The sequence below is a fragment of the Bos indicus genome, chromosome X, assembly GCF_029378745.1.
Source record: "Bos indicus isolate NIAB-ARS_2022 breed Sahiwal x Tharparkar chromosome X, NIAB-ARS_B.indTharparkar_mat_pri_1.0, whole genome shotgun sequence".
Lineage (NCBI taxonomy): Eukaryota > Metazoa > Chordata > Mammalia > Artiodactyla > Bovidae > Bos > Bos indicus.
The window spans coordinates 79908532-80030427 of record NC_091789.1 but is presented as its reverse complement, the minus strand read 5'-3'; the positions used below and the strand labels follow the sequence as shown (position 1 = coordinate 80030427).

Sequence of the window (121896 nt, the reverse complement as noted above, 5' to 3'; positions counted from 1 at the left end):
TCTGTACTACACTATAGTTAGGTGTATGAACTCTACATCTTAACTGTCTAGGTTTGAATCCACCATTTACAAGACCGGAAACCCTAAGCAACCTCTTTGTGCATCAGTTCATTCATCTGTAAAATGAGGATTGAGAGTTTGTGAGCAATGTGAGTTAATACGTGAAAAATGTTCTATGTGTTTGCCATTAGCTTTGCGTTGTAATCAAATCATTGCACTTATTACAAAAAAAGGTAAGCAGGGGAGAAAGGGAGAAGCAGGGCCTTTCCCAACTTCTGAAAGGTCTCAATTCTTAAAGGCACTTAGCAGTCTTACGGAGAATTCCTTTGGGGGGAGCCAGGAAAACAGAAATTTTCCACAAGGAGGTTCATTTGCATCTATCCTGAATAGGGTTGCCGGGAATTCCATGGGATGTGGGGTGACGTTTTCCCCGAGGCTGCCATGGGTTTGCGGGGCTCTGCAGCTGCCTCCGGTGCGGCCGCAGGAACCCGAGCCGTGTCCGCCCCTCGGCGCCAACTGGCTCCAGATCCCGCCGCCGCTTAGTCCGGCGGCACCGCCTCCTGCCTCTAGTCACGAAAGTTCCCAGCCGCTCGCTGCGTGCTGGACGTGACTGGCGGCAGCTGCACGTCCCACAATCGCGCTCGCTGACTGACAGCGCCTCGGTGCAATGGCAGCCAGCGGGCGCCTTCGGGCCGCGTTCTAGAGCGGCCACTGGGCGCCGAGAGCCGGGCGCGGCGGCCGGAAAGGGGCGGGGCGGGAGGAGTGGCGACCCAGCCCGTGAGGTGCTAGGCATTTTCCACGCGTTCGGACCCTGAGTCGGTCTCAGTCTCTGCCGCTGTCTCATCCCCTGGCCTCTCGCTGCAGCTGAATTGCCAAGATGTCGCTTTCTAACAAGCTGACTCTGGACAAGCTGGATGTGAAGGGGAAGCGGGTCGTCATGAGGTAATCCTTGGGGTTCTCCCGCAGCCTCTCCGGCCGGGGCAGACTTCTTTTCCTCCTGCCTCAAGTGACCTTTAGCCCTACTGTCGGTCCCAAGGGCTCTAGCCCAGTAGGGCGAGGCTGGCCACCATTGTGGCTGAGGTTTTGCCCGGGTTTAACGGTTTCTGACCTCATTTTCCCCAGCCCAGAAACTGAGCCGAATTTGCTCTTTGCTGGGGTGGATCCTCCCAGGGAGGGTCAGATTGCGGGGATCCATTTTGCCCTCTTTTCTTATTTCTGAAGGGCAGTTCCGTCGCCTCCAGTTCTCAGTTGGTGAGGTGGGACCTGATGCTTAGCCTGCAGATCCCTAGGCCTCCAGTGAAGGGACCTTGAAAGGTCATTTGGATAGTTTTCCTTCCTCCACCACCCTAGACCACCCCAGACAAATGAGAAACGGCCCACATTTCTAAGGTCCCTGCCCAAAGGGACATGTTTCCCAGAGGATGTTGTTCAGGAGCAGAATCCACTAAAGCGTTGAGGGTAGGAGGGTAGGAGGGTAGGAGGGTGAGGTAGGGTGGGGCGCACCGAAGGAGGCCCTGCAGAGCTTACGTAACAGGCCTCTGCCGCCATGTAGTGTCTTTGGACCACAGGCCTTGGGTTTTGCATCAGGATTGTGACACACACTGGGTAATGGTGGAGCAGGGTGTGGCTGCTCATTCTTGATGTTCTCTAACCTCACTCCCAGAAGTGGCTAGAGAAGCAGGATATTAGAATATTAGAAGTGGGGAAGGCTAGCCACCTGCCTTGGAGTCTCTTACTCCAAACATGTGGATCCCTGGCCACATGGCTTCTCCCTTGTTTGCCAAAATTACTAGTGTGATGTATGGAGTATTTACATTTCTCCTTTTTGTAACGTGTACATTCGTGCATGTCAGGAGCTAACTGCAGGAATTCAGTTAGGTATGTAACTGACTTGACCTTGATAGGATCCAAGGGTGGTGCTTTTGCCAGCATAAGGGCTTGACAGCATTGGGTAGTCTTGTCCTTTTAGGGAAGTGGTTGATTGATGGGCAGGCATGTGAATGATGTGATCCTTTCCCAATTTGGGCTGGTTCAAGAGAGGGCAACTTTTCTATATTAACGGTTCAGAAAGCAGTAGGGGATCTCCCTTTACTTAAGGCTTAAACTAGGTAGGTGCTGTGAATTGGTGTACTTTGTGGATGCCCTAAAAGTTAATGTAGCTCTCCCCTTCCCTCTAATTTCATTATGGCCACTATTAGTTTACAAGTGGCCTTTTCTGCTTTGCTTTGCTATGGCAATAATCAGAAGAACCCAATAGCTTATGGCCATGAAAAACGCCTGGTGTCCCCTTTTGCTAAATCACCTAGTCCTTTGCAATCTGAACAGAGTAGGAATCACAGACATCCTAGTATTAGATAATGGCCCTGTCTATCCCTCAGATGCTTTTAAGAAAGATGGATAGAACTTATGAAAAACAGGACAAGTGGAAAGTGGCGTGCAGCTAGATCTTGGCTGTTAAGTCACTTCAGTCGTGTCCGACTCTGTGCGACCCCATAGACGGCAGCCCACCAGGCTCCCCTGTCCCTGGGATTCTCCAGGCAAGAACACTGGAGTGGGTTGCCATTTCCTTCTCCAATGCTTGAAAGTGAAAAGTGAAAGTGAACTCGCTCAGTCGTATCCGACTCTTAGCGACCCCATGGACTGCATCAGGCTCCTCCATCCTTGGGATTTTCCAGGCAAGAGTACTGGAGTGGGGTGCCATTGCCTTCTCCGATATCTTGGAGAACCTACAATTGCAGTCTGAGGCTTTATCTCCTCTCTTCCCAGGTTTGAGGAATTATCTGAGCTGGTTGAGAGTGAGACTGGAGGAAGTGCTTATCTTTTCTCCCTCTGGACCTAATTTGAAATATGTTTCTGCCCCAGGGCTCAAAGTTTCATTTAACACAGATTAACCGTAAGCCTTGAAATGATTGGCTAGTCCTGTTTTGCTGGTGGAAAATGACCTATCCAAGGTCACTGAACTAGCACGTTGGTGGAAGAACCAGAACTAGAATTTGGGTCTCCTTGCCTACCAACCATATCCTCTAAATTCTTGGATGTAGTGAACAAGGAGAGGTTAAAATAGACCTTTTGTCGGCTGAAGGTTGCAGCCAATAATTTCCCCCTGTAATCTGGATAAATTCTACTTATCTGATTTGAGGACAGGAAGTTGCTTTTTTCCCAGATTATTAATGTAGCTCTTGAAAAGAGCTCTTGAACATTGTAGGATTGCTTTTTGCAAGAATCTAGGTAGCTTTACATGTCAGCTCAAATTTCTTTTTGTTTTAATTGCCTTTATGTAGTGGTTGCTGGCAGTGTTCCGGAAGTGGAGCCTCCAGAGTAGTGGCTGCTTTACTAGCCTCCTTTCTTTGTCTTGCAAAGGGGAGCTGTGATGTTTAGGGCCCCTGCTTTGAACTGCCAAGGGAAATTGACTGATTTGTTGAGGGAACTTCCTGATAGCCAGAAATCTCTGACTGGATAATTACCAGGTTGTACCTCAGTTTTTTAGGATTCCATTTGACTTTATAGACCTTGAGTAAATTTCCTGTTTAATTTTGCTGTGTCATTTCCTTTCTTTCTCTCATAGGTTGCCAGTCATACTCCTTTGCCGACTGGTGAAGCACTTCCCTTTTGCTTGCTCTCCCTCCTCCATTTTTTACAAACCTCACAGTTTTTCTCTAACCTGTTGTAACTTGTTAAGCAACAGCTACAAGTTGGTGTAGTGGAAGAAGAAACAGGGAGGAAAAACAGCAGAGAAGAAAAAAAAAGTCTCAGAGAGTCAGTTAGTTATTAGTCGCTCAGTCGTGTCTGACTCTCTGCGACCACGTGGTCTCCCACGAGGCTTCTCTGTCCATGGAATTCTCCAGGCAGAAATACTGGAGTGGGTTGCCATTTCCTGCTCCTGAGGATCTTCCTGACCCAGGGATTGAACCTGGGTCTCCTGCATTGCAGGCAGATTCTTTACTGTCTGAACCACCAGGGAAGCCCTCTAAGAGAGCCATAATACCCCTATTTCCTGATCAGGGACAGTGAAGTAAGGGTGGGAATGGTTTCTTGGAGAGCTTTTAATGGAACTGGGCCTGGACTTCTGAGATTTCAGGTGATAGAGACTTGATATCCTTATTACAACTAAATTAATATTTTTAAGATTCATTCTGAAATAGTTATATGTTCACAGAACATTGCAAAGATAATATAGAGAGGTCCTGTGTTCACCCAGTTTCCTTCATAATTCCTTACATAATTACAGTACGATATCAAGAGTAGGAAGGAAGTTGACATTAGAATAAAGCATATAGTTCTTTGCTGTTTTATAACATGTGTAGATTTGTGTAACTCCGACCACTATCCAAGATACAAAACTAATTTTCTTTGAGCAGCACCAAGATCTCCCTATGTGTCATCCTTTAGCATCTTGGCCCCTCTCCCTCCATTCCTAAACCCCTGGTAACTACTAATCTGTCCTGCATTTCTATAATTTTATTTCAGTATGTTATATAAGTGGGATCACACATGGCATTTTTTTCACCCAGCATAACGACCTTGAGATTTATCCATATTGTTGTATGTATCAGTCGTTCATTCCTTGGATTGCTGAATAGTAGTCTGTGGTATGGGCTTCCTGGGTAGCTGAACTGGTAAAGAATCCACCTGCAATGCAAGAGACCCCAGGTCGATTCCTGGGAAGGTCCTCTGGAGAAGGGATAGGCTACCCACTCCAGTATTCTTGGGCTTCCCTGGTAGCTCAGACAGTAAAGAATCCGCCTGCAATGCCAGGGACCTGGGTTCAGTCCCTGGGTTGGGAAGATCCCCTAGAGGAGGGCATGGCAACCCATTCCAGTGTTCTTGCCTGGAGAATCCCATGGACAGAGGAGCCTGGCAGGCTGCAGTCCAGTGGGTCGCAAAGAGTCAGACATGACTGAAGAGACTTAGCACACATGCTTAACCTTTTGAGGAATTTCCAGACTGTTTTCCAAAGCAGCTGCATCATTTTACATTCCTACGGGCATATGAGTGATCAATTTCTCTGCATCCTCACTAACTCTTGATGTCATTTTTTATTTCATCCACTCTGATATGAGTGGTGTGTAGTGATATCTGACTTTGTTCCTGAGGCTGAGCTCAGGATTAAGAGAAATAGAAAAGGAAAGGGTACAGATTTTACACAGGATAAGTGAAATGTGTAGGCCAGAGCAGTTTCTGTGGTGGAGTCCTCAGAGAGGAGATGTTAAAAGCAGAGCTGTTGTTAACATCAGGGGGAAGGTAATCCACAAGCAACGAGAAGAAAGTATAAGTCCTTTTCTCATCAGTAAGCTATGCCATGGCAGCATGGATAGGTGAGATAGATTCTTGAGTGTTTCTAGAGAATTTCTTCTGTGTCATGGCTCTGGGATAGGGAGCAGCACTGAAGGGGTGGCTTGTGCTCGGCCACTTGCTGTTAACCCTTTTGAATGTGGGCCTTCTTGGAGTCTGCAGAGGGTGGGGGAAAATGATCCATGATGAGATACTCTATCCTCTTTGGAATGCTCTGAGCCTTGCTTAGGATATTTAAAGAAGATGCTTAGAATCAGAATCAAGTAGCCTGAAGTTAAGTAGACTGTTTCTTTTTTCAGAGGCATACTGCTTTTATTTTTCAAGATTTTAAATAAAGTATTTGAATATAGAATTAATCCTTCAACTCCTCTTTGGAAAGGTTATTCTTCAGTGAAGTAGCGTACAGGCCTAGGAGGCATAGGAAATTGGTGGTCTTCTTAGTTGGTTTAGGATTTTGTAATTGTCTGCCAAGCCTCAGCCTAAGAGAGGAAGGACTAGTGATGGAGCTTTATGGTCAGACACAGCAACAAGTCTTTTTGAATCAGTCACACCTTCACTGTTGTCCTTTGGTGCGTGCTGCTAGCTGTTTTTAGTAATGGTTGATGTGCCTTTTAGATCACAGAATCATGTTTTGGAGAAGTCCTCACATGAATAATAATAGTTACCACTTTTATGGCACTGTTTATCAGTTACTCTCCTAAGCACTTTGCAGATCGCTAACTCATTTAATTCTCACAATAACTGTGAAGTAGATACTATCATCTCCATTCTATAGATGAAAAAGAAATCAACTTAAAAAGGATCTTGGCAGGTGAAACCTTACAGATAGCTAGCCACCACACATCATTGCTTTCTAGGGGATTGAGGTTCCAGTCTATCTGGAAGAAAGGGGAAGGAATGACAAGTTCTTAAAAATGATAAAGCAGCAAGAAGTTGCATAAGAAAGGAAACTGCTATATTTTTTTCCCCTGCCCTGGCCATGCCCTGTGGCTTTTGGGATCTTAGTTCACCAACCAGGGATTGAACCTGGACCCTTGGCAGTGGAAGCGCTGAGTCTTAACCACTGGACTGCCAGGGAATTCCCTGCCTGTGCTGTCTTGATCACTTCTCTTCTGATTGTCTGTTTGTTAGGTGGGCAGGGTCACATGTTCCATCCTCTCAGGTTTTTTTTTTTTTTTTTTTTTAATTAAGTTTTTTAAAAAATTGAAGTATAGTTGATTTACAATATTGTGTTAGTTTCAGGTGTACAGCAAAATGTCCTATCAGGCTTTTAGAAAGAAGCTATCTTATGGTTATTGACTGTTTTGCTTGAAGGATACTGTGTGAACTTAGCCTTGGACACTGGGTTTCTTTCTGGTCCTGAGGTCCCAGACTTCGTCCAAAACGAATGATACTCTCTTGGTGTGTTTTATTTTTCCATTTTTTTTTCTTTTGAGAAATGTTTGCTTCATTAGGACCCAGAAATAATACCAGGGAAATCAGAATCCAGATGTGTTCTTTATAACCTTACCCTTCAGGCTGCCACCATTGTTAGATAGTAGCATGCTGGGCCCATATAGAAATCTTTTTAGATGGAACTAGTTTCAGCTTCCCAGGTCTTCAGGGCTTGTTCCTGTGATTTTTTTAAAATTTTCCTCTTAAAAAGTGTGAAATACATACCTAAAAGGGCACAAATCAAAAGCTCAAAGAATTATCACAGAAAGAGCACATTTGTCACCAACATCAAGAAAGAGAACAATATCAGAACCCCTGAAGCTCCCTCTGGTGTCCTGTCTAAGTCACTACTCCCACTCTCTTCCACATGGCTAATCACTATCTTCTAATACTGCTGATTATTTTTAAGGTGACTTTTGAACTTCCACTTATTTAACTGGTTCACTAAAAGTACCTCTCATAATCTTTGAGGGAATGATAATTTGATTGTGGCTCTGAACTTGACACTTTGTTTCTTTTTCAGAGTAGACTTCAATGTTCCTATGAAGAACAACCAGATAACAAACAACCAGAGGTAATGTCCCTGCTACACCCTGAGCTAGGTTTAAGATGTACGTGGGTCTGAGTATATGTAATGAAATGGTTTTCCATTCTTATTGTAGAATTATGGCAACTTAAGCTGCATGATCTTGGCTTTCAACCAACCCACCATCTGGTTTGCTTTCTTATGACAATTTAGAAATTGAAAAAAAATCATTTTAAGAAGGTGATTTTTTTCCTCCTTTTTTTTAATTTGAAGAATTTGAGGTTGTACATTTTTAAAGATTATCAAGGTTTAAGGTTACTTAGCTTTCCTGCAAAATGAAGAACTGTTCATGTAGTTTTACAAGCCCCTATTCTAACTGGCCCCCATAAAATCAGTTTTTGAGAATTTTGATTTAAGGGAAAAGACTTTGGAAGTAATACTTTCAGTCAGTTTAGGCTCTCCACATGTCTTGTTCAGGCTGTCCATGTCTTGGCTCCTAGATTCAGAAGCAGAAATTTTAAGTGATAGTATTGTTCTTGCTTTTGATTAGATTCTAAAAGATTTTTATTTTAAATGAAGGGTTTGAGCTGGAAAGGTATGTTCTAATGATCTAGGCCTGTGCTGTCTAGTAAAAATATAATAAAAGCCACATGTAATTTAAGATTTTCTAGTTGTCCCATTAAAAAGTAAACAAACAGATTAACTTAATTTTAATATATTTAATCCAGTAAGCTCCAAATAATCATTTTAATATATAATCAATTAAAAATTAATGAAAGGAACATTTAACTTTTTTGGTATTAAGTATTTGAGATCCAATACATATTTTACTCTTAGACAACATACCAGTCTGGCTAACCACATATCCAGTATTCAGGAGGTCCCTGTGGCTAATGGCTACCATATTGGACAGTGCAGGTATAGACCTAGAACATTTTTAGATATTGGCCCCAGAATAGAGCCTGGCATTCTGTCAAGCACATCCCTCCTGCACCATAGTGAAAGGTCTTTGTATAAGCCATCTCTGACCCTTCTTGGCTTTTTTGTTATTTTCTGCAACATACATAAAAGATTAGAAATATGCCTATCAAGGTATTTTATGAGTAGAAAGCAGAGAAACAAGTCTGAGTAGATCTTCATTTTCAGAAATCCGTGGAGTTGATAAATAAAATGAAGCATTAGAACTAATAGAACTTGACTGTTAAGGGAAAGCACTGAAGATTAATTTGGTTTCATTGGGCAAATGTACCTGATGAAGGTTTCTTGTTTATTTGGTATAGTTGAGTTTTTATATCTGCCAAATAGCATAAGATAGTTAGAAATATAACTTGGCTTTTTATTATTCCATTCTTTGCTGAAATGTCATCTTATTAGAGAGACCTTCCCTGGCTACCCTCTCTAAAATCCCCTCCACCACTATTCTCCAGTCGTTCTTGTCACTGTACCTTGCTTTATTTTCTCCATAGTTCTTATCACTTCTGTGAGAGCAGAAATTATTTTATTCACTGTTGTATTCTCAGAATCTGATATAGTAGCTGCTACAAAAGTAGCATTCAACAAATATTTGTTGAATAAATAAATATTTTCTTTGTTATCAGGTTTAATTTCTTAAGTACTGCCATGAATGGAAAGTTAGTATTGGGTTTGTAACAAAAATTGAAGTGTTTAAAGAAGTTAAATAAACTTTTGGTTAAACTATAATTTAGTAAACGCAATGTGTTATGTAAACCACATTTTATATAATGTATTTATTTTATCCTACATAAAAAGTGACTTAGGATTTTGTAATGGGTACTGAAAAGTAACGTTTTTTCAGTTTTCCCCAAATTTCTTTTAATGGTTTCAAAATTTGAGAATTTTATATTTCTTCCAAAGTCAAACACTTAGGGTATTTCAGAGGTCCCTAAAAGCACCCACATGTTTGGTGATTCACTAGAAGGATTCACTGCTAAAGTTTATTAAGGTGAAAGGATTCACTGCTAAAGTTTATTAAAGTGAAAGGATGCATGACAGGATCAGCAAGCGGAAAAGACACAGGCAGAATCTGGAGAAATCCATGCTTAGGTTTCCATGCTCTCTCCCCCTCATGACACCAAGTGTGGTCCTTTTCTCCAGCAGTGAAAATGCAGTAATTGTGTGTGATATCTCTGCCCAGAAAAGCCCTTCAGAGACTCAACTCCCAAGATTTTTACTGGGAGCTGATCACATAGGTACCCTCTGTCCAGCAGCTACCAAAATTCCTTACTCCTGGAGGGAAGCAAGTGTTGAATATAAACCTGTTTGTACAGACGATCTAGGAACTGTGAACAGCCTTTGTCAGAGAACTGAAGGACCAGCTCAAAAGCCAAGTTCCCAGACACCAGCCGAGGGCCAACCTCGCAAGCAGGTCCTTCTGAAGACAGCAGTTTCCGTCCTGCTATATTAATTTTTTTTCTGCACAAGGTGCAAAACATGATGAAATTGTATAACCCTAGGTAGAGGGTTGACATCCTATTAACTTCTTCCCCTACACATGAACCTGAGGACCATCACTGAGTTGCTGACAGATTTGAAGGAATTTGGAGAAGAAAGGCTTTATGTTTTATGAGGCCATGAATAAAATAGTTCTCACTAATTCTTAGGAGTAGCCTTATTCTACTTGCTGTCTCTTCTTGGTTGCAGGATCAAGGCTGCTGTTCCAAGCATCAAATACTGCTTGGACAGTGGAGCCAAGTCAGTTGTTCTTATGAGCCACCTGGGCCGGCCTGATGGTGTCCCCATGCCTGATAAGTACTCCTTGCAGCCAGTTGCTGTAGAACTCAAATCTCTGCTGGGCAAGTATGTTTCAGGCTCTTGTCAACTCTGTGACAGGAGATGTTGTCAAGTATGTTGTTGCTGGTTCTTAACATTCAGACTGTTCAAGTGTTTCTGTGTCATAATCTCTCCAGGGATGTTTTGTTCTTGAAGGACTGTGTGGGCCCAGAAGTGGAGAAGGCTTGTGCTGACCCAGCTGCTGGGTCTGTCATCCTGCTGGAGAACCTTCGTTTTCATGTGGAGGAAGAAGGGAAGGGAAAAGATGCTTCTGGGAACAAGGTAGGACCTGTGATTTCGACATTAGTAGGGGTGAGGAGGGCTGAGTACATGAGACTGTGATTGAAGAATAGAAGAAGCTCATGTTTATTTTGACACCTTTTTATTGAAATACATATATAAATGCACAGCTTGATGAATTATCACAAAGTAAGCACACCTGTGTAACCACCACCGAGGTCAGAGAATAAGATATTGCCAGCCCTGGAAGCCCTCCTCATCATGCTCAAGTGTTTTTGAAATACCTTGGAAAGATGTGAACACCATTTGGGTGTAAGAGTATTTGGTGAACATGCTGCTTCTAATTGTCCCTTTGTTACACACCTGGCCTTTGATATATGAAGATGTATTTTTCTAATAGTATGTGATAATATCCTGTCAGAATGTAGGCTATCGTTCCCAAGGACTGAGAGCAGACATTTACAGGTGGTTATGGGGAGTGAGTATTCATGATATACCAGCTGTTCTTCCAGCAGAGCCAGTTTTAGATTTTTTTGTCAGGGCTAGAACAGTTTTTATAAGCAGCAGGCCCTAGTGTATTATGGAAGAATAATCTGTATTCTTATTTAGAAGGGGAATTAACTTAAAGCTTGAACTTGTTACTTTTAAAACAGTAAATTAAATTTGATATCATTGGGGTTTTCTTATAAAAGAATCATGTGACCAGAAAAAGTACTTTCGTAAGTCAAGTGGAAAGGGACTATTTGGAAAATTTGATTGAGTTAGGTAGATAATGGTCATGATGATATTACCTTGGGTTTAAGGCACTTTTCTTAAGTGTAAAGGATCTTTCTCTGAATTTCTTAAGATAAAGAATGACAGGTACCTTCATATTTTAAAAAAAAAAAAACACCTAGGTCTCAGAAAGGCAGTTATTTGACTAAAGTTAGGAGGAGGAGTACTGTTGCTGGGCTTTGTATGTAGCTCAGTCCATCAATAAGCAAACTTTATGTAAAGAGTCAGACAACAAATATTGTAGGCTTTGTGGGTCAGATGGTCAGTCACAACCTTATATGGTTTCTATTGGAACTAGTCAACTCTGTCATTGTTGTACAAAAGCAACCATAGGGGAAAAAACCAAAAAAATTTTAAAAGGCAACCATAGATACCCACAACATAGATTACCGTGACCTGACAACCAGGATTTAAATACTAAATGATAGAGCTGGCTCTTTTGAGGATGATTTCGAATTTGCCTATTTGTAGAAAGGAAGCTGGACTTCTCACATGGCTCATTGGTAAAGAACCCACCAGCCAATGCAGGAGCCTTGGGTTCAATCCCTGGGTGGGGAAGATCCCCTGGAGGATTCATTAAATGAATTCATTAAATGATTCATTAAATGGATTCATAAAATACTGGCAACCTACTCCAGTATTCTTGCCTGGGAAATCCCGTGAACAGAGGTGCCTGGTGGGCTACAGTCCATAGGGTCGCAAAGAATTGGATACAACTGGGCATGCATGCTACTGGAGATCAGTGGAGAAGTAACTCCAGAAATAACTGCCTTCCTGAGACCTAGGTTTTTTTTTTTTTTTTAAATATGAAGGTACTTGTCATTCCTTATCTTAAGAAATAAGAAGGGAATCAGAAAGCACCCTTTATACTTTCCAATCTTAATGTCTTTAGTATGTTGGGGAACAAGATGCTCTGAGGCTAGCATCTCAATCTCCTGTTGTGCTTCTGACATTTCTTAAGGTCATCAGAGTGCCTGCTTTCAAGCAGTTTCTTTTCTTAGCACTGCAGGCTCAGGTCTTGCCTTATCTTGCCTTTGGCATGGTCTTGCTACAGTAGTAGGAGTTAAATGCTGACCTAAAATTTGGTGCCCTTTTAGACTGAAACTCAAGCTGAAACTCAAACTCTTGGGCTTAGAAATGGCAGGAGGCAGGTTGAGGCAAATCGTTATATACAGTAAGTGATGAACCAACTGTGCTAGTCTATGTCTTTGTGGGTAGTTTACTTTACATTTAGTGTTCAGTGGCTTTTCATGCTTGAAATTTTTGGAGCGAGCCAGCCATAAGTTCAAAGTGAATAAAAAACGAAGTGAGGCATGAACTTTTTCCTTTATGCAGGGTACCTGCATTATCTTTTAGGAGCATTCTCTTCCTTCTGGTTCCTGGCAGATAAAAAATGAGAAATAGGTTCTGATTATTACTAATTTTTACAATACCTTTTTCATAGATAGCTTTTAATTTGTGTCATTTTCCCATGAACAGTTCTTAGAGAAGTTATCTTCCCTTTTTAATAGATGGGAAAGGATAGAGAAAAACTTGACAAAGGTTACACAGTAAATTAGTGTCAGACGTGGGCCTAGAACCCAGGTCTCCTGGCATTTGGGCAGTGTTTTCATGACTACACATCTTGCAGTCAGCGGTGGCAGATAATATTCCATTTTAAAGAGATTATGGGGGCTCTACACTTTAGTTTTAGCATTAGTGCCCCTGTGTTCTTTGGGCCACTAGAGGAAAGCCCGTTCTTTGTGACAGCCTTCTTCATTTCAATATATAGGAGAAGGGGAGTGGACAGTGACTAAACATCTGCTTTGATACTTCTCTGTCATAATCCCCCTCATCTGGTTTTCTATGCATCTTTGCTTTGTTTCTTACTGGAGACTCATTGTTTATCCTGCTGTCCTGCTTTCTTTCCCCTATGAAAAGGGTAGTATCCCTGGATAATGAGCTGACATTCAAAGCCATATGTTTTACATCAACTTTCTGTCCTCTGTCTTTTTTGTAGAAGTATATTGTTTTCTCAGATGCCTAACTTCCAGGGAAAGCTATATGAATTACCTCCTTTTGATATATACAGTGTTTCTGAGGTGCTTTTCTGTTGTCAGGTTTCCATCTGCCTTCTCTGTCCCAGCTTGTCCTTGTTGCTTTCATGAGAAATATGTATGAGTCTTGGCAGCTAGCAGCTTGACACAAGTATAATCCTAAATTTTACAAGGAGAATATGTTAAAATGAAGCAATGAGTCAAGGAGAGAGAAGGATAATTTGTATTTTGTCCTAGGAGCTGGAGAGAGACCAGTAGGATGTGATTAGAGGTTAAGCTGTGATTTAGGAATCTTAGGCTTGCAATTTGAGGGAAGGCAAAGGAGAGCAGAAACATACAGAAATGAGCAAAAGATCTGGAATATTTGGAAGAAAGAACAGATCCTGTTGCTAGTTTTAAAAATTGCTATCCTGCCAACTCAGGGTCTTTAGATATGTTGAAGAGGACTCTTGGTATGAAATGCTTTTATAGTTTCTTTGGAATCATCAATATCTCCCTTTTTTGTTTTTCTCTTCAGGTTAAAGCTGAGCCAACCAAAATAGAAGCCTTCCGAGCTTCACTTTCTAAGCTAGGGGATGTTTATGTCAATGATGCTTTTGGCACTGCTCACCGAGCCCACAGGTACTAAAAGTTTTTTGTTCATTGTCAAACGGGGAGAGCATTATTTCTCTGTTTACTTAAGCAGCCAAAGCTCTGGAATAGTTTTGGAAATTTCTGTGTTGTATTGTGGTCTTTTTGGATTCTATCTCTAATTGGAGCTACAAATAAAACTGTGGTTCTTGTTGAGTATCCCTGATCTAAAGATGAAATAAAAGTAAAAAATGTTGAGGATTGTGAAACTTTTTGTCGAGCTTTAGGAAGATGTTGTTCTGTCTTACTTCGGATATTTCATGGAGAGCTCTCCCTTTGTGATTGCTGTGGGAGCAGAGTCTTAGGCTATCAGTAGGAAGCAAACCGAGGAATCCTTCCCTGTTGGCATCACCTGGCTGATAATTTATTGTGGTTAAACCCTTGGCCTGAAGACTATTAATTGGGTATCTTAAATTCTACTTAAGGTAGTTGCTTTTCACTGCATTATTATGCTTTATCCTGCATTATTAGCCAAAAACCTTATCTTGTACTTAAGTGTTTTGTTGTAGTTTGGGGATGAAAACCATGGTGTCCTGGTGTCTCAAAAGTGAAAGTATTTCAGTGATAAGGAGAAGGCCTTTAGAATTGGGAGAATTGCTAAGGATTGACTAAAATTTGAATGTCTCTGTTCCTTTCTAGCTCCATGGTAGGAGTAAATCTGCCAAAGAAGGCTGGAGGTTTTTTGATGAAGAAGGAGTTGAACTACTTTGCCAAGGCCTTGGAGAGCCCTGAGCGACCGTTCCTGGCCATCCTGGGCGGGTACAGAGAACTCTTCAAGATCATGCTTTAAGTAGTGTTTTATACCTGGTTCAGTTCAGTTCAGTTTAGTCGCTCAGTTGTGTCTGACTCTTTGCAACCCCATGGAATGCAGCACACTAGGCCTCCCTGTCCATTGCCAACTCCTGGAGTCTACTCATGTCCATTGAGTCGGTGATGCTAACCAACCATCTCATCCTTTGTCATCCCCTTGTCCACCTGTCGTCAGTCTTTCCTAGCATCAGGGTCTTTTCAAATGAGTCAGCTTTTTGCATCAGGTGGCCAAAGTATTGGAGTTTCAGCTTCAACATCAGTCCTTCCAATGAACACTCAGGACTGATCTCCTTTAGGATGGATTGGTTGGATCTCTTCACATTCCAAGGGACTCTCAGGAGTCTTCTCCAACATCACAGTCCAAAAGCATCAATTCTTCAGCGCTCAGCTTTCTTTACAGTCCAACACTCACAACCATACATGACTACTGGAAAAACCATAGCCTTGACTAGACAGACCTTTGTTGAAGTGATCTCTAGTCTTTCCCATTCTATTATTTTCCTCTATTTTCTTTGCACTGATCCCTGAGGAAGGCTTTCTTATCTTTCCTTGCTGTTCTTTGGAACTCTGCATTCAAATGGGTATATCTTTCCTTTTCTCCTTTTCTTTTCACTTCTCTTCTTTTCACAGCTACCTGTAAGGCCTCCTCAGATAGCCATTTTGCTTTTTTGTATTTCTTTTTCTTGGGAATGGTCTTGCTCTCTGTCTCCTGTACTATGACACGAACCTCCGTCCATAGTTCATCAGGCACTCTATCAAACCTAGTCCCTTAAATCTATTTCTCACTTCCACTGTATAATCATAAGGGATTTGATTTAGGTCATACCTGAATGGTCTATTGGTTTTCCCCACTTTCTTCAATATCTGGGCCTACCTGCTAGTAGGCCATAACTTGGGCTTCCTTGATGGCTCAGTGGTAAAGAATCTGCCTGCAATACAGGAGCTGCAGGAGACGTGGGTTCAATCCCTGGGTCAAGAAGATCCCCTGGAGGACAGAATAGCTTACCCACTCCAGTATTCTTCCTTGGGAAATCCCATGGACAGAGGAGCCTGGCGGGCTACAGTCCATAGGGTCACAAAGTGTCAGACATAACTGAAGTGACTGAGCACAAGCATGAGGCCATAAATTGGGTGGTTTATTGTTATTAGCACAATCAAACTGGGTGACTGAGGAAAATTTAATAAAGGGAGTATCTGCAAAGGTGTGGGTGGGGTTTAGGGAAACACAAAAGGGACTATACAGTCATCTGAGGAAACCATCATCACCACCCTTAGACCTGAAGGGCAAAAGGGAAGTGATGGTTACCAGAATCCAGAGAGGGTAGTTGTGTGGAGATGGACCTCTGATAAGAACTGTATAGCCTTTGGTCAAGGGATGGAGGATAGTCATCTAGCAGGGAAGGAGCCAGGGAAATAGATACTCTGATCTCATTTTAATGTCCTATTGATGTATCCCCTCTTACCCACAATGGGCTGCAACCCAGCTGGATGTCAGAGGGCAGAGGACCTCCTTGATGCAGTCTATGCAGGTCAGCCTCCTGGGACAGAGAACAGGGCTAGAAAGGATAGAAAATGGTTCTGGGGAGAAGAATTGGAAAGATCCACTATTACCCACTAATGCTCATCTAACAATTTTTGAAGCACTTAGCCTTTCAGATATGAAAACCTCCTTATATGTGTTGAATATATTATTTGGAACTCATTTTTTCAGATCCGATACCTTTTTATATTTTCTCCTATGGGGAAAAGTACTCTGAATAGTGATATGCTACTGGTTTAGTTAAAAGTAGAAATTTCAGAAGTGTAGGTCAAGAGACTAGGAGGATACATTTTAGGTGATAAAGTAGGGACAGAGACCTGGGACTTCCTGGATAAGATCTTGTCACTTGGCACGACTCTCTAGATAGCAGCCTCTTTATGGCTAGATGCTCCTGACCCTTTTATGAGCAGGGTATTTTTTTCCCATGGGACTGAACACACTCAGCATTTCCCTATGAAAGCTGATTCTGGAGTTGGGTGTCAATTTCAGGTAGCATAGTTGCTGTCCAGGCTTCATGAGCCCAGTTTCAGGGTCCTAAAAATAGTTAAGGTAGGTACTTGAATCTGTGTCCTGGAAGCATTGCCACTCTTGTGCACTGGATTATAAAGGTCAGCCTCTGATCTTTGCTTCTCTGGAGACTAGGACTTGAGTTTTGTTCTCAGTCCTTCTCTAGACCTGGAATATGGGAGTGAGTGCTACCTAGTGCTTATGATTAGGTTTTGGACTCTGCCTAAAATTGCTATTTGGGGGAAGTTTACACGGAGGGTTTTTTTTGGCCACCTTTCTTGCAATGTAGTGTCCCTGAGAACATTAACAATATAGGGGAAGAATTTGTATTTAATTAAAAAAATTATTCTGTTGGGAATTCCCTAGTGGTCCAGTGGTTAGGACTCCTTGCTTTCACTGCCCAGATTCTACCCCTGGTAAGGGAACTAAGATTCCACAAGCCATGCAGTGTGGCCAAAAAGAGAAAAAAACCCAAAACATTGTTGTAGAAACATTCAAACATTATAGAAGTTGAAATAGTATAATAAACTCACAGGTACCTATTACCCTGTTCTAATAATTACTGGCATTTTTGCCAATCCAGTTTCATCTGTCCTCTAATCCTTTTTATGTCAGGAGTGTTTGAAAGCAAGCCTTAGATATCATATAATTTCATTTCTTATACTTCTGTATACATCTCATAGCTTGAGATTTCTTTTAAAATAACCACCTGTTAAACCTAACAAAATTTAAGAGTCTTATTATTAATACTGTCATCCAATACCCAGTCTATATTCAGAAATTCTCCATCATTTCAGAAATGTCTTTTACAGTCAGTTTGTTTGAATAAGGATCCAAATGAAATCTATGCATTGTATTTGGTTGTTGCTGCTAAGTCGCTTCAGTCGTGTCCGACTCTGTGTGACCCCATAGACGGCAGCCCACCAGGCTTCCCCGTCCCTGGGATTCTCCAGGCAAGAACACTGGAGTGGGTTGCCATTTCCTTCTCCAATGCATGAAAGTGAAAAGTGAAAGTGAAGTCACTCAGTCGTGTCCGACTCTTTGCGACCCCATGGACTGCAGCCCACCAGGCTCCTCTGTCCATGGGACTTTCCAGGCAAGAGTACTAGAATGGGGTGCCATTTGGTTGTTAGGTATATTTTATTTTATAATGCTGCTGCTAAGTCGCTTCAGTCATGTCTGACTCTGTGCGACCACATAGACGGCAGCCCACCAGGCTCTCCCATCCCTGGCATTCTCCAGGCAAGAATACTGGAGTGGGTTGCCATTTCCTTCTCCAATGCATGAAAGTGAAAAGTGAAAGTGAAGTCGCTCAGTCGTGTCCGACTCTCAGCGACCCCATGGACTGCAGCCTACCAGGCTCCTCCATCCATGGGATTTTCCAGGCAAGAGTACTGGAGTGGGGTGCCATTGCCTTCTCCTATTTTTTATAACCTTAACCCTAATTATTTTATAATAGTTCCCTCTTATTATTTTTCATTCCATTGATTTGTTGAAGAAACAGGGTATTTGATGTATAGAATATCCCATGTTCTTTATATGTTGAGTCTCTTTTCATCCTTTCTGTTTCCCTCTCACTCTCTGTGTGTGTATGTGTATGTTTTTGTATAAAGCAGTTAATCCATTTTTACTCTTGGTGGTGATCAGTCTTTACAAGTGAGAGATCAGTAGTCTCTTGCCATCCATTCTCCCACATCACTATTGTTTTGAACCTCCATTTCACAAATCCTAGCATAAGGCCTCTTACAGAATAGATATCATCTTGTTTATTGAATGAAGAGGCAAATAAGCCCAAGGTGATTTGCTTATTTAAGTGGGATTTAGATATATATAGGGGGGTCTGCCCTGGTGGCTCAGAGGTTAAAGGGTCTGCCTGCAATGTGGGAGACCTGGGTTCAATCCCTGGGTCTGGTAGATCCCCTGGAAGAAATGGCAACCCACTCCAGTATTCTTGCCTGGAGAATCCCATGGGGTTGCAAAGAGTCAGAAACGACTGAGCAACTTCACTTCACTTAGATATATAGGAATATTTGTGGAAAGCAAGCCATTACTTATGTGAAGGATTTTAAAGGTTGTACTTCAAGTGAATTTGTTTTTCTTCTGTTTGCTGCTAAGTCGCTTCAGTCTTGTCCGACTCTGTGCGACCCCATAGATGGAAGCCCACCAGGCGCCCCTATCCCTGGGATTCTCCAGGCAAGAACACTGGAGTGGGTTGCCATTTCCTTCTCCAATGCATGAAAGTGAGAAGTGAAAGGGAAGTCGTTCAGTCATGTCTGACTCTTAGCGACCCCATGGACTACAGCCTACCAGGCTCCTCCATCCATGGGATTTTCCAGGCAAGAGTACTGGAGTGGGGTGCCATTGCCTTCTCCTTTCTTCTGTTTGCTGCTGCTAAGTCGCTTCAGTCGTGTCCGACCCTGCACAACCCCATAGACGGCAGCCCACCAGGCTTCCCCATCCTTGGGATTCTCCAGGCAGGAACACTGGAGTGGGTTGCCATTTCCTTCTCCAATGCATGAAAGTGAAAAGTGAAAGTGAAGTCGCTCAGTCGTGTCCGACTCTTCACGACCCCATGGACTGCAGCCTACCAGGCTCCTCCATCCATGGGATTTTCCAGGCAAGAGTACTGGAGGGGGGTGCCATCGCCTTCTCCATTTCTTCTGTTTAGATATGTATATTTCTCTCACAGGGAGGTGAAAGGTACATCTGTGTTGATTATCTTATTTCCCTCTTCTAGAATATAAGCTCCAAGGGGGTAGGGATCTTTGCTTTTGCCCAGTGATGTTTATGTTTCTTAAAGACCTAGAATAGTGCTTGGCACAGAGTAAGTACTCAGTGCTTTTTAAGATTTTTTTTTTTGATGTGGACCATTTTTAAAGTCTTTATTGAATTTATTACACCATTACTTCTGTTTTACATTTTGTTTTTTTGGTAATGAGGCATGTGGGATATTAGATCCCTGACCAGGGATCAAACCCACACCCCCTGCATTGGAATGCAAAGTCTTAGGCACTGGACTACCAGGGAAGTCCCACAACCAATGTGTTGAATCAAGTGGTCCAATAGAATAATGAATGCCATAAAGCAAATGTTCCAGCAACTAAACATGGACCTAAGAGTGTGAATATCTTGTCTATTTTTGCTCAGTATATATTTGTTTGGTATGTAATTTGATACCTGCTTTAGGGTTAGGACAGTTCTCAGTGAGCTTAGGGATCCCACAATTAGCAATCTTTCTCAAGTATAATTACCAGTCTTGACCTTTGATTTTGGGGGAATAAGAGGGACAAAACAGATCTATTTGGAACTTGTGATTTCTTTAGATGATTGCAAGTCTTCTAAGCCCTTCTTGGCCAAGAGCCACACCTTAAAAAGATTTCTTAGTAATGGATTGGCTTTTTGGTGTTGGAGAAACATAGGGCAAAGCTAGCCAGTACTTTTTAAAAAATATTTTTTTAATGTTTAATTGGAGGATAATTGCTTAACAGTGTTGGTTTCTGCTGTACAACAACATGAATCAGCTATAAGAATATATATATCCCTTCCCTCTTGAGACTTCCTCCCACCACCCCCATCCCACCCCTATAGGTCTTCACAGAGCACCAGGCTGAGAGCCAGTACTTTTCTCACTCTGTGGGACATTTCTCTGTTCCTGTCCCTTGATATAAAACCTCAGGCTTTGTGTAATACCAGCTCTTTAGTCCTTTGTTCTTTTGGTGATGATTCTTGCTTTCCCTTCCAGAGCTAAAGTTGCAGACAAGATCCAGCTGATCAGTAATATGCTGGACAAAGTCAATGAAATGATTATTGGTGGTGGAATGGCCTTTACCTTCCTTAAGGTGCTCAACAACATGGAGGTAGGAAACCGATGCCAAGTAGATGTGAAATAGCTCTCCATGAGAAATAGGTTATGTAAATTTACAAAGGAAATTAGCTTATGGCATGAGCCCTAAAAACTCCATTTTTATTTATTTTGCAAGTTGTTTTTCTTTTGTCTTAGAATTATTCCTTTATATTGTGCTGTATTTCATACTGTCTGCTTTGTGAGGTAACCACATTCTTAGTATATAGGCTGACCTTCCTCATCTTGACTTCCCTATATAGATTGGCACTTCTTTGTTTGATGAAGAGGGATCCAAGATTGTCAAAGACCTGATGTCCAAAGCTGACAAGAATGGCGTGAAGATTACTTTGCCTGTTGACTTTGTCACTGCTGATAAGTTTGATGAGAATGCCAAGACTGGCCAAGCCACTGTGGCCTCTGGCATACCTGCTGGCTGGATGGTGAGTCACTTGGGTGGTTGGTAGTATGAGTGAACAAATACATTTTGGTATCATTCATTCAACTAATAAAAAATTAAAGGAAGTGCTCCAAATATGGCAGTGAGCCCTTCCTTCAGGGAGAGTCCATGGGGCAAAAGCAGTGGTATCAGATTGCTGCTAAGACTTTTCATTTGAAAAGTGAGGGCAAAACTGCTTTTTGTTTCTTCATCTATTTAATGTTTATTAAGTACTTAACTGATTGCTGTGGATGATGCTATGTACTTTCATAGTTTGGGCTGTTCTGTTGGATTAAATATTATTATTTCTGCCTAGAACCCTGTATAAGAATTTTTTTGTATATGAAAACATTAAGGTAGTACAATTATTACAAGCAGGGAAAAATCTATGTGTATATTAAGGACTTATTTAAATAGTTGATTGTAGTACTCTCCATTTGTTATCATTCTAATATCTGTAGAAAATTGTTAATGTTGACATACTACTTTGCTTAGTCACTGTCCTTTTGTTAGGCATGTGGCTTTAAGTGTGGTTCCAAGAACAGCAGCATCATTTTGAAGCTTGTTAAAAACTGCAAATTCCTGCCCCCTTTTCCCAACCTGCTGAAGCAGAAACTGGGAGTAGGGCCCAGAAATTTGTGCTTTAACAAGCCATCCTGATGATTCTGATGCACCACAAGGTTTGAGCACCACTGATCTAGTTTAGTGTTTTTCAACCTCGGCACTACTGACATCTCAGGTAGTTTTAGTTATGGAGGGCTGTTGTTGCATTGTAGAATGTTTAAGGACTGTTTGCCCACTAGATACTAAGTAGCAACTCCCTACCACCTCTAAATCATGATAGACAAAAATGTTGAGATATTACCATGTGTTCCCTAGGGAGGGGTGGAATTGACCCTAGTTGAAAACCACTGAGCTAGTTACAGTCATAAAATAATGTGGCTAAAAATGTTTTTATCAAATAACTTTTGAGGTTTTCCCTTAGACTTGATCTTCCATAAAGGATATGAACAAGTTTGTAATTTTAAAGAATGAAATGTATCTTGTATCTTTTAGTTCTAGAAGACACTCTGATATTCAGCCTTGAGTTCTGGTTTTGGTGGAGGTGTGGTATTTGCTCCTCTAAGTAGCTTTTCTTGGTAGCTCATCCTCTCTTTTTAAATCTGCCTTTTAGGGCTTGGACTGTGGTCCTGAGAGCAGTAAGAAGTATGCTGAGGCTGTTGCTCGGGCTAAGCAGATCGTGTGGAATGGACCTGTGGGTGTATTTGAATGGGAAGCTTTTGCCCGAGGAACCAAAGCCCTTATGGATGAGGTGGTGAAAGCCACTTCCAGGGGCTGCATCACCATCATAGGTAAAGGGTACAAAGCTAATGCCATGTGAGCTAGCAGATCAGAGGAAAGTAGAGGAGAAATAGTTCACTTTTCCTAGGTTCCTTGGTGCTGGGTGGATCTTGAGAGCTAAGTGGGTATATGATTCATGGAGAAACCTCTAAATGAGATGGAGTTGGGGGGTTATCAGCTACCTTTTGGGCTTGAGAACACAGTGCCTTATAATTTTGGTGCCAGTCTTTTTTCTCTTCTCTTCTTTCCCCTTTTTATTTGGCTTTTGTTCAACAGGTGGTGGAGACACTGCTACTTGCTGTGCCAAATGGAACACAGAGGATAAAGTCAGTCATGTGAGCACTGGGGGTGGTGCCAGTTTAGAGCTCCTGGAAGGTGAGGATCTTTAATGTTTTTGGCTTATTTGGAGGAATGACAGGGTTTATGTAGTAAGAGTTAAGTAGAATGGGGTGGAGACAGTAGGTGGTAGGGTTGTCATTAGAAGTCATGGGCAATACAAAAGGAGGAACGTCAAGTAAAGCTCCTGGGTTCCATTTGATGTGGGGAGGGCCAGATGGGAAGACTTTTATTCTCAAAGAGGTTACACACTAGTATACCTGGGGCCCAGAATGTAGAAGTTACTCAACTCCTGGCCATATATCCTAGAGAAGAACTGCTATGTTATTAGGAGGATAGGAGGGGACAGATCTGGCTTAGTGGATCTTATAGTAATGCTGACCGTGTGTGTGTGTTTGTGTGTGTGTGTGTTCTCTCAAAAACAGGTAAAGTGCTTCCTGGAGTGGATGCTCTCAGCAGTGTTTAGTACTTTTCTGCCTTCTGGTTCCTGTGCATAGCCCCTAAGTCAACATAGCACTGTCTGCATCTCCACTTGGCATTAGCTAATGTCTTCCCCTTTGTCAAGAATCAGCTAGTAGCCAAGGGATGTAGTGCCAGGAACCCTCAAACAGTTGCAGAACATCTCAGCTCATCTTTGCTGTACCTGGGAATTGCCTACATTCTTCAAGATCCCATTTGAATTTCTTAGAGACTAAACCGTTGTGCATTCTAGAGTACATATATTTATATTATGCCTGTTAAAGTGGGCTGTGTTAGCTTAGTTCTCTTTCTGAAGTAGCTTATTCTGATTAGCTTTGTCATTGCTTTACCACTCAGCATGAAAACAAGATGAAATTCCAATTATTGGTACGGAGGGAGATGAAGTTGATGACATATTAAATAAAAAGATCCATTGAAACTGGATTTTTTTTTCCTGTCCTATTTTGTTATTTAGGATGAGAACAGAATCTTGAGGAAGGGGTCAGGTCATCTGTGTCCATGATTCTAAGTAATATGCTTAAACTGTTAACATCTCGATTTCCTAAACAAGGTATCTGTTAATTTCATACATGGGGAGATTTAGCTCCCTTATAGCCTCTGTTCCATATATACTTCCCCTATTTGATTCTCCCAGTATAGTTTTGTCATAATTTGAGATTTAATTAATAGAAGCCTACATTGTGATTATAACTACAATTCATAGCTGAACTATGCCATGATTATATTTCCTTATATACCTTTTTTCTTTGGAGTTAAAAAATAGTTTTAAAACTTGGTGTCTTTTTTTCTGTGTATCTATCACTGATTCATTCCCAACATACTCAAACATACCAGTTGGTTCTTTTTTTCTTTTGGCCGCACTGTGTGGCATGTGGAACTTCCTAAGCAGGGATCAAACCTGGGCCCCCTGCAGCCAGAAGCATGGTCTTAACTGCTGGACCACTGGGGTAAGTCCCAGTTGGTTCATTTTTATTAGAGATGTCCCTTCTGGAGTCCTTGTGTTCCTGTTCCAGTTTGTCCTGGATGCCCCCTAGATTGCCTGTATAGCTGTTGCCCTGGGGTTTCTTTCCAGAGGAAATCTCTGGGGTAGCTCTTAGGGATTTCTTTAAACTCCTGTGTTGGGCCTTCCCTTTCCTGAATCTCTTCCCCTCCCCACCTTTTCTTCTTTTACTCTTCCTTTTGTGAAACATAAGACTCCATTAGCTTTATGAGAAATTGAGTGCCTAGGAGGTAAAATTTTTATGTGTCTGAAGGTATCTTTATCTAACTCATATTTGCCTATTTGGTTATATGTAGAATTTCAGCCTACACAGCAGTTTCTCAGAATTAGAGGCTTTGATTCATTGTTATTGCTGAAAATCTAATGACACTGTATCAAAAGATCAAAGTAATTCCAATGACATGATTCTTTTACTATCCTTGTAATTGTCCCTCCTTTCTTGTTCCTGTCATTTTAATGGAGTTTCAGGAATGAGCAGAAGTAAACATGTATTTTCAAAAGGTCGTGTTTAACCAGAATTTTTCTACTGGGCGTTTTACTTACTAGAGTATATATTTCACCTTTATTGGATAAAGAGATAGTTAAACTATTGGCCACAATCATAGAGCCAGTAAGTAATAGCAGGGATTAAAATCCAGGTTTGGCTGGTGATTTTTCATTGTGCCTCTCTGAGATGATTACTGTAGACTATTTTATTAATATTAATAAATATTATTTATTCTACCTTTTGCTTAACTCTGGATAGAACAGCAAAAGAACATTTTCGTGGCTGCTTTAAACAAATTTTGAAGGCTTGAATTTTTTTCTAAAAGTTCATTTGTATTTTAATTAATACTGTCCTCATAGCTGTAGTTAATCTTAAAAAAACACCATGTTTCTATATACCTCTAATAGTATGCTATAACCTTATGTGAAAAGCAGGAATTCTAGTACACTCTTTTTGCTGGTGAGGCCTAGTGATACTACCCATTGATCCAGTGAATTAATGTCATAGCAGGGCCAGAACTTCAGCCTACTGATGACTTTTTTCCCCTACTGATTACCTTTCCCCCAACATTTTATTTCAAATGTACAAAGGAACTGAAAGAATTGTAAATGCCCATAAACCTAAGACTCTACAACTGCCAATTCATCCATCCATCAACCCAATTGTACGAGTGCTTTCTACTAGACTCCGTTTCCAGGATCTTCCCCATTTATTTTAGTCATTAATCCAGAAAATGAATGGGGAAATGCCAACAGCCAAATATTTGAGTACCTGCTATATGCTTAGGACATAATGGAGGCATAATGGAGGCAATATAACACTTATGTCCTAAAGGAATTTACAACTGAGTTAAGGAAGGCAGTACGTAACAACTTATGAGTACATAAGGTAGAATTGAACAAAGATGTGCTTCCTGGTTTAATAACAGAGTTAGGAATTATTGATAAAACACTGCAAAGGTTTAGGCTTAAGTGTAGCAAATTCACTTTTAACCTCCAGAAAACATGTATGCTGGTATATAGAAAAAAATTATAATCATGTCATAAATGAGTTCAGTTTCTTTAGTTCAGTGTTTCCAGCTTCCCTTATTTTCCTTTTTAGGTGTAAAACTTCCTTCTAGTACATGATACCAAAGTCAAAAAGGGGCACACAATGAGAAGACCCCTTCCTACCCTAGCTGCCAGTTTCCCTTCTTAGAAACAATCAATCACTGTTAAGACTGGTTTCCTTCAATCTAGAGCTACTTAATGCACATACAACAGGTATGTGTGTGTGTGGGTTATGTATGGTGGTATGTTACACACTGCTCTGCACCTCTCCTGACTAGTTTCTTTTTTTCCTTACCTCTTGAGTACTTCTCTTCACTCTGGACCCCTTAGGCCACATCTTCCATTCCCTGAATTCTGACTGTATCCCTATATTCTTATTCCAATTAAAGACACTTATTTCCTACTTGTAGAAGGAAGAACTTAGGATGACAGTTACCTAATTTACTATAGTACATCTTCATCTTAAAAAAAAATTCCACCTAGAAGTGCTTCTGTCTGATGTCATTCTTGATGCTGGAATGGGCAGATGTAATTAGGAAAGGGAGATCTGCAAGATAAAGCAGTCTTACCTGAAAGAGCAAACCGCCCACTGGCTGGCTCAGTTAAATGTATAAATTCCCATTAAAGACAGCATGTGTAAATGGGAAGGATTAGAAAGGGATATATATATATATATATATATATCCCTTTTTAATATATATATAGCTGATTCATTGCTGTGCAGCAGAAACAACATTGTAAAGCAACTATATTTCAATAAAAATAAAAAGAGCATGTTATTAACAGATTTAAACCCATATTTTCTTTCATATTTATTTTGCTTTCATTATGATGAGTCACATGCTGATTCCAAATAAAAGCAAGCTATACCTTGATTTATAATTAATTCATACATTAAGCAAATCTTGTCTTTTGGATTTCAGAATTAATGGGCCTTATTCATCCTCTTTGAAGCCATTAAATAAAATATGAGAAATAAGTTCAATTTTTTTATTAATAATCTTAGAACAAATATGTTAACAATTCCTCAGAGTTATATAGCATTTTTACAATTTTGAAAGAACTTTAACATATACCAATTAAACCTTCACAACATCCCTGTGAGGTAGGCAGGGTTGGTGTCAGTTTACTATTACTAGTGAGAACAAGGCTCATGGGTGAAATAAGGTCACACAGTTGGTTAGTGATGGAGCCAGGACTAGAACCTAGGCCTTTGACATGCTGCCTCCCTGAGAACATTCAAGTAATGACATCCTATGCTACATAATGAACATTTCTCCTATGATGATCAGATGTATTTTTGTAAGTTTGATATCACCTTTTATTATCCAAAAATACTGAATCACAGTTTTGATGAGACATTTCTTCCATGTTATTGGACAATTTTTCTTTGATGTATCAAGCACCATCCTAAGATGAAACTTAACCTGCGTCTTAAGTTTTGAGGATCTTTGGCTATGAGTTCTAAATTATGATACGAAAACTTATTGTAGAAGTTTTACAAAAGTATTCCTATGTTGAATATGTCAACTTACTTAACAAAAAGAACACAAGCCTGTTTATGTTTTTGAAAGCTTTGTAGTTTTTCCCAATATGGTGTTTAGATGTGTACAAATGGAAAATAGGGAAAGGTGTTTAGCAATATTATTGGGAAACCTATACAGAGTACACCTAAATGCACGTCACATCACATTAATTTGTTTGCTTTGGCCTTCTATAGGAAGGAAACCATTAGAAAACTTTCAGGTGTGATCCCATCTTATGTGTGACATTCTCAGCGACAAGCTAAAAATTGATCTGCACTATACATAACATTCAGAAAACTAAGATCATGGCATCTGGTCCCATCACTTCATGGGAAATAGATGGGGAAACAGTGTCAGACTTTATTTTTTGGGGCTCCAAAATCACTGAAGATGGTGACTGCAGCCATGAAATTAAAAGACGCTTACTCCTTGGAAGGAAAGTTATGACCAACCTAGATAGCATATTGAAAAGCAGAGACATTACTTTGCCAACAAAGGTCCATCTAGTCAAGGCTATGGTTTTTCCAGTGGTCGTGTATGGATGTGAGAGTTGGATTGTGAAGAAAGCTGAGTGCCGAAGAATTGATGCTTCTGAACTGTGGTGTTGGAGAAGACTCTTGAGAGTCCCTTGGACTCTAAGGAGATCCAACCAGTCCATTCTGAAGGAGATCAGTCCTGGGTGTTCTTTGGAAGGAATGATGCTAAAGCTGAAACTCCAGTACTTTGGCCACCTCATGTGAAGAGTTGACTCATTGGAAAAGATTCTGATGCTGGGAGGGATTGGGGGCAGGAGGAGAAGGGGACGACAGAGGATGAGATGGCTGGATGGCATCACCGACTTGATGGACGTGAGTTTGAGTGAACTCTGGGAGTTGGTGATGGACAGGGAGGCCTGGCGTGCTGCAATTCATGGGGTCGCAGAGAGTCGGACACGACTGAGTGACTGAACTGAACTGATACCAATAGTAGGGTTCAAGCAGTAGTGATCAAAACATATATGCGGGTGGTAAAAAGGAAGAAAACACTTGTTCTTCAGTGGTTTTGCCTAGCTCCAGTGTAAATATACTTATCAAGGCAGATTTTAAACTATACCATCTTCTGTGTTAAATTTTGAAATGTGAAATACGGTGGAGTTACCAACTTGGAATATAAGGTTGAAACTGCATATAACTGACCCAGAAACTACCTGTCAAAAGCAGAGGAATGCTCAACAGGCATAAAAGGCAAAGGATAAAACAACTGCTCTGATATGGAGAGAAAAACAGCAAATGTAAACCTTCCAGTTAAAGTAAACCACAGACCATTAGGCATGTGAAGCAGGTTTTAAAAATGACACAACTATATTATCAGGAATTATATTCCTAACAGTCCAGTTTTAGCCTTTTGAATTTAAGAGCAATAGGGAGAAACCTAAGCCTGTGGAGAGGAGGTAGTGTAGAAAACGAATAGGGTGTAGAAATGGGACTGAGGAGGTGGGAGGTTACAGTTTAAATATATTCAAAATGAATTCAGAATCCCTCTAAATCCATCCCCTCCAAAAAATGTTTGCTTAATTAAGAGATTTGGTAAAAAAAGCTGGTGAGGACAGAAGCGACTATTTTATCTTCAAAAGAAGTATTTAAATATAGATTAGAAATTAGGCTGTTAAAGATTAGTCCATTGATCAGGCTTAGAAACTGACACTTAAGTGCTACATCAGATACATTGCAGAAAGCTGTTTCCAAAAATAGAATTAATGTAGCAGGAGTCAACATTAATGAAATCATTAAAAAACAAGCACTTAGCTTTTTATACTTTAAGCCTAGTGAAAAAACACTGGTACCCTTAAGAAATCTAACAGTTTAAACTAATGTGAAAAATACTGCAGCTACATTTAAGTTTTCTAAGATAAAACAAGATCAAGAATGTTCTAGTTCGGTATATGGATTCAGAACCAACTATAATTTTGAAATGCATAGAGACTACACTGTATTTCTTATATAGTATCACTGTCATCATCATCTTCATGTTTTCTCTTCAATGGGTTTGATTCATTGGCTGTGTTCTGTGATGAAACCATGTTGGTGGTAATAAGAATATTTTTGGGCCCAATCATTGAAGGATTAAGCAGAACATTTTGAACTGCACTTGTTGCAGGAACTGTAAACAGAGGAGAAAACACACCCAAACTATGAACTACATAGAATCAGACACATACGGTAAAAAGTATTCAACAAAGCTGAATGTAATTCTTATAATAATTTCTTTTTTTTAAAGGTTTTAAAAATAACATTCCTTAAAAGTTAATGTACATAAAAGAAAATAAAAAAAACACAAGACACAAAAAACCAAAGTCATCCATAATCACAAGCAGTTTACTGTTTGTGTCCTAGGTCTCGTTTGTGTATTTACAAAATTAAATATCCACTTTTATATGATTAATATACTATAGTTATGTATATGTTTCTTCATATATCATGAATATTTACTATTCCAGCATCCAAAAGCTATGAGTATTTTGATAACCAAGAATATACTATACCAACTCCATCTGGAAGGAAAAAATGTAATCCTGCTTTTCTTGGTGACAAAAATTTCATAAAAGATAAAAATGGCAACAGGCCTCTAGATAAAGATATTGGCAGTTATGATTAAAATGCTACATTTCCTTAATGTTCAATTAAAAAATGAGACACAGAGCATTTACCTAAAATTTCAATTAGTACTTAGCAGTAGACTGGATTCATCATGCAACATACTAAAGGCATATGTTCAAGGTCAGGAATCATCCTTCCCTTAGAGACCAATATTTTATATAAGTAGTTTATTGTACACGGTTAGTTTCAGAAGATGTGGAATCTAAACTTATTCAAGAATAAACTATGTTAGAATTCTACTTATATTCAAACTTCCTATCTATACTTCCATGAATTGAATAAACATACAGTTTTCATTTGATATACACTAAGTTGTATTATTTTCTTGAGATTTAACACTATGTTGTTTGAGAATCTGAGGATCATGTTGAAATCTCTCCCTTCTCCCCCAAAATGTTACACATATAAAATTTCATACAATTTTAATGGGGTTATAGACCTCTGATGAACCCTAATTTACCTATTATGATAGTAAAACAATTCAATTATTGCTATGGGAATACAAACTGTTCAATAATGACAATCACTCACAAATTTTAAAATTCAGGAAAATTTAAAAGAACAACTTTCAACCCCCCATACCCCACCCATCATGTTACCTGGTTTGACAGGTGTGGACTGAGAAGGTGGAATCTGCACCGTGAATCTCTGGCTTGTCACTGACACTGGAGGTGCAACTTTATTTGGGACAGATGCTGTTTGTGGGGTCGCTACAGTTGTAATTAACAGATCATGTTAGTTAGATGACTTATTATATAGGTTCAATTTCTGCTTTCCTTTAGCTTACTAGAAATTACCTTCAAAACACATGGAGTTAATGAAAGGTGAAAAAAAAATCATTGGAAATAAGCACAAAGTAACTTCAAAAATGTTTACAAGTTCAGTAGTTTAGATGCTAAAAATTCAGGATAGTATAGTGGTAAAGAATGTAGGCTCTGGAGCCTACCTGCTTGAGTTTGAATCCAGGCTTTATCACTGAGTGACCCTGGGCAAGTTATTTAATCTGTTTGTGCCTCAGTTTTCTTATCTGTCAAATGGGGATAACAATACTTATTTCATAGGATTCTTGTGAGAATTGAATAATCCATGTAAAACTCTTCACACAGCATTTGGCACTGAATTTTAGCTACAAGAATTTGTGAAGTTGAACATTTAAATAAACTGCAGAATTAAAGGCCCAAGTTTTCTATTAATTACCTTATATGGCACTTTAATCTCTGTCATTTGTTGGGTATAAGGTGTCTATTATGCCCATGAAGCTAAATCAACATGCATCTAACAAAAGCCTAACATACCTCCATCTCTAGGCAAGTTTTCCCATGTATTGAGGAGTGGCACAAAGAGTTTGGTGATGGATAATGAAGCAATATTTCATTTTTTCAGGAAAATTTACAGCAGGTGAATGTTTCTTTGTCCGTTATAGATTATAAAATCTCTAAAACATGTACAATAAATGTCCAGGAATAAAAATCACAACTGATAACTAAAACTGGTTAACTTGCCAACACATGTAACTGATTACCACAGCCTAGAGTTTTTAAAAAGTTCATAAAAAGTAATATGAACCAACATATAAACAGTATATGATCAAAAAGTTACAGAAATTATATATGCAAACTCCTGCCTATAAAGGACATGCATATAATTAGAAGTGTACAATTAATACTGTACCAGGCTGGTTTTAAATGCCAAAATGTGAATTCACACCTTAAAAATAATGAAAGACTGTCTACACATCTCAAAAATCAAATGCTGCTTACTCTAGAGCTATACAACATCTATAGGATTCAAGTTATAAGCAATAAAAACCAAGAAATCACTACTGGTCAAAGAGAAGGGGATTTTTTTCCTGAAAAGACTGACTATGAAAGAAATCCAGCAGGAATATAGAACAAAAAAACAGGAAATCTACATCTATTATTTATGTGTTTCTTATTATCTAAATAACAATGACATTATGGTTTCTAAATACCATTCTATACTAAAAGGAATGAAGGTTCTTTGGAGAAAGGATGATTCTGGGACTGGGGTAAAGAAAATATAAGATGAGCTTGGAACATCTTGTGCCAGAAAGCAAGAAATGCTCAAAGAATGATGGAGACCTGTTAAAACTGACAGTTTGAAGGGGTGCTCACTGACCAATACAGAATAATAGTACTACTTTTGAAAAGGTTACATTAAAAATGATTTTCTTTGATATTCTTAGGGCTTCCCTTGTGGCTCAGCTGGTAAAGAATCAGACTGTAATGTGGGACACCTGGGTTTGATCCCTGGGTTGGGAAGATCCCTTGGAGAAGGGAAAGGCTACCCACTCCAGTATTCTGGCCTGGAGAATTTTATGGACTTTATAGTCCATGGGGTCACAAAGAGTCGGACATGACTGAGCTTTGTGTATTTTAAACTTCTTTTGATTGCATCTCTTCCCAATTTACTCAGAAATTTAATTTCTGATAATAGGTAGGCTACTGCCATGAGTGAGTTTGGCAACTTCATTTGTATAAAAGCCAGATAGAACACAGCTTAAACTTTTGTTTTTGGTACCACACTTAGTACATACAATAATGTTGAGTAACATCCAATTCTATTCTCATTTGGGATCAGATATTCCTTGTGGCTGTCTCATTTTGAAATCTGATAAAATATATGTTTACAGCTATACTAGAGGATGAGTAAATGTATTAATGGCAACACATATGGGAATTTCTGACTCCATTTTTGACTTGGATTATAGTTCAAAATCAAGTGCTGGGGCACTTCTTTACCAGCCAGAAAAGCCATTTTTCTCTCTCTCACTTACCTATGTTAGGAGTGGTAGGTCTGCTACTAACAGCTCCAACACTTAACCGTGGAACCAGTCGTCCTTGGTTAGGTCCCTAGGGGATTTAAAACACAAATTAGTTTTAATGTTGTTCAGACTTGACAACTAAATTTACCAGGAAATGAAATTAGGATTTTTGATGTGAATTATCAATGGATAACTGATGGCAAGAATGCCAATTTGTTCAGTGTTCTAATGCAACATTTAAACTAGGGGTTTCACAAATACACACACACACACACACACATACACACTCACACTCACATATAAACACAAGTAATAGAAACAATACATATCTATATCAACATGGATATGAATATATATATATATATATATATATATATATATATATATATAAGATATATAATCCTATATAGTTTTAAAGTTTGAAGTAGAGTCTTATTTGGGTATAACAGCTAACTTCCTTATGATTTTTGAATCTTAACTAGTTAATATCTTAACCCAAAAAGAAAGAAACTCCTTATGGTGGAATTTCAGAGGTACAAATGTAGCCCAATGTGGGGAGAACTTTCTCAGTGGTGGGAAAGCCTTAGGTCATATTTTAGAAAGCAAGTCCAATGCCTGATGGTTTATCATTTACTCTGTTACGGTGTAGTGTAAAGATTGGGAGTTATGAGACCTGGGAATAAGCACAAAGTAACTTCAAAAATGTTTACAAGTTCAATAGTTAAGATGCTAAAAATTCAGGATAGTATAGTGGTAAAGAATGTAGGCTCTGGAGCCTACCTGCTTGAGTTTGAATCCAGGCTTTATCACTGAGTGACCCTGGGCAAGTTATTTAATCTGTTTGTGCCTCAGTTTTCTTATCTGTCAAATGGGGATAACAATACTTATTTCATAGGATTCTTGTGAGAATTGAATAATCCATGTAAAACTCTTCACACAGCATTTGGCACTGAATTTTAGCTACGAGAATTTGTGAAGTTGAACATATAAATAAACTGCAGAATTAAAGGCCCAAGTTTTCTTTTTAAAAAATTTTTTATTTATTTATTTATTGTGTACTAAACATTTAATTTTCCTGTTTGCCTTTTAAAACTTAAGAGTTATGAAATTTATATAATACAGGCTTTTATTTTTTATTATTTTTTAATATAAATTTATTTATTTTAATTGGAGGCTGATTACTTTACAATATTGTAGTGGTTTTTACCATACATTCACATAAGTCAGCCATGGGTGTACATGTGCTCCCCATCCTGAACCCCCCTCCCACCCATCCCTCTGGGTCATCCCAGTGATGACCCAAGTTTTCTATTAATTACCTTATATAGTATTTTATTTTCTATTATATTATTTTCTATAATATACCTTATAAAGTGCTATATATGGCACTTTAATCTCTGGGTATAAGAAGGTGTCTATTATGCCCATGAAGCTAAATCAACATGCATCTAACAAAAGCCTAACATACCTCCATCTCTAGGCAACTTTTCCCATGTATTGAGGAGTGGCACAAAGAGTTTGGTGATGGATAATGAAGCAATATTTCATTTTGTCAGGAAAATTCACAGCAGGTGAATGTTTCCTTGTCCGGAAACATAAGGAAATTGTTAACATTTAAGTAAGCATGAAGTTTTGGCTTTAAAACTGAATAGAGTATATGCTTACGTCTTACACTTTAGAAAACTCATTTTACTTTAAAAAAAATTTAAAACATGGTTCCATCTTTAATAATGGTTTTCAGCAGCTCCCTCACTCTAGATTATAAATTTAGTATTTAGCTTATCTTAGCCTTTAATTTCCTGCACTATTTACAGGAATTTGATCTCTACAAATTCCCCTAACACATCTTACCCTTTTACAAAACTAAAATGACTAAAAATCCTTACCTTTTTAATTAAGGACTTTAGCCTATAGTTTGGAGCTGTCAAGCAGTATCTGTCAGGCGGCAGTCTGGGTCCTGCATACGGCTTAATCAGCGGTAAAGGGGTTTGATTTTTCTGCCTTGCAATATCCAGTAAGAACTAAAAAAAAATGCTTATTAGAACAACAATTAAAAACTATAAGTAAAATGAACTTCAAATAAAAGTTTGCTCACATCTCTTGGGGGAGGGGAGGTAAAAGATTGGTCAGCCCGACACTGGATTGCCAGTCTCACATCATCTGCATCAACATTAGGTTTCTTAGCATGGCTTGAATAAATTTTTGCATCATCCAGAATTGAAGTCACGTATCCTTTAACAACAAAACATTATTTTTTAAACATATGAAAATAGCTTAATATTTATGGGCACTTTTCTTAATAAAAAGTTTCACTAATTTCCAGAAAGTTTATGAATTTTGGTTTTAATGTCTAATTGTCCTATCTATACAATCAACTTTAAACAGATGATCACAATATAAATACTGTTCCCTAGCCTGAGTTCCTTTTTATTGCTTTCTGAATTTTATGACTTTTTTTCCACATACCTTAAAACTTAATTTTTGTTGAGTAGTTTTAGATTCACAGCAAAATTTGGGATAATATAGAGATTTCCCATATACTCCCTGCAGCTATACATGCAGCATAGCATCCCCTGTTACCAGTGTTCCCTGCAGAGTGGCACGTCTGTTACAACTGATAGACTGATACACTGACCTATCATAATCACTTGTCTGTTGTTCAGTAGCCAAGTCATGTCCGACTCTTAATTGATAGTTTATATTATGGTTCTCTCTTGGAACTCGACCTTCTGTGGGTTTGGATAAGTGTATATAATGACATGTTATGACGTTAACTGTTAAAAGCAATTTTGTTGAAAATGTTCTTACAATGAACGATTTTTCAAATTCAAAAGTTAGACAAATTTTTGATGTTAACTTACGGAAAGCAAATTCCAACATTTGATTTATAACCCTTGGTTCGTACTCCGTAATTCCCATATCCTTCAGAATCTGTGCCATCACCTGTGGATTCAAATAAAAATGTCAGATGCTTAATCGAGGTATAGAAATCAAGACTGGACCGAAGGTAATAATTACATTTGTGATACAAGGTCCCCCTTCTCTGGGTTCCAAACTTGTACTCGTCCTTTTCCTCTCAAGCAAGTGTCATGCATGCACCTTAAGTCACTTCTGTCTTTGCGACCCCATGGACTGTAGCCCGCCAGGCTCCTCGGTCCGTGGGATTCTTCCGGCAAGAATACGGGAGTGGTTTGCCATATCCTCCTCCAGTGATCTCTTAACTCCTGTCTCTTAGGTCTCATGCATTGGCAAGAGGGTTCTTTACCACTAGCGCCACCTGTGAAGCCGCACAAAGACCACTCCAAATGCCCTCGGAGTCCTCTTTGCTGAAAACTTTTTTTTTTTGGTGGGGGTGGGGGCGGGGGCAAAGAGAAGAAAAAGTCCCGGGTTGGCTTTCCCTCCCTAGGTAGGGGTGGCTACAGCTGGTTGTCATTTTCAGATGTGGCTACCGGGGAAACTTAGCATCAAAACCCTGGACGTACGAGTCAGGATTCGCAGACGGGGAGGGACGGCTAGGCGGCCGGGGCCCAAGGTCCAGGAGATAAACCTGGGCGGCCGGCCTGCGCATTCGGAGGGCTCCAGCCTCCCTCCAGCCGGGCCGCCAGGGTGGCGGGAGAGAGCCCCGGGGTCCAGGGCACGCCAGTCTACTACTCCTGGCGTCCCTGGCAGGACTGAACTCGGCCTGCAAGCCCATCACCAGGTTCTCCGCACGGGCCCACCTCTCGGACCCCGGATATGGCCGCGAGGAGCCTCTCAACCCGCCACGCATCCTTCGCACTCACCAAGGCATCTCTCGGAGCGTTCTTGGGAGGCGCCATCTTCCCCGACTCCATGTTATCCTGCAGCTCGTCATCCGGCGGAGAGAAGGCTGCTCTAGGGTTCCTCGCTCAGGCCCCTCCCCTGCGATCGCGGAAGGCGGGGTTACCGCGCTGGCCCTTGCTCCGCGGGCGGACGTTCCCTCGCCTCCTCCCCTCCCGCGGAGGCTGAGGGCGGCCGGGCTTGCGGGCTTGCAGGGAATCCACGGCGCAGGAGGCTTGAAGAGACGCGGAAGCCTTCCCTGAAGAGCCCTTGCCCAACGCTTGGACGAGCGGATAAGTTCGCCTTCCCAGAGCTGTTCCCCGGAAAAGTGCACAATATGGCCACCCTTGACTTTTCTGGGGCCCCTCCTTACCTCCCCTGCCGCCACCCTGGCCCCTTAAGTCTCCCTGAAATGTCTGCAGACGCCCTGCCTCCACCTGCCTCTGTGGTGGGGCTGCCTGGTCAAATGCAGAAAACCCAGTTAAATTTGAATCAACGACGAACAAATTTTTAGCGTCCCCTATTTTTATTTGCCAAATCTGGCAACTCTAGCCTATAGCCTGCTCTCCACCCAGCAGGCATTTGGTCAGCTGTTCTCACACTCAAAGCCCTGTCATTTACTTTTTTTATTTAAAAAATTAATTTATTTTAATTGGAGGCTAATTACAACATTGTGGTGGTTTTTACCATACATCAACATCAATCGGCCATGGGTGCACGTGTCCCCCATCCTGAACCTCCGTCCCACCTCCCTCCCCACCCCATCTATCTGGGCTGTCCCAGAGCACCGGTTTTGAGTGCCCTGCTTCACGCATTGAACTTGCACTGGTCATTATTCTATATATGATAATATACATGTTTCAATGCTATTCTTTCAAATCATCCCACCCTCGCCTTTTCCCACAGAGTCCAAAAGTCTGTTCTTAATTTACATCTATGTCTCTTTTGCTGTCTCACATATAGGATCGTCGTTGCTGTCTTTCTAAATTCCACATATATGCGTTAATATACTGTATTGGTGTGTTTTTGTTCTGACTTACTTCGTGCTGTGTAATAGGCTCCAGTTTCATCTACCTCATTAGAACTGATTCAAATGCATTCTTTTTAATAAATGAATAATATTCTTTTTTTAAAATTTTTTGAAAACATATCTAATTTTTTTTGGCTTTATTTTTTTTTAAATTAAAAAAATTTTTTTTAGCTTTACAATATTGTATTGGTTTTGCCGTGCTGTGTATATGTACCACAGCTTTCTTATCCATTCATCTGCCGATGGACATCTGGGTTGCTTCCATGTCCTGGCTATTGTAAACAGTACTGCGATGAACATTGGGGTACTTGTGTCTCTTTCAGTTCTGGTTTCCTCGGTGTGTATGCCCAGCAGTGGGATTGCTGGGTCACATGGCAGTTCTATTTCCAATTTTTTTTTAAGGAATCTCCACACTGTTCTCCATAGTGGCTGTACTAGTTTTCATTCCCACCAACAGTGTAAGAGGGTTCCCTTTTCTTCACACCCTCTCCAGCATTTATTGTTTGTAGACTTTTTGATAGCAGCCATTCTGACCAGTGTGAGATGGTACCTCACTGTGGTTTTGATTTGCATTTCTCTGATAATGAGTGATGTTGAGCATCTTTTCATGTGTTTGTTAGCCATCTGTATGTCTTCTTTGGAGAAATGTCCGTTTAGTCCTTTGGCCCATTTTTTGATTGGGTCATTTATTTTTCTGGAATTGAGCTGCAGGAGCTGCTTGCATATTTTTGAGATTAATTGTTTGTCAGTTGCTTCGTTTGCTATTATTTTCTCCCATTCTGAAGGCTGTCTTTTCACTTTGTTTAGTTTCCTTCGTTGTGCAAAAGCTTTTTAAAAAAATTTTTAAATTTATTTATTTTTAATTTATTTATTTTGATTGGAGGCTAATTACTTTACAACATTGTAGTGGTTTTGCCATATAGAAATGCAAGAAATTTCTGTGTATTAATTTTATATCCTGCAACTTTACTGTAGTCATTGATTAGCTCTAGTAATTTTCTGGTGGTATCTTTAGAGTTTTCTATGTAGAGGATTATGTCATCTGCAATGCAGGCAGATTCTTTACTGTCTGAGCCACCAGGGAAGCCTGGTGATATAGCAAGGTTGTTTGTAAATAACATTTTGAGGTGTAATTTACATAACATAAAATTAACTCATTTTAAGCATACAGTTCAATGTTTTTTAAGGTTTATTTTATTGAAGTATAGCTGATTTACAATGTCGTGTTAGTTTCTGATGTGCATCAAAGTGATTCAGTTATATATATATATATATATATATATATATATATATATATATATTCTTTTTCATATTCTTTTCCATTATGGGTTTTCACAGGATATTGAATCTAGTTCCCTGTGCTATACAGTAAGACCTTGTTGCTTATCCATTCTATATATGAGACTTTGCATCAGCTAATCTCAAACTCTCAATCCATCCCTACCCCATCCAATTCAGTAATTTTTAATAAACTTACCAAGTTATCCAGTTATCACCTTAATACAATTTTGGAACAGTTCCATCACCCTAGTAAGATCTGTTGTGCCTGTTTATAGTTAACCCAGAAAGTGGGTTTTAATCTAAATTTGGCACATATATTAAAGGGGAAGCAGTGCATATCTGTGGGATGAATGTGAGAACCCCCAAGGGGCATGAACATATGCTTGAGTTGGTTGTTGACATCATCTGATTTCTACCAAGAACTACTTTTCATGAGCTTTTCTTTGCTCACATCTTGGGCAATTATGTGCTTTAAGAAGAAAGCCATCCACTGATGGGATCTCTTCACACTTCTATTTTCTCAGGTAGTGAGCAGTAAACAGTTCTTAGACAATCAAGTGGAGAAGGCGATGGCACCCCACTCCGGTACTCTTGCCTGGAGAGTCCCATGGACAGAGGAGCCTGATGGGCTGCAGCCCATGGGGTCGTGAAGAGTTGGACACGACTGAGCGACTTCACTTTCACTTTTCACTTTCATGCATTGGAGAAGGAAATGGCAACCCACTCCAGTGTTCTTGCCTGGAGAATCCCAGGGACGGGGGAGCCTGGTGGGCTGCTGCCTATCGGGTCGCAAAGAGTCGGACACGACTGAAGCGACTTAGCAGCAGCAGCAGCAGACAATCAAGAAGCAGTTATAGGCTTGCTGCATGGGTAAGAAAGTAGCTGAAATGTTATGGAGATTTTTGGTTTTTCAGTGGTATAGAAGAAGATAAAAATAGGCAAGGCAAATCTGGGGTCCCCTAAAGAATAGGGACTCCAGTGAATTGGACCCAAGATGGTACCTATTAGGTGCTACTGTTCTTCTTGACTCTGCCTAATTGCTATTTGTCTACCTCTATGTGGAATTATTGACTTAATCTGCTTGAGTTTAGTATACCAGCATTATAGCTGATGTATCAGGATAGACTCTTAGATGTGAAAAGAACTTTAAAGATCATCTACCTGTAAGTTTTATTTATTAATATTTTATACAATTGATGCCTATAGAAGGGAAAGGGTTTTCTTTTTTCCCTTTTTTAAATTCAATTATAGGGACTGCCCTGGTGGTCCAGTGGTTAAGACTTTGCCTTCCAATGGAGAGGGTGCAGGTTCGATCCTTGGTTAGGGAGCTAAGATACCACATGCCTTGTGGCCAAAACACCAAAACATAACACAGAAGCAGTGTTGTAACAAATTTAATAAAGACTTTAAAAATGGCCCACATCAAAAAACTTAAAAAAATTCAATTATAGTTCCACTGGATCACAAAGAGTCGGACATGACTGAAGTGACTTAGCATGCATACATAGTTGAATTACATTGTTGTGTTATTTACCACTGTACAACAAAGTGACTTAGTTATACACATACATATGCATTCTTTTTCATATTCTTTCCCATTGTGGTTTATCAGAGGACATTGAATATAGTTCCCTGTGCTATACAGTAGGACCTTGTTGTTCCATTCTTTAAAAAAAAATTAATTGGAGGATAATTGCTTTACAATGTTATATTGGTTTCTGCTATACAACAATGCAAATCAGCTATAAGTATACATATATCCCCTCCCTCTTGAGCCTTCCTCCCAACTCCCCATCCCACCCCTCTAGGTTGTCACAGAGTACCAAGCTGAGAACCCCGTTTTATACAGAATCTTCTTACTAGTTATCTGTTTTACACATGGTAGTGTATATATGTCAGTGCTGCCCTCTCAATTTATCCCACCCTCTCTTTCCCCCACTGTATCCACAAGTCCATTCTCTATGTCTGTGATTCTATTCCTGCCATGCAAATAAGTTAATCAGTACCATTATTCTCGATTCCATATATATGCATTAATATACAATATTTGTTTTTCTCTTTCTGACTTACTTCACTCTATAACAGGCTCTAGGTTCATCCACCTCAGTTCAACTGACTGAAATTCATTCCTTTTTATGGCTGAGTAATACTCCATTGTATATATGTATCATAACGTCTTTATCCATTCATCTGATGATGGACATCTAGGTTGCTTCCATGTCCTGGCTATTGTAAATAGTGATGCAATGAACATTGGGATCAACTCAGTTCAGTCGCTCAGTCATGTCCAACTCTTTGTGACCCCATGGACTGCAGCACACCAGGCTTCTCTGTCCATCACCAACTCCTGGAGCTTGCTTAAACTCATGTCCATCTACTTGGTGATGCCATCCAACCATCTCATCCTCTGTTGTCCCCTTCTCCTCCTGCCTTCAATCTTTCCCAGCATCAGGGTCTTTTCCAAGGAGTCAGTTCTTTGCATCAGATGGCCAAAGTATTAGAGTGTGTCAAAAAGACACATTGGGATGTATGTGTCTTTTTGAATTATGGTTTTCTCAGGGTGTATGCCAAGGAGTGGGATTGCTGGTCATATGGTAGCTTTACTCCTATTTTTATTTATTTTTTTTAAATTGGAGGAAAATTGCTTTACAATATTGTGTTGGTTTCTGCCATACATCAATATCCTAGTTTTTAAAGGAATCTCCATAGTGGTTTTATCAATTTACATTCCCACCAACAATGTAAGAGGGTTCCCTTTTCTCCACATCCTCTCCAGCATTTATTGTTTGTAGATATTTTGATGATGGTCATTCTGACCTGTGTGAGGTGATACCTCATTGTAGTTTTTATTTGTGTTTCTCTAATAATGAGTGATGCCGAGCATCTTTTCACGTGTTTATTAGCCATCAGCATGTCTTCTTTGGAGAAATATCTGTTTAGGTCTTCTGCCCTCTTTTTTATTAAGTTGTTCTTTTTTTATATTAAGCTGCATGAGCTGCTTGTGTATTTTGCAGATTAATCCATTGTCAGTTGCTTTATTTCCAAATATTTTATCCTATTCTGAGTATTGTCTTTTCACCTTGTTTATAGTTTCCTTTGCTGTACAAAAGCTTTTAAATTTAATTAGTTCTCATTTGTTTATTTTTGTTTTTATTTCCATTACTTTAGGAGGTAGGTTAAAGAGGATCTTGCTGCAATTTATGTTAAAGAGTGTTCTGCCTATGTTTTCCTCTAAGAGTTTTATAGTTTCTGGCTTTACATTTAAGTCTTTAATCCATTTGAGTTTATTTTTGTGGGTTTTCTTTAGGTCATAAAATTTGTTAGTAGCAGAGATGAGACTAAAACCTTATTCTTCTGATATTCAGAATATACAATGCCCTAGAATTAGAAAAAAGTCAGAAACAAGATTTATAAAACAATGTTGTAACAGCCAGTTAAAGACATCTAGATATATATGGAATCTAGAAAGATGATACTGATGAATCTATATGAAGGGCAGCAATGGAGATGCAGACAAAGAGAATAGAGTTGTGGACACAAGGTGGGAAGGAGAGGGTGGGAAGACTTGAGAGAGTAGCATTGAACAATATACATTACCACATGTAAAATTAGATATCCAGTGGGATTTTGCTGTATGACGCAAGGAGCCCAAGTCCGGTGCTCTGTGACAACCTTGATGGGTCAGGTGGGTGGGAGGTGGGAGGGAGGTTCAAGAGGGAGGGGACATATGTATACCTATGGCTGATTGATGTTGATATATGGCAGAAACCAACAGAATATTGTAAAGCAATTATCCTTCAATTAAAAATAAATTAAAAAAAAGACATCTTAAACTGGTTGTAATTTTTCTAGTTTCTTTGGGAGGAGATAAATATGTAATATCAAGGGGATAATTATTCCAAATAAACTTGTACAAGTCCCGTTTCAAAAATAGCAGGGGAATAATTTTGTTATTTTTATTGGTATTTAAAAATGTTTCCTATGATAGTAATACTTTAATAAGTGTAAATTTTAGGTTCTACATTAGTTTGATGAATGTAGGTATATGAAATATAAAAGCTGCAAAACATTTACTTTTAGCAGATTAAAGTGTATTCAGTTTAATTATCAATCTTACAAGGTATTTTAAATTGAGAGAATTTTCCATTTTCCATTAAAAGCAAATTACTATATAGGTAAGATTTTAAATACACCTTTAAATTATTTTCCACTAGGTAAATTTTAAGGAAATGTTTGCTTATAGGCAAAGAAAGACTGATAAGATATATTTTTTAAAATAGGCTTTAAAATATTATTTCCGTGGTGTATATAACAAGTTATTACATTAAAAATTTCATTTTTAGTATTCTTTAATGTTAAAATATGAAGGTAATATTCGTTTAGAATGTGGATTAATATGGTATCACAATTTACTTTTGAAGAAAACTGTTTTATGTTTTTCATATTTAAACAATACATCAAGCTCTAAATTGAACAGCAACCACCTAAATAAATTTTCTGTAACACACCACGTATCAGTGCAATTTCATTGGGTATGCCAAAATTAGCCCATGTGAAAATGGGCCAACTTATGATTTTCATTTTTGAAACACAAAGAGCAAACTGAAATAGAGATAATATTTAAACATTTTCAATAAAGGTAAGAAATATTCGAAGATCATGGCATCCGGTCCCATCACTTCATGGGAAATAGATGGGGAAACAGTGGAAACAGTGTCAGACTTTATTTTTCTGGGCTCCAAAATCACTGCAGATGGTGACTGCAGCCATGAAATTAAAAGACGCTTACTCCTTGGAAGGAAAGTTATGACCAACCTAGATAGCATATTGAAAAGCAGAGACATTACTTTGCCAACAAAGGTCCGTCTAGTCAAGGCTGTGGTTTTTCCTGTGGTCATGTATGGATGTAAGAGTTGGACTGTGAAGAAGGCTGAGTTCTGAAGAATTGATGCTTTTGAACTGTGGTATTGGAGAAGACTCTTGAGAGTCCCTTGGACTGCAAGGAGATCCAACCAGTCCATTCTGAAGGAGATCAGCCCTGGGATTTCTTTGGAAGGAATGATGCTAAAGCTGAAACTCTAGTACTTTGGCCACCTCATGCGAAGAGTTGACTCATTGGAAAAGACTCTGATGCTGGGAGGGATTGGGGGCAGGAGGAGAAGAGGACGACAGAGGATGAGATGGCTGGATGGCATCACTGACTCGATGGACGTGAGTCTGAATGAACTCTGGGAGTTGGTGATGGACAGGGAGGCCTGGCGTGCTGCGATTCATGGGGTCGCAAAGAGTCGGACACAACTGAGCGACTGAACTGAACTGAACTGAAGAAATATTCTTTAGAGAGGGTGACATCTCCTTTGCAAGATGGCCAAAACAGCTCCTGAAAGATTGTGAGAATAGAGAGAGATGCTTCATTTGTAACTAGAAATAAATATGAATGCATCAATTTTGAGAATAAATCATTTAAATATTCCATGTAAAACATGAATAATCATATGTATCATGTTTAATTATTCCAGTTACAGAATAATCGGCACTGAGTGTATTTGAAAGAGCTTAGAATGGTATAAAATGGCTTCCTACTTCCCTACTTCCACTCCCAAAGTGCTGTAAATTAGTACTTTCCCACTATCAAAGTAATTATCAGAGCACAAGCCAAACAGCTGAGTATGTTACCTTGAAAAAATTACAGTACAGTACATAAAGTTGGTAGATACTTTTTATTATTTCATATGAATGTAAGTTGACATGTAGAATTGATTTTTACCATTTTGTTCTGTATAAAATTTGGAAATGCTTTTATCCTCTCATAACTCTTAAAACTTTGCAAAATATTCATTTGAAAAATTAAGACAGGGAATAGTTTTCAAGAGAGGTTTTAGGTCATTTTACATAATAGTGGAGTGTTGCTAAAATTCTCAAATTTAAAATATACTTATTTTCTAAAAAAAACTCTTCTACTCTCACAATGAATTTCTTTTTTTTTTAAATTAAAAATGAATTTCTTGAAGGCAGTTCTTTTGATGTCAGATAAAAGTTCATAAGGATTTCTACCCAATAAAATTTACTTTTAAGAACTGAGATGCATCTAGCAATTTCTATATTTGATGTAATTTGTTTTAGAACTTCCTAAAAAAGTTGAAAATGTGTAAAAATAGATTAGTTGATAAGGAGGTACTGAATCATAGCAGCACATTGAATGGCAATTAGTGCAAATCCTATTACAAGGATTAGAACAAAGGTATCATCACTCATCTCTATCTTGGGTTTTTCATGTTTCCCTTCACTAGGGCTGCTTCCCTGCCTTCCTCTAACATCTTTACCAGGCCCCGGCTGTTGCTTATAGGTTGAGAAAAGAGCACTTGGGCTACATTGTCCCCAGAGCTCTTGTATCCCAGCAGAATTCTGACATTGACGTCCAGCGCAGACTTTGAAGTGGTAATGTGAATTTGTGAGAAAGTTGGAAAAGGAGAATGATGTGTTCGGTCCTTTGTAAATCTAAATGAAAAAGAGTCAAAATTAAAATTGTATTTTCTTACAAAAAAAAAAAAAAAAGGTTTTTGACAACAGGAAACATTGCATGAATATGTTCACAACAAAATAAAAGTTTACTGTTACAGTCTCTAATATCTTGAGATCCCAGTACTATTTAGGTGTAATTTTCTTCAATATAACAGATAACAAAGACTGTTAACTGTTAAACATTAAATTCCATTTGGTTTGAAATGGCTTGGCATGTGGTCAGTGGAATCTAAAAATAACTACATCCAATAATATTAAGTTAAATACATAAACAAATTGTTCCCAAGTATTATGTACATAAATATTTAGGACCAGATAGGATTTTTGGATAAGATTTAGTTACTTTCAACATCATAAAAGAATATTGTACTCTTTGACAAGAGCTCAGTCCCCAGCAGGATGTAAAACTATAAATTACAAAGACAAAATTTATAAGAATTTACCAGGTCAGTTCCACTTCCACTGATGACCTGAAGACTGTAAACTATGGAATCTCCATTTATTGGCTCCAAAGATTCCCATTTGACCTCACAAGTATTGTTATTCAAGTGGTGCAATTTAGGTGCTAGAAAAAGAGAATTTCAGCTTAGATGGTTCCACTTTGCCCAGGTGGTCTTGAAAACATTGAAATCTCTCATACAGTTTTATATGGTCAGTAAAAGGTAACCCATGTAAGATTAAGTGATATATATTTTTAGTTCTTATTGTAAAGACTTTTGCTGTATCACCAGCATCTTAATGCTTGTAATAAAATCTTTAAGCACTTAAAATTGTCAATTAATAAAAATATTTTATTTTCTAGTAATATCTTTTACAACTTTGGAAGTGACAAACAGATTTAAGGGATTAGATCTGATAGAGTGCCTTGAAGAACTATGGACGGAAGTTCGTAACATTGTACAGGAGAAAATGATCAAGACCATCCCCAAGAAAAAGAAAGGCAAAAAGGCAAAAAGGTTGTCTGAGGAGGCCTTACAAATAGCTGAGAAAAGAAGAGAAGCTAGGAATCAGCAAACTAAAATGGACTGGAATGGGTGAATTTAACTCAGATGACCATTATATCTACTATTGTGGGCAGGAATCCCTTAGAAGAAATGGAGTAGCCATCATGGTCAACAGAAGAGTCTGAAATGCAGTACTTGGATGCAATCTCAAAAACGACAGAATGATCTCTGTTTGTTTCCAAGGCAAACCATTCAATGTCATAGTGATCCAAGTCTATGCCTCAACCAGTAATGCTGAAGAAGCTGAAGTTGAACGGTTCTATGAAGACCTACAAGACCTTTTAGAACTAACACCCAAAAAAGATGTCCTTTTCATTATAGGGGACTGGAATGCAAAAGTAGGAAGTTAACAAACACCTGGAGTAACAGGCAAATTTGGCCTTGGAATACGGAATGAAGCAGGGCAAAGACTAATAGAGTTTTGCCAAGAAAATGCACTGGTCATAGCAAACACCCTCTTCCAACAACACAAGAGAAGACTCTACACATGGACATCACCAGATGGTCAACACCAAAATCAGACTGATTATATTCTTTGAAGCCAAAGATGGAGAAGCTCTATACAGTCAACAAAAACAAGACCAAGAGCTGACTGTGGCTCAGATCATGAACTCCTTATTGCCAAATTCAGACTTAAATTGAAGAAAGTAGGGAAAACTACTAGACCATTCAGGTATGACCTAAATCAAATCCCTTATGATTATAGAGTGGAAGTGAGAAATAGATTTAAGGGCCTAGATCTGATGGATAGAATGCCTGATGAACTATGGAATGAGGTTCATGACATTGTACAGGAGACAGGGATCAAGACCATCCCCATGGAAAAGAAATGCAAAAAACCAAAATGGCTGTCTGGGGAGGCCTTACAAATAGCTGTGAAAACAAGAGAAGCGAAAAGCAAAGGAGAAAAGGAAAGATATAAACATCTGAATGCCGAGTTCCAAAGAATAGCAAGAAGAGATAAGAAAGCCTTCTTCAGTGATCAATGCAAAGAAATAGAGGAAAACAACAGAATGGGAAAGACTAGAGATCTCTTCAAGAAAATCAGAGATACCAAAGGAACATTTCATGCAAAGATGGGCTTGATAAAGGACAGAAATGCTATGGACCTAACAGAAGCAGAAGATATTAAGAAGAGATGGCAAGAATACACAGAAGAACTGTACAAAAAAGATCTTCATGACCCAGATAATCACAATGGTGTGATCACTGACCTAGAGCCAGACATCCTGGAATGTGAAGTCAAGTGGGCCTTAGAAAGCATCACTACGAACAAAGCTAGTCCTGGAGGTGATGGAATTCCAGTTGAGCTATTTCAAATCCTGAAAGATGATGCTGTGAAAGTGCTGCACTCAATATGCCAGCAAATTTGGAAAACTCAGCAGTGGCCACAGAACTGGAAAAGGTCAGTTTTCATTCCAATCCCAAAGAAAGGCAATGCCAAAGAATGCTCAAACTACCACACAATTGCACTCATCTCACACGCTAGTAAAGTAATGCTCAAAATTCTCCAAGCCAGGCTTCAGCAATATGTGAACCGTGAACTTCCTTATGTTCAAGCTGGTGTTAGAAAAGGCAGAGGAACCAGAGATCAAATTGCCAGCATCTGCTGGATCATGGAAAAAGCAAGAGAGTTCCAGAAAAAACATATATTTCTGCTTTATTGACTATGCCAAAGCCTTTGACTGTGTGGATCACAATAAACTGTGGAAAATTCTGAAAGAGATGGGGATGCCAGACCACCTGATCTGCCTCTTGAGAAATTTGTATGCAGGTGAGGAAGCAACAGTTAGAACTGGACATGGAACAACAGACTGGTTCCAAATAGGAAAAGGAGTACGTCTAGGCTGAATATTGTCACCCTGTTTATTTAACTTATATGCAGAGTACATCATGATAAACGCTGGGCTGGAAGAAACACAAGCTGGAATCAAGATTGCCGGAAGAAATATCAATAACTTCAAATATGCAGATGACACCACCCTTATGGTAGAAAGTGAAGAGGAACTAAAAAGCCTCTTGATGAAAGTGAAAGTGGAGAGTGAAAAAGTTGGCTTAAAGCTCAACATTCAGAAAACAAAGATCATGGCATCCGGTCCCATCACTTTATGGGAAATAGATGGGGAAACAGTGGAAACAGTGTCAAACTTTATTTTTTCTGGGCTCCAAAATCACTGTAGATGATGACTGCAGCCATGAAATTAAAAGACGCTTACTCTTTGGAAGGAAAGTTATGACCAACCTAGATAGCATATTGCAAAGCAGAGACATTACTTTGCCAACAAAGGTTCGTCTAGTCAAGGCTATGGTTTTTCCTGTGGTCATGTATGGATGTGAGCGTTGGACTGTGATGAAGGCTGAGTGTTGAAGAATTGATGCTTTTGAACTGTTCTGTCGGAGAAGACTCTTGAGAGTCCCTTGGACTGCAAGGAGATCCAACCAGTCCATTCTGAAGGAGATGAGCCTTGGGATTTCTTTGGAAGGAATGATGCTAAAGCTGAAACTCTAGTACTTTGGCCACCTCATGCAAAGAATTGACTCATTGGAAAAGACTCTAATGCTGGGAAGGATTGGGGGCAAGAGGAGAAGGGGACGACAGAGGATAAGATGGCTGGATTGCATCACTGACTCGATGGACATGAGTCTGAGTGAACTCGAGGAGTTGGTGATGGACAGGGAGGCCTGGCGTGCTGTGATTCATGGGGTCGCAAAGAGTCAGACACGACTGAGCGACTGATCTGATCTGATTACCCTGCAAAAAAGAAAATCCCTATCTTTAAAGCAAACTTCATATATATTTCTTATACTTATATATATTTCTTATACTTTTTGTAATTTTTTAAAATATTGTTATTTTTGAGACTCTAACCTCTACTCTAGATTTTTAATCTTTGCTTTATGGTATTTGTTATCAATTTTGTACATTTAAGAATCCAACCTTCAGTAGCCATTTTTAGGAGTGTGATTACTGGCTTGATTACTCTCTTCCCCTTTTGACTCTCTTTATTCTCCCCCAGGCCACCTCTATCTCCTCCCTTCCCCTTCTCTTCTCTACCCAACTCTGTCAATCTCTGTGTGTGTTATGGGCTGTGGAGAACACTTAGGGAACAGAGTACTGCCTAGATCTATCTCTCTCCTTTTGATCACCCCCTTCTTCTCCTCCTGCTCACCTCTATCTCCTTCCTCCCTCTTCTCTTCTCTATGTAACTCCATGAACCTCTCTGAGGGTTCCAGACTGTGGAGAGTACATAGGGAATTGTTTACTGAGATAGGGAGGAGATAGCTAGATTGCTCTCTCCCCTTTTGATTCCCCATCTTCTCCTCCTGGTCACCTCTATATCCCTCCTCCCTCTTCTCTTCTTCATGTAACTCTGTGAACCTCTCTGGGTGTCCCTCACTGTGGATAATCTTTTCACCATTAACCTAGAAGTTTTATCATCAGTGCTGTATGGATGGAGAAGTCTTGAGGCTACTGTAATAAGAAGACTGCAAACTAGGGGCAGGAGGCTTAAGCCCCAAACCTGAGAACACCAGAGAACTCCTGACGCCAGGGAACATTAATTGATAAGAGATCATCCAAAAGCCTCCATACCTATGCTGAAAGCAAGCACCACCCAAGAGCCAACAAGTTCCAGAGAAAGACACACCACGCAAATTCTCCAGCAATGCAGGAACATACTCCTGAGTTTCAATATACAGGCTGCCCAAAGTCACACCAAAACCATAGACATCTCAAAACTCACTACTGGACACTTCATTGCACTCCAAGGAGAAGAAATCCAGTTCCACCCACCAGAACACCGATGCAAGCTTCCCTAACCAGGAAACATTGACAAACCACTCATCCAACCCCACCCACAGGGAGGAACCTCCACAATAAAGAGGAACCAGAAACTGCTAGAATACAGAAAGGCCACCCCAAACACAGCAATCTAAACAAGATGAAAAGGCAGAGAAATACCCAGCAGGCAAAGGAACATGATAAATGTCCACCAAACCAAACAAAAGAGGAGGAGATAGGGAATCCACCTGAAAAAGAATTCAGAATAATGATAGTAAAAATGATCAAAAATCTTGAAATCAGAATGGAGTTACAGATAAATAGCCTGGAGACAAGGATTGAGAAGATACAAGAAATGTTTAACAAGGACCTAGAAGAAATAAAAAAGAGTCAATATATAATGAATAATGCAATAAATGAGATCAAAAACAGTTTGGAGGGAACCAACAGTAGAATAACGGAGGCAGAAGATAGGATAAGTGAGGTAGAAGATAGATGGTAGAAATAAATGAAGCAGAGAGGAAAAAAGAATTAAAAGAAATGAGGACAACCTCAGGGACATCTGGGACAATGTGAAACTCCCCAACGTTTGAATCATAGGAGTCCCAGAAGAAGAAGACAACAAGAAAGGCCATGAGAAAATACTCGAGGAGATAATAGGTGAAAACTTGGCTAAAATGAGGAAGGAAATAGCCACCCAAGCCAAGAAACCCAGAGAGTCCCAAACAGGATAAACCCAAGGCGAAACACCCCAAGACACATATTAATCAAATTAACAAAGATCAAACACAAAGAACAAATATTACAAGCAGCAAGGGAAAAACAACAAATAACGCACAAGGGGATTCCCATAAGGATAACAGCTGATTTTTCAATAGAAACTCTTCAGGCCAGAAGGGAATGGCAAGACATACTTACTTTACCCAGCAAAGATCTCATTCAAATATGAAGGAGAAATCAAAAGCTTTACAGCAAGCAAAAGCTGAGAGAATTCAGCCCCACCAAACCAGCTCTCCAACAAATGCAAAAGAATCTTCTCTAGACAGGAAACACAGAAAGGGTATATAAACTTAAACCCAAAACAACAAAGGAAATGGCAATGGGATAATACTTATCAATAATTACCTTAAATGTAAATGGGTTGAATGCCCCAACCAAAAGACAAAGACTGGCTGAACAGATACAAAAACAAGACACCTATATATATTGTCTACAGGAGACCCACCTCAAAACAAGGGACACATACAGACTGAAAGTGAGGGGCTGGAAAAAGACATTTCACAGAAATGGAGACCAAAAAAAAAAAAAAAAGCAGGAGTAGCAATACTCATATCAGATAAAATAGACTTTAAGACAAAGGCTGTGAAAAGAGACAAAGAAGGACACTACATAATGATCAAAGGATCAGTCCAAGAAGAAGATACAACAATTATAAAATATATATGCACCTAACATAGGAGCACTGTAATATGTAAGGCAAATGCTAACAAATATGAAAGGGGAAGTAAACAATAACACAATAATAGTGGGAGACTTCACTACCCCACTCACATCTATGGATAGATCAACTAAACAGAAAATTAACAAGGAAACACAAACTTCAAATGACACAATGGATCAGTTAGACCTAATTGATATCCACAAGACATTTCACCCCAAAACAATGTATTTCACCTTTTTCTCAAGCGCACACGGAACCTTCTCCAGAATAGATCAGATCCTGGGCCATAAATCTAGCCTGGTAAATTCAAAAAAATTGAAATCATTCCAAGCATCTTTTCTGACCACAATGCAGTAAGATTAGATGTCAAATACAGGAAAAAAACTATTAAAAATCCCAACTATGGAGGCTAAACAACATGCTTCTGAATAAAAAAACAAGGTGGAAGAAATCAAAAAAGAAATCAAAGTAGGCATAGAAACGAATGAAAATGAAAACACAACAACCCCAAACTATGGAACACTGTAAAAGCAGTGCTAAGGGGAAGGTTCATAGCAATACAGGCTTACCTCAGAAACAAAAAAAAGTCAATAAATGACCTAACTCTACATCTAAAGCAACTAGAAAAGGAAGAAATGAATCCCAGGGTTAGTAGAAGGAAAGAAATCTTAAAAATTAGGGCCAAAATAAATGCAAAAGAAACAAAAGAGATCATAGCAAAAATCAACAAAGCCAAAAGCTCGTTCTTTGAGAAGATAAATAAAATTGACAAACTATTAGCCAGACTCATCAAGAAACAAGGGGAGAAGAATCAAATCAACAAAATTAGAAATGAAAATGGAGAAATCACAACAGACAACATGGAAATACAAAGGATCATAAGAGACTATTATCAGCAACTATATGCCAATAAAATGGACAACTTGGAAGAAATGGACAAATTCCAGAAAAGTACAACTTTCCAAAACTGAACCAGGAAGAAGTAGAAGACCGTAACAGACTTATCACAAGGATGGAAATTGAAACTGTAATCAGAAATCTTCCAGCAAACAAAAGCCCAGGACCAGACAGCTTCACAGCTGAATTCTACCAAAAATTTAGAGAAGAGCTAACACCTATCTTACTCAAACTCTTCCAGAAAATTGCAGAGGAAGGTAAACATCCAAATTCATTCTATGAGGCCATCATTACCCTAATACCAAAACCAGACGAAGATGCCACAAAAAAAGAAAACTACAGGCCAATATCACTGATGAACATAGATGCAAAAATCGTTAACAAAATTCTAGTAAATAGAATCCAACAACACATTGAAAAGATCATACATCATGACCAAGTGGGCTTTATCCCAGGAATGCAAAGATTCTTCAATATCTGCAAAACAATCAATGTAATACACCACATTAACAAATTGAAAGATAAAAACCATATGATTATCTCAATAGGTGCAGAGAAAGCCTTTGACAAAATTCAACATCCATTTATGATAAAAACCCTCCAGAAAGCAGAAACAGAAGGAACATGCCTCAACATAATAAAAGCTATATATGACAAACCCACAGCAAACATTATCCTCAATGGTGAAAAATTGAAAGCATTTCCCCTAAAGTCAGGAACAAGACAAGGGTGCCCACTCTCACCACTACTATTCAACATAGTTTTGGAGGTTTTAGCCATAGCAATCAGAGCAGAAAGAGAAATTAAAGGAATCCAGATTGGAAAAGAAGAAGTAAAACTCTCACTGTTTGCAGATGACATGATCCTCTACATAGAAAACCCTAAAGACTCCACCAGAAAATTACTAGAGCTAATCAATGAATACAGTGAATTTGCAGGATATAAAATCAACACACAGAAATCCCTTGCAATCCTATACACTAACAACAAGGAAACAGAAAGAGAAATTAAGGAAACAATTCCATTCATAATTGCAACGAAAAGAATAAAATACTTAGGAATAAATCTACCTTAAGAAATAAAAGACTTATATATAGAAAACTATAAAACACTGATGAAAGAAATAAAATATGACACAAATAGATGGAGAAATATGCCATGTTCATGGATTGGAAGAATCAATATAGTGAAAATGAGTATACTACCCAAAGCAATATATAGATTCAATGCAATCCCTATCAAGCTACCAACAGTAGTTTTCACAGAACTAGAACAAATAATTTTACAATTTGTATGGAAATACAAAAAGCCTCAAATAGCCAAGCAATCTTGAGAAAGAAGAATGGAACTGGAGGAATCAACCTGCCTGACTTCAGGCTCTACTACAAAGCTACAGTCATCAAGACAGTATGGTACTGGCACAAAGACAGAAAGATAGATCAATGGAACAAAATAGAAAGCCCAGAGATAAATCCATGCACCTATAGTCACCTTATCTTTGACAAAGGAGGCAAAAATATACAATGGAGAAAAGACAATCTCTTTAACAAGTGGTGCTGGGAAAACTGGTCAACCACTTGTAAAAGAATGAAACTAGAACACTTTCTACCACCATACACACATACAAAAAACTCAAAATGGATTAAAGATCTAAACGTAAGACCAGAAACTATAAAACTCCTAGAGGAGAACATAGGCAAAACACTCTCTGACATAAATCACAGCAGGATCCTCTATGTCTCACCTCCCAGAATATTGGAAATAAAAGCAAAAATAAACACATGGGACCTAATTAAACTTAAAAGCTTCTGCACAACAAAGGAAACTATAAGCAAAGTGAAAAGACAGCCTTTAAAATGGGAGAAAATAATAGCAAACAAAGCAACTGACAAAGAATTAATCTCAAAAATATACAAAAAACTCCTGCAGCTCAATTCCAGAAAAATAAACGATCCAATCAAAAAATGGGCCAAAGAACTAAACAGACATTTCTTCAAAGAAGACATACAGATGGCTAACAAACACATGAAAAGATGCTCAACATCACTCATTATCAGAGAAATGCAAATCAAAACCACAATGAGGTACCATCTCACACTGGTCAGAATGGCTACTATCCAAAAATCTACAAGCAATAAATGCTGTAGAGGGTGTGGAGAAAAGGGGACCCTCTTACACTTTTGGTGGGAATGCAAACTAGTACAGCCACTATGGAGAACAGTGTGGAGATTCCTTAAAAAAAAACTGGAAATAGAACTGCCATAGGACCCAGAAATCCCACTGCTGGGCATACACACTGAGGAAACCAGAACTGAAAGAGACATGTGTACTGCAATGTTCATGGCAGCACTGTTTATAATAGCGTATATATATATACACACACACACACACACACACACACACACACACACAGAGTTTATAATAGCCTATAAGCAACCTAGATGTCCATCAGCAGATGAATGGGTAAGAAAGCTGTGGTACATATACACAATGGAATATTACTCAGCCATTAAAAAGAATACATTTGAATCAGTTCTAATGAGATGGATGAAACTGGAAACTATTATACAGAGTGAAGTAAGCCAGAAAGAAAAACACCAATACAGTATACTAACGCATATATATGGAATTTAGAAAGATGGTAACAATAACCCTAAATGCGAGATAGCAAAAGAGACACAGATGTATAGAACCGTCTTTTGGACTCTGTGGGAGAAGGCGAGTGTGGGATGGTCTTAGAGAATAGCATTGAAACATGCATATTATCATATGTGAAACAGTTCGCTAGTCCAGATTTGATGCATGAGACCGGGTGCTCAGGGCTGGTGCACTGGGATGACCCAGAGGGATGGGATGGGGAGGGAGGTGGGAAGGGGGTTCAGGATGGGGAACACATGTATACCTATGGCTGATTCATGTCAATGAATGGCAAAAACCACTACAATATTGTAATTAGTCTCCAATTAAAATAAATACATTTAAAATACATTGAAAAAAAAAAAAGAAAATTTACTCAAAACAGCTCATGGATTTAAATGTATAACCTATACCTATGAAACCTTTAGGAAAAAAAGAAAACAAAACACCGTGGGAAAAATTCTTCCGGATTTAGAGTTTGGCAAAGAATTTAGACTTGACACCAAAAACACAATAAAGGAAAACAACTTCATCAAAATTAAAGTCTTTTGCTTAGCAAAAGACCCTGTGAAGAGAATGAAAAACTACAAAGTGAGAGAAGATATTATCAAGCCACATATCCAAAAAAGGACTAATATCTAGAATGTAAATGCTCTCAAAACTCAATAGTAAACAAAAAATCCAATTGGAAAATGGGAGAAATTGTGAAGACATATCACCCAAGAAGATAGCCAGATGGTAAATAAGCACATGAAAATATGTTCAACATCATTAGCCATGAGGGAATGGCAAATTAAAATCACAGTTGAATACCAATACACACTTATCAGGATGACTAAATAAAAAATAATGACAATCCCAAATGCTGATGAGAAAGTGTAGAGACTGGCTTGCTCATACATCGCTGGTGGGGATGTATAATAAATTGGCACAGCCTCCTTGAAAACAATTTGGCAGTTTCTTAAAAAATTAAATACGCAACTTCCAGCAATTGCATTCCTAGGCATTTATCCCAGAGAAATGAAAACTTGTGCTCAGACAAAAACCTATAAATGAATACTTATAGAAGCTTTATTTATAATAGCTAATAACTGGAAACAACCAGGTATCTTTCTTTGGGTGAGTGTTTAAAAAAATTGTGGCTATTCTATATCATGGAATACTGCTCAGCTGCAAAAAGAAACAAACTACTGCTATATACACACCCAGCTGAATGACTTTTCAAAGAATTATGCTGAGTAAAAAAATTCCCAAAGACAAAAAAACCCCCAAAATTAATACACAGAAATCTCTTGTATTTCTACACACTAACAATGAAAAATCAGAAAGATAAATTAAGGAAGCAATCCCATTCACTCTTGCAACAAAAAGAATAAAATACCCACTTAAGGAGACAAAAAACCTGTACTCTGAAAACTATAAAATCAAAAAATCAAATTTTGATTTGAAAAAAAATCAAAGATTACAAAAACAGATGCAGAAATATACTACACTCTTGGATTTGAAGAATCAATATTATGAAAATGACTATACTACCCAAAGTAATTTACAAATTCAATGCAGCCTCTATCAAATTAAAATAGCATTTTCCACAGAATTAGAAGAAAAAAATTTACAATTTATATGGAAATATAAAAGACCCTGAATAGCCAAAGCAAGCTTGAGAAAGAAAAATAGAGCTGGAAGAATCAGGCTCCCTGACTTCAGATTATGCTACAAAGAAACAGTAATCAAAATAGTATCATACAGGCACAAAAACAAATATAGATCAATGGAACAGGATAGAAAGTCCAGAGATAAACCCATAATCCTGTGGTCACCTAATCTATGACAAAGGAGACAAGAATATATAATGGAGAAAAGACAGTCTCTTCAATAAGTGGTGTTGGGAAAACTGAACAGTTGCATGTAAAAGAATGAAATTAGAAATTCTCTAATACTATACACAAAAATAAACTCAAAATGGATTGAAGATCTAAATATAAGACTAGATATTATAAAACTCTTAGAGGAAAATATAGGCAGAACCTCTTGGATGCGAATGGCAGCAATATCTTTTTCAATCCATCTCCTATAATAATGAGAATCAAAAATAAGCAAATGGGACCTCATTAAACTCAAAAGATTTTGCATAGCAAAGGAAACCATAAACAATATGAAAAGACTACCCACAGAATGGGAGAAAATATTTGCAAACAAAGCATCCAACAAGGAATTATTCTCCAAAATATACGAGCAGCTCATGCAGCTCAATTTCCAAAAAAACAACCCAATAAAAAAAAATGGGCAGAATATCTAAATACACATTTCTCTAAAGAGGACATACAGATGATCAAAAAGCACATGAAAAGATGTTCAACATCACTATTTGTTAGAGAAATACAAATCAAAATTACAATGAAGTATCATGTCACATCAGTCAGAATGGCCATCATCAAAAAGTGTACAAACAAATGTTGGAGAGAGTGTGGAGAAAAGGGAACCCTCCTACACTGTTGGTGGGGATGTAAATTGGTACATCCACTATGGAGAACAGTATGGAGGTTCCTTTAAAAACTAAAAATACAGCTACCATATGTTCCAGAAATCCCACTCCTGGGCATATATCTGGAGGAAACCATAATTTGAAAAGATACATGCACCCCAATATTCATATCAGTGCTATTTACAGTAGCCAGGGCATGGAAGCAACATAAAAGGCCATCGACAGAGGAATGGATAAAGATGTAGTACATATATACAGTGGAGTATTGTTTGTTGTTGTTTAGTCACTAAGAGTTGTGTCCAACTCTTTTGTGACCCCATGGAGTGTGGCCTGCCAGGCTTTTGTGTCCATGGAATTTCCCAGGCAAGAATACTGGAGTGGGTTGCCATTTCCTTCTCTTCCTTCGCCACAGGATCTTCCTGACCCAGGGATTGAACCTGCATCTCCTGCACTGGCAGGTGTGTTCTTTGACACTGAGCCACCAAGGAAGCTCATTCAGTCATAAAAAGAATAAAATAATGCCATTTGCAGCAACATGAATGGACCTAGAGACTGTCATGCTAGGTGAAGTTAAGTCAGAAAGAGAAAGACAAATATTCTATAATATCACTCATATGTGCAATTTAATCTATAAAAGACAAATGAATTTATTTCAAAAACAGAAACAGACTTACAGATATGGAAAGCAGGCTTATGGCTACCAAAGGGAAAACATGGGGGGAAGGGATAAATCAGGAACTTGCGATGAATACACACACACTACTAAATATAAGATAGATACCCAAAAAGGATCTGCTGAATAGCACAGGGAACTCTACTCAGTTTTCTGGCATAACCTATATGAGAAAAGAATCTAAAAAAAGAGTGGATATATGTATAGTGGATATATATATCCACTATATATATGAGTGGATATATATATATATGCGTGTATATATATATATATATATATATGTATGTATAGCTGAATCACTTTGCTTTACACCTGAAACTAACACAACATTTTAAAAATCAACTATACTCCAATAAAATTAAAACATAAAAAATCATGATTCTGGGACATCATTAAATTTTATCTTGCCCTTTTAATCCATAATTAAATAATTTTGGTGTTCTATTTTTGAATATTTAAAATAAACCTTACTGTGAAATTTTATATATGAGCTACTGGAACTCAAATTAACATAGTCTTCATTATCATGGCTTATAATACTTACCTTTAAGTGTGGCTGGTGGGGTTTTGGTTGTAGTGAAAGTATAGATACCAGACAGTGGCCCCTCACCAGCTTCATTACATGCTTGGATTTTAAATTTATATTGTGTATGTTCACTCAATCTTTGTACCTTGTGACTTTGACAAGGTCCATGATAAATAATAGAAAATCTGGAAATGGGAATCGAGATGAAAGGAAGCAATATTATTAATCAACTGGCCCACAGGTACAAATAACTCTATATGACTGACTTAAAACTGTTTTTAAAATTACAATAAGCCCTAAATAAATAATCTTGAAGCCATAAAGGTAAAACACTAAAGAAAAAAAAATCAAATTGTAAATATCACAATGTGAAGGTGCAGGCTTTCATATTTCTTTGGTAACTCTATATTCCATAGTATTGATATCTGTTGTATAAGGGAAGAAATGTTTTGAAAGAGGCAAAAATAGAGAGCTGAATTATCAGTAAGAATTTAAGAAAGTATTGCTAGCATGTTAATGGGATGCTTTAAACTTTATTAGTTCATTGAAACCACTTTGGATTATGAATTAAAATAGGAAAATTTAAAATATTTTTATTATGATACATGCTAAATAGTAAAAAATAGTTTACCTGTCAGATCGATCTCCCATTAATAAATTATAGCTTGTAAGGTTAGAAAGTAATCTTTTGCTTGAAGAGTTACCCCATTTCAGTTTGAGGCTCTGGTGCCCATAGACCACACAGTCAAGTCGTGGAGGCTCAGGTGGCAGTGGCTTGGTTTTGGTTCTTATTGATTGGCTGAAAGGGCTTAGTCCATAATGATTGATAGCTTGAATTCTGATTCTAGTTGTGAGAAAAAAAAATAAACTGTATTAATTTAGATTTAGAAAAGAAAATACATTGCTACATTTAAGTTAACCCCCTAGTAACTCTATGTAGGATATTAACTATTATATTATACTAATTGTTAGAGACAAATTTCTGAAACAAAAATCTTGAATTTGCACAGTCAGTATTGACAATTCTTAATGAGGAGGAGAAACTGACTCTTAGTAATGCCCAATTTTTCTAAAACAATAGAAATCTGTTTCAAAGAAAATGCTATGTAGATTGTATAAACCTACAAATGTAAAACTGCTCAAAAGTCTCAAAAAGCTTTCCATCTACCTAAGTAAGATATACGGAGAAGGCAGTGGCACCCCACTCCAGTACTCTTGCCTGGAAAATCCCATGGATGGAGGAGCCTGGTAGGCTGCAGTTCATGGGATCGCTACGAGTCAGACAAGACTGAGCAACTTCACTTTCACTTTTCACTTTCATGCATTGGAGAAGGAAATGGCAACCCACTCCAGTGTTCTTGCCTGGAGAATCCCAGGGATGGAGGAGCCTGGTGGGCTGCCGTCTATGGGGTCACACAGAGTCGAATACGACTGAAGTGACTTAGCAGTAGCAAGTAAGATATAAGCAACTTACCTGTATGTGGTATCAGGCTGTAGATTTTCCAGAAGACATTCTGTTACTCTATTAACAGTCAAAATTTTTCTGTCTCCATATTCAATGTTATAGCCGGTGATTGCAGAACCATGGCAATCTGGTTCCTCCCACTGAATAGCGATGCAAGATGATGCCAATTTGGCAGGAACTTTGTTTTCAAATTCTTGTAACACTGTTACTACTGCCGGTACAGTTGCTGGTGTGGTTACTATGCCAGTTTCTCCAAACATTCCAACTCCAACTATATTTACAGCCTGAAAAAGTATATTCTGTTAGAGATTCATTATTACTTTGCTTTTGTACATAAACCATTTTGTTGCATAGAAACAAATTTTGTTTTTTTGTGTGTGTATGTGGTTTGGATTTTGCTTGTGGCTTTATTTTCACATGTGAGATCTTTTCATACCCAAGAAACCAGGCCTTGCCTGAGTGACATCACATTTGCAAGAATGCATGCCCTCTTGCCCTTCTTTACAATTTTTATGGATCTCTCTTAAGAGGAAGCAGAGAGAACATTGGGAATGGGAGTCACATGTGATTAGTTTTCTCATTTCTTTGTATATACAAATTCACAAAATAAACTTTCTTAAACTCCAATTCTAATAATATGGAATAAAAATTTTAGATATAATTGACACATAACATTGTGTAAGTTTAAGATGTGTAACATTGATTTTATACATTTATATATTGCAATATGAAACAATATGGTTCTAAGATGCTGACATATACACGGAAATCTGTAGGTTGCATATTTAAGAAAGTGAAGAGTCTAAAACTGGGAAGGTAAATGAAGAGAGCTAATACGGACAGTTCAGGAAAAATATACCCAAACCAAACTCATTTATCCCGTCAAGTTCAGTTCAGTTCAGTCGCTCAGTCGTGTCCGACTCTCTGTGATCCATGAATTGCAGCATGCCAGGCCTCCCTGTCCATCACTAACTCCTGGAGTTCACTCAAACTCACGTCCATCGAGTTGGTGATGCCATCCAGCGATCTCATCCTCTGTCGTCCCCTTCTCCTCCTTGCCCCCAATCCCTCCCAGCATCAGAGTCTTTTCCAATGAATCAACTCTTCGCATGAGGTGGCCAAAGTACTGGAGTTTCAGCTTTAGCATCATCCCTTCCAAAGAAATCCCAGGGCTGATCTCCTTCAGAGTGGACTGGTTGGATCTCCTTGCAGTCCAAGGGACTCTCAAGAGTCTTCTCCAACACCACAGTTCAAAAGCATCAATTCTTTGACGCTCAGCCTTCTTCACAGTCCAACTCTCACATCCATACATGACCACTGGAAAAACCATAGCCTTGACTAGATGGACCTTTGTTGGCAAAGTAATGTCTCTGCTTTTGAATATGCTTTGTAGGTTGGTCATAACCCTCCTTCCAAGGAGTAAGCGTCTTTTAATTTCATGGCTGCAGTCACCATCTGCAGTGATTTTGGAGCCCAGAAAAATAAAGTCTGACACTGTTTCCACTGTTTCCCCATCTATTTCCCATTAAGTGATGGGACCAGATGCCATGATCTTCGTTTTATGAATGTTGAGCTTTAAGCCAACTTTTTCACTCTCCTCTTTCACTTTCATCAAGAGTCTTTTTAGTTCCTCTTCACTTTCTGCCATAAGGGCGGTGTCATCAAACTTTCTTCCTTTTCTTTAACTTGTAGTTTCTATCTCTGTTGGTGGTAGCCCAAAATCCACATCTATTCAAGTTTCATCGACTTTGTAAAATTTTTTATTTTGAGATCATTGTAGATTCTAGTGTATCCTTCAGCCACTTTCCCCAAAGGTAATATTTTGCATAACTATAGTACAATATTATAATCAGGAAATTAACATTAATACATTCCATCAATGTTACTCAGATTTCACCAATTTTACATGTGCTTATTTGTGTGTATATTTATTTCTATGACATTTTATCACATGTGTAGCTTCATGTAATCCTCAACCCAGTTAAGATAGAAGCTCCATCACAATTTACCCTTTTATAGCCTCAATGATCTTTTCTCCCTCCCCCTTTTTTCTAAACCTTAACAACCAGTAATTTGTTCTTCATAAATATAATTGTGTTTTTTCAAAAACATTATTTACAAAAATGTAAACAGAATAAAGCAGTATGTGAATTTTTCAGATAGGTATTTTTTAGTCAGCATAATTCTGTGATCCATAAAAGCTGTTGTGTGCATCAATAGTTTGATTCCTTTTATTTTCAAATAGTTAGCCATGGTATGGATGTAGTACAGTTACTTTAATCATTTACTTGTTGAAGGACATCTGATCTGTTTCTAATTTTTTGTCCTTACAAATAAAAGTTCTATGAACATCCATGTACAGGTTTTTGTTGTGGATATATATTTTTATTTGTCTAAGTGCCCAAGAATGTTGCAATATAGTTAAGTGTATGTTTAGTTTTGTAAGAAACTGCCTTACTCTTTTACAGAGTGGATGTAATTCCCATCAGAAATGTATGAGTAATTCAGTTTCTCCATGTCTTTGCCAGCATTTGGTGTTATCATTATTTTTATTTATTTATTTTACTATTTTTTATTTTAGCCATTCTGATAGGTGGGTCATGATATCTCATCATGCATTTCTCTAATGGCTAATGATGTTGAAAATCTTTTCATGTGCTTATTTACCATCTGTATGTTCTTTTCTGTGAACTATATTTTCTAACTAGGTTGTTTGGGTTTAAAACTGTTGAGGTTTGAGAGTTCTTTATATATTCTAGATATTACTCCTTTGTCGGATATGTGTTTTGTAAAGATTCTCTCCGAGCCTGTAGCATAGCTTTATTATCTTCTCCACAGGGGATTATGCAGAGTAAGTTTTTAAGCTTAAGGAGCTCAAATTTATCAAATTTTCATTTTATGGTTTGTGCTTTTGATACCAAGTTTGAGAACTCTTTTCCTAGCTTCAGGAAATCCTAAAGATATCCTCCTGTAATTTTTTCTAAAAGTTTTATGTTTTAATTTTCAGTTTTCTATGGTCCATTTTGAGTTAGTTTTTACAAATATAAGGTGAGAGATTTTTGTTTTTTGGCTATATATTCATAATTTTTTGAAAAGGGCATCCTTAACTTATTCACATCTTGCCAAGAATCAGTTGGGCATATTTGTGTAGGTTGATTTCTCGGTTCTCTATTCTGTTCCATTGACTTATGTGTCTGTCCCTTCACTAATACTACACTGTCTTTATTACTATATCCACAGTAAGTTTTTAACATTAGATAGAGTGGTTTCTTCCACCTTAGTTTTGTTTTTCAAGATTGAGTGATCTATTTTAGATGCTGTGAATTTCCACATAAATTTTAGAATGAGATTGTATGTATCTATCAGTAATTTTGCTTAGATTTTGATAGGATTTATATTAAACTTATAAATCATTTTGGGGAAATTAAACATTAAACATCGTTACAATGTCATGTATTCCAATTTTTTATCACAATATGTCTCTCTAGTTCTTTGGGTCTTTGATTAATCAGCATTTTGTAAAGTTCAGCACATATGTACAGTACATGTTTTGTTGGAATTATACCTACATGTTTCATTTTCTCTAGAGTTATTGTAAATGTTATTGTGCTTTAAATGTCTGTTTTTACATATTTGTTGTTAGTATATAGAAATGTGATTGATTTGGAGGTGTTGATCTTGTGTCATGAGGATGTTGCTTACTTCACGTATTGGTTCTATGAGTTTTTTTTTGGTACTTTCCTTGGTATGGTCTGTGTAGATAAACATGTTATTTGCAGAATGTGATGGTTTTATTTATTCCTTTATAGCATATATGCCTTTTATTTTCTTTACTCACCTTATTTCAGTGTCTGAAAATTCCTGGTTTTATGTTGAGTAAGAGTGGTGAGATTATCTTTGTCTTGTTCTTAGTCTTGGGGGAATCACCTTTCACCATTAAATATGATGTTAGTTATAGGTTTTTTGTAGATGGCCTTTATCAAGTTGAGGAAGCCCCCATCCATTCCTAATTTTGAGATTTAAAAAAAGCATGAATGGTTGTTGGATTTTGTCAAACATATTTTTGGTCAATTGATGTGATCATATGATTTTTTCTTCTTCAACTTGTTTGTATAGTACATCACGTCGGTTGATTTACCAATTTTGAACCAGGCTTGCATACCTGGCATAAATTCCACTTGGTCAAGGTATATAATTCCTTTTATACAATGTCAGATTTGAAATGCCAACATTTTGTTAAAGGTTTTTTTCTAAAAAATGTGTTTATAAATTAACAATCTATTAATAATCTATTTGCAGATTTCTTTCTTTTTTTTTTTTTTGTATTATCTTTGATTTTGGTTTTGGGGTAATACTGTCCTCATAAAATGAAGTGGGAGCTCTCTCATTTTCCATTTTCTGTAAGAGATTTAAAATTAATGTTAATTTTTCTTTACATGCTTTGTGGAATTCTCCAGTGGAACCATCTGGGCCTGCAGATTTCTTTTCCAGGGCCTCTTTATTTATGAATATTTCTTTGATGACAACCTATAGGGGTATTCACATGGTCCATTTCATCTTGGCTCAGTTTTAGCAGATTGTGGTTTTCAAGAAATTGGTCCATTTTTTCTGTGTTGTTGCACTTATGAGTGTAAAGTTGCTCAGTCATCCCTAATTATGCTTTTAATGACTGACAAATCTGTAGTGATATCCGATGTTTTGTTCTTTTAGTGATTTGTATCTGTTCTTTTTATCTTTGTCTTGCAAGTGGTTTATCAATTTTATTGATTTTTTTTTCAAAAACCAACTTTTTGTTTCACTGACTTTTCTCTATTGTTCTCCTGTTTTTTATTTCATTGACTTCTGATCGTTTCCTTCCTTCTGCTTGCTTTTGGTTCATTTTACTCTTCTGTCTACTAATTAAGGTAGGAATTTAGATTACTGATTTGAGTCTCTTTTTTTCTTTTGCAAGATAAGTGTATAATGTTATAAATTTCTCTGTTGGCACTGCTTTAGGTGCATCCCACCTATTTTGGTATGCTGTATTTTCACTTTCATTCAATTCTATGTATTAAATTTTTTATTCTGATATTTCCTCTTTGGTAAATGGATTATTTAGAAGTGTATTGTTTAACTTCTGCCTGTTTTCAGTGACATTCCTGTTATTTTTCTGTTGCTGAGTTCTAGTTTGATTTCATTATTGTCAGAACACACACTTTGTATGATTTCAATTATTTTACATTGTTATGGCTCAGGATATGGCCTATTTTGGGGAATGTGCTATGGATACTTGAAAAGAGTATGTAATCTGATGTTGGGTGGTGTGCTAAATATGTCTATTAGATCCTGTTGGTTGATTGTGTTGTTCAGTTGTTCACTATCCTTGGTCATTTTCTACTTAGTAGTTTTATCAGTTGCTGAGAGGGGTGTTGAAGTTCCCTATTGTAAGTGTGTATTTGCCTAATTTCTCCTTTCTGGTTATCACTTTGTGCTTCATATATTTTAAGGCTCTGTTGCTCGATACATACACGTTTAGGATGCTTATGTGCTTTGGTGCATTGATCCTTTTAGCATTACTAATGTATCTTTTGGTCTCCAGTAATTCCTTTGTTTTGAAGTCTTCATTATCTATATACATGTAATCACGCCTGCTTTTTTGTTTTATTAATGTTTACATGATATATCTTTTTCCCTTTTGCTTCCAACTTTCTTATGTTATTGTATTTGAAGTAAGTTTCTTATAGACAGAATATTGGCCTGTGATTTTTTTGAGTCATTATGCCATTTCTGCTTTTAATAATTATAATTAGGCTGTTTTATATTAAAGTTAATAATTAGTATGCTAGAGCTTAAGTCTGCCTTTAATTTTCCTGTTTGTTACTTCTGTTTCTCTTTCCTCTATTTCTTACTTGGCAGGTGATGACCTAATTCCTCAAGGGACACCTCCCCCTATGTCACTGTGTGACAGTGTGTGTCACAGCTCACTGTGAGGCCAGCAGATTTTTTAATGGCAAGGAGTGGGGATATGGAACTGTGAAACTGAAGCCTGGTTAGCAGACCACTTCCCTCCTCCCTGAGCATTTCTGGAGTTCAAGTCACAAGTTCCTTGGCTAATGTCTTACCTTTGTATGGGATAACTTGAATACTTTTTGGAAAACTAATTTGATTTCACTTATTTACACTATTTTTGTGTATGTTACTCTATAAAGTTTTCTTAGTAGTTTCCCAGGTATTAAAATGTACATATGTAAGTTATTAAAGTCTGTGGGTATTAATGTTTTACCACTTTGAGTGAGGCCCAGAAACATTACTTCAACTTAGGTACCTCTACCTTCCTCATTAAAAAAATATGATTTTCTCAAGTATTTCCTCCTTGTTTATTGAGCACCACAACAGATGGTGTTATAATTTTTGCTTCAAACATCAAATATATTTTAAGAACCTATGAGAGGAAGGGTATTCTACTATATTTATCCCTGTTTTTAACCCATTACAATTTTACTTTTCAGGTTTATTGAGATATAAATGACGAATAAAATTATTACAGTATTTAGATGGTATGTTATGGTGATTTGATATAAATATACATTATGAGAGGATTCCTACACCTGCCACCTCACACTTTTTTCTTCTTTTCTGGAAAGGACATTTAAATTATACTCTTTTGGCGAATTTCAATTATATGATAGTGTTATCAAATATAGTCATTTTCTTTTACATTCAGTTCAATTCAGTCAGAATCAGTTCAGTCGCTCAGTCATGTCTGACTCTTTGCGACCCCATGAACCGTAGCATGTCAGGCCTCCCTGTCCATCACCAACTCCCGGAGTTTAGCCAAACTCATGTCCATTGAGTCGGTGATGCCATCCAACCATCTCATCCTCTGTCGTCCCCTTCTCCTCCTGCTTTCAATCTTTCCCAACATCAGGGTCTTTTCAGGTGAGTCAGCTCTTCGCATCAGGTGGCCAAAATATTGGAGTTTCAGCTTCAACATCAGTCCTTTCAATGAACACCCAGGACTGATTTCCTTTAGGATGGACTAGTTGGATCTCCTTGCAGTCCAAGGGATTCTCAAGAGTCTTCTCCAACACCACAGTTCAAAAGCATCAATTCTTTGGTGCTCAGCTTTCTTTCTAGTCCAACTCTCACATTCATACATAACTACTGGAAAAACCATAGCCTTGACTAGACGGACCTTTGTTGGTAAAGAAATGTCTCTGCTTTTTAATATGCTGTCTAGGTTGGTCATAACTTTCCTTCCAAGGAGTAAGCATCTTTTAATTTCATGGCTGCAATCACCATCTGCAGTGATTTTGGAGCCCCCCAAAATAAAGCCAGCCACTGTTTCCACTGTTTCCCTGTCTATTTGCCATGAAGTGATGGGACCAGATGCCATAATCTTAGTTTTCTGAATGTTGAGCTTTAAGCCAACTTTTTCACTCTCCTCTTTCATTTTCATCAAGAGTCTTTTTAGTTCCTCTTCACTTTCTGCCATAAGGATGGTGTCATCTGCATATCTGAAGTTATTGATATTTCTCCCGACAATCTTGATTCCAGCTTGTGCTTCTTCCAGCCCAGTGTTTCTCTTGATGTACTCTGCATATAAGTTAAATAAGCAGGGTGACAATATACAACCTTGACATACTCCTTTTTCTATTTGGAACCAGTCTGTTGTTCATGTCCAATTCTAACTGTCTTTTACATTTCTCAGATCTTATTAATATTACAGCTGAAGTTTATAATATGATACTGTTTTGATTATTATAACTTTGTAATATAGTTTGAAATCACGAAGTATGCCTCCACCTTTTTTCCTTTGTCAAGATTGCTTTGGCTGTTTGGAGTCTTTTATGGTTTCACAGAAATTTTAGATTTGTTTGTTGTATTTCTATGAAAAATGACATGGAATTTTAATAGGGATTGCATTGGATCTGTCACTTACTTTGGGTAATGGACATCTTAATATTATTTCTTCCAATCTATGAGCATGGAATATCTTTCTACTTACTTGTGTCTTCGTCAATTTTTCATTAGTGTCTTATAGTTTCAGTGTACAGATCCTTCACCTCTGTTAAATTTATTCCTAAGTATTTTATTCTTTTGATGCAGTAGTTCATGGGATTGTTTTCTTAGTTTCCCTAACACATTGTTATTAGTGTACAGAAATGCAACTAATTTTTGTGCATTTATCTTGTATGCTGTAACTTTACTGAGTTCAATTTTTAATTTGAATAATTTTTTTTTCTTTTTTTGCTGGAGTCTTTAGGGTGCTCATATATAATGTCATGTCATCTGCAAATAGAGACAGTTTTACTTCCTCCATTATGATTTGGATGTCATTTCTTTTTCTTGCCTAATTCCTCAGGCTAGGACTTCTAATCCTATGTTGACCAGAAGTGGCAAGAGTGGTCACTTTTATCTTCTTCCTGATCTTAGAGGAAAAACTTTCAGCTTTTCACTGGTGTATATGATGTTAACTGTGGGCTTGCCATATTTGATCTTTATTATGTTGAGGTATATTTTCTCTCTACTTCAATTGCTGAGAATTAATTTTTAACCATCATGAATGTTGAATTTTATCAAATGTTTTTTCTACATCTATTGAGAGAATCATACAATTTTTATCCTTCATTTCATTAAGGTGGTCTATCACACTGAATGATTTGCTGACATTGAACCATCCTTGCATTCCTGGAATATATCCTACTTGATTATAGTGTATGACTTGTTTAACATATTGTTGAATTCAGTTTTCTAATATTTTGTTAATAATTTTTGCATCTATGTTCCTCAAGCATACTGGCCTGTAATTTTTTCTTCTTCTCTGGTTTTTGGATCATGGGAATGCTGGCCTTATAAAATGCTGGCCTCATAAAATGGATTTTGGAAGTGTCCCGCCTCTTCTATTTTTTGGGAAGAGTTCAAGAAAGTTTGGTATTGACTCTTCTTTAAATGTTTGGTAGAATTCACCAGTGAAGCCATCATGTGCTGGACCTTTCTTTGTTGGGAGGTATTCGATTATTGATCCAATTATTATTTATCATTGGTCATTCAAATTTTCTATATCACCATGATTCATTCTGAGTAGGTTGTATGTTTTTAAGAATGTATCCATTATTTCTATGTTGTTTAACTTAGTGTACAATTGTTCACGTTAATCTCTTATAATGGTTTAGTGGTATCAGTTGTCTACTCTTTCATTTCTAATTTTATTTATTTGTATTCTCATTCTTATTTTCTTAATAAGTCTAGGTAAAGGTTTGTCTATTTTGTTTATCTTTTCAAAAATCAGTTCTTAGTAACTGATATCTTCTATTGACATTTTAGTGTTTAATTCATTTATTTTCACTTTGATCTTTGCTATTTCCTTCATCTGCTTGTTAATATTAATCTGTTTTCTTATTTCCATATAATCACTATGAACTTTCCTCTTCAAACTGCTTTTGTTGCATCTTATATGTTTGTGTCCATGCTCAGTTGCTTCAGTAGTGTCTGACTCTTTCGGACCCTATGAACTGTAGCCTGCCAAGCTCCTCTGTCCATGGGGTTCTCCAGACAAGAATACTGGAGTGGGTTGACATGCCCACCTCCAGGGGATCTTCCTGACCCAGGGATCAAACTCACATTTCTTATGTCTCCTGCATTGGCAGGCAGATTCTTTACCACTAGCACTATGTGGGAAGCCCAATCTCACATGTTTAGTATGTTGTATTTCCTTTTTCATTTGTCTCAAGATATTTTTAGGTTTCTCTTTTGATTTCTTCTTTGACCCATTGGCTGTTCAGTAGTATGTTGTTAAATCTCCACATATATTTGAGCTTTTTCCATTTTCTTATTGTAATTGCTTCCTAGTTAGAGAAGATTCTTGGTATTTCAATCTTTTTACATTATCTGGAACTCTGCTTTCAGTTGGGTATATCTTTCCCTTTCTCCTTTGCCTTTTACTCTTCTTTTCTCAGCTATTTGTAAAGCCTCCTCAGATAACCACTTTGCCATCTTGCATTTCTTTTTCTTTGGGATGGTTTTGGTTACCACCTCCTATACAATGTTACAAACATCCATCCATAGTTCTTCAGGCATGCTGTCTACTAGTTCTAATCCCTTGAATCTATTTGTCATTTCCACTATATAATCATAAGGGATTTGATTTAGGTCATACTTGAATGGCTTAGTGGTTTTCCCTACTTTCTTCAATTTAAGCCTAAACTTGCAATAAGGAGTTCATGATCTGAGCCACAGTCAGCTCCAGATCTTATTTTTGCTGACTATATAGAGCTTCTCCATCCTTAGCTGCAAAAATATAATCAATCTGATTTTGGTATTGATCATCTGGTGGTGTCCGTGGAAAGTCGTTTCTTGCGTTGTTGGAAGAGGGTGTTTGCTATGACCAGTGCATTCTCTTGACAAAACTCTGTTAGCCTTTGCCCTACTTCAGTTTGTACTCCAAGGCCAAACTTTTGGCCTGTTACTCCAGGTATCTCTTGACTTCCTACTTTTGCCTACCAATCCCTATGATGAAAAGGGCATTCTTTTTTTTTTGATGTTAGTTCTAGAAGGTGTTGTAGATCTTCATAGAGTTGGTCAACTTCAGCTTCTTCAGCATCAATGGTTGGGGCATAGACTTGGATTACCGTGATGTTGAATGGTTTGCCTTGGAAATGAACCAAGATCATTCTGTTGTTTTTGAGATTGCACCCAAGTACTGCATTTTGGGCTCTTTTGTTGACTATGAAGGCTACTCCATTTCTTCTAAGGGATTCTTGCCCACAGTTGTAGATATACTGGTCATCTGAATTAAGTTCACCCGTTCCTGTCCATTTTAGTTCACTGATTCCTAAGATGTTAATGTTCACTCTTATCATCTCCTGCTTGACCATATCCAATTTACCTTGATTCATGGACCTAACATTCCAGATCCCTATGCAGTATTATTCTTTACAGTACTGGATTTTACTTTCACTACCAGACACACCCACAACTGAGTGTCATTTCTGCTTTTCCTCAGCTGCTTCATTCTTTCTGGAGCTATTAGTAATTGTCCTCCACTCTTCCCCAGTAGCATATTGGACACCTTCTGACCCGGGGGCTCATCTTCTGGTGTCAAAACTTTTTGCCCGTTCATACTGTTCATGGGGTTCTCATGGCAAGAATACTGGAGTAATTTGCCATTTCCTACTCTAGTGGGCCATGTTTTGTCATAACTCTTCATTACGACCTGTCCATTTTGGGTGGCCCTGCACAGCATGGCTCATAGCTTCATTGAGTTACACAAGCCCCTTCACCATGACAAGGCTGTGATCCATGAAGGGGGCAGGTCTGTTAGTATTGCTTTATATATTTAGGGGCTCTATGTTGAGTGCATGAACATTTATAAATGTTATATCATCTTGTTGGATTGACCCTTTTTCATTATATAATATCCTTCTTTGACCCTTCTTGTAGTGTTTGCTTTCCAGTCTATTTTGTCTGATATAAGTATAGCTTCTTTTGTTTTTCATTTGCAAGGATTTTTGTTTTTCATACCTTCAGTTTCAGTTTATATGTGTCCTTAAAGCTGGATTGTCTCTTGTAGTTATCATACAGTTGGTTATTGCAATTTTGCCCTTTCACCCACTCTATGCCTTTTGATTAGAGAATTTGATGTATTTGTAATTATTGATAACTTTGGAGTTACTACTGCTATTTTGGCAATTGTTTTCTTTCTGTTTCGTGTTCCATTGCTCCTTTCTTCTCTTGCTTTTTTCTTTGTGATTTGATGACTTTCTGTAGTAATATACTTAGATTCCTTCGTCTTCATATTTTGTAACTGTTTTGAGGGGCTTCCCTGGTGGTAACGAATCCACCTGCCAATGCAGGAAACTCAGGTTTGATCCCTGGGTCAGGAAGATCACCTGGAAAAGGAAATGGCAACCCACTCCAGTATTCTTGCCTGGGAAATTCCATGGACAGAGGAGCCTGATAGGCTACAGTCCATGGGGTTGCCAAAATGTTGGACACAACTTAGCAGTTAGATGACAATTACATGTTTTTGCTTTGTGATTACCTTAAGGCTTATGTAAAACTTCTTATAACAGTCTATTTTAGGTTAATAGCAACTTAAGTTTTTACACATACTTAAAGGTATGTATTTTTAATCTGTTCCCCATCTTATGTTTTTGATGTCCTATTTTACATCTTTTAATCTTATGTATCTGATAACAAATTATTATAGTTATACTTATTTTTAGTACTTTTGTTTTTAAATATTCATATTAGATATATAGGTTTCTTGGTATAGGGGACTGACTCACCACTATTACAACATTAAAGTATTCTTAATGTAACTGTTTATTTACTTTTAACAGTGAGATTTATACTTTTATATGTTTTCATGTTACTTATTAGTGTCTTTTCATTCAGCTTAAAGAAATCTAAAATTTATTATAAGGCTGAACTTATGATGATAAAGGCATTTAGCCCTTATTTGTCTGGAACACCTCCCTGAAAGCTACAGTAATCAAGACAGTATGGTACTGGCACAAAAAGAGAAATATAGATCAATGGAACAAGATAGAAACCCAGAGATAAACCCATACACCTCTGAGCACCTTATCTTTGACAAAGGAGGCAAGAATATACAATAAGAAAAGACAGCCTCTTCAATAAGTAGTTTTGGAAAACTGGAGAGCTATGTGTAAAAGAATGAAATTAGAACACTTCCTAACTCTGTACACAAAAATAAACTTAATGTGGATTAAAGACTTAAATGTAAGGCCATTAAAACTCTTAGTGGAAAACAACCAAGACACTCTTTGAAATAAATTGCAGCAAGATCTTCTTTGACCCACTTCCTAGAGTAATGGAAATAAAAACAAAAATAAAGAAATGAGAGCTAATTAAACTTAAAAGATTTTGGACAGTGAAGGAAACTATAAACAAGCTAAAAAGGCAACCCTCAAATGGGAGAAATTAATAGCAAATGAAACTGACAAAGGATTAATCTCCAAAATATACAAGCAGCTCATGCAGCTCAATACCAGAAAAACAAAATGTAATCAAAAAGTGGGCAGAAGACCTAAACAGACATTTCTCCAGAGAAGATATACCAATGGCCAATAAATACGTGAAAAGATGCTCAACATCACTCATTATTCAGTTCAGTTCAGTTCAGTCGCTCAGTCGTGTCCAACTCTTTGCAACTTCATGAACCGCAGCACTCCAGGCCTCCCTGTCCATCACCAACTCCTGGAGTTTACCCAGACTCATGTCTATTGAGTCGGTGATGCCATTCAACCAACTCATCCTCTGTCGTTCCCTTCTTCTCCTGCCTTTAATCTTTCCCAACATCAGGGTCTTTTTAAATGGGTCAGCTCTTTGCATCAGGTGGCCAAAATATTGGAGTTTCAGCTTCAATATCAGTCCTTTCAATGAACACCTACGACTGATTTTCTTTAGGATGGATTGGTTGGATCTCCTTGCAGTCCAAGGGACTCTCAAAAGTCTTCTCCAACACCACAGTTCAAAAGCATCAATTCTTTGGTGCTCAGCTTTCTTTCTAGTCCAACTCTCACATCCATACATAACTACTGGAAAAACCATACCCTTGACTAGATGGACCTTTCTTGGTAAAGAAATGTCTCTGCTTTTTAATATGCTGTCTAGGTTGGTCATAACTTTCCTTCCAAGAATAAGCATCTTTTAATTTCATGGCTGCAATCACCATCTGAAGTGATTTTGGAGCCCCCCAAAATAAAGTCAGCCACTGTTTCCACTGTTTCCCCATCTATTTGCCATGAGGTGATGGGACTGGATGCCATGACTTTAGTTTTCTGAATGTTGAGCTTTAGAGAGATGCAAATCAAAACTACAATCACCTCACACCAGTCAGAATGGCCATTCATAAAAAAATCTACAAACAATAAATGCTGGAGAGGATTTGGAGAAAAGGGGACCTTCTTGCACTGTTGGTAGGTATGTAAATTGATATAGTCACTATGGAGAACAGTATAGAGATTCTTTAAATAACTAGCAATAAAGCTATCATATGACCCAGCAATCCCACTCCTCAGCATATACCCTGAGAAAACCATAATTCAAAAAGACACATGGACACCAATGTCCACTGCAGCACTATTTACAATAGCCAGCACATGGAAGCTACCCATATGTCTATTGACAAATGAATAGATAAAGAAGATGTGGTACATATATAGAATGAAATATTAGCCGTAAAAGGAGTCAGTTGAATTGAGGCTCCTGAACCTAGAGACTGTTATACAGAGTGAAGTAAGTCAGAAAGAGAAAAACAAATATTGTATATTAACACATGTATATGGAATCCAGAAAGTGGTACTGATGAACATATTTGCAGGGCAGGAATAGAGACACAGATGTAGAGAGTGGACTTGTGAACACTTTGGGGAAGGGGGAAAGTGGGATGAATTGAGAGAGTATCATTGAAACATGTATGTTATCATGCATAAAATAGATAACTAGTGGGAAGTTGCTGTGTAACACAGGAAGCTCAGCCAGGTGATCTTTGATGACCTAGAGGAGTGGGATGAGGGGTTGGGAAGGAAGTTCAAGAGGGTGAGGATATATGTGTACTTATGACTGTTTCATGTTGTTGTGTGGCAGAAACCAACATAACACTGTACAGCAATTATCCTACAAATAAAAATAAAATAAAAACAATAAATTATTGGAGTATAACTGATTTATAATGTGTGTTAGTTTCAGGTGTACAGCAGAGTGATGCAATTATGCATATACTTATATTCATTGTTTTCCAGATTCTTTATCCATATAGGTTATTACAGAATATTGAGTAGAGTTCCCTATGCTATATAGTAGGTACTTGTTGGTTATCTATTTTAAATATAGTAGTATGTATATGTTAATCTCAACCTCCTAATTTATCCTTCTCTGCTTCTTTTCCCCTTTGGTACACATAGGTTTGTTTTCAGAATTTGTGAGTCTGTCTGTTTCTGTCTTGTAAATAAGGTCATTTGTATCATTTTTTTTAGATGGCACATGTAGCTGTTATCATATGATATTTGTCTTTGTCTGACTTACTTTACTGTATTATAACTTCTAGGTCCATCCATGTTTGTACAAATGTCATTACTTCATTTGTTTTGATGACTCAGTGGTAATAATACTCCATTTTATCTATATCTATATCTATCTATCTACCACATTTTGTTTATCTTATTCATCTGTTGACAGACATTTAGTTTGCTTCCATGTCTTGGCTATTGCAGTGAACACTGGTATCCATGTATCCTTTTGAATTATGGTTTTCTCTGGATATATGTCCAGAAATGGGATTGCTGGATCATATGGTAGCTCTGTTTTTAGTTTTTAAAGGAACTTCCACACTGTTCTCCATAGTGGTTGTACCAGTTTGTATTCCCACCAGCAGCGTAGGGGGATTCCCTCTTCTTCACACCCTCTCCAGCATTTATTGTTTGTAGACTTTTTGACGATGGCAGTTCTGACAGGTGTGAGCTGATACCTCATTGTGGTTTTGATTTGCATGTCTCTAAGAATGAGCCACATTGACCACCTTTTCAAGGGCTTGTTGGCTATCTGTATGTCTTCTTTGGAGAAATGTCTATTGAGATCTTCTGCCCATTTTTTGATTATGTTGTTTGCTTTTTTGATATTGAGCTGCATGAGCTGTTTGTATATTTTTGAGATTAATCCCTTTTCAGTCCCTTGATTTACAAATATTTTCTCCCATCCTGTGAATTTTTTTTCCCATGGAAAACTCTTAATCTTGCCTTCAGTTCTGAAGGATAACTTTGCTGGGTAGAATATTCCTGGACTTCTTTCAGAGGGAGTTGTTACTGTATAGCTATAGTTTTGGTGTGCCTGTGGGAGGAGGTGAGCTCAGGACTCATATGTCACCATCTTGAGTCAAAATCCCAATGTTATTTATTTCCTGAAGTTCTAAACCTTATTCTGTTATCTTTTCCTTTTTATTTAGAGTACTTTCTGTAGATATTTTTAAGGGTAGTTTTGCTGGCAACAAATTCTTAGTTTTCCTTCATCTGAGAATGTCTTTATTTTCTTTTCATTCCTGAAGAATATTTTTTACTGGATATAGTTTGCAGTTGCCAATTCCTATCTACTTGAAAAATGTTGTGCCATTTCTTGCTGGTCTCCATGGTTTCAGATGAGGTATCCTTTGTCATCTGGATTGATGTTCACCTATAAGTAGTGTACCATTTTCCTCTGGGTACTTTTAAGATATTTTTCTTTCTTTTTTGTTTCCAGAATTTAGTTAAGATGTGGCTTAGTTGTGTGGGTTTATTCAGGTTTATATTATTTTGGATTTGTCCATCTTTTAAAATATTTTGAATTATGTTTTTCCCCAAATTGGAATGCTTTTTATTATTTTTTGAATAATTTTTCATTCCTACTCTTTCTCTTCTTTCCTGCTGGGGCTTAATGATATGAACATTAGGTATTTTGTTATTTCATATATCTCTGAAATCATTAAGTTTTTTCTTTTTTTTCTAAATCCTTCCTGGTGTTCAGAGTGGGTAAATTCTATTATCTGTCCTCAAGTTCACTGACTATATCTTTCGTCATTGCCACTCTACTATTAAGCCCATCCAATCAAGTTTTTATTTTGTTATTGTATTGTTAAGTTCTGTAATTTCCATTTGGTTTTCTTCTACAACTTCTATTTCTTTGTTTTGATTTTTAATATTTTTCATTTGTTTCAGGATAACTCATAATTACTGGTCAGAATATTTTTCTGATGGCTGCTTAAGCCCTTTTCAGATAACTCAAACCTCTGACTTACTTCACAGAGTCTGTTGTTTTTTTGTCATTGAAGTTGTGATTTTCTTGGTTCTTCTTATGACAAATGATTACTTATTCTGGACATTTTGAATACTATACTATGAGACCTGGATCTCATTTAATCATATTTTAGTAGACTGTTTAAAAAAGACAACAAAAAACAGATGGTGACTGCAGCCATGAAATTAAAAAAAGAAAAGCTATGACCAACCTAGACAGCATATTAAAAAGCAGAAACATTACCAACAAAGGTTCATCTAATCAAAAGCTATGGTTTTTCCAGTGTCATGTATGGATGTGAGAGTTGGACTAGAAAGAAAGCTGAGTGCTGAACAACTGATGCTTTTGAACTGTGGTGTTGAATAAGACTCTTGAGATCCCTTGGACTGCAAGGAAATCCAACCAGTCCATCCTAAAGGAAATCAGTCCTGAATATTCATTGGAAGGCCTGATGTTGAAGCTGAAACTCCAAAACTTTGGCCATCTGATGCGAAGAACCGACTCATTGGAAAAGACCCTGATGCTTGGAAAGATTGAAGGCAGGAGGAGAAGGGGATGATAGAGCATGAGATGGTTGGATGGCATCACCAACCCAATGGACATTAGTTTGAGTAGGCTCTCGGAGTTGGTGATGGACAGGGAAGCCTGGCATGCTGCAGTCCATGGGGTTGCAAAGAGTCAGACATGACTGACCGATTAAATTGAACTGAATTTAGTAGACTGTATCCCTCCAGAGGTATAGTGCAAAAGTTGGGTAGGGTGGAAGTTCAGCTCTTGTCTAGGCCCCTTTGATTTCTTTCCAGGAAAAGTAGGGCAACTATTTATACTGCATCACTGTCTCTGAGTGTGGGTATAAACTCAACTCCTCATTGGGTTGTGCCAATACCATGGAGATGGGAAGTGCAGGACTAACACCTCTCTTTATTAAGGGTGGAAGTGTAAACTCAGCTACCAGCTGGGTCTTAATGACACCAAGGGAAGAGAATGGGGAGGCTGAGGCACCAAATAGCATAGCTTTCTCAACACCTAGATCCCTCTCTAATGGGTGAGAAGATATGGAGACTGAGCTCTCCACTGGAACCTATTGACAGCAGGTGAAGGCAGGTGGGCCTGAGTGCTGACTAGCTCTGCTTCCCATATTGTCTTTCAGTCTCAGTGCCAGTAGGTGGACATGTAAGTTCAGCTTCACTCTGGGTCTCACTGACACAGGCAGGAGGAAAGTAGAGAGCTAACTAGCCTGAATCATACCACTTTGTTCAGTATGTTGCTGCTGGGTGGGGGTAGAGGCTGAGCTTGCCAACACTACTCTTACAGGGGAATTAGAGAGCTGCTGCCTGCTTCCATGAGAGAGGTATGGAAGACTGGAAGCTCCCTGCTTGGCCATACTGACACCAGTTAGCAGGGGAATGGAAGCAGAGTACTGCCTGCTTCTGCCAGGCAGAGGATGGAAGATTAATTACCTGCTTGGCCCTGCCAAAACTGATACCTTTGGCTAGAAAAATTAGAGCATGCTGCTTGCTTCTGGGGTAAATTGGATAGTCAGCTTCCTACTTGGCCTGTTGAAATTTCAGGGGTGGGGAAGGATAGGGATATGTGTAATTTTTCTCTTGATGTTTGGGTGGAGTAAAGTGGGTATTGTGAACAATATTTTCTTCTATTAGGCTACCCTATTGCCAGTCATTTTGCTGGGGCTGAGGTGAAACAGGCTTTTCTTGGAGTTTTTGTTCTGTCTGTCCCTTTTGGAAATTTTGAGTTGGAGACTTCTCTCACACCCTTTTTGGGCTATATGGGAGATGATAAGGAAGTCCAAGGGCTCACCACTGTGTTATTCAAGTTGTGAGTTCCCCAGGATTTTTTTCCTTCCACATTTTTCTTTCTTTCCACGATTCAGAGTTTTCCCATGTTTGCTTGTTGTTTTATGCTCAGGATTTTTTGGTTGTAAGAGGGAAGACTTGGGAATTATGGGGGAACTCTGTCTTGGCTAGAAGCTAGTCCATTGATTTTTACCTCTCTAATATCTTTAAAATTAATTAATGTCTCACCATTAATGTCTGACCCACTAAAGCAACTTTAATGTTCATAAATTCCCCTATTCTTTGAACTATTGTGGTGGCTGTCTAATAAATATATATTGGGAGAGCATTTTTCTAATACAAAAATAAGGGTATCCAAAAATATTACAAAGGATTCTTTTCTAAAAAAAATACTTAAAAAACCCCCCAACTTCCAGTTATGAAAGGCAATTTGGAACATGCAGCTCAGGTACCAGTATTAGGGTTCCTAGGATTTGATGGCTTAACACTATATGGACAACATATCAGGTAATTCTAAATGTAGGCTGTTTCCCCAAACCTTAAAGTTATAATTTTTTTAATTCTAGTAGAAGATGAAGGGATCATTTCCACCTAAGGTATCCAGGGAAGCATTCATGCAGAAGCTTGGCTTTATGGAACAAGATAGCCAAACAACCAGTATGAACAAATGTACAAAACATACTTGGGGTGGCAGTAGACTTGTTTGTTTGGTATGATTTGTGCAGTTTTTCTTAATTAATGATAATTATCACTTTGGGTGCTTTTATAATATACAGATTAGTAGATTTCTGGATTAAAAATTTTGATGCAGTAGGTCTGAGTGGAGGTTCAGAATTCAGTGTTTTATAAAAGCATTTCAAGTGAGTTCAGGGAAATTTGGGAAATATAGAACTGAAGAGAAAATAATGTCAGATCAAGTTGAAATAGAAAGTAGGTGACATCATGTTGATGTTTGAAAGAAAACAACAAAATTCTGTAAAGCAATTATCCTTCAATTAAAAAATAAACAAATTTAAAAAGAGAAAGTAGGTGCCAGATCATGTGAGGCTTTAAAATCAAGATAAAGGAACCCAGAATGTTGTTGCTGGATATGATGAATATTTAAGATTTGGAAGTCTGTGACTCCCTTCTGGTCTTTCCACTGGAAATGGTATATTATGAATGTGAATAACATAGCTTAATACTTTGCTTACATTGGAAGAACTGTTAGGATTACCTGAACTCTGCAAAAATACATAGTGGCAGGAATGAGACCTTTAACTTCATAGCTCAGACAAGGGCCAGTGTAAATCAAGTGCATTGAATCTTCAGTTTGTCCCCACTCTAATCTGTAATCAGTGATCTCAGCAACATTACACGCAGGAATCTGAAAAATGCAACAAAAACAAAAATTTTAGCTCTTTCCATAAGGAGTCACTATACTCAATACTATGGAAAGTAACAATATGATCCTTTCAGTGTCAAAGCCTATAATCTATTAAATGGAATGAAATATAGACAAGTACAGAAATAAACATAATGTTGAACACTGTAATTAATGTTAAATGGCTCAAATAAAATTAAGAGAAAGGATTGGATAATTCAACATACTAGTGGGATCAAACACAAAGCCCAGTACTGTCTGGCTTTTATACAGGGGTGTGAACAGATCAATCACTTATTATTATTTTTAAAATTTTTTATTGTAATATAGTTGATTTATAATGTGTTCATTTAAGGTGTACAGTAAAGTGATTCATATCTCTCTCTTTATATTTTTGCAATCTCTTTCATTATAGGTAATCATTTATTATTATCAGACTAAAGGTTTTTTTGTTAATGCTAAAAATTCTCTACTAGAATTTGGGGAAAAGGGAAGAAAAAAATCAAAGACACTTAGGGGGCTTAATAACTAGGCCAATTCTTTTTGAGTTTGATTAGTTTGAAGGGGAAAATATTCAAATGGATGTACATTAAAAAAAAATTCTTCATTACTTCACAGTCACATTTCTTATGTGTCATACTGTGGTTATATGCAAACAAACTACCAGAGTTTTCCCAATGAAACTTTAAAAAAACTATAAATAGATTTAATTTTATTATCTTTTATTTTAGTCTCAAAAATTCAATTGGTTGCATACTGATTGTCTCTTTGGTTTTCTAAATTTATTATCCTTCAAAAATATAAGATTTGGAAAGCAGGATTACCATAGCCTTTGCCTTTCTAATAGCACTAGCAACAGGTCTTAGGTGTGTTCTAAAACCATGGTCCAGACTAATCTAGACTCTGAACCCTTAGGGAGTTATAGACTTTAAAAGCAATTTCTAAACCAATTACTGTGCTTTTATATCATCAAAACTAATAAAATGAGATCGTACTTCCCAACTAACAACAACACAGGTTGGACTCTTGCAGGTTAGAACAGGTATACCACATTGAGTAGGAGGGCTTGGGACTGGAGCAGTTTCACATGTTGATGAATGAGATCCAGACTACAAATAAACACAAACAAACAAATAAGCAGACATACAAATGATTGTGCAGGTATGTTCACTCCCCACCTTGATAAGAAGTAGAAGCATGTATTCATCCAAAGTGAAATGAACTACAAATGATTAGCTGAACAATTTAGTTTCCCCAGATTTATTTGTTGCTTTTAACCAGAAACTGAATTCTCTAGGAATGAATTTACTCACTGTGCATCTCACTTCTGAGCCAGAGTGCCCTTGTGCATCATCTTGGTTGCCATTTACCTTTTTGACATTTGTAAGTGCTTCAGAGTTTCCTTTTGTAGGAGAATTGTCTGTAAAAATATACATTTTTTTTTGATTTTTCTTTTTTAATGGATGAAAAACTACAGTTTTTGTGTTGATTTCTGCCATATAACAATGCAAATCAGTCATAATTATATGTTTTTCAGTTGCCAAGTCATGTCCAACTCTTCACGACCCCATGGACTGCAGCATGACAGGCTTCAGCATAATTATGCATGTACATATATGTATGTGTGTATATATATATATATATATGTACACACACACATATGTATACTTTCCTGCTGTCTCGCCTCTCTCTTTACCCTCATTCCATCTCTCTGGGTCATCACAGAGTACCAGACTAGGCTCCCTGTGTTATTTAGCAACTTCCTACTATTTGAAAAATATACAAAATTAACTTAAAAATTGCAAAATTTAAGGATGGTACTTAAAAACACAATATAATTTAAGAAGACATGTTAAACATATAAAAGTTACTTTATGCTAAAGTAACAAAAAGTTCAAATTATACCAATTTGTGTTAGTTAACTTTTTAGTTCCCATTTAAATTTTTTCTGATTTTAATTACCAAGAAATAACTTTCTAGACATTATTTGATTTTGCACTAAAAGAAAACCATTTATTCTGTTTTAATAGATTTAATATTGAGCTGGCCAAAATGCTCATTTATTTTCTGTAAGATGGCTCTAGTAGAGCTTCAGTTCAGTTCAGTTCAGTTGAATTCAGTTGCTCAGTCATGTCTGACTCTTTGTGACCCCATGAATCGCAGCATGCCAGGCCTCCCTGTCCATCACCAACTCCCGGACTTCACCCAGACTCATGTCCATCGAGTCAGTGATGCCATCCAGCCATCTCATCCTCTGTCGTCCCCTTCTCCTCCTGCCCCCAATCACTCCCAGCATCAGAGTCTTTTCCAATGAGTCAACTCTTTGCATGAGGTGGCCAAAGTACTGGAGTTTCAGCTTTAGCATCAGTCCTTCCAATGAATACCAGGACTGATCTCCTTTAGAATGGACTGGTTGGATCTCCTTGCAGTCCAAGGGACTCTCAAGAGTCTTCTCCAACACCACAGTTCAAAAGCATCAATTCTTCGGCACTCAGCTTTCTTCACAGTCCAACTCTCACATCCATACATGACTACTGGAAAAACCATAGCCTTGACTAGATGGACCTTTGTTGGCAAAGTAATGTCTCTGCTTTTCAATATGCTATCTAGGTTGGTCATAGCTTTCCTTCCAAGGAGTAAGCGTCTTTTAATTTCCTGGCTGCAATTACCATCTGCAGTGATTTTGGAGCCCAGAAAAATAAAGTCTGACACTGTTTCCACTGTTTCCCCATCTATTTCCCGTGAAGTGATGGGACCAGATGCCATGATCTTCGTTTTCTGAATGTTGAACTTTAAGCCAACTTTTTCACTCTTGTCTTTCACTTTCATCAAGAGGTTTTTTTAGTTCCTCTTCACTTTCTGCCATAAGGGTGGCATCATCTGCATATCTGAAGTTATCGATATTTCTCCCAGCAATCTTGATTCCAGCTTGTGCTTCTTCCAGCCCAGCGTTTCTCATGATGTACTCTGCATATAAGTTAAATAAGCAGGGTGACAATATACAGCCTTGACGTACTCCTTTTCCTATTTGGAACCAGTCTGTTGTTCCATGTCCAGTTCTAACTGTTGCTTCCTGACCTGCATATAGGTTTCTCAATAGGCAGGTCAGGTGGTCTGGTATTCCCATCTCTTTCAGAATTTTCCACAGTTTATTGTGATCCATACAGTCAAAGGCTTTGGCATAGTCAATAAAGCAGAAATAGATGTTTTTCTGGAACTCTCTTGCTTTTTCGATGATCCAGTGGATGTTGGCAATTTGATCTCTGATTCCTCTGCTTTTTCTAAAACCAGCTTGAACAAGAGCTTAGTTGCCTTTAACTTCATTGAAAACAATTTTGTAAGCTTGTATTGTAACAGCTATCATATCAGTATGCATTTAATAAGACAATGAAATTGGTGAGTTTTTGTAGCTATTTTAATGTTGAAGATGGAAGAAAAAAAGCAACATTTCAGCATATTATGATTTATTATTTCAAAAAAGATAAAAACACCAAAAAAGATTTGTGAAGATATGGAGAAGATTCTGTGGCTGATTGAACATATCAAAAGTGGTTTGTGAAGTTTCTTGTTTGAGATTTCTTCCTCCATGATGCTCCACATTTGGTAGATCAGCTGAAGTTGATAGGGATCAAATTGAAACATTGAGAATAATCAATGTTATACCACGTGGTAGATAGCTGACATACTCCAAATATCCAAATCAAGTGTTGAAAATCACACCAGCTTGGTTATGTTAATCACTTTGATGTTTGGGGTCCACAAAAGTTAAGCAGAAAAACACCTTCTTGATCGTAATTCCTCACATGATTCTGTATTTAAACATAATGAAAACATTCTGTTTTAAAAACAGATTGTGATGGATGATGAAAAGTGGATACTGTACAATAATGTGGAATGGAAGAGATCATGAGTTGAATGAAATGAACCACTACCAACCACACCAAAGGCATCTTCATCCAAAGAAGGTGATATTGTGTACATGGTAGGATTGGAAGGGAGTCCTGTATTATGAGCTCCTTCTGGCAAGCCAAATGATTAATTCCAATAAGTACTGCTCCCAATTAGACCAACTAAAAGCCACACTTGATGAAAAGCACCAGAATTAATCAACAGAAAACATATAATCTTCCATCAGTATAATACAAGACTGCACATTTTTTGGTGACCAGGCAAAAACAGTTACAGCTTGTCGGGGAAGTCCTAATTCATCTGCTATATTTACCAGACATTTCACCTTCAGATTTCCATTTATTTCAGTGTTTATAAAATTCTCTTAATAGAAAAAATTTAAATTCCCTGGAATACTGTAAAAGGCACCTGGAACAGTCTTTTGCTCAAAAAGAAAGTTTTGGGAAGATGGAGTTATGAAGTTGCCTGAAAAATGGCAGAAGGCAGTGGAACAAAACTGTGAACATGTTGTTCAATTAAGTTCTTGGTAAAAATGAAAAATGTGTCTTTAATTTTTACTTAAAACCAAAGAAACTTTTTGGCCAACTAAATATATCAATATAAAAATCAGAAGTTACAAAACAGGAAATTTAAGTCAGTAATTCAAATCACAGAAGAAGCCTTACTGCATTGGATGTTGCTTTCTTTGGACTGCACTTTACCATTCAAGGGTGGAGGACGGCAAGATGCAGGAGAAAGATTAGGTGTCTGAACAGTCAATATATCTGAAGGCTAAGAAAAATACAAAGTACCTTATGGCTACTGAATTCAAGTTTAATTTTGTAAAACATTTAGTAATATTATACAATTCATTTCAATACTCAATTTAAAAACTTTTCTTTCTCTCTTTTCTCACCTGGCTATGGCCTATAGGTGAAGTGCAAAAGACTCTTAATTTATATGTAGTACCAGGTTGCAGGTGATTGTATAGAAATTCCGTTGTGGTTCCATTGTAGATTATGTTCCAGAAATTCACTGAAGGGATAGAAGCAAATTTGTCCAATTTTTATAGGTAGCTTATAAATCTTATCTCATGTATATACCATTTTGGAAGTTAACTACTGTCCAATCACCTACTTACAGTAATTAATTATATTCCCCATAGAATTAACCATAAAATCATACTAGATCAGTTAGTAAATATGATTTATTATCAAAACCTGGAGAAATCCAAGTAAGTTCTGGGGTTTAGTTAATAGTATTATACCAGTGACAATTTCCTGGCTTTGAATAATTGCTCTATGATATTGCACGAAGATATTAATATTAGGAGAAGCTAAGTGAAGGTTGCACATGGGAATTCTCTATACTATTTTTTGCAGCTTCTAGGAAAGTCTAAAATTATTTCAGAATGAAACGTTAAAAAATTATGATGCCTTACCATCCAAATTCTCCCTAACTTCTAAACTGTAACTTGAAATGTTTGTCCCACCATTATCTTCGGGTGGTTCTGAAAAAGAGAAATAAAATTAAAATTATTCTTGCGTAAACTTAAAAGTCTTTCATTGCAATGTTATCTTATAAATTAAGATTTTTCATGGAAGAAAAATGCAAACATGGAACTTAACAGGATATTAATATTCAGATATTAATAAAGATCATAAGAACATAATCAAATTACATTGTTAGAATGTTACTTAAGTAACATTTTAAAGTTCTTTGGAAGAGACTGAAATGCTAATTGTATGTACCTTAAAGTGGATTTTTCCAGTTTAGAGGCAAAATAATTTGTATAATATCCTGTCAAGTTGATATTTATCATCAGTGTGTCCTAATTACAGCCTCTGTATTAGATATAATCTTACTTGTAATAACCATAATTTTAAAGGCTCATATAAAGTTCAGTAATTTGTTCATATATGAATTAATGAGATAGCAATAGAGAACTAGAAAAAAGAACATAGTTTATAATGGAACATTTATATGGTAAAATATTTAATATACAAATGATTAAGAGACTACTTTGTAAAGCTAAGGGCAATTAGAGGATTTTTTTCTCAATAGTTAATATTTAGAGTAAGTTTTAAAATAAAAAAACATTACTTACCCCATCCAATTTTTACTCTGTGTGCATGGATCTTTCCCTTTATATATGGTTTTTTAGGGGATCCAGGCTTATCTGGACAGGTAGCATATTTTACTTCTCTACTGGGGTTGCTTCTTCCTTCTGCATTGCAGGCAAAGATCTGCTTGAGTAAAAGAGAATACTTTGGTTGACCATTGGAAATAAATGTGATTTGAAAATGTGCAGTTTGTAAATAACACTGTAAAGCAAGTTACTTGAAAATTTCTGAGAACTAAATACAAAAAGGTTTCATTTCAACCCCAAAAGACACTCATTTTTATCTTTAGTGAAGTGTATACTTTTATATTAAAATATGATACAAGTTATACATTATAGCCACATACCCTGAATTTGTATGTAGTACTTCTCTGAAGATTTCTTATAGTGCATGAAAGATCTTCTCCATTGTATTGAGGTTTAAAACCTAACCCCTGGAAATGAAAGACAATGGATTTAGGAATGAGACAGGCCTGGGTTCAAGTTCCAACTTCAACTTATTTTCCATCTGGGTGGTTCTGAGAAAGCCCCTTAGACTCTGAAATTCAGTTTCTCTGTATAAAAAAAATAGAGATAATTTCTACTTTAAAGGGCTCTTTTTTTCAGGATGTAATGAGATAATGTTTTAATGTTTTACTACTTTGTAAAGCTGAGGGCAATTAGAGGAAGATTTTTTTCTCAATAGTTAATATTTAGAGTAAGTTTTAAAATAGAAAAACATTACTTACCCCATCCAATTTTTACTCTGTGTGCATGGATCTTTCCCTTTATATATGGTTTTTTTAGGGGATCCAGGCTTATCTGGACAGGTAGCATATTTTACTTCTCTGTAAAGGCCTATGAAGGCACTTAACATATTACTTACACAAAAAATCTAATTAGTTGTTTTATTTAAAATGTGGTTGCTTTTTAAGTTGACTAGTCTATTCAGTATACACTTGAATGTTTGGAATGGAATGAAACAATTTGCCCTCCATCCACATCAAAGATTCAGGGAGATGAGGAAATGGCTTGCCCTGGTGAAGTATGTAGGACAGCTGTGTGACCATGCAAGTTTGTCCAGGATAGGTGCAAAGTTGAAGAACTAATACACTTCTCTGAGTCTCTGTTCTGTTGTTACAGCTGTTGCTGCTTCTACCTTATTTGTAGGGACTTGGATACCTTAAGATCTCCCTGTATAGGCTTGCTTAACCTTGGCTCTGCACTGGTCCCATCCAGAACACTGAGACTCAGGAATCATGTACTTTGATGAAAGTAAGTTAATTAAATTAATAAAATCTTATTTTTTTTCAGAGTAAAATGTGTATAAAATATACCTAAGACTGAAGTTGAAGACTAAAGGATATGAAAGAAAAACTTACAAATCCTGCTTCCTCCATTTCTAGTACATAAGTAAGACTGTCATTTGGATTTGTGTTAGTTGGGGCACACCATTCTAGTGACAAATTACAGATTCCTGCTTCTTTCAGCTTAGGGGGTGAAGGTGTTGGAGGCATAATTCCTGATGTATGGAAGACTGCTATTTCACTGAAATCACTGAAAAATAAATGAAGATGGAAAAATTAGTTTCAAGTTCTTACTGAAGTATAGACTTTTAAATATTGTAGTAGTTCAACGTACCTCAAGCCGAACTTATTTTTTGCAGCTAATCTGAATGAATATTTTGTAGAAGCATTCAGTTTAAGGATCTTGTGCTGTTTCATGGTACCTATATAGCAACTTTTGAAGTCTTCACCTTTGCCCTTAATAATATACATAAAATATTAGAACATTATAAAATGTTTCAAATAAAAATTCATAATATTAATAATTTACAAATAAGTGCTTTAAAAAAGTAAAACTGCTTACCTCATCCCATTCCAAAAAGAAGCTGTTTATTTTGGAACCATTACCATTGGAACCCTAAAAATATCAGAAAGATAAAATTATGATGAGCTATTTTTACACAGCACACACACGTATATACGACTAAAGTAAATCACTGTAAAATTAATCTGTTTGCATTTTATTTTTGAAGTAATTCAGATATTAAAGTTAAAGTGTACTTTTTACAGTCTATAGGACATGCCAAATTTTATGTTTTGTTGTGCTTCCTAAATTTTATGCAAGGAAGAAAGTTAGTACTCAAAGTAAATTGAGAGGAAGACTTATTGGTAGCCACAATTACAAATGTATTTAGGTTATAGAAATTGACATTTCAACTTTCATTAGTTATTGAAATTCTGATTGACATTTATCATTTACTTGATGCTTTATATAGACAGAAAGAGAAAGATGATTATGGAGATGGAAAAGTGCTAGGGAAATAGGTCAGATGAAGCATGCAAAATTTCATATTTAACATTCAAGGCAAAGTAGAAAGAATGTTTTTAAATTAAAAAACATTTTGAGGTATTTTGGCAGTAAAATCCTTACTTTCCACTGTAAATTCAGGCTGCTCTTGGATCGGTTAATCAGTTTGGGTGCAAGTGGAGGGTCTGGTTTGAAACCTGGAGTTGTGAAGCTAACCACTTTAGACACAGTTCTGTGTGCTGAGCCTCTTACAGTTGTAATTCTAAAAATGTAATGACAATTGTTGTAAGCATTCAAATATTTATCCTAACATATGTACTAAATTGCATACTTGAGTTTCCAGATACATTTCTTAGGAGCTAATTATAAAAAATTTTCCAATTGAACGAAGCTGTATCCTTGCAAATAATGGCTCCCAAACCACCCTCTTACCTGTTTTAAATGAAAGAAAGTGAACTAATGCTGGATTTGTAGGGGCTTGTTTTGAAACTTGAACGAAAGACCACTCTGTTAGCAAGTAGCAAGGCTGACTATAGGAATCATAGGTAGTGACCTGATACAGACTCAGGAGTGGGACTGGCTATATGATGGAGGGAGGTTGTATAGGATGGAGTACTTACCTTACAAAATAAGCCATGAATGGCTGTAGATCAAGTAGAGTAAATGTAAATTCATCACCGCTGTGGAGATAACCTTTGATTATAACAGATCTCACACACATTTAAAAACTAAGTAACAATCTTAATCTTATATATTCAACTGATAAAGAAGCACAATTCTCCTTTAAGTTTAGATAACTTTAACAGATTTTATAAGAATGCAAAATATGTGATATTAATAATTCAAAATTCTTTACTTGCATGCCAAGTTAATATACCTTTAGGAAGTGGAATTTTATTTTATTGCTACAGCTTCTTCACACTGTAATAATACAGATTTGTCTTTAACTAGCTTATTTTAAATTATGTTCATATGAAAAGCCTCAAAGACACCATGCATCGTGCAATTTATTTGTTCACACAGAGCAGTCTTTTGGGGGTGGCCACCTATCTGCTACAGTGGATAAAGTGGCTGTGCTCCTATACCTACATCTTCCTGAGTAAATACTCATAAGTACTTTGGTGTACTCTACCACCTCAAGGAGCTTCCTGAGCTTCTAAACCCTGAAATAGCCTCTGAAAAGAGCTAAAAGTTTGTTACTTCTAAGCAAAGACCTATGCTTCTAAGCGAAGGTCTCTCAAGGTTGTAGGGTAATAAGAGGAATAGACAAAGTATATTTTTATAAAAAACAATGACTTTTGTGGAATACATAATACCAGAAAAAGACTATTATGTAAATTCATGCAAAACTTAATTTTATACATAGCTTTTCATCACATTTTACATCTTTTCATCACTCTACTCAATATAGAAGATTGTGTATTATAATTTTTAAATTAAAATTTCTAGTTGTTAATTATAAAAGAAATAAAACTTTACATAATTACATTTAAATTTTCACTTCAAGTCTCTGAATAAAGATGATAAATTCTAGCAAATAAAATTTAAGATGTTTATGATTTTTAAAGTGCTGTAAGACAGCTCGAGATCTCTGACTTATTTCTTGCTTAGTTGTTTAGTAGGCAAAAGAACTTCTCTTTCTTTCCTGTGTAGAATTTCCTTTCCATTGTGCTTCTCTCAGCTTGTTCTCTTTCAGATTGCATGTCCCTATCCAGTTGAAAAGGTGTTGGAAGTGTTTGGTTATGCTCTTACTGTGTCCTCCACTGTATTCTCTCTAGTCCTGTTTCTATCTTCTAAGCACATACCTAAACTCATTCTCCTGCTATCACGTGCCGAGTGCTCAGTTGCTCAGTCATATCTGACTCTTTGCGACCCCATGGACTGTAGCCCACCAGACTCCTCTGTCCAAGGGATTTCCCAGGCGGGAAGACTGGAGTGGGTTGCCATTTCCTTCTCCTTATGCTATCATAGTTCTGCATTATAATGAGCTCCTGTAATGAAATTCCTGGGAAAGCCTTACCTCCCTTGTGTACACAAAGGCCTACCATCATGTTTCCTTAAGTGAAAAAAGAGAAGGGAGAATTAGAGGAAATCTTTATTTCCCAAGTCTAAACTTGTCATATAAGACATCTGTAAACTGAAGAGAATGGAGCAGTTGATATCTAAGGTTCCCTTCAGCTCGAAAATACCTATGATTCAGTGAATTTTGTGAATCGACCCGGCAACCTACCACCACTTATAAAACTATTTCTGTAGAAAATTACACCCAAAGCTTGAAAAAAACTGCAGAAAAATCTTTAGTACTTAGCTTAGGTATAAGCTAAGGTTTAGAGAGCATATTTGAATTGAATTATGAGAAGTGAGAGATGATTAAAAAGAGACTTACATATATACATTTATATATTTTCCATTTTTACCACTGTTAGATATTTCTAATTCAAATGTTACAGGAGATTTAGTATGATTGCATTTCTCAGAACCATGTGTCTTCCATGAAATAACAGCAGAGCTTGTCTGAATATCAGAAACCTAAAACAAATAACAAGAATTCAAGTAGGATACTTAAAAATTATAATCTGTAATTTATGGGGTAATCTTTCCCTAAACCTTGTTTGATGCTAAGTATATCATTCTTTTCATATTAGGTGCTTAAATACTGTGACTAAACAATGAGCCATTAATATTATCTTTAACAATGCCGCACTGGATCTTTATGTACTTAACAGCTAAAGAAGATTATGAAATTATATCCAGGTAAAGGCTTCAAATTAAAATTGTGCTAGGGAAGAATATCAGTGAATTTTCATGTTTTACAGTGACAAAGCAAATGAAAATAAATACTTAAATATTCTCTTTAGTTACTTACTACAGGTTTCTCAATGCTGAAACAGCAAGACTTTCCATGTTCTGTTCTGCATTCTAAAAGTAGAAAAGCAACCCAAAACAAAATATTACATTGGCAAAAACAAGATAAAGGTAGATGCCCATTACCCAACTACAAATATATCATCACCAAGAGATCTACTAACACCTATTAGCATTTTACATTAAAAGTTTTAAAATAAGAAAGCAGTCTAAAACGTATGCCATTAAATAAACTCTAACAAAAGGTGAACTAAAGTCCTCAATTTAAATAAAATCTTGTGAACTTTTTAGGATGATAGAGTAGTTTTCAATGTTTTACTGGCAGATAACTAGAAAAAATTATGTGATATGTATATAAAATACCTGACATGTTTTGTATGAAGATGGTCATTTCTCCATAATTTAAAAAGGCAGCCTAATTGTGGTTTTATTAAGAATTGGGAAGTAAGGGTACAAAAAAGGCAACCAGAAATGGAAGCAGAAAATGGCACCTAGATATTTAAAATGCCCTGAGACTCCTAACATTAGGATGTCTGTTCACTGGTGACAAAACCAAAATCCTCACCTTACCTTTTTCTGCAGTATTTGATGATGGACTCTTGCTTCGTTTTCCACCTGGTTTCTGCTTGATGTCTTCACTTCCTGGGTTGATGCATTTGTTTTCATGACCAATTTCAACATGAGCACTAGCAGCGTTGGAAGTGCTGGTTGCATTGTCTGTATTGAGAGCAACATCGGTGGCAGACGTACTTGGAGCACTTTCAGAGATGGGAGGGTTGGGAGCACTGTCAGGAATGGAAGAGCTTGGAGTACTGTCAATAGGTGGTGGTGTGGGAGTGCTGTCAGAGGTGGAAGTCTTGGAGGCATAATTAGTGCTGGAAGGGCTCTGACCACTATTTTCACTGGTGGAAGGGTGCAGATCAGTGTCTGTGGTGGAAATATTAGAAGCATGGTCAGTGGAAGAATTCAAGGGAGTATTGTCAGTAAAATAAGTGCTTGAAGGGTGGTCAACAGTGTCAGTACTGGGAGTATTGTCAGCAGTGTAAATGTTCAGAGCATTGTTCACAGTGCAGGTACTCAAAGTGTCTTTGATAGTGTAGGTGCATGGAACATTGTCTACAGTGTAAGTGCTGAAAGTATTGTCCACAGTGTAGGTGCTTGAAGTACTGTCAACAGTGCAGGTGCTTGGAGCATAGTCCACAGTGTAAGTGCTCAGAGTACCAGGAATACTGGAATAATCATTAGCTTGGTTCAAAAGCAGTGAGGTGTTGGTAATCATACAGCTATTTTTGTGTCCATCAATCTGGCTTTCTTGCATTTCTTTCTTCATATGTTCTTCCATTTTACCAGCCCTTTCGTCAAGTTGGTTATAATTTGCTGTTCCATGGGAATAGGTTTCTAAAAGAAATAACGAATACTGCTTAATAATTACAATAATTACATATCTCAAAATCTTTAAAATCTTTTTCAAACCACCAAAAGCACTCATAAACCATGCTTTACTTAAAAAAATCGACTTTGCTTTAATACAGATGTTAGGTTAATGTGTGTATTTATTATGTACTGAAATATACAGAAAGAAAAACATGAGCAAATACAGATAGTGTTTTCCTAGGGAGTAACTCTACTTCCAAATTTTAAGGTTTTTAAGATGATTATAGTGTGTCTTTTATAATACCACTGTATGCCATTAATAATGAAAACATTCTTTTATGATTTTTCAATATGATTCTATAGATCCAGTCAGTAAAATAAATATCATAAATCACATGCTATATCAAAGTACAAAAAATTTATAGAAAATTCTGTTTATGGGCATTTTGCATAAGACATAAACCAATGCCTCTTATTATCCATCATAATATATATGCATGAAATGCAATCATTTATTGAAATATGTCTTCTACTTTTAAAATTTTAATAGTTGCCCACAGCTGTTAATTTTAACAAACTAAAAAATTCTCCTATTTAAGAATATTATATACTACCATGTTGCTCATGATATATAAATGCTGCTGGGGGTGGTGGCAGTGGTGGTGGTGGTGGCAACGGTGGTGGTGGTGGCAGCAGTGGTGGTGGTGGCAGCTGCTGTGGCACAGGCTCTTGAATGTAAGGTGGCAGAAACTCCCCTTGAGATGTGGGATATATGAGTTGAGTGGCTTGTGGATACATAAAAGTTGGTGCTATGAAGTGTGGTACTTGTATAGGAGCAGACATGGTCGTGTAGTAGTCGATTGTCTGAGGCACAATGATAATTTTTCGAATCCCATTTTCTTCCACCACCTAAGATGGAAAACAGTCATAAACATATTAGAATCCATAAAAATCAGCATTTTCCTACTATGTTTTAGATTTTTATTCTGTGCTGTAAAATCATAAAGGATCAAACACCAATAATGAAGTAAAACTATGTCAAGTGGGAGGCAAGATATTTCTTCCTTTTCTGTACATTTTTAAAAATATAACTTTTGACAATAGATAATATATTGTCATGGTTCAAAACCATAATGTATAAAAAATACATGAAGAGTTTCCCTCCTAAACCTTATTTCCCTCCAGTAGATTGCTACTGTTCTTGGTTTCTTATGAAAACTTTCAGAATTTCTTTATGCCTTGCAAGCAAATAAGAATAGAGATTCTTGCTTTTCCTCCTTTTTCCATACAGATAGCATTATTTGCACATTCTGTAGTTTGTTTTTTACACATAGAAATATAACTTGAAGATCTTTCTATATCATACATAGGGCTTCCCCCCCCCCTCTTTTTTTTTTGCATTGCTGCTTGTTTGCTTAGTGCTCCCCATTATCTCATTAAATGGATATACTTCAACAGTCCTCCATTGACATGCTTGTGGGTTGTTTCCAGCCTTTTGTGATTACAAACAGTATTATAACAAATAATTCTTTTTTTTTAAAGTTTTCTTTTTTTTTTTTCACTTTACAATATTGTATTGGTTTTGCCATACATCAACACGAATCTGCCATGGATGTACACGTGTTCCCCATCCTGGCCCCCCCTCCCACCTCCCTCCTGATACCATCCCTCTGGGTCATCCCAGTGCACCAGCCCCAAGCATCCTGTATCCTGCATTGAACCTGGACTGGCCATTCGTTTCTTATATGATATTTATTATACATGTTTCAATGCCATTCTCCCAAATCATCCTCCCCCTGCACCAAGTCCAAAAGACCGTTCTATACATCTGTGTTTCTTTTGCTGTCTCACATACAGGGTTATCGTTACCATCTTTCTAAATTCCATATATATGCGTTAGTATACTGTATTGGTGTTTTTCTTTCTGGCTTACTTCACTCTGTATAATCGGCTCCAGTTTCACCCACCTCATTAGAATTGATTCAAATGTATTCTTTTTAATGGCTGAGTAATACTCCATTGTGTATATGTACCACAGCTTTCTTATTCATTCGTCTGCCGATGGACATCTAGGTTGCTTCCATGTCCTGGCTATTATAAACAGTGCTGCAATGAACATTGGGGTACACGTGTCTCTTTCAGTTCTGGTTTCCTCAGTGTGTATGCCCAGCAGTGGGATTGCTGGGTCATATGACAGTTCTATTTCCAGTTTTTAAAGAAATCTCCACACTCTTCTCCATAGTTGCTGTACTAGTTTACATTCCCACCAACAGTGTAAGAGGGTTCCCTTTTCTCCACATCCTCTCTAGCATTTATTGCTTGTAGACTTTTGGATCACAGCCACTCTGACTGGCATGAAATTGTACCCCATTGTGGTTTTTTTTTTTGTTGTTGTTGTTAATTTTATTTTATTTCTAAACTTTACAATATTGTATTGGTTTTGCCAAACATCGAAATGAATCCGCCACAGGTATACCCGTGCTCCCCATCCTGAACCCTCCTCCCTCCTCCCTCCCCATACCATCCCTCTGGGTCGTCCCAGTGCACCAGCCCCAAGCATCCAGTATCGTGCATCGAACCTGGACTGGCGACTCATTTCATACATGATATTATACATGTTTCAATGCCATTCTCCCAAATCTCCCCACCCTCTCCCTCTCCCACAGAGTCCAAAAGACTGATCTATACATCAGTGTCTCTTTTGCTGTCTCGTACACAGGGTTATTGTTACCATCTTTCTAAATTCCATATATATGCGTTAGTATACTGTATTGGTGTTTTTCTTTCTGGCTTACTTCACTCTGTATAATAGTTTCCAGTTTCATCCACCTCATTAGAATTGATTCAAATGTATTCTTTTTAATGGCTGAGTAATACTCCATTGTGTATATGTACCACAGCTTTCTTATCCATTCATCTGCTGATGGACATCTAGGTTGCTTCCATGTCCTGGCTATTATAAACAGTGCTGCGATGAACATTGGGGTACACGTGTCTCTTTCCCTTCTGGTTTCCTCAGTGTGTATGCCCAGCAGTGGGATTGCTGGGTCATAAGGCAGTTCTATTTCCAGTTTTTTAAGGAATCTCCACACTGTTCTCCATAGTGGCTGTACTAGTTTGCATTCCCACCAACAGTGTAAGAGGGTTCCCTTTTCTCCACATCCTCTGTAGCATTTATTGCTTGTAGACTTTTGGATCGCAGCCATTCTGACTGGCGTGAAATGGTACCTCATAGTGGTTTTGATTTGCATTTCTCTGATAATGAGTGATGTTGAGCATCTTTTCATGTGTTTGTTAGCCATCTGTATGTCTTCTTTGGAGAAATGTCTATTTCATTCTTTGGCCCATTTTTTTGATTGGGTCATTTATTTTTCTGGAGTTGAGCTGTAGAAGTTGCTTGTATATTTTTGAGATGAATTCTTTGTCAGTTGCTTCATTTGCTATTATTTTCTCCCATTCTGAATCTGTCTTTTCACCTTGCTTATACTTTCTTTTGTTGTGCAGAAGCTTTTAATTTTAATTAGATTGCATTTGTTTATTTTTGCTTTTATTTCCAATATTCCGGGAGGTGGGTCATAGAGGATCCTGCTGTGATTTATGTCGGAAGGTGTTTTGCCTATGTTCTCCTCTAAGAGTTTTATAGTTTCTGGTCTTATGTTTAGATCTTTAATCCATTTTGAGTTTATTTTTGAAAATGAGTATAATACTCAAAGCAATCTATAGATTCAATGCAATCCCTATCAAGTTACCAATGGTATTTTTCACAGAGCTAGAATAAATAATTTCACAATTTGTATGGAAATACAAAAAACCTTGAATAGCCAAGAAATCTTGAGAAAGAAGAATGGAACTGAAGGAATCAACCTGCCTGACTTCAGGCTCTACTACAAAGCTACAGTCATCAAGACAGTATGGTACTGGCACAAAGACAGAAATAAAGATCAATGGAACAAAATAGAAAGCCCAGAGATAAATCCACGCACCTATGGACACCTTATCTTTGACAAAGGAGGCAAGAATATGCAATGGAGAAAGACAATCTCTTTAACAAGTGGTGCTGGGATAACTGGTCAACCACTTGTAAAAGAATGAAAATAAAGCACTTTCTAACACCATACACAAAAATAAACACAAATAATTCTTGTACATTTATTATTCCACATTTGTAAAAATACGTCTTTGGATAAATTCCTCAATGTAGAACTGCTGGATGAAAGGGTACATGCATTTATATTTTTGCTAGACATTGCTTAAATAGATAATTCCATTTAAAATTAAACCATATTATATTGACTTTTGAGCTTCCCTGGTAAAGAATCTTCCTGCAATGCAGGAGACCCCCAGTTCGATTCCTGGGTAGGGAAGTTCCCCTGGAGAAGGGATAGGCTAACCACTCCAGTCAGTATTCTTGGGCTTCCCTGGTGGCTCAGATGGTAAAGAATCCACCTGCAATATGGGAAACCTGGGTTCGATCCCTGGGTTGGGAGGATCCTATGGAGGGAGGGCATGGCAACCCACTCCAGTATTCTTGCCTGGAGAATCCCCATGGACAGAGGAGCCATCAAAGCTGTAGTCCATGGGGTCTCAAAGAGTCGGACATGACTGAGTGACTAAGAACACATACACATATTGACTTTACTATGTTCTTGATCTCCACAGCCAAGCAATAGAAAAAGACATAGTCTCAATTATAAAATTTCTGAGACCATGTAATATCTTATTAATCTCTGTAGGAGTCAAAGCTCTCTGCCCATTTTAGGTACTTGATAAACATTTGAGGAAGTTTAAAAAAGTGCCCATTGTGGGCTGCCATCAAAAAGTCTACAAACAATAAATGCTGGAGAGGGTGTGGAGAAAAGGGAACCCTCTTACACTGTTGGTGGGAATGAAAACTAGTACAGCCACTATGGAGAACAGTGTGGAGATTTCTTAAAAAAACTGGAAATAGAACTGCCATACGACCCAGCAATCCCACTGCTGGGCATACACACCAAGGACCAGAACTGAAAGAGACACATGTATCCCAATGTTCATTGAAGTACTGTTTACAATAGCTAGGATATGGAGGCAACTTAGATGTTCATTGGCAGACTAATGGATAAGCAAGTTGTGGTACACATACACAATGGACTATTACTCAGCTATAAAAAAGAATGCATTTGGGTCAGTTCTAATAAGGTGGATGAAACTGGAGCCTATTATACAGAGTGAAATAAGTCAGAAAGAAAAACACCAATACATTATATTAATGCATATATGTGGAATTTAGACAGATGGCAATGACGACCCTATATGCAAGACAGCAAAAGAGACATAGATGTAAAGAACAGACTTTTGGACTCTGTGGGAAAAGGCGAAGGTGGGATGATATGAGAGAATGGAATTGAAAGGTATATTACCATATGTAAAATAGATGACCAGTGCAAATTCAATGCATGAAGCAGGGCACACAAAGCTGGTGCTCTGGGAAAACCCAGAGGAATGGGGTGGGGAGGGAGGTGGGAGGGCGGTTCAGGATGGTGGGACACATGACATGTACACCCATGGTTGATTCATGTCAATGTATGGCAAAACTCACCACGATATTGTAAGGTAATTGGCCTCCATATAAAATAAATAAATGAATTTTTAAAAAAGTGCCCATTGTAGTCTGACAACTGACAATGAAATACTACTGAACTAAAAATACTAAGTAATTTTAGGGAATAATGCCCACACACTGTCAGAAGCCTTTACAATAGCAATTGTAGTAGATAATTAAGACTGGTTAAAATGTATAGAAACAAACAAGAGCAATGAAGTATTAATGAATATGAAGAGATACAAATTCATTAGACTAATAAGGCATTATTTACAAGACAGTCTAGAGAGCGTTCATGGTCAGGAGTGGTGGCTGAGAGGAGCTACCACACGTCCAGGGTCAGGAGTGGCAGCTGAGAGGAGCTACCCCATGTCCAGGGTCGGGAGCAGCAGCCGTGAGGAGATATCCAACGTCCAAGGTAAGGAGCAGCGGTTGCGCTTTGCTAGAGCAGCTGTGAAGAGATACCCCATGTCCATGGTAAGAGAAACCCAAGTAAGACAGTAGGCTCTGAGAGAGGGCATCAGAGGGCAGATAGACTGAAACCACAATCACAGACAACTAGCCAATATAATCACATGGACCACAGCCTTGTCTAATTCAATGAAACTAAGCCATGCTGTGTGGAGACACCCAAGATAGATGGGTCATGGTGGAGAGGTCTGACAGAATGTGGTCCACCAGAGAAGGGAATGGAAAACCACTGCAGTATCCTTGCCTTGAGAATTCCATAAACAGTACGAAAAGGCAAAAAGATAGGGCACTGAAAGATGAACTCCCCAGGTCTGTAGGTGCCCAGTATGCTACTGGAGATCAGTGGAGAAATAACTCCAGAAAGAAGGAAGGGATGGAGCCAAAGCAAAAAACACACCCAGCTGTGGATGTGACTGGTGATAGAAATAAGGTCCGATGCTTACAGCATATTGCATAGGAACATTGAATGTTAGGTCCATGAATCAAGGTGAACTGGCAGTGGTCAAACAGGAGATGGCAAGAATGAACATTGACGTCCTAGGAATCAGCAAACTAAGATGGACTGGAATGGGTGAATTTAACTCAGATGACCATTATATCTACTACTGTGGGCAAGAACCCCTTAGAAGAAATGGAGTAGCCATCATAGTCAACAAAAGAGTCTGAAATGCAGTACTTGGATGCAATCTCAAAAACGACAGAATGATCTCTATTTGTTTCCAAGGCAAACCATTCAATATCACGGTAATCCAAGTCTATGCTCTGACCAGTAACGCTGAAGAAGCTGAAGTTAAACGGTTCTGTGAAGACCTACAAGACCTTTTAGAACTAACACCCCCAAAAGATGTCCTTTTCATTATAGGGGACTGGAATGCAAAAGTAGGAAGTCAAGAAACACCTGGAGTAACAGGGAAATTTGGCTTTGGAGTACAGAATGAAGCAGGGCAAAAGCGAATAGAGTTCTACCAAGAGAATGCACTGGTCATAGCAAACACCCTCTTCCAACAACACAAGAGAAGACTACACATGGACATCACCAGAGGGCCAACACCGAAATCAGATTGACTATATTCTTTGCAGCCAAATATGGAGATGCTCTATGCAGTCAGCAAAAACAAGACTGGGAACTGACTGTGGCTCAGATCATGAACTCCTTATTGCCAACTTCAGACATAAATTGAAGAAAGTGGGGAAAACCACTACATCATTCAGGTATGACCTAAATTAAATCCCTTTTGATTATACAGTGGAAGTGAGAAATAGATTTAAGGGACTAGATCTGATAGACAGAATGCCTGATGAACTATGGACAGAGGTTGGTGACATTGTATAGGAGAAAGGGATCAAGACCATCCCCAAGAAGAAGAAATGCAAAAAAGCAAAATGGCTATCTGAGGAGGCCTTACAAGTAGCTGTGAAAAGAAGAAAAGTGAAAAGCAAATGAAAAAAGGAAAGCTATACCCATTTGAATGCAGAGTTCCAAAGAATAGCAAGGAGAGATAAGAAAGCCTTCCTCAGTGACGAGTGCAAAGAAATAGAACGGGAAAGACTAGAGATCACTTCAAGAAAATTAGAGATATCAAAGGAAAATTTCATGCAAAGATGGCCTCAATAAAGGACAGAAATTGTATGGACCTAACAGAAGCAGAAGATATTGAGAAGAGATGGCAAGAATACACAGAAGAACTGTACAAGAAAGATCTTCATGACCCAGATAATCACGATGGTGTGATCACTCACCTAGAGCCAGGCATCCTGGAATATCAAGTCAAGTGGGCCTTAGGAAGCATCACTATGAACAAAGCTAGCAGAGGTGATGGAATTCCAGTTGAGCTATTTAAAATCTTAAAAGATGATGCTGTGAAAGTTCTGCACTCAAAATGACAGCAAATTTGGAAAACTCAGCAGTGGCCACAGGACTGGAAAAGGTCAGTTTTCATTCCAATCCCAAAGAAAGACAATGCCGAAGAATGCTCAAACTACCACACAATTGCATTCATCTCACACGCTAGCAAAGTAATGCTCAAAATTCTCCAAGCCAGGCTTCAGCAATACGTGAACCGTGAACTTGCAGATGTCCAAGCTGGTTTTAGAAAAGGCAGAGGAACCAGAGATCAAATTGCCAACATCTGCTGGATCATTGAAAAAGCAAGAGAGTTCCAGAGAAACATCTATTTCTGCTTTATTGACTATGCCAAAGCCTTTGACTGTGTGGATCACAATAACCTGTGGAAAATTCTGAAAGAGGTGGGAATACCAGACCACCTGACCTGCCTCTTGAGAAACCTGTATCAGGTCAGGAAGCAACATTTAGAACTGGACATGGAACAACAGACTGGTTCCAAATAGGAAAAGGAGTATGTCAAGGCTGTATATTGTCACCGTGCTTATTTAACTTCTATGCAGAGTATATCACCGTGCATATTTAACTTCTATGCAGAGAAATGCTGGTCTGGATGAAGCACAAGCTGGAATCAAGATTACTGGGAGAAATATCAATAACCTCAGGTATGCAGATGACACCACCCCTATGGCAGAAAGTGAAGAGGAACTAAAGAGCCTCTTGATAAAAGTGAAAGAGGAGAGTGAAAAAGTTGGCTTAAAGCTCAACATTCAGAAAACGAAGATCATGGCATCTGGTCCCATCACTTCATGGCAAATAGATGGGGAGACAGTGGAAACAGTGGCCGAATTTATTTTGGGGGGGCTCCAAAATCACTGCAGATGGTGATTGCATCCATAAAAGCTTACTCCTTGGAAGGAAGGTTATGATCAACCTAAACAACATATTAAAAAGCAGAGACATTTCTTTACCAACAAATGTCCGTCTAGTCAAGGCTATGGTACTTCCAGTGGTCATGTATGGATGTGAGAGTTGGACTAAAATGAAAGCTTAATGCAGAAGAATTGATACTTTTGAACTGTGGTGTTGGGTAAGACTCTTGAGAGTCCCTTGGACTGCAAGGAGGTCCAACCTGTCCATCCTAAAAGAGATAAATCCCTGGTGTTCATTGGAAGGACTGATGTTGAAGCTGAAACTCCAATACTTTGGCCACCTGATGCGAAGAGCTGACTCATTGGAAAAGACCCTGATGCTGGGAAAGATTGAGGGCTGGAGTAGAAGGGGGACGACAGAGGATGAGATGGTTGGATGGCATCTCAGACTCACAGGACATGAGTTTGGGTAAACTCCAGGAGTTGGTGATGGATAGGGAGGCCTGGAGTGCGGTGGTTCATGGGGTCACAAAGAGTTGGACATGACTGAGTGACTGAACTGAACTGAACTAGGTAGGTTTGGTTAAACATCACTGCAATTGCTTTTTAGCATTCGTGATAACAATAAAGTGAATAAATAAATGGTATTCTAGAAGTTCTCTTATCATACAGTAATGTAAAAAGAACTGTTAAATGGTGGCTTAGTGCTAAATACCAAAGAAAGCTACAGTAGTATACCTGAGACATGTAACCAGGAGGAAGATATATTGGTGGCAAAGTACCACTTGGCGACATCAAAGGTACATCAGCAGGTCCTAAAAGATAATTATTGTTAATAAAATTTTAAATAAGTTTAAAAAAATCCATTTAATTTTGCACAGTGAAAACTAGTTCCAAGTGTTAACAAGTCAGACATTTTGAAACTGTGTCTTGTTTACTTACATAGGAGACTAGGTAGGAATGCAGATAAATCAATAAAAATTCATCACAAATGATGAAATATAACCAAGGCACATAACGGGGATTGGGTGAAATTTATATCATAAAAATTTTGGCCAAATACACAGCTAGTGTATTTACTTCCAGTATAATTGTTTTTTCACTTTGCAGGTGGCGCTAGTGGTAAAGAATCTGCCTTCCAATGTAGGAGACATGGGAGACACGGGTTTGATCCCTGGGTTGGGAAGATCCCATGGAGGAGGGCATGGCAATCCACTCCAGTATTCTTGCCTGGAGAAATCCATGGACAGAAGAGCCTGGTGGACTACAGTCCATAGGGTAGCAAAGAGTTGGACATGACTGAAGGGACTTAGCACAAACACATAGTTGTCTTTTACTTACCCATTTTACTCACCTATCATAGTTGTATGTTGAATAATAGAAGTTTTATTCTGTATCATAAAATATATTTTATAGTGATATTATATAAAAAACTTAAATCAATTTTCACATGAAGGCTTTTAACTAAATTAGCAAAGTGAAATAATTTGGGAGGAACAACATAACATAAAGGACCCAATGCTACACAGTTCAGTTCAGTTCAGTCACTCAGTCGTGTCCGACTCTTTGCGACCCCATAATTGCAGCACGCCAGGCCTCCTTGTCCATCACCAACTCCCGGAGTTCACTCAGACTCACGTCTATCGAGTCAGTGATGCCATCCAGCCATCTCATCTTCTGTCGTCCCCCTTTCCTCCTGCCCCCAATCCCTCCCAGCATCAGAGTCTTTTCCAATGAGTCAACTCTTTGCATGAGGTGGCCAAAGTATTGGAGTTTCAGCTTTAGCATCATTCCTTCCAAAGAAATCCCAGTGCTGATCTCCTTCAGAATAGACTGGTTGGATCTCCTTGCAGTCCAAGGGACTCTCAAGAGTCTTCTCCAACACCACAGTTCAAAAGCATCAATTCTTCGGTGCTCAGCCTTCTTCACAGTCCAACTCTCACATCCATACATGACCACTGGGAAAACCATAGCCTTGACTATGATTGGCAAAGTAATGTCTCTGCTTTTCAATATGCTATCTAGGTTGGTCATAACTTTTCTTCCAAGGAGTAAGCGTCTTTTAATTTCATGGCTGCAGCCACCATCTGCAGTGATTTCAGAGCCCCCAAAATAAAGTCTGACACTGTTTCCACTGTTTCCCCATCTATTTCCCATGAAGTGATGGGACCAGATGCCATGATCTTCGTTTTATGGATGTTGAGCTTTAAGCCAACTTTTTCACTCTCCTCTTTCACTTTCGTCAAGAGGCTTTTTAGTTCCTCTTCACTTTCTGCCATAAGGGTCGTGTCATCTGCATATCTGAGGTTATTGATATTTCTCCCGGCAATCTTGATTCCAGCTTGTGCTTCTTCCAGCCCAGTGTTTCCTCATGATGTACTGTGATGCCTTATATTTATACCAGGTATTCTCACTATCTTAAAGACACATTGCATAGGAAATAAAAATACAACATAGAATAGAGGCATTTATATGTCATCATTCTTTTGTTTATCTGAAATTATTATAATTAGTGCTTAGTTGTAAAAATATATGTGGCTTTCAAGGCTTAGAATGGTAATTTGCTGTTAATAATGGGGAAAATAATAAAGATGAGTTTATGGTAAACTGTATATAGCAGCCATACGGAACCCAATGCTAAATGATATCTCTAAGCATTTTGAGACATAGCTCAAAATCACCTTTAGATGCAAAATAATTGGCATAAAAAGAGAAACAATCACTGCACTTTGAAATACTTAATAGTAAATCTTTAAAAAAATTTTAATCATTTATTTATTTATTTTAGCTCTTCTGGGTCTTTGTTGCTATGCAGGCTTTTCTCTAGTTGTAATAAGCAAGGTCTACTCTCTAATTGAGGTGTGTGGGCTTCTCATTGTGGTTGCTTCTCTTGAGCACAAGGTCTAGGGTGTGCAGACTTCAGTAGTTGCAGCACACGAGCTCTAGATCACAGGTTCAGTAGTTGTGGTGCATGGGCTTAGTTGCCCTGTGGCATGTAGGATCCTCTGGGGCCAGGGATCGAACCTGTCTCCTGCATTGGAAGGCGGACTCATTACCACTGAGCCACCAGGGAAGCCCCAGTAATAAATCTTAAACGAAGTAAATATTTATTAACTTTGTACTACTACTGAAATAATTCTGTATGCTGCACATTTGCTATATACACATGTATATAGATATCAAACTTTTAATAGTTATATATAAATAATTTCCTCCTTCTTATACATTTTTCTATCTTAAATGTTTAGTGTAGTGCTGGAATGGGCTTCCTAGGTGGCTCAGCGGTGAAGAATCTGCCTGCAATGCAGGAATTGCAGAAGCAGGTTCGATCCCTGGTTAGGGAAGATCCCCTGGAAGAGGGTATGGCAACCCACTCCAGTACTCTTGCCTGGAGAATCTCATGGACATAGGAGCCTAGTGGGCTACAATCCATAAAGTCATAAAGAGTTGGACATGACTGAAGCAACTTAGCTTAGTGGTGGAATAGGCTAGGCATTAATGAAATACTTGTTGAATGTATGAATGAATGAGTTGTCTGAAGCACTCACCAGTCTCCTATCAGAGGATAGTCTAAAACTATCAGTGGTTGTTCAGTTCAGTTCAGTCCCTCAGTCATGTCCGACTCTTTGTGACCCCATGAATCACAGCACACCAGGCCTCCTTGTCCATCACCAACTCCCAGAGGTCACTCAGACTCACATCCATCAAGTCGGTGATGCCATCCAGCCATCTCATCCTCTGTCGTCCCCTTCCCCTCCTGTCCCAAATCCCTCCCAGCATCAGTGTCTTTTCCAATGAGTCAACTGTTCGCATGAGGTGGCCAAAGTATTGGAGTTTCAGCTTCAGCATCAGTCCTTCCAATGAACACCCAGGACTGATTTCCTTTAGAATGGACTGGTTGGATCTCCTTGCAGTCCAAGGGACTCTCGAGTCTTCTCCAACACCACAGTTCCAAAGCATCAATTCTTCGGCACTCAGCTTTCTTCACAGTCCAACTCTCACATCCATACATGACCACTGGAAAAACCATAGCCTTGACTAGACGGACCTTTGTTGGCAAAGTAATGTCTCTGCTTTTCAGTATGCTATCTAGGTTGCTCGTAACTTTCCTTCCAAGGAGTAAGTGTCTTTTAATTTCATGGCTGCAATCACCATCTGCAGTGATTTTGGAGCCCCCCAAAATAAAGTCTGACACTGTTTCCACTTTCCCCATCTATTTCCCATGAAGTGATGAGACCAGATACCATGATCTTCGTTTTATGAATGTTGAGCTTTAAGCCAACTTTTTCACTCTCCTCTTTCCCTTTCATCAAGAGGCTTTTTAGTTCCTCTTCACTTTCTGCCATAAGGGTGGTGTCATCTGCATATCTGAGGTTATTGATATTTCTCCTGGAAATCTTGATTCCAACTTGTGACAGTATGCAGCCTTGACATACTCCTTTTCCTATTTGGAACCAGTCTGTTGTTCCATGTCCAGTTCTGAGTGTTGCTTCCTGACCTGCATACAGGCTTCTCAAGAGGCAGGTCAGGGGGTCTGGTATTCCCATCTCTTTCAGAATTTTCCACAGTTTATTGTGGTTCGCACAGTCAAAGGCTTTGAGTAGTTCCAAAATCTGGACTTTTTCAAATGTAATTCTTCAATTAATTGTTAATTTTTATAAGTACTTTACATGAAGGTCTGTAGTAACACTAGAAAGATGAGTCCTGGTTGCTCTGTTGATATTATGCTCCTATGAGGAGTATATAAACTTAAGAGCACTCAATATGGCTCAAACAAGAAAGGATATTAGGGGATTAGATTACCAGTAAAATCACCTCACACTAATATTTAAATTCACCTCTATTTGATATCAAACAACATACATACTTTTACTGACCTTGAATATTTTGAATGCTCCCATCGTTGGACTTGATGGTGAGGATCTCCCCAGGGTTAACGTGCACCAGTATAATCTAGAAATAAATCATTCTTTAATGGCATATTTTCTATTAATCTATGAAAAAATCATCATTATCTTTTTGAAAAAAAATATTCAAAATCACTAATTGAGGTCTCAAAATTCTCAAGGAGTAGAGTACAACTAGGCACTAAGTAAGAGCAGGTCCTCCCTCACCCAAGTAAAACTTAATATAATAGGATCATAGGAAATAGGTTTATTGAGATGGAGGACGCAAATTCCATCCCTCAAAAAAAAAAAAAATTCTGCAAAAATATAAAAAACAGAAAACTAAACTTATCTGAAGGAAAAATTCAGACATACTTGTTGTACCCAGTACTGAGGACAAGAAGGCCATCTGGTATATCTCTTGGGATGAGTCATCATTTGTGAATAATTAGTAGTACACGGTGTTCCAACAGTGGTATCCAGATAACTCTCCATCTAGTAAAAAGTAATTTTAATTTTAATAAGGTCATTTTTATACTGGCTGCTTTTGACATGTCAAAGTGATAAGCTAGAAGTACAATATTTGCTCATTTTTTTAAGCTCTGAAGAAAAACAGAGACCTTTTCACATTCAGTTCAGTTCAGTTCAGTTCAGTCACTCAGTCGCGTCCAACTCTCTGCAACCCCTCTGGACTGCAGCATGCCAGGCCTCCCTGTCCATCACCAACTCCCAGAGTTTACTCAAACTCATGTTCATTGGGTCAGTGATCCAACCATCTTATCCTCTGTCATCCCCCTCTCCTCCCACCTTTAATCTTTCCCGCATCAGGGTCTTTTCCAGTGAGTCAGTTCTTCCAATCACGTGGCCAAAGTCAGGTGGTCTGGTATTCCCATCTCTTTCAGAATTTTCCACTGTTTATTGTGATCCCCACAAAGGCTTTGGCATAGTCAATAAAGTGGAAATAGATGTTTTTCAGGAGCTGTCTTGCTTTTTTGATCCAGCGGATGTTGGCAATTTGATCTCTGGTTCCTCTGCCTTTTCTAAAACCAACTTGAACATCTGGAAGTTCACCGTTCACAGTATTTCTGAAGCCTGGCTTGGAGAATTTTGAGCATTAATTTGCTAGTGTGTGAGATGAGTGAATTTGTGTGGTAGTTTGAGCATATTTTGGCATTGCCTTTCTTTGGGATTGGAATGAAAACTGACCTTTTCCAGTCCTGTGGCTACTGCTGAGTTTTCCAAATTTGCTGACATATTGAGTCAGCACTTTCATAGCATCATCTTTTAGGATTTGAAATAGCTCAACTAGAATTCCATCACCTCCACTAGCTTTGTTCATAGTGATGCTTCCTAAGGCCCACTTGACTTCACGTTCCAGGATACCTGCCTCTAGGTGAGTGATCACAGCATCGTGATTATCTGGGTCATGAAGATCTTTCTTGTACAGTTCTTCTGTGTATTCTTGCCATCTCTTCTCAATATCTTCTGCTTCTGTTAGGTCTCTACCATTTCTGTCCTTTATTGAGCCCATCTTTGCATGAAATGTTCCCTTGTTATCTCTAAGTTTCTTGAAGAGATCTCTAGTCTTTCCCATTCTATTGTTTTCCTTTATTTCTTTGCACTGGTCACCAAAGAAGGCTTTCTTATCTCCCCTTGCTATTCTTTGGAACTCTGCATTCAAATGGGTATAGCTTTCCTTTCCTCCTTTGCTTTTCACTTCTCTTCTTTTCACAGCTATTTGTAAGGCCTCCTCAGATAGCCATTTTGCTTTTTTGCATTTCTTCTTCTTGGGGATGGTCTTGATCCCTGTCTCCTGTACAGTGTCACGAACCTCTGTCCATAGTTCATCAGGCACTCTATCAGACCTAGTCCTTTAAATCTATTTCTTACTTCACTGTATAATCAAAAGGGATTTGATTTAGGTCATACCTGAATGGTGTAGTGGTTTTCCCTACTGTCTTAAATTTAAGTCTGAAATTATATTACATATGTAGATGACGTTTCTTCAGTAGATTATCTTAAATGGGTGAATCCTAAATCTGAATCACACCTTCTTTCTTTCTGGAGACCAAGTCTGTGGGTAGATGTCACTGTTGCTCAAAATGATACTTTTAAATATTAGCAAGTTGAACTTACAGCTATGAATGACTATGAAGGAAGTTGAATCTGCTTTAGAGTCATATTTAAAATCATTCAACAGAACAAGCTCTGGGTCGTATAACTTTAAGACACATTGCCAGGACTTCTGAGCCTACCAATAAAGGCTACAAAAGAATCTAAATCCACACAAAAGGAGGTAATGTGGGACCTAAGGTAGTGTTAAATATCACTCAAGCAATGTTAAGAAGAAGATAAGTAGATGTTGATAAAAAGACTAAAAACTTGCAAAGTAAGTGACCAGTCATTAAAAGTGACACAGTTTTTCTAAATAAAAGCTAATACTGAATTCAATAAAAATTTGAACAGTTTTAATGAAAAAAAAAAAGCAAAACTACCCTTACCTGATGTATAGGATCTCCGTTGATCAGTGGAGTTAAAAGAGGCATTTCAGTAAGAGTAGATGCAAGCCCATGTTCAGTCATGTCTAAAAAGTTTGGCTTTCACAAAAAGTGATGTTTCTAAAAAGGGAGCAAAAACTTAGATTAATCAAATTAAATCACAGTGATTTTAAATGACAAAACCTGATAAAATATTCCTAGGAAAATCCATCATATAATTTTTCTCTCCAGAAATGTTTACTTAACTGAAATTGTTTTATGGCAACATTTCAAAATAATTATTTGTTTTCATAAATGAAAGAATAGAATGTTAAGAGTAGAGCTTTGAGTGTTCACTCTTCACTCATTAAATAAAGATAGCTGCATTTTACAGTGTGAAGAATGATTTAAACAAGTTATTGGTCATTTGATTCACTCAGATCAAGTTCAGTTAATTTCCAATCTATGATAACTGCCAAATAAGACTTCATATTGCTTAGAAGGCTTTAAAAATTAACTAGATACCTTTTAAAATGATAGGACCATAGATATTTATCTTAACTGTTTCAGATACTAAAATCAAGTATCTTAAACATGGCTCAAAGCTTTAAATCCAAACCTTTAAACTTAGAATACTTTCCAGGTTCAAATACTTCATGTGTAGATGGAACCAAGTGATAAAATATGGTGTAGCAGTCCAGATCCTTGGGTCCATATACACCTGGACAAAAATCAGAAAGAAAAATATGATGTTTTTGAAGGTGGAGAAAGAGGATACTCAAGAAGAAACCTCTTGGAGCTAGGCAAGTTCTCCAAATGAAGTGTATTGCTGTGGTTCTACATCTCCGTGGTAACTACAGATGCAAAAGAATTTTCACTATGTCATAATTCTAGTCACTGCTTACATCATTTCCTTACCAAGTTTTTCTTTCTTCTTCTTTTTTTTTTTTTTTTAATGCAGTCTTTGGAGACTTTTTGCTTGTGAATATAGCTTTCCAAAAATGAAAGATTTAAAGAAGTATGGAATGCATCTAGCAGGAAAATGCATATATTCTCTTAGCTTAGGATTATAAGAAATAGTTACAAACTTAAAGTTTTAAATACTACTCAACTGTGAAAAGCCACTTAGACTGAACTGAACTGATGGAGATAAATGGCTTGGTAATGAATCAGGAAGAAAGAGGGAGGACGAGATAACCGCCCTCCCCACTGGAAATCAGGCGGTCCCAATTACAGAACCAGAATGGGACTACAACACAGCTAAAGGAAGATGGGATCAGAGTCATTTTGTCAGATGTATTCTTGAAGGACTCAGGCAGGCACGTGCTAAGCCTTTCAGTTCAGTTCAGTCGCTCAGTCGTGTCTGACTCTTTGCGACCCCATGAATTGCAGCACGCCAGGCCTCCCTGTCCATCACCAACTCCCGGAGGTCACACAAACTCATGTCCATCGAGTCAGTGATGCCATCCAGACATCTCATCCTCTGTCGTCCCCTTCTCCTCCCGCCCCCAATCCCTCCCAGCATCAGAGTCTTTTCCAATGAGTCAACTCTTCACATGAGGTGACCAAAGTATTGGAGTTTCAGCTTTAGCCTCAGTCTTTCCAATGAACACCCAGGACTGATTTCCTTTAGAATGCACTGGTTGGATCTCCTTGCAGTCCAAGGGACTCTCAAGAGTCTTCTCCAACACCACAGTTCAAAAGCATCAATTCTTCGGTGCTCAGCTTTCTTCACAGTCCAACTCTCACATCCATACATGACCACTGGAAAAACCATAGCCTTGATTAGACGGACCTTTGTTGGCAAAGTAATGTCTCTGTTTTTGAATATGCTGTTTAGGTTGGTCATAACTTTCCTTCCAAGGAGTAAGCATCTTTTAATTTTATCTCTGCAATCACCATCTGCAGGAATTTTGGAGCCCAGAAAAATAAAGTCTGACACTGTTTCCACTGTTTCCCCATCTATTTCCCATGAAGTGATGGGACCAGATGCCATGATCTTCGTTTTCTGAATGTTGAACTTTAAGCCAACTTTTTCACTCTCCACTTTCACTTTCATCAAGAGGCTTTTTAGTTCCTCTTCACTTTCTGCCATAAGGGTGGTGTCGTCTGCATACCTGAGGTTATTGATATTTCTCCCAGCAATCTTGATTCCAGCTTGTGCTTCTTCCAGCCCAGCGTTTCTCCTGATGTACTCTGCATATAAGTTAAATAAACAGGGTAACAATATACAGCCTTGACGTACTCCTTTTCCTATTTGGAACCCGTCTGTTGTTCCATGTCCAGTTCTAACTGTTGCTTCCCAACCTGCGTATAGGTTTCTCAAGAGGCAGATCAGGTGGTCTGGTACTTCCATCTCTTTCAGATTTTTCCACAGTTTATTGTGATCCACACAGTCAAAGGCTTTGGTATAGTCAATGAAGCAGAAATAGATGTTTTTCTGGAACTCTCTTGCTTTTTTGATGATCCAGCAGATGTTGGCAATTTGATCTCTGGTTCCTCTGCCTTTTCTAAAACCAGCTTGAACATCAGGAAGTTCACGGTTCCCATATTGTTGAAGCCTGGCTTGGAGAATTTTGAGCATTACTTTACTAGCGTGTGAGATGAGTGCAACTGTGTGGTAGCTTGAGCTTTCTTTGGCATTGCCTTTCTTTGGGATTGGAATGAAAACTGACCTTTTCCACTCCTGTGGCCACTGCTGTCTTTCCCAAATTGCTGTCCTATTGAGTGCAGCACTTTCACAGCATCATCTTTCAGGATTTGAAATAGCTCAACTGGAATTCCATCACCTTCAGTAGCTTTGTTTGTAGTGATGCTTTCTAAGGCCCACTTGACTTCACATTCCACTATGGCAAATTGACAAACATAGAACAGGAGGAAAAGGAAGCTCCTGGTAATTCCTAGATAGACTGAGAGAAGCCCTTCTCAGATTCCCTGAAATTGATTCCAAAAGTGAAGAGGAAAAAGAGATCTTAAAAGATAGATTTCTCACTTAGTCCGCTCCAGATATCCACCGTAAGCTCTTAAAACAGGCGTATGGACCAAATCAGTCTTTAGATACTCCGTTACAACTGGCTCAGACAATATATTATGGTAGGGAATATAAGAAAAAGAAAAAAAGACAAAGAAACAGGTAGAAGCCTTCACAATGGCTGTGAAAACCATTCTTAAACAGCCTGAAAAAAAAGCCCAGTGGGACCCAGGTAAGAAGAGATGGGCTTGCTATTACTGTAGAAAGGAGGGACACCTCAAGCGGGATTGCCCTCAGGCATCCAAGCCGCCCCCGGCTCCATGTCCGGTCTGTAAAGGACCACACTAGAAGAGACTGCCCCCAGAGGCGTAGGTCTCCGGGGTGGGACTCTCAAAACAATCAGGACTGAAGGTGCCCTGGGGTCCACAAACAAGCTCCCATCCTAATTACACCCGAGGAACCTCGAGTATTAATAACTGTGGGGGGCCAATCCATCAATTTCCTTTTAGATACTGGGGCAACTTACTCTGTGCTTACTGAAGCCCCTGGCCCACTTTCTTCCTGATCCGCTTCCGTAATGAGACTGTCTAGATGAGCCAAAAGATATTTTTTCAGTTATTCTTTAAGTTGTAACTGAGATTCTGTGCTATTTTCACACGAGTTTCTGATTGCACCAGAGTCTCCCTCACCCCTTTTGGGGAGGGATATACTGAACAAGGTCCATGCCTCTGTTTTCATGAATATGGAGCCCTCCCTTTCTCTCCCTTTAATTGAACAAAATGTAAATCCTAGAGTGTGGGCTGATGAAAGATCTGTGGGTCGAACACCAAATGCTATTCCTGAAGTTGTCAAGCTCAAAGACCCAAACTTATTTCCACGTAAGAAACAGTATTCACTAAAACCTGAGATTAGAAAAGAGTTAAAACCCATCATCAAAAATTTAAAGGAACAGAGACTATTAATTCCCTTTAACAGTCCATCCAACACTGCTATTTTAGATATAAAAAAATCAAATGATAAATACAGACTAGTTCAAGATTTACAAATAATACATGAGGCTGTAGTTCCTTTACACCCTATAGTGCCTAGTCCTTATACTCTATTGTCTAAAATTCCTGAACGAGCTAAAATATATCTCAGTAATTGATTTGAAAGATGTCTTCTATTCAGTGCCTTTGGCGGAAAAAAGTAAATTTCTACTTGCCTTTAAAGACCCTACACAGCCAGCTTCTGTTAACCTGGACAGTTTTGCCCCAGAGATTTCATGACAGTTCTCACATATTTGGACAAACTTGTCACGAGATCTACCAAACTTTAATAATTGTGAAATAGTGGTGTTACGATATGTAGATGATATTCTGCTCTGTGCTGAGACAGAAAAAACTTATTCATGAGCCTCAAAAGATTTCTTAAACTTTCTGACAGGCTGCGGTTACAAGACATCAAGAGAAAAGGTTCAGCTTTGTCAATAATCTGTTAGATATCTGGGCCTAATCATATCAAAAAAGACTGGGGCCATAGGCTCTGAGAAAATTAAACCTAAACTAAATCATCCCCTACCTATGACTTTAAGACAACTGAGAAGATTTTTGGGAATCACAGACTACTGTCACATTTAGATTCCGGGTTATGGGGAACTTGCCCAGCCTTTGTATAAACTTATAGCTGAGACTCAGCAGGCCCAAACCGACAAACTGGTTTGGTCTCCAGATACTCAAAAGGCTTTTAAGGTTCTTCAGACTGCTGTCCTACAAGCTCCCACTTTGAGCTTGGCCACAGGGTCAACATTTAATTTGTTTGTCACTGAAAGAAAAGGTATGGCCTTAGGAATTTTGACACAACCCCGAGGGCCTCACCAGCAACCTATTGCTTATCTAAGTAGAGAATTAGATATAATTTCACGTGGGTGGCCCCACTGCCTAAGAGTAATTGGGGCAGCGGCCCTATTAGCACCTGAAGCTTTAAAAATAATTAATGGACGAAACCTTACTGTACTGACTTCTCGTGATGTGAGTGGAATCTTAAACTCTAAGGTTAATATTTGGATGAGAGACAGTCGGATTCTTATATCAGTCATTGTTGTTAGAAGGACCAGTAACTAAGCTTAAAGTTTGTGGAAATTTAAATCCTGCCACTTTCCTTCCTGAGAAGGAAAATGAAATACCCAATCACGATTGTTCCCAATTTCTAACTTTAAACTATGCAGCTCAGGAAGATCTAAAGAATACTCCATTAGACAATCCTGACATGGAAATATTTACAGATGGCAGTTCTTTTGTTCGGGATGGAAAGTGTAAAGCAGTTTATGCTGTGGTGACTGCTGAACAGGTTTTAGAAGCAAAATCTCTCCCCTAGGGAACCAGTGCTCTCAGTTAGCAGAGCTTGTGTCTCTGACCCGAGCTCTAGAGTTAAGCAAAGGGCAGCAAATGACACTGACTCTAAGTATGCTTATTTAACTTTACATGCTCATGCTGCAATATGGAAAGAAAGACAGTTTAAAATAGCAACAGGAGAACCTATTAAGCATTTCAGAGAGATGAGAGACTTTTAACTGCTATATATTGTCCTAAAGAAGTAGCTGTTATGCATTGCAAAGGACACAGCAGGGATTGGAGTAGAGTGCTGCTGCTGCTAAGTCGCTTCAGTCGTGTCCGACTCTGTGCGACCCAGTAGAGTAGCAGAAGGCAATCAGTTGGCTGACTGTCAAGCCAGAAAAGCGCCACTTTATGAAACCCCTTCACTACAGACGCCTTTGATTTGGACAGGTCCTGTGGAACAGGAAAAACCATAATATACTGAGGAAGAATTAGAAAGATATGAGAAAAGAAGAGCAAAGATTACTGATAAAGGATGGTTACAGTCTGAGGATGGACTATTAAAAATTCCTGAAAATGCTCAGTGGAAAATTCTTAAGTGTTTACACCAGAGTTTTCATTTGGGTGCAGAGAGTACTTACCAGATGGCTTCTCATTTGTTTGAAGGTAAAAATGTAATAAATACTTTAAAGAACATTATCAAAAGGTGTGAGGTTTGTTAGAAAAATAACCCAAAGGCTGAAAAGCTAACAAAATCTGGATTATAACCAAGAGGGAAGTATCCTGGAAAGGACTGGAAAATTGATTTTACTCATATGCCAAAAGCTAATGGATATTCTTGCTTACATGTTTGGGTGGATACTTTTACTGGGTGGATTGAGCCTTTTCCCTGTCATAGTCAACAGGCTAAGAAGGTTATAAAGATTTTAATCCATGAAATTATCCCCAGGCTTGGGCTGCCATGGAGCCTTCAGAGCGACAATGTCTCCACCTTTAAAGCTGCTGTAACTCAGGGGGTGTCTAAAGCTCTAGGAATAGAATATCACTTATACTGTTCCTGGAGACCCCAATCCTCAGGGAAGGTTGAAAAAGCTAATGACATTATCAAAAGACATCTGTGCAAATTAACTCAAGAGATGCAGGACAATTGGATTAAAGTCCTACCCATAGCTTTAATGAGGGCTCGAACTGCCCCCCAAAAGGAGGGACTGTCCCCCTTTGAATGTATGTATGAAAGGCCTTTCTTATGCACAGACATTGTTATAGACCCTGAAGCCTTGGAATTAATTAGTTATGTAACTCAGCTCTCAGCTTTTCAACAGGCATTAACAGAACTCTGGGAGATGACTCCTGACGCAGCCTCTGAGTCAAGCAAGCCTCTATTAGAGCCAGGAACCAAGGTCTTCATAAAAACATTGGGGTCTGGGGGCCCATCCCTCAAGCCCCTCTGGGAAGGCCCTTGCCAGGTTATTCTTTCTTCTCCCACAGTTGTCAAAGTGCCAGGAAATGATTCGTGGGTACATCACACTTAAGTTAAGAGGTGACACCCTGACCAGAACTAAGTGATGTCATTTTATGTCTTTACTTTCTCTGCTCTGATTTTGTACTTTTCAGATGGGCCTGATAATCTATGTGAGCCTACTTCTGCTGACTCCCAAAATTCTGAATCTACCATTTGATCCTCAAGACAATGCCTTCCTGTCCTGGGCTCACTCCTACGCTGCATTCCACAATCAGTCTAACTTCTGGGTCTGCGGAGCACTCTCCTCTTCATCAGTGGAAGGCTTCCTGTGGTGGACATCTCCTCTTCAAGGAAAACGCTTTCTCCAAGTCTGCGAATATCTTTGACAACAATCATATGTGATGCCTCTTCTTCATCTGATGACATCTAACAACCCTAAAATGGACTGGTGCAACACTTTGTACTTTAACTATGGACATAATGTGACTTTTAATTTTGATTATACATTGTCTTGGTTTAATGACTATTTTGCTACACATAAGGCAAATAGGTCTATATCTAATGGTTTTTTACCTGATGTTTATCAAATATGGGATGAGGTTATACGGCTAACTCCTGAAAAAGGACGTCTAATATCTACTGCCCCTATATACTGGGAACAAACAGTGCCATCCCCAAAAGTTAGCCAACAACTTAATTACAATGATTGGAAACAATTGGGATTTTTGCCTTAGGAAATATGCAACGTAATCATTCCCATGTTTTCCAACCCCAGTTCAGGTCCTCCCTTTGTCTGGCCAGGCACTAATTGGGACTGGATATCTCAGCCACACTGGCTTGGTCCAAACGGGACTTATTGGACATGTGGCTCTTACCTATGAACATGGCTTCTCCCTGGTTGGACAGGGAGATGCACCCTGGGTCTAGCCTTTACTCACGGCTTTATATTTTCAGAGCTTCCAGAAAAGCCTGCTAATTCACCCCACCTTAAAACTCAGTGGGCAAGGTCCGTATTTCACTGGTATGATTATTTGGCTGCAGTGTTTGTTCCCTCTTTGGGAACTACAGATGTTATGCTACAAGTGGATGCGTTGACTAATTTTACTCAACAGTCATTACAAGATTCTCAAAAAGTTATTTCAGCTCTAATGCTGAACAAGCACAAATTAAAAAGGTGTTTTACAAAACAGATTGGATTTATATATTCTGACAACTGTGCAAGGAGGAACTTGTACCATTATTCATACCCAATGCTGTACATATATACCTGATATGAGCATTAATGTTACTCATTTTACTAAACACATGAACAAGATGATTGGGGCTATGGATACTTTTGAAGCCTCAATCGCCTCACTTTGGGAGACATTAACTAGTTCCCCATGGTGGAAAATTATCTTAATAATAACAATTCTGATTGTTTTGTTTTTGCTGTTTGCTCCATGCATCTGTAACTGTGTAACTGATTTGTTTCTAGTCACATGAAAGCTTTTAAGTTACAAATGGTTGCTCAAACTCCTGCTACTGCTACAGCTTCTTCCTGGATCAGAAATCCTCGGTATGAGGGTTAGGAGAATATGTTGCCTCACCAATTTAGGGACAATGCCCCTTGTCAGCTCGGAAACAGTTATGGGATGAGAACAATGCCCCTTTTCCCTAGGCAACAATTTCTCCTAAAAGAAAAGGGGGGAATGTGAGGGTAACAGGCAGGAAGACCAGGGGTCTCCAAACAGAGGAAATAGGCTGCAAGTGTCAGACATTTTTCTCTCTCTTAAATTTAAAAGGAGGTTTCTCTTAAAATACTCTTTTGCCATAATGACACCTGGTTCCATCTGAAGTTAACTATTCTCAAACCTTGAGTTAACCAACGCATTTTTCTCATGGAAATGTTTGTCTTAAGCTATGTTAATGTACTATGCATTTACCCCAGACGCTGTCTTCAAATCAGTTCCGCCTAATGGCTCAGAACCTACTTGACAAACCATTATGTTATACTCAGACATTGTTCCCCTAATCTATGTAAACGAAACTATTTGTATGGTAATCTGCCCTTCTACAAGATTCAAGTCAATCATTTTATGGCCCGGGATGACTCGTCTGGTGCCAAGATTATCCCCAAATACATCTTATGGATGAGGGGCCTGGTGCCATTCTGAGTTTTAAGACATTCCTTTATTTCATTAACAAACTGCTGGTGACTATATAACATCCAGCTGAAGACTAGCAGGGGGTACTCTTTCTGCCCCTTCTGATGCCTATGTCAGAAGCTTTATCTCATTTATACTTTAATAAAACTTTATTACACAAAAGCTCTGAGCGATCAAACCTTGTCTCTGGCCCTGGATTGAATTCCTCTCCTCCGGAGGCCAAGAATCCCAGCGTCTTTTCGTGGTTCAAAAACAACCTTTCAATATGAAGGGCCAACTCTTTGGAAAAGACATCGATACTGGGAAAGATTGAGGACAGGAGGAGACGGGGTTGATAGAGGATGCAATGGTTAGATGGCATCACTAACTCAATGGACATGAATTTGAGCAAATTCCAGGAGATGGTGAAGGATAAGGAAGCCTGGCATGCTGCAGTCCATGGGATCACATAGAGTCAGAAATGGCTGAGCAACTGAAAAACTACAGCCTTTTTAAATTCCAATTCCAAAGTCACAAATATTTTTAAAACTGGAAATAAGTTATTAAAAGTCTTCTACAATATACTCTTGCCAAAAGCTGCTTTTTAAAATTAACTTCTAGCTTGATAAAGGTATATTTTTTATTCCCTTGAAATAAATATTAATTGGGTAAGCCACCAATAAGGTAAACTGAATCTTTCTGCAAGAAGATATGTGATCTTATTATAATTATTTTAGTTTTCTAAATAATGTAAAATTGCATTGTTTCATAGCAATAAGTCTGGGTCTAAGCACCTGAGGTCAAAGTCCTGCTTTACCCCTGATTATGCAAGTCTTCCTGTTTTTGTATTCTGTATTGGTGAGCATACAGTAGGCACTTTAGAAATGTTAGATGGAGTGATGCCACCAACATGGCAGACTTAGAGTTTTTTACTATCCTTCCCCTGCCCCTGGTGGCTCAGAAGGTAAAGCATCTGCCTGCAATGTGGGAGACCTGGGTTTGATCCCTGGGTTGGGAACATCCCCTGGAGAAGGAAATGGCAACCCACTACAGTACTCTGGCCTGGAAAATTCCATGAATGGAGGAGCCTGGTAGGCTACAGTCCATGGGGTTGCAGAGTCAGACACGACTGAGACACTTCACTATTTCACTTCCCCTGACCCAAAGATTTCTGGGAGGGATTGGGGGCAGGAGGAGAAGGGGACGACAGAGGATGAGATGGCTGGATGGCATCACTGACTCTATGGACGTGAGTCTGAGTGAACTCCGGGAGTTGGTGATGGACAGAGAGGCCTGGCGTGCTGCGATTCATGGGGTTGCAAAGAGTCGGACACGACTGAGCGACTGATCTGATCTGATCTGACCCAAAGATCACCCTTTTTGACAATCACTCACAGTCAAGTGTGCAATTATGGAAGTCTGGGAGGCATCACTTCACACTTGTTAGCATGGCTATTATTGAAAAGTCGAGATTTTAAAAGTTTTGGTGATTTTCTTTCTGGCTTACTTCACTCTGTATAATTGGCTCCAGTTTCAACCACCTCATTAGAACTGGTTCAATGGCTGAGTAATACTCCATTGTGTATATGTACCACACCTTTCTTATCCATTCATCTGCTGATGAACATCTAGGTTTCTTTCATATCCTGGCTATTATAAACAGTGCTGCAGTGAACATTGGGGTACACGTGTCTGTTTCAATTCTGGTTTCCTCAGTGTGTATGCCCAGCAGTGGGATTGCTGGGTCATAAGGCAGTTCTATTTCCGGCTTTTTAAGGAATCTCCACACTGTTCTCCATAGTGGCTGTACTAGTTTTCATTCCCACCAACAGTGTAAGAGGGTTCCCTTTTCTCCACACCCTCTCCAGCATTTGTTGCTTGTAGACTTTTGGATAGCAGCCATTCTGACTGGCGTGAAATGGTACCTCATTGTGGTTTTGATTTGCATTTCTCTGAAAATGAGTGATGTTGAGCATTTTTTCATGTGTTTGTTAGCCATCTGTATGTCTTTGGAGAAATGTCTATTTAGTTCTTTGGCCCATTTTTTGGTTGGGTCATTTATTTTTCTGGAATTGAGCTGCAGGAGTTGCTTGTATATTTTTGAGATTAATTCTTTGTCTGTTGCTTCATTTGCTATTATTTTCTCCCATTCGGAAGGCTGTCTTTTCACCTTACTTATAGTTTCTTTTGTTGTGCAGAAGGTTTTAATTTTAATTAGGTCCTATTTATATATTTTTGCTTTTATTTTCAATATTCTGGGAGGCGGGTCATAGAGGATCCAGCTGTGATTTATGCCAGAGAGTGTTTTGCCTATATTTTCCTCTAGGAGTTTTATAGTTTCTGGTCTTAAGTTTTGATCTTTAATCCATTTTGAGTTTATTTTTGTGTATGGTATTAGAAAGTGTTCTAGTTTCATTCTTTTGCCAGTGGTTGACCAGTTTTCCCAGCACCACTCGGGGCATTCAGGCCCGATCCTTACTCTAAGCAATGCAGCCTGCGCCTCCCTGCCCAGTCCTCTCTTGCTAGTGGCGGGTACAGGCATCTGCACTGCTTCTCCACTGGGGGAGTTACCATTGGGCTCGTAATCTGTGGGTTTTAATTATTTATTTATTTTTCCTCCCTATTATGTTGCCCTCTGTGATTCCAAGGCTCGCCACAGACTCGGCAGTGAGAGTGTTTCCTGGTGTTTGGATACTTCTCTTTATAAGACTCCCTTCCTGGGACAGAGCTCTGACAGACAAAAGCTACCTGTTTTGTCTCTCTTTTTGTCTTTTATATTTTTTCCTACCTCCTTTCAAAGACAATGAGCTGCTTTTCTGGGTGCCTGATGTCCTCTGCCAGCATTCAGAAGTTGTGTTGTGGAATTTACTCAGCGTTCAAATGTTCTTTTGATGAATTTGTGGGGGAGAAAGTGGTCTCCCCGTCCTTTTCCTCTGCCATCTTAGGACCCTTTTCAAAAGAAAGGATTTTAATGTAGTTTTTGGTCACTGTATTTTAGTTAAAATTATAAGAATGCTATGTTCTTATTTTTTGTCATTGCAGATAAAGCCCTTTTCAGCTACATGACATGTCAAATAAATTTCCAGTACTGGCCCTGGACTCTAACTACCATTTATAACATTATTATTATTATTTTTTGGTGGAAAATCCAAAAGGATTTACTTAAATCTCATTAAAAAGATTATTAAAGATTAGTTAATAAGATTAATCTTATTAAAAAGATTAATAAGCCTGCACATTAAAAAGAAGGGAGTCAGGAGGGAAGAGGGTTCAGGATGGGGAACATGTGTATACCTGTGGCAGATTCATGTTGATATATGGCAAAACCAATACAATATTGTAAAGTTAAATAATAAAATAAAATAAAATAATAATAATAATAATAAAATTCATCAAAAAAATAAAAAATGGAGTCACCTATATAAAACAAAATGCTTAACTGAATATAATAAAAAATTAAAATATTTGAAACAGACAATAAATTCCAGAATTAGCTAGGGAAGGGAGAGATCAATGCTGTTTGAAACTATTACAGACAGCTGAAACTTGAAGTGAGCTGGGAAATATATAGTAGTTAACCTCAAAAGTCTTTCATTATCTTATGAATATTTAATTAGGTTAGGGGATATATATGAAGCATATTTATCTATCTATCTAATATATCTATATCTATCTGTATCTTTCTATCTATCTATAATATAGTGGCTTCTCAGGTGGCTCAGTGATAAAGAACCTGCGGCCAAGGCAGTAGATGTAAGAGATGTGGATTTGATCCCTGGGTCTGGAAGATCCCCTGGAGGAGGGCACACAGTAATCCATTCCAGTATTCTTGCCTGGAGAATCCCATGGACAGAGGAGCCTGGCAGGCTACAGTCCATAGGATCGCAGAGTTAGACACGACTGAAGCAACTTAGAATGGCACAGCATACACAATATAAATAAAAACAAATAGAATTTGGGTAGAAAATAAGTATATAAATATACAGACTAAAAATGTAAAACAAGCGATAATATATAGAAATTTTAAACACAATAATCTTTTACATCATGAAGCCACAGGATACAAGTGAGAGTTCTGCAAAGTTTCAACCCTTTTTATTGTTAAATAGAGCAATTATTAGTGTCCTTAACTATAAAATTTCCTTTCATAAAATTGGAGGCCTATTAATAATTGTCTTCCTGTTTTAATAGTACTACTTGCCTTTGAATAAAGTCTTCCAAGGGAATGGAGTTACTCTTATTCAAGTACCCACCATCACCCCTGCTGGAATTTAGGTCAGTCCTGGGAGAATGTGGAAGATCAACAACACAGACACATAGACAACCTAGACACAGGCCAGATATATACACACTATGCTGCTA

At 38.1% G+C, this 121896-nt stretch overlaps 3 protein-coding genes and 1 pseudogene across 5 annotated transcripts; 2 read left to right on the top strand and 2 right to left on the bottom strand.

The window, feature by feature from the left end:
* The first annotated feature begins 779 nt into the window (after positions 1-779).
* On the top strand, positions 780-23439 carry PGK1 (phosphoglycerate kinase 1). Its single transcript, XM_070784304.1, has 11 exons — positions 780-942; positions 7250-7300; positions 9914-10069; positions 10180-10324; positions 13610-13713; positions 14362-14481; positions 20322-20436; positions 20684-20863; positions 22034-22211; positions 22477-22575; positions 22962-23439. The coding sequence occupies exons 1-11, from the start codon at positions 878-880 to the stop codon at positions 23000-23002; spliced, it is 1254 nt and encodes a 417-aa protein (XP_070640405.1). The 5' UTR covers positions 780-877; the 3' UTR covers positions 23003-23439.
* Positions 10370-36421, bottom strand: TAF9B (TATA-box binding protein associated factor 9b). 3 transcript variants are annotated; one of them, XM_070784306.1, is made up of 8 exons: positions 36282-36421; positions 35361-35442; positions 34595-34731; positions 34386-34520; positions 32512-32587; positions 30314-30424; positions 13109-13251; positions 10370-12435 (listed from the first exon to the last, which is right to left on the bottom strand). In XM_070784306.1, exons 1-8 carry the CDS (start codon positions 36330-36332, stop codon positions 12409-12411), a joined length of 762 nt encoding a protein of 253 aa, XP_070640407.1. In that variant the 5' UTR covers positions 36333-36421; the 3' UTR covers positions 10370-12408. The 3 variants fall into 3 exon arrangements, with proteins under 3 accessions (XP_070640407.1, XP_070640406.1, XP_070640408.1); XM_070784305.1 differs by lacking the exon at positions 10370-12435 and having other exon boundaries at positions 13061-13251; XM_070784307.1 differs by lacking the exons at positions 10370-12435; positions 13109-13251 and adding an exon at positions 26529-29217.
* A 6896-nt stretch (positions 36422-43317) lies between these two features.
* LOC109554851 (fibronectin type III domain containing protein 3C1-like) lies at positions 43318-108765 on the bottom strand. The gene is made up of 26 exons (XM_070785055.1): positions 108685-108765; positions 106559-106678; positions 106175-106250; positions 102036-102112; positions 93145-93439; positions 91727-92554; positions 91158-91210; positions 90678-90820; positions 88912-88971; positions 88415-88553; positions 87848-87901; positions 87620-87741; positions 87361-87535; positions 86347-86433; positions 85985-86123; positions 85319-85387; positions 84794-84912; positions 84564-84669; positions 81303-81409; positions 80985-81098; positions 79843-79992; positions 60049-60323; positions 59206-59418; positions 58593-58759; positions 45574-45695; positions 43318-45106 (listed from the first exon to the last, which is right to left on the bottom strand). Exons 1-26 carry the CDS (start codon positions 108763-108765, stop codon positions 44768-44770), a joined length of 4230 nt encoding a protein of 1409 aa, XP_070641156.1. The 3' UTR covers positions 43318-44767.
* Positions 108766-115560: 6795 nt separating this feature from the next.
* LOC109554852 (endogenous retrovirus group PABLB member 1 Env polyprotein-like) lies at positions 115561-116979 on the top strand (annotated as a pseudogene).
* The last annotated feature ends 4917 nt before the right edge of the window (positions 116980-121896 follow it).

Coding starts and splice junctions, on each gene's coding strand:
- PGK1 (XM_070784304.1), top strand. CDS start 878: ATGTCGCTTTCTAACAAGCTGACTCTGGACAAGCTGGATGTGAAGGGG. Junction 10,325..13,609: donor AAGATGCTTCTGGGAACAAG/GTAGGACCTGTG, acceptor TTTTCTCTTCAG/GTTAAAGCTGAGCCAACCAA. Junction 22,576..22,961: donor CAGTTTAGAGCTCCTGGAAG/GTGAGGATCTTT, acceptor TCTCAAAAACAG/GTAAAGTGCTTCCTGGAGTG.
- TAF9B (XM_070784305.1), bottom strand. CDS start 36,332: ATGGAGTCGGGGAAGATGGCGCCTCCCAAGAACGCTCCGAGAGATGCC. Junction 34,732..35,360: donor AATGTTGGAATTTGCTTTCC/GTAAGTTAACAT, acceptor TTGTTGTTAAAG/GATACGTGACTTCAATTCTG. Junction 13,252..30,313: donor GTCCACACCTGTCAAACCAG/GTAACATGATGG, acceptor TGTAAAATTTAG/GATTATACTTGTGTCAAGCT.
- LOC109554851 (XM_070785055.1), bottom strand. CDS start 108,765: ATGACTGAACATGGGCTTGCATCTACTCTTACTGAAATGCCTCTTTTA. Junction 90,821..91,157: donor TCAGCATTGAGAAACCTGTA/GTAAGTAACTAA, acceptor TATTTGTTTTAG/GTTTCTGATATTCAGACAAG. Junction 88,554..88,911: donor TTCATGGCTTATTTTGTAAG/GTAAGTACTCCA, acceptor TTACATTTTTAG/AATTACAACTGTAAGAGGCT.